The 121,162-nt window shown below is 33.0% G+C and overlaps 3 protein-coding genes across 8 annotated transcripts; 1 reads left to right on the forward strand and 2 right to left on the reverse strand.

Moving 5' to 3' along the window:
- The first annotated feature begins 1,122 nt into the window (after nt 1–1,122).
- Nucleotides 1,123–8,692, forward strand: LOC148601302 (uncharacterized). Of its 2 annotated transcripts, XM_088555944.1 has the most exons (3): nt 1,123–1,428; nt 6,153–6,219; nt 6,888–8,692. In XM_088555944.1, the coding sequence occupies exon 3, from the start codon at nt 6,896–6,898 to the stop codon at nt 8,558–8,560; it is 1,665 nt and encodes a 554-aa protein (XP_088412070.1). In that variant the 5' UTR covers nt 1,123–1,428; nt 6,153–6,219; nt 6,888–6,895; the 3' UTR covers nt 8,561–8,692. The 2 variants fall into 2 exon arrangements, 1 of the variants encoding a protein (XP_088412070.1); XR_015917204.1 differs by lacking the exons at nt 6,153–6,219; nt 6,888–8,692 and adding an exon at nt 1,925–1,973.
- Nucleotides 8,693–11,595: 2,903 nt separating this feature from the next.
- Nucleotides 11,596–105,907, reverse strand: LOC148601303 (uncharacterized). Of its 5 annotated transcripts, XM_088555043.1 has the most exons (15): nt 100,140–100,482; nt 92,368–92,403; nt 79,396–79,546; nt 76,767–76,970; nt 71,721–71,910; nt 55,356–56,080; nt 29,536–29,707; nt 28,536–28,654; nt 22,464–22,664; nt 21,674–21,836; nt 20,597–20,768; nt 19,886–20,026; nt 18,986–19,102; nt 17,926–18,019; nt 11,596–16,568 (listed from the first exon to the last, which is right to left on the reverse strand). In XM_088555043.1, the coding sequence occupies exons 1-15, from the start codon at nt 100,278–100,280 to the stop codon at nt 15,148–15,150; spliced, it is 4,047 nt and encodes a 1,348-aa protein (XP_088411169.1). In that variant the 5' UTR covers nt 100,281–100,482; the 3' UTR covers nt 11,596–15,147. The 5 variants fall into 5 exon arrangements, with proteins under 5 accessions (XP_088411169.1, XP_088411171.1, XP_088411170.1 ...); XM_088555045.1 differs by lacking the exons at nt 92,368–92,403; nt 100,140–100,482 and adding an exon at nt 105,731–105,907; XM_088555044.1 differs by lacking the exon at nt 92,368–92,403.
- LOC148601304 (uncharacterized) lies at nt 105,731–115,042 on the reverse strand. Its single transcript, XM_088555048.1, has 3 exons — nt 114,881–115,042; nt 106,270–114,123; nt 105,731–106,035 (listed from the first exon to the last, which is right to left on the reverse strand). The coding sequence occupies exon 2, from the start codon at nt 114,106–114,108 to the stop codon at nt 113,632–113,634; it is 477 nt and encodes a 158-aa protein (XP_088411174.1). The 5' UTR covers nt 114,109–114,123; nt 114,881–115,042; the 3' UTR covers nt 105,731–106,035; nt 106,270–113,631.
- Nucleotides 115,043–121,162: the final 6,120 nt, after the last annotated feature.

The following is a 121,162-nucleotide window of genomic DNA, read 5'->3' on the forward strand; positions in this document are numbered from 1 at the left end:
AATGTAATCCAGGGACAAAGACCAGACAATCCATTACTTTCGGGCAGCAGCTCTTTCTTTGTATGTCTGTCCGATTAAATCGCAAGTGTATTTTTGAAATAACTCCCGACTATGTAAGAAGTCATATTATCATCAAAAGCTTCTGCAGCAGGAAATGTCATTGCGTTTACATCTTTACATTTAAAGTGCGGTTCATATTTAGAATCAAACACGTTAACAATGTCAGAATAAAGGAGTGTATAACAAAGTCTATTGAAATTTGTCACTTCTTTGGAACCTGTCACTATGCTGGAACTATCTTCTACAGTTTCATATAAGACAATCGTGTTTACGTTTCAGAGTAGAAATTCCTCAAACTTTGTAAGAAATAATGTTAAACCATCTTCAAAATGTACAGAAGAAGATGTTTACAAAATGCTGGAAATTTTTATCGACAACATATTTGTCAAGTGTGGTGGACGCATTTTTCAACAAACGGTCGGCATTCCAGTGGGAACACATTGTGTTCCTCTACTAGCTGACGTATTCCTTCACTCTTATGAGGCTGACTTTATAGCTGATCTGATCCAAAAAATAAGAATATCGTTTAGCTAGATCTTTAATCTCAGTTTCCGCTATATAGATGATGTATTATCTTTAAACAATCCTAATTTCGGGGAATTGATCCATTACATCTACCCCAAAGAACTTGAGATAAAGGATACAATAGACACTGTGAAGTCAGCCTCATATCTTGACCTCCACTTACAATTCGATGGTAAATGAAAACTATTGACCAAACTTTACGACAAACGTGATGACAGCACTTGCGTATGGAGTGTTCATATCACAACTCATATGTTATACCAGAGCTTGCCGAACTACGCAGGCTTTTCGTATCGCGATAGATTTCTAACAAGTAGGCTTCTGGAGCAGAGTTATGTTGCTACAAGATTGAAGTCATCAATACAGAAGTTTTATGATCGTCATCATGAACTCGTGGATCGTTACTGTGTATCCATCTGCGCCATGATGACTGATTTGTTCAACGTGTCATAATTTTCCTTTCCTCTTTCGTCTACAACGGACTTGAATTTTTATGAGGAACTCGACGGGTGTTTCTAGAAAAGCAGAGGATGTAATGTTCTCAATTACAATTTTGATATTTTTCCCTTGTCCCAATAGGTATTGTTTAGTTATATTTTCATTGGTTATATCTAACATTTGATATATTTAGATGTTCTAATAATTAACCTATTCCTATGTCCTATTTCATGACCCTAGGGTACGCTTGATTTCTATTTTGGATATTGTACTTTTACTTTCATTTTTGAGTCATTTCCTGTTTCCGGGTTTGAGATTACATGTGAACCACATAAGTCAGAGCATTGAACCAATGCGTTTTCCATCGAGATTTTTTGAGTCAATCTTTTCATGACAGACCACTATGTAAGTCTTATTATTATCTTTAATGCTTACATTTTATAGTTGCATACATATTTTTGATGGGAAAAGAGAAATTAATGATATTTTTTACACAATTGGCACACATGTTGTTTTCTTACATTTTGCCTAGATAAGCCATGCCTTTATAGTTTATGATAGGTATTTTGAGTTGTTTTCATTCCACTTGCAGTATTAATGATATTGTGACGTAAAATATGATATATCATAATTATTTATGCATCCCACATTCCCTTCACCAGTTTTGAGATATTTTGAGATACTTTGAGGGGGAGACTTTCCTGTTTGAAAAATTGATCTTACCCCTGCATCATAAAGGGAGATAATTCAAGTTTATTTCATAACACTTTTCTTTAAAATATTGTGTGATGTATTATTTGTTATCTGTATTTTGATTCTGATAAATATCTTTGATATTTTGAATGTATGATAATTTTGATTGGACAATTATTTAGGAAAATCCTTTTTTGTATATTTTCAGCTTTTTACCACACACTATGTGCATTCATCAAATAAAAGTGAACTTCAAATGTTTTTTGATTGAGGCCCATAGATGGTTATCTATCTGTCTGTACCTGTCTGGCTACGAGGCGGAATAGAGGACGCTTACCCTACCGGTGCACCTGGTCTATGCTCCCAGTTTTAAGTGGAGTCCGAATTTCTCATTTGCTTTTGTTACTTTGCATGTATTATTTTATGTTTTTGTTACTTTATGTTCTTTGTTGTTTGTGTCTGTTTTCCATGTCTGGTCTTTGTCCCTGGGTTACATTCTTTTGATTTCCGCAAGAACCTTGGTTTCCTTGATTACTCTTTCGCTTACCAGGTTTATGATTAATAACCCATTTCCATGCGGCGTGGAAACTATTATTTCACCATCTCTCGAAGCAATTCATGTAGTAAACTCTCTCGTATGTAGTGCGAGTTTAATTATTTCAAATATAGATAAGTTAACTATCGAGACAGGAACATGGTCATCATCGACTAATTAAGATGGAAGCGTGACAGTGCGAATCAGTGAGCCTTCTTTATTAACCAGTTTGACACCTATATTATAGTCAGAGTGGCCATTTGATAGCGTGCAGCAACCTATACAAGTATTCCTTCCAACATAATATCTCTAAACAACACGAAAAGTTTTTGTTTAAAAATTTGGCACAGTCATCATATGAGCATCGTTCACCATTTTTTTAAAGTTCGAAGTGACTGAACCTTTAGCACTACCAGGGCGATCAACCGTAGTAAAAGTTTGTGTGATGTCTGCGAGTTTTAGTTTACATCTAATGTCTTTACATTTCCCTGAACGCCAGACAACTCTTGATGTTTCTTGTTGCAGTTTTCCTGTTCATGATGTCCACTACAAACTTCAGTATGCTTGCACATATCATTTGTATGATACTGTATTTGTTTCTATAGGTGACTATTAATCCACAAATAAAACAATTAAATGTTTTTTCTCATTTTTGGCAAACAATTCAACTAACGTAAACCCCGTGTCGATTTTAAGTTGCTTAAAAAATACATTGCAAGCTCGTACTTTGACATCATTCGTGTTGACATCATTTTAACCCGGATCTTGACACTTCTTGTATGTAGTTACGGGTACAAATTTTTGTAATAGGTTGACAGTTGTTTAAAAAATAATTATATCTTGGTTTGGAAATAAAATCTTCCCAATAAAGGGCGATAATTTAATGTAACGAGAAAGGAGGGTGTACGCTGGAGGGTCGTAGAATGGGGACTCCATGTAAGAGGCGCAAGGAAAGGGGTTGTACGCTGGAGGTGATATAAAAGAGACTTGATATCGGTAGTTGGGAAAGTAGGGTGTACGCTTGAGGTGATAGACAGGTGACTTGACACAGGAGGTATGAGAAAGAAGGGTTTACGATTGAAGTGAAAAAAAAAGAGATCTCGATGATAGAGGTGAAAGAAAGAAGGTGATAAATAGAGAAGGGGACTATATATTGAAATGGGATGAAAGAAAAGAGATTTGATAGTTTGGGTGCAAGAAAGGATTGTGTTCGCTTGGTGGGATCGAAAAGGGACTCGATATTGGTGTTGTGACAAAGAGGGATGTACGCTTAAGGTTATAGAAAGGAGATTGAAGTTCAACTGGGGTGATCGAAATGGACTCGATATTGGTATGCTTGAGGTCATAGAAGTGGGCTCGATATTGGAAGTGCGGAAGAATATTAGATGTATGCTTGGGGTGAACGAAAGGGGGAAGGGAAACTGCACTTGATTTGATGGTAATGGAACTTGATATCTGAAGTGTGACATAAGATGATAAGATGATAAAAAATGAGAAAAAAATTCAGTGTGATATTATTTAAAACAAAACACTTCAACGATAACATTTTACAAGATTATTTGTAAAGATACGATTTCTGCAAGGAAAACGGAAGACGGAATACGATAAGTGAAAAATCATGTTTTCGCTATATGTAAAGTATCCGATTATAGAAGTAAACCTAAACTTATACACAGGAATAATCGCAAAATGTTTTCCTACCACATTTGTTACTCCCACAGAGGAATTAATTCAATGTGGATCGTGAAAATAATTCGAAAGATCTTCTGGAAACCCTCAATTCACGTTATTACGAGAATACAATAGCATTAAAACTTATGATTTTTCAACTCTTTATACTTCTTTTCTTCATACTCAATTAAAATCCCGACTCAAAAACATTATACATCGTTGTTACTCTTAAAAAAAAGACGGTTCAGCTAAATACAAATGTGTATTTTTTGTAGAGATCGTCAACATAATTGTCTAGTGTGGCGGACATGTTTTCAACAAACCGTCGGCATTCCAATGGGAACAAACTGTGCTCCTCTACTTGCTGACCTATTTCTTCAGTCTTATGAGGCTGACTTTATAGCTGATCTGATCCCAAAAAAGGAACATCGTGTAGCTAGATTCTTTAATTTTAGTTTCCACTATTTAGATGGCGTATTATGATTAAACAATCCTAGTTTCGTAGATTTGATACATCGCATCTACCTAAAGAACTTGAAATAAAGGATACATGAACATCGTGTAGCTAGATTCTTTAATTTCAGTTTCCACTATTTAGATGGCGTATTATGGTTAAACAATCCTAGTTTCGTAGATTTGATACATCTCATCTACCTAAAGAACTTGAAATAAAGGATACGCAGGTTTCGAGAGCCTATCCACAGTCAGAATATGTTGATCATTGATGTGTTTTTGTGTCGTTATATAACTTATTTGTTTGATTTTGAAGATTTGTCATCGTTCTGTTACCGCCGAATTTATTAGTTGTGTTGTCGGGACATTTCTTACTTACAGGTTTTTTTTCCACACATATTGAAGACCTTTTGTTGATCTTTGAAAGAATTTACTAATTTGTGTTTAGGTCATACAATGTTGTATTTGTTACTTTTCATCATATCCGTTCTTTTTGAATTTCTATATTTTGTTTATTTACATTAATGTAATGAATTAATTTATTTGTCCATGACAAATGTCTTTCGTAGTAGTCCTATACATATTTCAAACATGTGTTTTCCGAGAGTATTTCAAACGTATGCAACACGTTTTGCAATATCTCCTGTGTAGTGAGAATTTTGCAACAGTTTCCACTGATATATGTTTGGGGGAAATGTTTCGATGTTTAGAACATAATCATATTAATGTAAAAATGCTGCAAAATTTTGTTTTATAGTTGCATTAATTCTTCCGTATCTCATTAGAAAAAAATCCGTTTCAATGAAATACATGTTATACCTACGTTTTTTTTAGTTGTTAGCAAAACACAAAATCCTAGGCATTACATGCAGCGGCGAATGCTAAGGGTCCGGGGTTTGAAAAATGTTAATGCAAAATTTGGGCAAAGGTGAGCAAATAAAAGCCTGGAACCCCGTCTAAAATCGCTGGATCTAAGCATACAAGTTATCTTGGTGCACATGTTTTAATACTAAAAGATATTCCTTGTAACTCTTAGCATTACTCAGTTTATTTATATGAGCAACATTTTTCTCTATGTTAGTTATTAACATCATACTGCTTCTTTTGATCAAGAAAGGTCAAATGCTAAAATCCCGTAAAGAGAATTGGTCTTTGGATTGAAGGATTTACTAGTTTGTTAAGTTCTAATATTTTTTTACTTAAGTTTTGATTTGAGCATTTGAACATAATGTTGAACATTTTGGTATATGTTCGCGAGCAACTGTTTGATTTTAATGGAGGGGTTACAAGGGAAAAGGGTAAAGCCATCTATACTGGATACTATTATTAAACTAGGGGGTATCGATCGCGTAAGGAATGTGTACGTTCCAGATGCTAAAAGGGGACCCCCGGATGTTTGAGGAGTGAGAAAAGATAGTACTTGTCAAAAAGTGAGATATTAAACCCTCTCTTAACTTTCTCGGACGATTACTTTCAGTAATATTACTGTTTTACCACTGTCCAAACGCGTTAATGTAGATACAATGTCAATTTAGTCCGTTCTTGAAAACCTGATCTGTTGTAGCCGGGACTATATCAGTTGAAACATGTTACTATCACTTAAACATACTGTTACGATTTCTGATTTCATTTGTACAAGATTATTTGGGATGATATAATTTTTGCAAGTAAAAACGAAAAGATATAACGATTAGATTTTAATACGGAAAATGAAAATTATTGTGTCGCTAAGTGTCAGCCGAATAAGTCTAGACTTGTATGGTTATGATTTTTTTAGAAGTTGAAAGAATATATGAAGAATTTTTCAATAATTTTTACTGAAAGTTGTTTTGGAAAAAAAAAAGGTATGTTTATTCTTTTTTACTATTGCCTAGAGTTTATCAGTTCGGCAATTTTGTTATTACCCTTCATACACTATTTTAAACACAATCACAATAACTTTGAGATACTATTACTTTTAGATTTGAATTTTTAACCATTTCATGTTTCTATCGGTATCTTATAATGAAAATTTCCAGGAAACACCTGTTTTTCCTAGCGAGCGTTTACTTTACATATATTTTCTATTTAATTGTTTCAATAGTGTCATAGAATACATGAAAAGCCTAGCTGTTGTATATATTTCCTGCATAATGTCAGGATGTTTACAATTAGAAACTGTGCAATTTACTTAGTTTACTTATTTCGACAACATTCCAATCCCTCACATGCATTTTATCGGGACGATATTCATTCTTGATCAAGATTGCTATATTGGTATCTTGAAAATAGGAGAAAACATTAAGTCTCCATTAAGGTACCGGCTTGGTGGGGGAGGAGGGGGGGGGGTAGGAATTCATTTATTATTTCCCTTCTAAAAGTTCCGTATAATTGTGTATAATAACTTCAGTAGTAAGGGAGCAACTATTTTTTACCAAATATTATTGTTTTTCTGATTCCCACATATTTATCGTATTTTCAATGTCAGAAACACCGAAAGAACAATGCAGCATCTTTAAACGTACTTTTTTAGGTTGAATCATGTCGGCTGTATGTGCTACTTGTGAAAAACAAAAACAGGCGTCGGTGTCCGTGATCTGGTGTCCAGAATGTGAGGAAACATTTTGTTGTACATGTGCTCAGCATCATGAACTTGAAAAACTATCAGAGGATCATTATCCTATACCGTATGATGATTACTTAAAGTTACCGCCCTTTATTCTAAATGTAAATCTTTTCTGTTCAAAACACAGTGAAAGATATCAGTATTTCTGCAGAGTCCACGATCAGCCAATTTGTTCACAATGTATTGGAACAACACACAAGAAATGTCGCGATACCCCTGAATTGAATGATGTCATCAAGAAAGTAAAAACGTCCATGGCGTTTGAGAATGTTATGTCAGAGCTTGTAGCAACTGACGATTCATTTTCCAGAGCTGCAGAAAATCAAGAAATACATTTAAAACGTTTACAAGAAATGAAACAAAACATGTTGAAGGCCGTTGATGATAAAACACAGTCTCTCCTTAAACATATTGAGGAAACGAAACAAAATATGATCGCACGCATCAATGATCTTTGCGAAGAAAATACCAACATAATTTCGAGATCCTTACTTGCTCTTCAGAGTACGAAGGACCTTGTTCAAAGTGTCCTCTGTCAGATGGATTCAATACAAAAGTACGCTACGAATTTCCAGACTTTCATTGGAATCAAGGAAATTGAGAAAATAATAGAAAAATCTAATACAAGGTACCAAGAGTTATCTGACCAAAGACAATTTGATGAGATTGAAATATCACTAGAAGAAACTAATAGCAATAATCTGGCAGATGCAACGGAACTATTTGGCAATGTCAAAGTTTCGTCACTGATTCCAAAAATTTCCTTGAAAACGGGCAAGGCGAATCAGGCGCAAATGATGGTCCCACAAAATATTCCGACAAAACCCCGGCTTCAAAAGAAGATGCAAATCGAAAAAGGTGGATATACCGGTTGCTGCATGTTAACAAAAGAACGGATGGTCATAATAGATTCCTACGATGGATCTGCCACACTGTACAATAGAGACGGTTCCGCGATGTCCAGTGTCAGGTTCAAAGTTCAGGGAGACGCGTATGACGTCACAAAGGTCGAAGATAACCATGTTGCTGTATCTAATCCTATATCACAGACCATTTCCATTGTTAATGTTAAAAAATTCAAAGTCGCAAAAACTCTGAAAACAGGATGCGCACTAAAAGGGATAACATGTAAAGATGGGAATATGATATTTTGCGTGTCAAAAGAAGGTATATTTAGACTAGACATTAAAAGTGAGAAAGTTGAGAATGTAACCAATGATATTACAGTTGGTTGTGATTCCCACATAGTGGCGGGTTACACTAGAATCTGTTATACATGTCCTGCGTTTAATGTTGTAAATATCCTCGATTCTGAGTATAATCCGGTTTTTAAATTTTCAAATGATAATTTACTAACTAGTCCAGTCGGAATCGCTGTCGATGACCACATGACCTGCTACACAGTGGGTTCACGTTCTAAAAATTTACTTGCGATTTCGTCAGAAGGCAGGACACAGAGGGAGCTTCTATCAGAGTTCGATGGATTGGGGAAGCCTTTCCTTGTCTGTTATGAATGGAACACGAAACAGCTAATAATAGTAGATTGGAATGGCGTTATTTCCAGATATTCTTCTGAATAAGCAAATGTTTCGTTTAAGATTAAAATGACACTTTTCTGTTGGATTCGTCTAGACCTCATTTTATGTGTTATACATGTTTTCACCTCAAATCAATAAAATACACTCCGCCTCAAAATAAATTTTCAAGCTCGAGGAGTTTTTAGTTTTCAACTATTTTCGTTTTGTCGATATTCCCTAAAGTTTTAAAACAGTTTTTCGATGTGACACGCTTCATAGTTTATTTAGACCACAGTCGTGGTAGAATGATGATAAGCATATGACCAACATCATAGCCATATATATTACGGTCTTATTTCCGACGTCAATTATGATAAAACCTAGCAACTTCAGCAGAAAGTAACACCATACAATATCTTTACGGCACCAATAAATAAATAAATAAATAAATAAATAAAACAAAAACAAAAAACATAAAAAACCTGTGAGTTATGGCATATTTTTTCAACAACTACCAGGTGGTTAAAACAACGAAGTGGGGAAGGGGGGTGTTCACAAACTGCCTGCTCAAGTAAAACAAAATGAAATCTTCAAAATTTCTGAAAAAAACCCCCAAAAGACCCCAAAATGTAAGCGTTTTTCAATTTTAAAGAATATACCAAGTTGGTACTAAGAGTTATCCCTCCTCTATTAGACTCGAAACATTTTTCAGGCGGAGTCCTGATTAGGTTCATGTTTACTGACTTCAATGTACAATACAAACCTTTTACTTTGATAAAGATTTCTGTACTTAACAATAATTTCAACGAGCATCACATCATCACAATTTGCTAAACTGAGAAAAGCTCCTTTTTGGTATGGATATTCCAATAACTCCAGAAGCACAGAAAGGTTCCTATATCCTTTTACAACTTCATTGTCTGGTCAAGGAAAAGTTTGGAATGAAAACAGAGTTACTATGCCCCTTCACAAATTCATTATCTAGAGAGCAAAATGCCTCGCCCGGCGCAGCTTGATATGACCGCAGATGTTCAACACGGAATAGTTGGGGCGAGTATGGACACACCATTTGTTAAAAAAATAAGAAAGTCCTAATTGGATCAAGCTTTATGTGTGCAAGTTTTCAAGCGTAATGTATCATAAGCAAGCTATACAATATATAAGGTCATAAAACACAACATTGTAGTTATCAATTTAAAACCAAACGTTACGTTTTTCCGACACCATTCAAGCTTGATACAGCTCTGAATTTTGATTTCAAATATAATGAATTTGACCAAAAACAGTTACAAACCCAAAAATCGATCCCAGCCACCCTTTGTAGGTATGGCACTTCGTGGTACAATTTCACAATGGTATATCCACTTTCAGTCAAGTCATTGTTTGGATATAATAAAAATGATAGGCTTGTTTCTGAGCACTTATTGTCCTTATTCCTTAACGATTCCAATAACAACCCACAAATATAAATCACCTTCCTTTTGGGGTATAACACCTTGTAGTATAATTTGATAACGATCCATACACTTTGAGTCAAGTTATTGAAATGTTTATTTCTGACCCCTAATTCCTAAACGGTTTAAGTGACAACCCCCAAAATGAATCCAAGACTTCCTTTTGCGGTATGGCATTTCGTGTAAAATTACTTGTTTATGTCCTCTAATTCCTATATAGTTCAAATCAATCCACTCTTAAAAGATATCCTTTCATTTATAATAAAGTTATTTTTCGGATATTATGAAATTGCTTGTTTCTGGGAGCCCCTAATATCTAAACGATTAAAGCAACAAACCCCAAAATGACCCCAACCCTTCTTTTTGTGGTATGGCACCTTTTGGCTAATTTTCATAAAGATCCATACACTTATAAGTTAATGTCTGGAAAACAGATGGTCTACGGACACTAGACGAGGCTGACGACTCAGATTTTTGTGTTGAATAAAACGTATGAAAAGACAGAACAGTTATCATATCTCTTAGCAAATTCTTCATCTATAGAATTAAAATATGAAAGGGCAGCAAATTCACTATAGGCTAAAAACCACTAATTCCACTTTCCATAGGCTTCTATGCTAATTTCACAATATTCAATGGCTTCTCTGGACTTTACCTTAACTTTAACCTGCAGAGGACTATATATCAGCATGATTCTACATATGTCAGCTCACAATCCTCAGAATGGCATGTGGGGTTAGCAGACTTGCAGTGCAGTACTGGTCACCGGAAGTGAAGTGTCTATAAATAGCATGGGAAATCCCAGTGTTTTCACAAGATAGGGGTATATTTAAAAATCATTATGGAGATTAGGCTTCACATCACAAGAAGCAAAATGCACCTATAAAATGTACAGAAATGTTTTTCCTTTCAGAAACTGTTTAAATTTTTTAAATAAGATGAGAACTTTTTTCACAGCACTATGAGGAACAGGGGTAATTTCTGCGTATGACTATTTTTGCGTACGTTCCAAATGCTCATTGGTTGAATTGGTGGTCTGTAACCTATATGCCTTCAGAGAATTAAAAGTGTGGAAGGACAGAAGAGTAATTATATGCCATCAGAGAATTAAAAGTGTGGAAGGACAGAAGAGTAATTATACGCCATCAGAGAATTAAAACTGTGGAAGGACAGCAGAGTAATTATACGCCATCAGAGAATTTAAAGTGTGGAAGGACAGCAGAGAAATTATATGCCATCAGAGAATTAAAAGTGTGGAAGGGCAGCAGAAAAATTATATGCCTTCACGAACATTAACCAGAGAATTAAAAGTGTGGAAGGACAGCAGAGTAATTATTTGCCATCAGAGAATTAAAAGTGTGGAAGGACGGCAGAGTAATTATATGCCATCAGAGAATTAAAAGTGTGGAAGGGCAGCAGAGTAATTATATGCCATCAGAGAATTAAAAGTGTGCAAGGGCAGCAGAGTAATTATATGCTTTCACGAACATTAACCAGAGAATTAAAAGTATGGAAGGGAAGCAGAGTAATTATATGCCATCAGAGAATTAAAAATGTGGAAGGGAAGCAAAGTTATTATATGCCTTCACGAACATTACCTTGATAAGAGTATGGAAGGGCAACAGAGTTATTATATCAAAAGAGTTCTATTCCGTTTTAAATAAGTTTAATGTAAAGTAATACAACAACAAATAATACAGTTCTACAAAAAACACAGATGCATATCACAGATCAACAATACAAGAAAGACTATTAATAGCACTGACACAATCTATCCTATACCAGTCTTGATAAGTGCTAGGATGGTATTCTGCTTATGAGTTTCAATATAAACATAAGTAAAGAAATAATTTCATGATGACAAACAATACATGTACAAACCAGGTTAAAAGTGAGATTCTGCCTAATCACAAAAAAGTTGTCTCAATGTGTTGTGTTTTCTAATAGAGTAAGAAGTTGTAAAAGGGGAGGAAGACATTTCTTGATTAAGAAGACTCCTGTGAAAAGTCTCTCATTTATATATCCATTATATGTTAAAATCCAACCGAAGACATACTGTCAACCAATATTATCCTGCAGGACATTAATAGACTATTTCTTAGAGGAGATTTTTCTAACTTGCTTTCGCAGACTGAAGACATAATAAAGGTCCTCATTTTCAATACGTAACGGGAATAGGTATAGTGTATATGTCAAAGAGACAATAACCCCACCGGGATAAAAATGTCAGACCAAGGCCATCCATTGGTCTTCAATGAACGAGGATACCCTAATACCACAGGGAAGGCTGTAGCTGGCCCCTAACATCATTATACACAGGTACAGCTAAAGAGTTGCCCCTATACTCTCAAGTAACATATAAATAAACTTAAGGTGAAAATGAAACAAGACATACAGAGGCCAGAAACTCCTGAATTGGGACATGTATATAAACACTGTGCAAAGTTTGAGTAATCTTGGTTCAATATATTATGAGAAACAAATTAACAAATTATACTCTGTAGGTATCCAAAAAAAAAGCAATGGATCAACAGAGAGGAGGTTTTATGAGACCTAATTTTAAAGTTGATGACACAGGAAAAACTTAATAAAATATAAAATCTTTGGTCGTTTTCACAAAAATTTGTAAGCCTAAAATAAGTTGTAAATTATGACGTTGTAATATTTTCAACTACTATGCCGTCATACTTTATGACTAATTTTACAATTACGATTTTTGGCAAAAAGGACTGCTGAATATCCTTACATGTTTTCTTGTTCATCTTTTATGACAAACATACAGCTTGTTTTAATCTTCAGGCAGTCTCAATCAAAATGCTAATTCATAGTAAATAAAGTGGCAGTAATGTTTTTTTTTCAATTTATAATGAGTAAACACATATCTACAAAAACGTCACAATTGCTGTTCTGAGTTAGGTCAACACTTATATCTAAATGCACATACTTGAGTTATTCCCCTTTAAAAATAAAAACCATTCACCTGCAAACAGCAAGAATCTTGTCTAGCTCTTAATAACAGTAATTGAGTCTTTTGAAAATAAAATAGACTTCACATTTTAACAGAGGTTAAAGGAGGTATAATTTTAATACACTAAAACATTTTATTGGTCCTGGAATTACCACACCACAAAGTTTATAAATATTTAGGTAAATGCCCAAGAAGAATGCTAAACTGAAATGTACATAGCAGATTTACAATGCTGAAACTTGAGAAGCCAGAAATAGATATCAAATAATAAACACAAATTTTATAGTAAAAACTGAAATTTTCTGGCTCTAAAATGGAGTGCAGATTTGGTCAAAATGTAAATATTATTTAATAGTTGCTTGGTTAGAGGGTATTATCCTGATTAATTGACTTCCCACAGGATTAATATAATATTACTTGAAATGTTGATATTGTCCTGAGCAGCAGGTCAAGGGATCAGGTTGAAGGCAATGTCACTTCCAAAGGGCAGTCAATTTATAGTTAATGCCCTCTGCACAAGCTATTGTGTTCATTTCATTGAAAAATCTGAATAAGGCATCACTCTATGATAATTCTGCAGGCATGCTGTAATGTTTGACATTTTAACACACTTTAATGAATATCACATGACCACGTTTTAACCAATAAGAATGGCTCACTGATATAAAATAATAAAAAAATAACAATGGCACGAGAGGGTGGGGTGCTTGACATCTACTGGCATATATATAACACAAAACAGGTAAAAATAAACCAAGAAATTTCTTATTTCTTAAAATAGTAAAAATCAAATGACTTCGTCAGTGAAAAGCTGTGAATGCTACAAAAAAACCTGGATCCTGTACAGATATAAAGCATGTTTGGCACAAATAACACACAATTAACAAATAATAATAAAAAATCTACATTAAAAACATATATAATGGTAACTGAGTTTAATAAAATTAATATGAAGAAATGAAATCCACAAAATGCTGCATGTTGATCTCTTTAAATTTATGTTTCTTAACTTTTTTTTTATACTGACATGAATTTGACAGCTAAAATTTCATATATTTCAATTCCAGAAGTATGTAATTGGGATTTTCAAATGATCATTTTATAAGCTTAAACACCAAAATATCAGTTTTGAAGTCTAGCCATAAAGTATCACAGCAAGCCCTGTATACACTTCTGGTCCTGCCATGCATGAGAATAACATTGATTGCATCATATAATTATCATATGAATCAAGCACCATATGATTATCATATGTTTCAGTTTACATTGTTATCATATGATAATCATATGTTTTTCACAAACATATGATTATCATATGTTTTCAAGCCAAAATTAACATATGAGAATCATATGATAAACATACGACTATCATATGTTAAATATCATATGGTTATCAGATGAAACCAAAACCATATGATTTTCATGTGTGGCACATTTGACTGTGAAGTTCTGTTGTGATGTTCATAAGTAACATTACTCTGTTTATCTTTAAAATATGGTGATCAAACTGATGATTGTATATTTTTATAAATGATAAAACAGTTAATTTTACGTTAAGTCGTCATTGAAAATTGTCAATATTTTTCAGTACCTTAAAAGAGAAAAATAAAACAGCCAGAACAACAGAAAATATTAAAGTCACCAATAAATATAAATTATCATACATGAGCTCATAAAATAAAAATAATTCTAATTCACAACTATGCCTTGATTTGGAAATTAATTTCACCAAAATGTTGAAATTCATAATAGAAGTTTGGACGACAGGGAGAAATTGTTATGCACATAGACAGACTGAAAAATTGATTGATTGATTGTTTGGGTTTAACGCCCTAGCTGAAAGAGATCATCATGCTCAATCTATAAACAAACTGTAATTCAAAAATTACCTTAAAAAGCATTCAGAGTGTGTTAAAATGTAAATTACAACAAGTTTTGTAAAATACATAATTAACTGACATAAGGAAAACCAGAATTAAATAACTATTTCAATCTAAGTCTACTCTGATTATCAAGACTAAATCTTTGAGCAAAGCCTACTTAGTTTTTGGTAACATAAGCAGCAAAACAAAATAATCTTTTCAAGTGATTTAACATCTTGAATGTGCACAGGTGACCTGTCTACATTTATCAATAGAGGTTACATAATGCTGCTCAAAATATATTTAATATTGTGAACAAAAATGCTAAGGATACAATCACTGCTGAAACAGTATTCACTACATAAATCAGCTTCCACGTTCAAAATATTCCCTATGTTTCCGATGGCTTGCTCCTTCTACCTGTGTATCACCAGACAGTCTACTTGGACGGTGCGGGATTATTTCAATCTGGTTCTCCTGCTGCTGGTTACTTTGTCTATGAGGTATAATCTCTATACGAGAGTCATTAGAATGTTTTGAATGCCCTGCAGAGGTGAATTTAAGGCTTGCAGATTCCTGGTTTGTTGTAGTTTTATACATGTTAGACACCCTTGTATTCTGATTGCCTGACTTGACCAGTGAATTACTGTGCGATATTGATGGCAGATTGTTACTGCTAAGTTTAGAGAATGTTGTATAAGCAGCCATTGTTTCTGCTCTATCTCTCTCATGCTGGGCACTGGTATGACCACCTGTTACACTTGACATTGAGAATGTAGTAATTGGCACCGATCGATGAGCCATAGCACTTTGTGATGTTGTGCTTGAAGCACTAGAAGGTATCACAGAGGAAGATTTTGTTGAAGTTGTCAAAGTTGTATTAGCTGTAGATTTAGTAGTATCAACTTTTGCAAGCAGAGATGGAAACTCAGATCTTGGTAAACCTGTAGACTTTTCTTTTGTGTCAGACACATTATTTTTCAAAGAATTTTCTATTCCACCTCCTTTATTTTGGGAATTAACAATTTCTGAAGAACTAACAACAGGTTGGGCAATGACATTTGTAGATGCCTGCTCAGTTTTGGTTACAGCGACATTTGTCAATGATACTTCAGGTTTTGTTAAACTGACAATAGCTGACGACATCGATGTTGTTGGTTTGTCTGATGAAGCTACAGTTTGCTGAGTAGACGAGCTTGATGGTGTGCCTATTTGAGCTAATATTGACTTAATTTGATCGAGATTAGGAGCTGGAGCTGGAGTAACTGGACTTGGTGCTTGTAAAGTAAGAACCCCATCTGAATTTAAGGTCCATAGACTTTTAGGTTCTTTGCTTGCCTCTGAATCACCATTTTCATTCCCTCTGTTAGCACCAGATGTGTCAGCAGATGACACATGAGTCATTTTTAATGGCACAGATTCATTCTGAGATTGAGGCAGGTCAGCAGCTGTGACCTTTGAACTTTCACCTGATTTATTAGTTGCATTGCTTGATGTATCCTCAGATTTCTTCACACCAGTAGAAACAAGAGGTGTACTGCTAACTGACATACGATGACTCATACGACCCTGATCAACACTTGATCTATTTTTAGAGGCAGTTGTGTGAGCACTGAGTGTACTATTTTTTGATTTTTCTTCTTTTGTTGGTGAAACACTCCTTGGTGCTCGAGGAGGAATGGTATTAGCTCTTGTCCCACAGTACAATACAGAAAAGTTTTTCAATGTGTTAAGAGGCAGTAAGGGTTGGTTCTTCCTTGTTTTCTCAAAACATTCTATGGATAAATCTAAGAAAAAGATGTGACAATTAGAATATCTTAGAAGTTAAAATAATTATCAAATCTTCTATTTTTTTTTTTTAGTTCTTAAAAACATCATTCAAAATGTTATCTTAATCTGTTTTTTTTTCCCTCTTGATTCAAAAAGGTCAGTGACATTGACGAGGCAACTTCCCGATAGATGTTTATCATTTCCACAAGTTATAGACAATTAAGATGAACAGCTGTGATAAAGCACATGATACATCATGGTACACCTTAAATCCAATAAATCTGAATAAAACTAGAAATACTGTGAACATCTCACACAGAAAATATCTCCGCTTAAAATGAAGTTGTATAACCTGTAAATTATATTATCTCCCTTCAGAGTCCTTCAACAGTAACCACATTCCTTCATGGATATTTACATATAATGCCCAACCTTCCAATAAAATTTCATCAAAGTCCTTTGAGCAGTTTAGGAGAAGTTGTGCTTACAATGTTTTAACAAGTAAAAACCTTAAGTTGAATTATTTCCCTTCAGGGTCCTCTGACAGTATCTATATTATTTTATGCAAATCTACATATAATGCCCAACCTTCCTTTAAATTTTCATCAAAATCCCTTGAGCAGTTTAGGAGTTGTGATTACAAAAATGTGGACATACAGGAAGACAGACAGACAGACAGACAGACAGATGGGTTGACTTCTATATACTCCACAATCTTCAAAATTGATCCCTGACAGCCATGGCTGGTAAAAATGCTGATGGGCTTCCAGTGTTTGGCTAACATGGCAATGGTAACTATTTTAGTTCATTTCAAATTGTTTAGCTCAGGCTGGTTGTCAGAATTTTTTAAGGCAAAGACTGACTCCCCTCCCCAGCCTTTGTACATGAAGACAAACATTGTACTGAAGCATTACTGATATATTAAAACCATTTTTAGCTTTAATGTGACAGCAGCATATCATATTACAAATGTATTCATGAAATATTGACCAGAATAAAATATGCAACAATAACACCTTGCTTGAAGCATTGTCAGAATCCTGTTACCATGGATTTTATTAATTTTGTTGTCAGGGCCTTTCAGAGCATACTTAAAGGTGTGTTTACATCTATTGAAAACCTTTTGGTGGGTGATCTCTGCATTTACTCTTTTTATAAAGGGTATATGATGGTACATTTGTTCTATTTCACTAAATCTTTTCCTTTTTCTATTAAACTTTCCATCATATACTTGAAATTTTTTAATTCATAACATTATGTATTTTAATTTTGAGTTCATTCCATAATGCATATATCCATGAAGTAACATGATAACGTCACCAAAACTTCAAGAAGATGTCTAATACATGAAAATAGTAAACAAGAAATACCTACACAGAGTTTCTTCAACAACTCCTGGTACTACATCTTTCTGAGCTGAACATGCCACAGATAGAGAAGGATTGACATTTACTTCTATCAGCCATACCTATAAATACATATAACATTTGTTTACTTCTTTTTAACTACATCAATAAAGCGAGAAGTGAGAGACTCCTTGTTTCTTCTGGCCTTGTTCTATCTTTTAAAATTTGAAGATTCATGTTTATTTTTATTTCATCCCTTTTTGCAGTGACACACCAGCCAGAAGGGTTTTTTTCCTGACGCAGAAGGTATAGTTTCGCTTTTTACCCTTTGACCTTAAAGACACACTTCCATGGAAACGCAAGTCACCTGACTGAAATTATATTTCCAGATTGGCAAAACACTGATAACATAGTGGCATTCGAAAAAAAAAAAAAAAACTATCGGAAATTAAAATTGCGTGCCATGTGTTATTTCCTGAATGAAATGTAGAAAATTATAAGTTAAAAGAAAACTTTACTGCATCAGCTATCTTTTTTTAAAGATAGTACTTGTTTTAAATTCACAGGTAAAGCAGTTTTCTTCAGATGCCTGGTAACCAAGCTGTTTTAATGACAATCAGATTTTTCACAGGTATAGCCGTTTTCTCCAGGTACAGTCCTTGAACCAATCCGCGCAACAATTTGATGGATCGATGACCGTTGACTAATTGATCCCCGATGGATCGGTGACCAATGACCGCTGACCGATCAGATCACAGTTTGTATTATGTAAAATGGTGTAAGATCTGTTTGAAATAAAAGAAATGTAAAATAAAGGTATAAATTGATCTTTAAATCTATTTCATTATTAAATATGTGTAGAATTGACAAAGAAAACAATAAAAACCGTAAATTACAGTGACCGCTCTGTGGTCACATGATGCCATCACCGGTTTGATGGATCCATGACTGATGACCGATCACAATTTTTGTTGCACGGATCCGTTCAGGTACTGTAACCCAGCTGTTTTAATGACAATCAGAGTTTTCACAGGTACAGCCATTTTCTCCAGATAACCCAGCTGTTTTAATGACAATCAGAGTAATACCTTTAAATCAGTATCCACCATGAAATCCAGACCAAATAAATCAAAGTATCCTATTCTTTGGTTCAGTTTATGTTTTACACTATTAAAACAATGGATCATTATCTTCTGCATCTGTTTCTACAAAAGTACAACTCCAATTAGAATCTGGTAAAATACATCATTTTATTTAAATGTAGTCAGTTACAAATACAAAGATACAAAGAGTGTATTATTTCCATCATATAATAATTAAAGAACATGCAATTTATATACATGTATATAATTATAATGACGTCTTTTTTTACCTTAAAAATGACCTTTTTCAAAAAAACAATTTGACCAAATTTTGTCATTTTTAGAAATTTTTTAGATTATTTCTGCAGGGCATATTTCAGTTTGTACTTTGGAGTTCTTTAATGTCACATAATTCTCTTTTGTCCTCTTTGTGTTTTGGACATTAATAATTATTTTGCCCACAGATCTCCCTCTAATTACCTTTGGAAGTTCTGATTATCCCTTGCCTTTACTGCATTCGGAATACAGTACAATATATTTCTGTTATATCTATCTTGAAACATGCCTCTAAGCAACACTAGTGAGAACAGTGTAATGATCTATGTATTTTTATACACTTCCATTCCTTTGTTTATAAAGGTAAATGGCGTACATGTTTACCAAGTTAAATGAAATGGCACTATTTTCATAGAATAAAAATCTTGAACTAATCCTGTGACTTGATGAACTCAGATGACGCACCAAATATTTCCTTTTTTACACCTATTTAAACTGAAAGTTGTAGTGATTCATATGTGCTCACTGTTTGTGAACAGTGAGCAATGAGCTAAAATTGGAGAGAAGAGGTGGTAGAAGTTTGTCTTATTTTTAAACTTTTATAGAGCTATTTAAATCAATGATACCAACTGTCATTGTTATTTTAACCCAGTCTTGTTCCACCTCAGCCTTTGGAGCAATCTTCTCATTAAAATAGTCATTAAATTTCTCCATTGACCAAACAGTCTCTTCCTTCATATCCTTAAAGTTTGGATCTTTCTTCTGCACATACTGTAAAGTATCATTATATTTTTGTTACAATTGTATATTATTTAAAATCTTAAAAATTGATGACACTAAGTTAGCAGTGAAGTCAAGAAGAATATTAATTGTATGGAAAAGTAGAATATATATTATTACGGTGATCACATATATTCTTGCATGACAAGTTTGTGAATTGGAAAAGGGTCATAACTCCAGATCATTTACAGTGAAGCCCAATTCTCACATAATGTCCAGAAATATTCAATTTGCATTAAATGAATATGCATTCATAACATTGTTGGTATTACAAGAAACTAAGCACTTGATTCAATATTTTGATTCATATTTTGTATCCTTCATGGGACCATAGAATGAGTATTACAATGCAAACTGAATCTGTATTTTTTAAAAAAAACATATCAATAAGATGAAATGTGCATTAGTTTAAGGTGAATCAATTTATTAAGGTTTTCAGTATGAGTAAACCCATTTCACAACATAATATTGAATGTGCCATGCATAAGTGTGTGAATAATATGCATGGCTCGAATAAGAAAGGGAGATAACTACTCACACCACAATAAGGGAGATAATTACCTGATTTGTCAGATGTGTCATAAGATTCTGATCATCATTGTCATATTTAGTAAAACACAGCCTGACATATCCTTTCTGGTAGAGTACAAGGAATGGCACTGTTGATGCTACTAGCATGTAGGCTCGCACATCAAACTTCTTACCATTCAATAACAGAGGATTCATGATGTATCTGAAAAGAAAAACTCAGTAAATCCTTACAGTGAAACAGCAGAGAACATGAGGCTTCATGGAGGTTGAATTACAATTATAGGTTTACCCTTACCATGCTGTTGTCATATTTATCTGAGATATACCTGTTTTCCAAAATTTAGGTTCTGGCAAAGTCATCTAAAGATCAGGAAAGCATAATTTGTTTTCATCTGCAAGCAGAGTGAATGTGTTTTCAATATTGCATTATTTCACCTGGAATCCATAACAGAATGATGATTCTCACCACTCTTCCTCTGCCAACCCCATGTACTAACCACTACTGGTTTTAGGACAATCTACAGCCAAAAATTGAAAAAAACTCATTATATGCATGAATGACCCTTCTGAGGACCCCTGAACTTCCACTTAGGACTCTATTATTTTGCTTCAATGGCCTTTACAGTGTACAAGCTATGGGGTAATTGCCCCTTTGGTTCCTTGCCCTTGGTGGGCCCTACATCCAACAAAGAATGACAAATAATGGCAAGAAATGGCAATTCATGTGTGACAGACCCACTTTTCCACTCCTCTCATTCCATAATTGATACCATCATGTGTTACATCTACTTGTAATAATCTTAACTTTTCAATTATCTATTGTCAAGGTGAACCACTAAGTTTTATGAATCTGAATCTAAACAATTCAGTTTTCAAGTTAAATTATATATATATGAAGTTAAACTGAAAGAGAAAGGAAAATATAAACCTATTACCATTATAGTAATCCCTTTCAGAAATATTTGATTTTGAAAATAAGCAATGACTAAATTTAAAAGCTTGACTCAGTAAGGGATTACTATGTTGCTAAACATTACTTTAATTACACTAAAGTGAGGTATTAGATTCCAGTCTTGTGATAAATTGTCCTCACTTTGTTTTCCCTACCTCTGAACAATTCTTGTCATAAGAGGTTTAGTTGACCTTGACATCTGTTCTCTCCTCTGCTCTCTCTCTTCCAACAGTTTATTTATTTCATCACGTGATCGTATGATAAATATTCCTTTGCCTTGGTTCAGACCTGTTGGCTTACATATCCACATCTCTCCGTCTGTATTTAATAGGAAAAAATATTAACTAAGAATATAACAGTAATGTAATTTGATAATTTGAATAATCCTTTAAGGGGGTAATATAGGTTTCTGGAGAATCCAGCAAGTAAAATAAAATGGAGTTGTTGGACAGCAAGCTTTAAAAATGCCAGTGGTTGGGAAGGAATTTTTTAGAAGGGGCCATTTTCAGGATTTTTCAAAGATATTTACAACCTCAAGGGGCCATTTGTTAAGAAACCCATGAAGTTTTCTTTTAGAAGAAGGGGCCATTTCCAGCCAAAAAAGGGTAAATGGCCCATGGCTCCTTGCCTTCCCAACCCCTGAAATGTCCAAATCGATAGTTACATCTTATACAAAGATTGTTGAAACCTAAAAATTCTGAACAAGCACATCTCTATTAACTTATGTAATACTGCGTAACATTCATGATAATTAACCCAATAACAAAAAACCTATTGTGGACAATGTCAGTCTGACAGATGTACAGACTGAAATATATATATACCCTAGGGAATATTCAACCAACAGTATCAAACAATCAGAAAACATGGATTTAGTATCACATATAAAAACACAACAACAAAAGATAGATAATAAATTTCTCTACATTTAACCACTCTAAATACCTTGATAAACTTCAAGAAAAGCATCTTTATTATTTTTCTCATCCAGTCTATAGGTCTCTGGGAAAAAGTCACTAAACTTTAACCTAGGTGGTCTCCCTTTGGTTGAAAGTGTCACCCGTTCATATTCTTGAAGACTGTTCAGTAATCCCAATTTATTGGTCAATAGCTGCCCATTTGGTATATGGTTCACTAATTGTTCACCTGTTAAATAAAAAAAAAAAAACAATTTGTGATATCTCCTATCGAAAATAATAAGACCATTTAATTGGAAAATGAATAACAAAAATATGATCATGAGTGTTGAAGAATGCCTAGATTTAATGAGAGGGCTGAACTTGTTCCACTCATGAGTTAAATCTTACTGCGTTCTTGCCATGAGAGGTTATTCATGACAACCAAATGATTATCCTATTTATTATATAGAGTTCCTCCGTTATTCATTGCTTTTTTTCAACATAAATTTCAAATTTTCGCTTTGAGACATTTTGGTGGGAGAAAGCCCAAGAGTGAAATTACAGAATTTATTTAACAGTGTGAAATATTGAAAAATTCAGTAAATATTTGCTATCCATATAATAATCTCAAAACCCTATGATTAATTGGAGAAGGAATTTAAAAATATTTTTGGAAATTTTGTTCTCTTGAAATGTAACTACATATTGTACCAGCAATTGAAAGGCACACATTTCAGAAGGCCATTATAGCTGGACTGTGGTTTTTTTTCAAGTACTGGGCTACAAATTTTGGTAAAAAGCTGGGGGATGTACAACAATGCAAAGAAAAGTGTATTTTAATATTGATATCCTTCATAGGAAAAGCTTAAATGCTAATTCTAGAACCAAGGCACGTTTATAATAAACAGATTAACTACACAGACAGAAGCTCTGAAGTCCCCTCTACTTAGTCATGAAGAGACCTACATGTTAAATTTTTATATCCTTTCTTAAACTAGATACAATATCGTAACCCTCCCTACACTATGCTCAGCTCCTCACGCAACTTAGTATAGGGAGGGTTACAATATCATTTCTATTCTTAAACAAGCATACATAAGTAACATATTAACACTGAAAAAGGACAAGCTATGGAATTGTTACCATTTTCTATAAATTCAATTAAGATACCTTTACGCATATTTACAATCTTTGAAAAAGGAAACAAAAATATTTGATTTCTTTCTATCAGAATTAAAAATCCTCCTTTTGGAGCAGTTTAAATCTTATAAATTGTAAATGCTTAACATGTTCCAATATTGACCTACTATCAATTGACATATTTATTCCTCAATAATCAGTAAAATCAATAACATCTACCACAGGATATCAGTTCATGTATTAAAATCAAATCTTTTTAAAGGACATGGGCGATAATCTATGTTACACCTTTGAGCAGTTGGTAAATAGATTTACATGCTGAAACTATAATCTGATATGCAATGGATGTGCAATGGAACAAGAAATTTGTATAAAAATATTTGTGAACAATACTTTTTAACAAATGCTATAACCTATAGTTTATAAACTGACAGGCTACATAAATTTTCAGAGGGCAACAGTTCACCACCTAGCACTGCAGCTAAAAGCTTTAGAATTCCAAAATGCAGAAAACTTCTTCTTAGAAATCATCAGGTGGTTTAAAGTTTGCTTGAAATCCACTTAGCATTGTAATGTACAGTTGACAAGACTCACACTGAAGTTGTTTTTTTGTACAGAAATCATGGGGGAATGTTACAGAAATGTATTGTACTCAGAGAATTCCATACTGCAGTAATGTGTCCTGTTTCTACTTCTGAATATTGTAATCATATCCATATGGTTAATAAAAAAAATTAAAAACGAATATGTTGGAATATGTTGAAACACAACAGATGCAACATCATTTATAGCCTTTATATAAAATAGTAAATATTTTCAGAAATCACCAAAAGGTCTTTAACAAGAGTAAACACACCTAAGTAAGCTGTGAAAAGCTGTTTTTAATTACAAAAGTTATAAAAACCATGGTAACAGAACGATGACACTTCTTCAAATTCAAAATAAAAAGTAATATAAAGACACATAAATGGACAGACACATGAAATCTGTAGTTTGGTTGAACTAGTTTTATAAGGCCTTAACCATCCCCCTTTAAAATAAGGTAAAAATAAACAGAGACAATAAACAAACACTCCATAAAATTGGTCCAAAAATACATCCACTTTCTTCCATGGAATACCTCAACATAAACCATACATACAAACTGAGATACCACTTACAGTTGCTGATAGTTAGCTCAGAACATATAGAAGAATGACAAAACCGTAAAAACTACCAGCATGAGAAATAATTAATCACTACAACTCCAGTGGACTGGATTTGGTATAGTAACATCAAGTACTAAAAGAGCATTAGGTTTAATGTAGTGCATTATTCAAAAATGATGTAGGGATGCAGGGGTTGAATATCTCTATTCCTGAAAACAAGGATTAAAGAATAGACAAAAGTTTGAAAATCTGTTATTAATAAAGAGCAGTTGAGGATAAAGATAATGAGCTTCGTGGACTATTTTCCTTAAAAAAATATGTGGGCAAAACAATTTTTAATTAAGAATCTGCCAGTGCTACTTTATTTTAATATCAAAGTTTTGTAAAGGTGAAAAAAAAACTTTGTAACTGTTTTTAGAAGCTTGTGATATCCCTACCCCTGGTACAAAAGCTTTCTGTGAGGAATCTGTTGTGTACCTTAAATCTGACTCTTTATTACAAATTCAAGCAAAACGAACCAGTTGTGAAATGCAAATACCATAGGAGAGTGCTTTAGAATTGCAACATCTAGGAATGGAAAATAAATGATAAGAAAATCAGAATCATCTCTTTGTCATTAATTTAGTATGAAGGCAGACACTTTCTAGTGTAATTAAGAAATAAATCAGAGAAACTACATGTTATCATTTTTTTACCATAAACTGGCCATTTATGTCGCACTGTTTCACTCTGAGTGATAGGCAAGGGTTAAATAACAACATAAATGGACTGCCTGTGGTGAAACAATGATAAAATGGAGTTTCCTTGATTTATTTTGATTCTAATAGGACTAGTTTCTTCCTAATTTTTTAATATACGCAGCCTATGTGTTGCATGAAATGTTGTTTATTTGATTATCACTATTTTACCATGGCTGTGATCTAAAGAGCTTTGAAGCAGGTTGTAAATCAGGAAAAGATGTTTGTGTACAGTTAATGTTAGTCAGCTAAAGTTCTTTTGGGTAGATATCCTGAACATTGTTTTGCTTTTGTTACTTTGTATGTATGATTTTAGTTACATTATGTTCTTTGTTGTGTATGTCTGTTTTCCATGTCTGGTCTTTGTCCCTGGATTACATTCCTTTGATAACCTTGGTTCCCTTGATTACTCTTTGAAGTTAGGATTATTTACAGTTAAAATATCATTAAGCTACCTAAAAAGTATTATCACTTTTAGAGTCCTTGTCTCATGGGCACTAACATCCCTATTTTATCATCACTCAATACAATTTAAGGTACAAATCACAAGTTGTACAGTTTAGAATAGTAACATAATGTTGTGACATTTAATACTAAAGTATAATATTTCGGCAAACAATATAGCTGGTGTTTCCGTAATTATCTAACATTTGTCACAATCAACCATTGTAAATATTTAATTATTCGTAACGATTACTTGAATACCCTCCAACTAGTAATACTCTATACTGTAGTTCTCACACAAAAAGACTAACAAAGATATTCTGAAGTGCATGGTGCAATTAAATACCACTGGGAAAATTACAACAGCCATGAATTTGAAAGGACATTAATATAACTATAATCAACTGCATTTGTTTAAATATAATAGAATAAGTGCTTAGTTCTGAAAACACATTCTATATCCAGCAACTGAAAATAGAGATACAACAGTCAGACAACAACATAACCTAGGTTAAATTTATTGTGTTAGCAACTTATGCAAAGGACTGGTTGTAACACATAGACTATTTACATAATGTACCTTAATAATCCAAAAATTTGTCCAAAGCTGATTTTAATTTAAGTTTTGAAATTTGATCAAGCCGTCAAACTTTTAATATCCCTACTTAAGTTTAAACTGGTGCAGTAACAACACATATTAATCTGGATTTCGTCCTTCATAGAAAAGACATGCATATATATTCTTATCAAGTTAAATGTTTTGCATAGTAGATTAAAATTAAAGCCTAATTAATAAAAGCAATTGCCACAAGCCTACATGAAAACTCATTCTTTTAGTCATTTAATTATAAGGAAGGGCAAGATAGATTTAAGATTCAGTACCTGAAGAATTTGTTTAACTTGCAAACTGGTTAGGAGGTTACAATGTTGAAAAAAATGTCCACAATTATAATCCTTCTCAGTAGAAAAAAACAATTTAAAACAATGAAAATAATTTAAAAAAAACCCTAAAAACTAGAGGATTCTATGGGTGACCGGAAACTCTGCAGTCCAAATTTCTGAAAACAAAAAAGATATTTAATCCCTGAATGCTAAATTCTATACACAACCCAATTCTACTTGAATTACTCTATTGTCTAAGCATTAAGTAAAATCTAAAAAAGTTAACGGGTTCTTCAAATGTCAACCAAATATGAAGGTCTGGAGCACGGTCGGACAGACATAAGGAACACTGTCTATTCTAAGAATTCTATGTCTTTTTTTACACTAACCCTTCCATGTTAAATTTAACAGTAGTCAAGGATGGTAAGAAAAAAATAATCCTTTCACACAAAGACCTGTGCGCTTTTATTTTTTTTTTTATTTCTGTCCATCACAAATTTGTATTTTTTTTTGTGTACATTATTTACATTATTCATATCCAATCCCTTCATTGTTCAAGAAGTATATAAAAATCTAAATTAAAAACGACTTTCTTAATTGAATATTTTTAATAGTATTAAGTACTTCTCTGTCTAAATATTGGGCAAAATGTATATAAGGTGTGGCACACAAAGGAAAAAAATGCATAGATTTTATTGCATTAACCAATTAATTATACCTTATAGCTACAAGAAATAACCATCAAAGTGTTTGTAAAATTTGCATTTTTAAGATATTGATTGGTCAACTTTAGTTAGAATACACTACTGAAAAATGGCAGGAAAACTTCCCAGCACTCTTTCCTTTGATAGGCAGTCAAAAAATATCTACCTCACAGATGCTCCAGGATAAACTTAAAAATAGCTTTTTGGTTGTTTTCTAGATATTCTGAATATACTTTAGGCAAAAATGACTAAATTGGGGAAAATGATGTGTCACCCATTGCCTGATTCTTACACAGAATGATACTCAACAGAATGGACACTAAAACTCTTTCTCATACCCCTGTTTTTTTTTGCATGGATGTTGAGAATTTGACAAGGAGTTTGACAGGCACTAAGACCCAGGATTCAATCAGGACCTCTATCAAATAAGAATATACAAGCCATTGTGGGGTTTATTCATGTTAAAATCACTTCTGCCTTTAAAATGGTGAACTGTCTGCTTTGAATCAAAATAGTGTGTCAGTTAGATTTATCATTATCTAACACCATTGAAAACACAAGACAGAGAAATCTCAAACACCCAAGGGTTAAGATTTCAAGTGACACTGAAATTTACCCGAAGGTGTCTGAAATGTCTTAGTCCTGCATTTACTATTTTTACTAACGTCTGATCCCTTTTCAATTTGTAATAAGTATGCCGATTTATGCCAACCCTACCGGTGCACCTGGTCCATGCTCCCAGTTTTTAGTGGAGTCCGAGTTGCTCATTTACTTTTGTTACTTTGTATGTATGATTTTAGTTACTCTATGTTCTTTGTTGTGTATGTCTGTTTTCCATGTCTGCTCTTTGTCCCTGGATTATATTCTTTTGATTACTGCTATAACCTTGGTTCCCTTGATTACTCTTAGAATGGCCTGCTAGCTGAAATTCCTTTATGTACTTGTAGAGGTTTTGAAAACTTGATTATATATAACTAACTATAACATTTAACAGATATGTGGTGCCATTCATCAGATGGTGAGATATATATTAAACTGAAAATATATTAAGCACCAGTTTTACCTTCTTTAAAGCCACCATAGTTGATTCTGGTTTTACACTCCACCCATTTCAGTCGGTATTTCTCATCATACTTGTCAGGGGTCCTCTTCCAACCAAGTGCTAGTAATGGTCCCTCTACTCTGTAAAATAAGAAATGTACATTTGTATTATAGCTTAATAACCAAACATTTACTATATTTCTTCTTTACAGATATAGCAATAACATTTTTTTAACTGACAGATATGAAATTAGTAACAAATGTTCTCCTAAAATATAAAATGATATTGATGGACTTATTAATTATCATATGATAATGTAAGTTTATATTTACTGTTAAATGAGTACTTAAAGAATGTACCTAGATCATAAGTACAATATGGAAAATGGAAGAAAGCATAACTCCCCTTCCTCATTTTGATGGCCAACTTTTTATTCCTGAAACCTTTTAAGACTGAATATTTTGAAACTTAAGCATAATTTGTAGATGACTACTGCTTATCTATCGAAAATGTAGAGCATTAACACATTTAAATAACACATGAAAACATTAAGTTGCAAGAATTGTCATGCAAGACATGCTCCCACTTATATAGGAAGTTGATATCGGACAGACCCAAAAAATTGTATTACCCATCTATAAAAAGCCACATACCGAATTGAAAACAACCATTTGAACCCAAGATAATTGCACTAAAGGATGAACAGACGGAATGATGGACAGACGAATGTACAAGGTGATTCCAATAAACCGTCCAATAGTTGATTGGGGTATCGCAAAGCCAATTAACATATCAGAAAGACAAGTTATATTATGAAATAAATAATATTTTTTGAAGCACATATCTTTTCATAAACAACTATTTCAAAACTAAGGGCCAATCTAGTCTCTATATAAAGAAAGAGTTAAATTTGTAAACCATGAAAATTGGTTCCCAAAAAGATTGATCCATATTTTTTGCACATACACATACATATAAACTAGGGTAGATTTAAATATTCTAGTGCTGTAGATATACATACAGAGAAACTCCATTTCCTCCCCCAATGTAAAATGTTGGTTGCATGTTTGTTGGTAAACTGCATTGTGGGAGTTTAGTGTGTCTCATGCCAGGAGATTTTTTCCCACGTTTTGTGGGAGATTTTTCTTCTGTTTCCTTCACACTGTTCTCATGGACTCCTTCATTATTGGTTTCTACAAAAATAAATTAATAAAATATAAAGATAAAATATTTTCCATCAATATAGTATCCTGGTTGATAGCGGATACACGATAAAAAAAAGCTGCAAGTTGGGACAGCCACTATGGTCAGAATCCTTAAGGAAGTTGGGACAGCCACTATGGTCAGAATCCTTGAAGAAGTTGGGACAGCCACAATGGTCAGAATCCTTAAGGAAGTTGGGACAGGCATTATAGTCAGAATCCTTTATAACCATAACACCAGTTGTCAGGACATGCGAAATTAAAACTCAAAGTGACCCTTTAATGACTGTTGCCCTACAAAGACGAAATTATGCATCAAGCCATCCCTCACGAAAGGATTGATGTTGAAAAATACCATAAGTCACTGACACATTGAAAGTCTTTTTTACTTTAAGCAACAACTTCTGAAATAAACCTGAAAGTGAATTCAGGCACCCTGGAACTCTACAAAAACTTCAGGGAGCATAAAGGAATGTACAGACGGAAGACAATTTTAGGGGACACTGAGCAGTGGCAATGAACACATATAACATAGTGAATGACAAGCTATCAATTCAGTATGACGTCTCCATGTTGAGACAAAAACAATAAATAAAATTAAAAATTTATGATTCAAAATGGAAAGTTACTTAGCATCACATTTTCAAAGACTCAAGTAATTAGTTACTTATAAAACATTAATACAAAATAAAGGAAGTCTGACTTGCATTTTCTGTAGCAAAGATAACCACAGACCAAATGATTACCAATTTAAGGAGGTAGATCTAGGGCAAGGGTAATAGTTATTGAAATCAGTGATATGTTTGTATCATATTCAATTTCACTGAAGCCTATCAAGCTGTCATTTGAAATAGAATGAAATCAGTCCAAGTTACTTTGATGATAAAATGAAATTGATGTAAAATGCTGAATGATTTGTAAGAGTTGTGTCCCTTACCCTTGGTCTACCTCCTTAAAGTCCTAAAAGTGGTAAATTTTTTTTACATATTCTGTGAAATTTATATCACAAGAAAGCCAACATATAATGTAGAAATCATCAGATGGTAAATCTTTGGAGTAATATATGACACAATTAAACATTCAATATTTTTCAAATTTAAAAATGGTGACAAGTAATGAGCAGTATATATACCAATGTCAAACTTGAGTTACAGTTATAAACATCTTAATAATATTTCATGAATAATTCAACATGTTGCTTCAAATGTCTGCTTATACAGGCAATGTCTCAGATCTCATTTGTTTACTACAATATAGCATTAAGGATTATGAGGTTTTTTCAGCTTAATTGTTTTTTAAACATTGTTCTATTAAGCACTGTTAAACTAAGAATGTTTCTGCCATAAAAAAAAACAAAAAAAAACAGTGAAGTTGTATGCATTGTCGTAAGCATACCCCAACTCGTACAGGAAGTTGATATCACAGAGCAACATAAGCCTCATTAATAATGAAGTGACACACTATATTTGAAATTTATCCATCTCATGGGAGCCATGATAATTGCAGCAATAATTATGATGAACAGACGGACAGACAAGCTGATTCCTATAAACCACCCACACATTGAGTAGAGGTATAAAAATCCCTACCTATCTACCCCATTATTTTGCAGAGGCATAATAGGAAACACACAAAATTTTTGGCCTATATATCCATCATATACATAAAAAAAAATTAGAATCTCACTTGGAAATTAATACTCTAAATTAACATTATTATCCAGTGAAATTCAATGTTACAACAATACTGAACCACCCCCCCCCCCCCCCAAAAAAAAAAAAAAAAAATAATAATAAAATAAAAAATAAATGAAATCTTAAAAAGTAGTCTAAAGATCAGTTATCTAGTTAACCAAAACACATCTGTCACCATGTATATTACAATTTAGGGAACCTTTTAGATCATACACATGTACAGTACATTAATACAAATAGGAACATGCCTAAGCCGTTGGATTACATAACCATGCATCCTTACATTCAGGAAGCAGTATTTATGACCCTGGCAGTGACAATCTTCACTGTTTCTAGGCACCTACAGTTCATGTATATACAGGCCTTTCTGTTTACATGAATTAAATCTTAAATGTCTACAGATAATTAACAAAATAAATTTACACAATTAAAGAAGATGTCAAAACAGCCTAAATTCAAATATCCTTAAGGTTTTACTGTGTCAAGACACCCATCATGTTTGTTCTAATTTCAATGGCTTGTTAAAATTATGTTGGTCAAAAGGTTGATTTCATCTAGGGACAGAAAGTCCTACACATACAAGTATACAGCCAAATGTTCAACATATCATAATTATATGGTGCTCAATTCATATGATAATCATATAGTGATCATAATAGTTATCATATGATAAATAACCTATGATAGTCATATGTTTATCATATGATTCACATATGTTAATTTTGACTTGAAAGCATATGATAAAGATATGTTGTGAACCATGTGATTCACATGTGTGGCACTTTAGGCTTTGCAGTTGTAAGTTATGACATCATAAGAGAAAATAATAGTGTAATGTTTTTATTTTAACCATTTGCATTTACAACTTTTTGTGAAATTGATAACTTAATTTACATTAGGGCATCGATTTGTTATTTGACGAAACCTTGAAAACCTATAGATAATTGATACCCAAAGATATATACAGCTGATTGAATATTATTCAATGGAAATTTTACACACATTGAAGTACTAGAAAGTTATTTGTTACATATACAAGACAATATTAAGTTAAATGACGCCCTGACAGTTCTGTAGTCCAATACCCAACACTGTAAATGTTTTCTATAGATACCACTTTTTAATATCATCAGCTGTCAAAGCAATCCACTGCAAAATTCCAAAATTAAAGACCAAGTATATCATTCAGTAATGATCAAAGTGGCTTTTCAATAACTTATAAATACCAAAGGATGATATTAATTTTATTGCATAATATGCCAATACACAAATCAATGATGATAATTTAAAATTAACAGACAAATTGTTGGCTATAGACTAATATCTGAGACAGTACTTGATTAAAGTTTTATAGGGAGGATCAGAACAGGGAAATTTAGAGGCTTCCATAATGTATTGGAACCACATACTTTTCTGACTGAGCAAACCAGTCGGCACTAAAATATCTATATGCTACTTGCTAGGCAGAGAAGCAGTGACTACCTCACTACATGGCTGGGGATTGGACACAAGACCTCCTGCACTCAAGACAAGCATGCTAGCCTGAAACCACTCAGGTAATTGAAGTTTGAAGAAAGTATCATCTCCATTATAACATCCGGACAAATACAATGAAGGTTAGACTCATGATACTGTGAAAGTACTTTTATTCGTGGATATCAATTTTCGTGGATTCCAGACAAATCGTTGGTTCATGAATTCTATAATTCATAGTTTGACATTTCCCACAGTACAAATAAACGAAAAATATGAATTTCGTTGGAAATTTTATTTTGTGGTTTAAATCAACCACGAAATCCATGAATATTGGTACCCCATGAATATAGGTACTTTTGCAGTAGATTAAAGAACTCAATAAAGAACTACATTTGTTTCATGAGTTAAATTGAGCTTCATATGGGCAAATAGAACCTGGGATGTAGCTGAGGCTAACTCTACGCGGAAGCCTTCTGTAGCATAGAAAAAGGGGAGGGATAAGTTTTGTTTGGTATCTATAGTAAACATGTTGAAGCCCTGGCTTCTTGAAATACATTGTAGCCATGCCACCTAGAACATAAATAGAACAATTGACACTGAATTAGCCAAAGATCCTAAATAACATACAACATGGAATTAACTAACGATTTTTAAGGTTGAAGCAGGATCTATCACTAGTGAAACAGCAAGGCCAAATTACCTCACAATTTTTACTCCTTAATTTTTCCCTTTTTATTTTCAAACAATACACTTACTAATTATTATACACATTAAAATATAAATAAAAATGTCTCAGGTAGTAAGAGCAATGACAAAGGATGCTGAATAACTTTTTACCTGTGTTTTAAGCCTAACCAAAGTTTACAGCTCCATTATTTTTCTTTTGTAAAGAAAAATTGAATAGATGGCAATTATAGGTTGATTTTGTACAATTTTCTTAACTTGTTACTTCCTGGTTATTTCAGTACAATGAAAACTACAAAGTCCTTTTTTATATCATCAGAACATGTGTATTCTTTCAAAAGTTGTCCATGTTATGTGTATTTTCCCCTATTCTTATACTCAGGACTAGGTAATAGTATTGCAAGTTCTTGGTATTTGGTTAATACAGATAGGACATTTCTATATCTTAGCTAAGAAATTTGGATACCATTCATTGTTGAGTTTTTTAAACCATTAGTTCTTCACAATGTCGAAAATTGTGATGTCATTGACCAGTAATATATTATAATATTATAATCTTCATATCCTTAAATAAAATGTTTGAGGTTCTAACTTGTGTTAAAATGACAGTCAATGTGGGTGAGGAAAAGGTGTTAAACTTAGATGTATTACTAAAATTGAGATAACACACCTCATAACCTGAATATTCTAAACCCTAAGTGTCAATTTCACAAAAAGTCGTAAGTGTAAAATTGATCGTAAGTAACGATGTAACAATTCTATTTGCTGTTATGACATCATTACTAACAATCAACTTTACACTTATGACTTTTTGTGAAATTGATGCCTGAGGTGTCAAACTTACAGTATAAATGGTATTTTTTTGTGGGGTGTTAATTTTGATATATTTTTGCAGTCTGTCTACAAATACCATAATAAAATGTAAACTCTGACTTAAGCATACAGCGCATCACTCAGCATCGAACAAAATTAGAATCGGTAAAAATTTTTATGTATATATTTGCCTACAAATTGCCAAATTTTACAGCAACCAACATAATTCACTACACTGTATGTACTGAAATATTTCTATAGCCATAGCTTCCAAAAAATGAAATGAAAGGATGGTTCTGTTGGTTTTCAAATTTCGTATTCCATAAAAATGAAAATTTTGACTGACCTTTCAAATATCATTTTTATTTTTTTTTCTTTCTGATTGTCTTGAAGGCTTAAATAACAATTTATAGCTGTAATAAAGCCAGGATGTGCTTATGCCCAATTATTTCAGTGTTTTAAGTCCCACGTCTGAACAAAACAGCTAAAATCAATGATAAACAAAAAAGAGGTTCCTTCTATGAAAACAAACATTTTTCTAAAAATCTATTTAGATTTTGAATCACAGAACTAGGTGAACATAGAGGGAACAGTAACTAGTACACAATAAATATTTGTACAGAAAATTTCTCATTTTGTCAAAGGAGTCTACATAATCCAAAGGAAAATTGTTTTCATTATTGTTAATTACTAAGGTCTTTATGGATGAGATACATAAACTGGAAATAAGACCACCAGCCCACATAACAATTAATGAAATGGCTAATTTCTTCATTATGACAAAATATTCAACAAGTCTTATAGCTCTTGTAAAATATATAGAACAGCTCCCCTGTAGTTGTATATGATGATCAAGTACACATGGATAAAATTTTAGCAGAAAAAAAACATTAATTCTCTGATATGAGTTGCATCTACATAATTTGACATAAATAATTTCAGGGATTACATATGATAAATTGTACCCAATAGAAGCTATGATAGAAGTACCTAATGTAGTGTCCAAATGTCCTAAATGTAGCTACGGTCTTTACAAAACATGGTTATTGTTTCCAGTCAGAATCTGGCCTGCATGGGCTTCATAAAAAATCTTAAATCAAGAATTTTCTCAAATCCTCAAATCTTCAAATCTAAGCAATTCTAGTACCAGTTGCATAAAAAAATATCAAATTTAGGTCATCTTCAAATCCTTCATCAACTCAAATTTCTTATGGATGGAAGGAATAATGGATGAATCCAATATACTGTGAAAATACTATTGTTCGATGGGTACAAATTTTCGTGGGTTTAATGGGTAGTCCAAACCACAAAATTTAGTTCCCATCGAAAATGAGATTTCCATTGATGTTTACACTGAAAACCTAAAGACTAGGAATTCAAGAATCCACACACTTGTGTTTCTTCCTTCATTCACAAAAATTGGTATCCATGAATCAAGTACTTTCACAGTACAAGCCATTTATGGAGTGGAGGCTAATGAAGAGGATACACTTGTACCCCTTTTATTTGTTTTTAAAAGCCCTGTAATGTTAAAAAAAAAAGAAAAAAATGATGTGGATTTTTCTTTCAATAGAAAAAATTGTACCTAAAATCCCTCAACTCCTTTTCGATGAATCATAGAGTTAGTATATTCAAGGGACAGAGGGCTGATAGAATAAGACAAACCACAATAAATCTGTCTAAACATGGTTGTACAAAAATGAATACTGATAATATTTTGTGTCAGGTTTTTTTTTAATGTAAATCAAGGTAAAAAATAAATATTTTGCACACAATGCATGGATTTTGTCAAATCCCAATGTGGTGCTATGACAAGAATAAGATTTGTGTCCTTAAATGTGATATCTCATAAAGTATTACCATTGTTGTTCCATGATTAGTTAATTCAGGGCAAAATAGGTGGGAGCTGGAGCGTTTTTTATTCCTATTTCCTAGATGTGTCCTCAATATTAAAAATTATCCATGAAATATAGAAAAGGACACCTTACCTAAAATTTGCATAATTTAAAATATAATGATACACTTTTATGAATTTATGATATCAAGGCTACACATGTGTAGCGACCCTCCCCCTTTTCTTTATATAAACAAGCCTGTGTCATCTTTATGTCATTTGTGAGTTGTTTACAACACTATCTTAAAAGGATCAGGAGTACAACGTAACTTTACTATTAAAACAGCATACCTTACAAATCATCGCCATGTATTTAATCTTACCGTTTGTACCTTGCATCTTTGAAGACAAACTATCCACTGTTTATAGAAAAACATAACACATTCTCTAATGTTTAAATCCTTAGTCTAACACAGAGGCCATATTTAGAAATTGAATATCACCATTCTTAAAAAAAAAGAGTAGTAAATTTCATATTTGTTTGGGAACTAAACTGCTATTGGAAACGAGTCATTACATGTCAAAGTTGAACTTGTGTTGTGTTCAAGAAGTTTTAAAACCCCGATATTAGTTAAATAGCATAGGATTCCGATATTATCACCTGGATAAGGTGGCCAAAAATAGATGGCAAAATATACAAATAAAATAAAAGGACAATGGATTTAAAGGTGTTAAGCCATTAATCATGAATGAAATTACCCCTTAATGGACCTCAAGCCTTTAAATCTATACTCAATAAATGCAGGTAATGAAATTAACAGTGGTATATGCTAATCTTTTTAAGTCTGTATAATTCTTTTGACGGTTCATAATCAATTCATCAATATCAATCAATAAAAAGGAAAATTAAATTAAATCATTCCTATCTAATTGATTGGTTCCATGTTTCCATCAGACCTGTCATGTTATCGCTCCTTAAGAAAGTTCAACTGGGTGGAACACAGGTATCACACATTACAATTTGCAAAGTGAAAAAAAAACAAAAACATTCTAAATGGTAAATGGAGTTTTCACTATAATCCAACTTGTTCTGAGTTTTATATGGTAAAAAGCCTTTCCAATGGGCAGACATACAAATGGACAGAAAAAAAGATGGAAATGAGGAGTACTTTACAACTTGTCAACCAGTCATAAAAATGTACAAGTAGATACAATGTACATAAAATGTACTAACATACATTGTCTATATAACAGCCTTTTTATAAAGTATGATTTTACAGGGGGAAAACAAAAATAATGTGAAGAAAAATTTCTGTTTACAACATGCTGAAGTATAAAAAAATAAATACAAATATATTTATCCATTTATCTAAAGCAAAGCTAAGATTTTAATTTTCATTGTACTCACTAGTTCTATATGATTTGGCCATATTTTCTACTTCTTGAAGACCTAGTTTGTGATATCACACCATGGATGGTGTATTATGAACTGGTGATATGAACAACAGGCGCCAAGGAGCCGGAATCACTCACCTGGCAATAACTCCAATAAGGAGTTGTCTGATAATTTTGACTCAATGTAGATTTTTGTAGGACTTATTATAAGGATCATTTCATCAATTGAAAGTTTCGTTCTATACTATTATAGTTTTCAAGGTATTGGCTTAAACTCCTAAAACATCATTTTTTGCCTTTCAATGAGGCTTCCAACAACTTTGATCCCTTGCTATTGTAGGCCATATAAAAAGGATCATTTCAGCAATTTAAAGAATTTGGCAAAACCAGGCAGTTTTGGAGATGTATAGGAAAAAATTCTGACCCCTTTGATCTATTTTTAGTAACCGCAGCTATGTTTTTTTCAAAGGACTAACCCCACATCAGATCTTTGCAGAACACCCTAAGGAATTTCCATACTTAGTTTGGTTCTTACTGGTCAGACAGTTTTAGAGGAGAAAATTTTTGAAAGAAATAACATTAAAAATAGGGCAAAAACGTCTAAAAAGGGCAATAGCTCCAACATGGCTTAACAGTTTCAAACGAAAATTTGAAAACAAAAAGATCTCATCATGCTGAACACTTTTACCCTTGTAGTAATTTGTGGAAATCCAAATGGTTTTGAGATATATGCAAAATACTTTTGTCTGACCCCTATGTTCAGTTTTTAGTAACAGCGGCCATATTTTTCAACAGATCAATAATCCCCAAATTAATTCTATGAAGAATACCCTAAGGAACATTCATAACAAATTTGGTTCAAATTGATCAAATAATGTCAGAGGAGAAGGTTTTTGAAAGAAACAACATTAAAAATAGCCAAAAAATGTCAAAAAGGGCAATAGCTCCAACATGGCCTAACAAATTAAAACTAATTTTTACCACAAATAGATCTCATCATGCTGTGTCATAATTTGGCTTAATGTGAAAACTACTGTCTGACCCCTATGTTCTATTTTTAATATTGGTGGCAATAATTTTCAAGGGATCAAAAATCTATTCTATACCCAAAGGAACATCTATACAAAGTTTGGTTTTAAATGGTCAAGTAGTGTCAGAGGAGAAGAGTTTTGAAAACGACGATGGGCGATGACGACGGCAGACGCCATAAAACCTGAATGGTCTAAATCCTCATTATGATGTTTCTGGTGTACTTCTCCAAACACTATCGGTGACGTCACAGAAGGACAATCACTAGAATTTCCGCTATGACAGATGCCTAATGTCAAGCGGCCAAAATATTCCAAGAGAATCAAAGAGAAAAAGGTTAAATATCTCGGAAAGTTAAATATTGCCAAGGTTTTGTTTGTTATGATGTTGATATTAAATAACTTGAGTTGATATTTTGCGGTATTCAACTTTCACTCATTATGAAACCTACAGTGTTGGAAATATACAAATAAATAGTTGTCAAATTTAAGCCTCAAGCATCTTAGAGTTAGTGAAAGTACTTTCCCATCTTAATTCATAATTCATTATCAAACAAGCTGAATCTTTGTCTTAGTTGAATTAACTTGATTGAACTTCAGGCAGGTCATGTACAAAAACTGAGGACTATATTGAAAATTCAGCCAAATCTCTAAATTCAGCTTATTTAATGAAATATTTAGGTAAATGTATTAAAACCAGTCTACCAAAACAACTCCTGACAAAATATTTTGCCTTTTCATAGTTTGAACTCTACATCTGTGAATAGATCAATCACCATTAGACACCAATTTATGTACATTAAATTAACCACACTTTTATAAATTCTGTAAAAACTGCACAGTTGCAATATTTTGAGATATCATTTTGGCATAAAATTGAGGAAACATCTTAAACATTCCGTCTGCAAGAAATCAGTTAACATTTTCATTTTAATATTATTAATCGGAGCCTGAAATCTTCAAAGTCGCTAATCGTCAAATATTCACTGTCACTGATTTGGCTTACTTTCAACATCCGAAATGGTACAAATGTGATATGCTCTAAAATCGGGTGACTTCCGCTAAAATCTTGGTTCCTTTGATATGATTGCATACTCTATTGAAACCTTGATGACCCTAATGTTTTCAATCATCCAGAACAAAATTATACAACTGGCAATTGCTATATATAGATATTGGATCCTGATGAATATATGACCTTTATATGGTCAATTGTAACGAATGCCTGTAGGTTACAGACCACCAATTCAACCAATGAGCATTTGGAATGTACGCAAAAATAGTCCTATGCAGAAATTACCTCTGTTCCTCATAGCGCCGTGAAAAAAGTTCTCATCTTATTTAAAAAATTTAAACAGTTTCTGAAAGGAAAAACATTTCTGTACATTTTATAGGTGCATTTTGCTTCTTGTGATGTGAAGCCTAATCTCCATAATGATTTTTAAATATACCCCTATCTTGTGAAAACACTGGGATTTCCCATGCTATTTATAGACCCTTCACTTCCGGTGACCAGTACTGCACTGCAAGTCTGCTAACCCCACATGCCATTCTGAGGATTGTGAGCTGACATATGTAGAATCATGCTGATATATAGTCCTCTGCAGGTTAAAGTTAAGGTAAAGTCCAGAGAAGCCATTGAATATTGTGAAATTAGCATAGAAGCCTATGGGAAGTGGAATTAGTGGTTTTTAGCCTTAAGCTGAAGCCATGGCAAAAATGAAAAGTTTCTTGAAATAGCTTTAAACTACTTGAAGATCTTGTTAACTTTGCCATGACAGGAATACACTACAAAAATCCTTCAAAATATGCATTTTTTTAAGTTATAGGTCCAAATTATGAAAAATTGGTCTTTTTGGCTGATTTTTATGTCCTATCTTGTAAAAAGTGTAGAAAATTTAGTACAAATATCAAATATTAAACTTTGAAGGCTATATTTACCTAAATATGGTGGTAATAAGCACTTGAAATCAAGTTTTGTGTAGATTTGAGCAAAAATTAGGTTAGAAATGAGGAAAAACTCACTTTCATTACTGCAGTAAAGGCCATATAAGCATTCCCCTATGGCAACATGGAAAATCCATTATTGAGTACTTTTTTTGCTTTGGGTGCCCTTTACTGGTCATGTTTTAATGTGAAAACACTGTATTTACAAATTTAAAGCCAAAGATATCACCTTTTGTGAAAATTTAAAGATTTAGGATTTTTGACATGTGATCAAGAAAAAGGGACAGGCATGTCAGAAATAAATTTTTAAAAATAGACCAATTTCTCAGAAAATGATTACTTTTAAAACTATCTCTTCATTAATATTGTTAAAAAACAAGTTGTGATTGATATTTTTTATTTGAAAAGTCAGAAAAAGTCCTTTGCAAATATCTAATGCATTTAAGTATGGTAGAATATTGTCACTTTTTTGCTCGCACAACTTGGTTACCCTATATTTAAAAATCAAATATTTAAAAAAGTGCTTGTCACATTTCACTGAAACTTTGCAAATGCATTCAGTATGTGTGTAGGAAGATACCTGTATAGTTATTTATTTTTTCTAAGACAAAAAGTGACTCTTTAGGTTACAGACCACCAATTCAACCAATGAGCATTTGGAACGTACGCAAAAATAGTCCTACGCAGAAATTACCCCTGTTCCTCATAGTGCTGTGAAAAAAGTTATCATCTTATTTAAAAAATTTAAACAGTTTCTGAAAGGAAAAACATTTCTGTACATTTTATAGGTGCATTTTGCTTCTTGTGATGTGAAGCCTAATCTCCATAATGATTTTTAAATATACCCCTATCTTGTGAAAACACTGGGATTTCCCATGCTATTTATAGACCCTTCACTTCCGGTGACCAGTACTGCACTGCAAGTCTGCTAACCCCATATGCCATTCTGAGGATTGTGAGCTGACATATGTAGAATCATGCTGATATATAGTCCTCTGCAGGTTAAAGTTAAGGTAAAGTCCAGAGAAGCCATTGAATATTGTGAAATTAGCATAGGAGCCTATGGGAAGTGGAATTAGTGGTTTTTAGCCTGTATTGAAACAGAAACTGGGAAACATTACATAAATTCAATGCTAACCATTCATTTTATCTTTTAATGTTAACTTCCTGTTCTTATATAAGCAAAAAAAAAAATTAACATGCATAGACATGTGTATGATATGTTTTAAAAGAAGTATGTTGTAACTATCTTTGGGTTGCTTATGATACTGACCAGGTAATCAGTTTAGGAACCAGATTAAGCAAATGGCAATGAATATTCATATATATTACATATATAATCTTGTAATGAGCCCCAGTGCCTGAATCAGAAACTGGGTAATGTTCAAAGCTAACTGATCATTTCATGTAAACTTCCTGTTTTCAAACAAGTAAGAAACAAACATAGAACACACATGTATGATATTTAAGAGGTACATTTTTATCTTGTATGAAGCTAGAACTATGTCGCTATGGTGTTAAACACTCTGAAGATCCGCAGCAATAACACGGCCTCTAAATACACATTTGTGCAAATCATATGCGAATATTAAGTACTAAAATTATGAATGCAAGATGTCACTAACAATACTAGCGACTTAAAAAGGACTTTGCCAACATCAAACTTTAACAGAAAGATAGAAAATAATTGGTGTCTTTCTATTTACACCATTTTGAGCACATGTGAAAATATGTCACATCAACTGTCTGCCATTAACAAAACATATTCAAAACATATCTCCAGGTTACAGCTTCAAATAAAATATGCCAATATGAAGTTTCAGCAAATAAAGGGATTAAAAAGTAATGAAGAGAATTCCTAAAAGCATTGTTATCACAACTGAATAACATTTTTTTACCGTTGTCAGTACTTTTTTCCCACAAATGGGCACCTAAGGTTGATAAACAAAGACATATGAAATGTTATAAATTTTAATGGGAAGAATATGTAATGTTTGAGTTATCTCCCTTCCACCAATTTCTACAGTTATTAATATTGACTGATATGGACAAGTGTTTCAACTGCATTTTCAGTATTCAGTTGAATTCATAATTTACAAACAATTTAAATTGTGCAATATTTTAAAATGTGAAATTTGTTTAAAAGACTATCCATTAATTAGTTTTTAAAAATCTCATTTAAAAATATTTTCATTTGCAAGAATTCTATAAGAAAAATTATCAGTGTTATTGGACAAACAGAACAGGAAGAATTTTATAGCTTTTGACTGTACTCAATGTTTTTGTTTTTCTTCCAACTACCTAGGTTAATTTATAATTCCCATCTTGTATGCGAGATGGGATGAATAATCAAAAGCTAAACATACGCAACCAGCGTCATACCAAGGTAAACAGCTAAGTATTAACGGTTGCAGATTGGTCAAGTTGCTGGTATGGCTGAAATATGGATGGGAATCTGCACAAAGCACATGAGGGTAGCTCTTCAATTAGGTACACAAGATCAATAGAAAAAGAAAAGAAATGTGGTAATTTACTAAGATGACAAAGTAACTTGAAAAGACTAAACTATACTGTTTATATTTAAAGATATTTTCGATGAAACAAGAGCCCCTGTGACCCTGAATCGTTCATCCAGTTGAATTTTGCCTATCAAAGGCAATAAATTTAACAAGTTGTCCAAAAATTTTGAATCAAGAAGTCTTTGGTAGGACTTATTATAAGGATCATTTCAACAACTGAAAGTTTCTTTTAATCTTTCATAGTTTTCAAGACATTGACTGAAAACTGTAAAAAAGAAGTAATTTTACACCTTTCAAGGGCAATAACTCTTACAAGGAGTCGCCTTAAAACTTTCATCTCTGAAGACTATTGTAGTCCTAATAACAACGATCATTTCAGCTATTGAAAAAATCTGGCTTAACCTAATGGTTTTGGAGATATACTGTCTGATCCCTATGTTCTATTTTAAGTAACAGCGGCCATGTTTTTCGACAGATCAAAAATCCCCATATCAGTTCTATGCAGGATACCCCAAGGAACATTTCTACCAAGTTTGGTTTCAATTGGTCAAGTAGTGTCAGAGAAGAAAATTTTTGAAAGAAATAACATGAAAAATAGCAAAAAAAAACATCAAAAAAGGGCAAGAACTCCAACATGGCTAAACCGATTAAAACGAATATTTCACCAGAGATAGATCTCATCATGCTGAACACCTTTACCCTATGTCAGAATTTAGCTTAACCTAACAGTTTTGAAGATGAAAGCAAAAAACTACTGTCTGACCCCTATGTTCTATTTTCAGTAACAATGGCCATGTTTTTCGACTGATCAAAAATCCCCACATCAATTCTATGCAGGATACCCCAAGGAACATTCATCCCAAGTTTGGTTTTAGTTGGTTAAGTAGTATCAGAGGAGAAGACTTTTGTATAATTGTTAACAACAACGACAGATGACAACGACGCGATGATGACGGATGCCAAGTGATGGCAATAGCAAACACCCTACAGAGGTATACAGAATCAACCAAAAATACACATTTCGCAGGCATTTTCTACATTGGGCATTTGTAAATACAAGTATTTAAAAAGATCATCAAAATACCAATAGTTTCATTATATACAATTAGCATAACCCAACATTAGTTAACGGTAAGAGACAGCTAGCTTTTTAGAACAAACTATTACTTGTGTTTCATTTTTGCAGTGTATGCTAAAACATTACATTCATTTGAATTTTTTTAACAGACAAAGTAACTAACACAGAGGTTTTTTTTTTTGGTCAATAGGATCCAAGTTTTCTCCCTTACCCCATAATTTTAGTAGCCCACACCATATTTTAGATGCCATTGGCAATTGGGCCCAAGCTAAATTTAAACCCTGTTTAGTTATCTCCCTTTGGCTACCATATCTCAAATAAATTAAAATATAAATTATACTACTTTATGAAAAGTATTAATCCTTACATGGGACTATCAACAATTCTTCATTTTAGGCAACGAGTAAAGCTTTTTTGTTTTGCCAAGTTAATTCATCTTCAGATTTCCAGATTTTTACAATACCAACTAACTATATATAAATGACCAATCAAAATGGTTTATAAAAAGTCATCACATCATGACTTTGCCATTAACAATGTAACAACATCCATTAGCAAAGACTTCAAATTCTACCCAATACATGACTGTTCTGGAAATTTCATTAAAAAAAAAAAACATTTCCTATCTTGTTCCTTCTAACTAACTAAATAAGTATTTTTAGACTAAAAATAACATAATTTATTTTAACTTTGAATGCCACATTGGTTTTTCAAACCTTCACCTGGAGGATTGACAAACACAATGAAGAACATAAAATAACCAAAATAATACATTCAAAGTAACAAAAGTAAATGAGCAACTTGGACTCCACTAAAAACTGGGAACATGGACAAAGTGCACCAGTAGGGTAAGCATCCCCTGCTTTTCTAAAAACCCACAGAGTTGCTCATAGAAAGTCGAGTCCAGGGTAGACGAAACAGGAAAGGAAAACTATGACACGTTGAACAATCAATTTTCATGGTGCAGATGGATGAAACAACTTAGTCCAAGCAAAATAACAAAAAAAAAATTAAAAATGGGTACACTTGTGCTATTATTCTGTTTCTATAATTCAGTAGGGCAAAAACCAATCTAGTGTTGCCTTACTCAGAGGTGTAAGCTTTTCACAGAATTCATAATCAGAATTTCTATAAAGATAGTTTTACACAGTTATTTGGCATGTTGCTTTCCATTGAATAAATGAATTATCATATCTTATTTCCATTATTTACAAGAATATTTCATTGCAGCAGAAATTCAATAATACTGAAGTTCCACAATTTGCAAATTAACATATATCAAAATGCATTTAAATGCAAGTCATAATTTCTTGTTATTTTTTTAAAGCCAATTTCATTTTAAATTTCTCAAACCCATTAAGTTTCTCCAATTTTATTTGTAAATAAAACTGCTATAAATGCAAATAGTGTGATATTTTATTCATGATTTTGATTTTATTACATAAAATTCATTTTTTTGTCCTACTCTGCTTCACCTAGACAGTTTTATACACCTGTCCTCAGGGGAGATGACTTCTGACGTCCATCTCTTTCCTGGGGCTCAAAAAAGGATGCTTGTTCATTGTCATATGTTTTGTTTTGAATCAAGCCAACAAAATTTTAAATAAACCTTTCACAATCTTGAAGTGTTGTGTTTCTGTTATGAAATGATCTGATGTTGTACTTCAAACAATTTCTAGTTATGCATTGATCAGCCAACCATGTACAGTTAAAAGACGCGTCACTTTTCAATGCAGTTACCCAGTGTTGAATATCAAGAATACTGTAACTGAAATTTTTGAAGTGAAGACAAATTTCTGCATTTCCCTGCTGGGCTAAAATTCAGTAGTGGAAGGTCCTAGACTTTTCAAACTTTCAAACCTTGATGAAAACCAAAAGGTCTTTAAGATCAAATATGGTGAAGGGATAGAAACTTCTGTAGAATAATTTGTTCCTTTACTTTATCTTAAATTGAAAACTAAACAAGACTTAAAAAAACCATGGTCCTACAAATTTATCATTTACAGTTTATGAGTAAATATTATCTTATTGATATCAAATATTCTATTGAATTTTTCTCCATATATGATTATCCAAATATTGTGCCAAGTCATTCCCTTTAAATAAAGGCAATTTTCTATATTTAACAGATGAATAATTTAAAATTTTACACAATTACGATAATGCATGAGAATGATAAGAATCTTGTCCATCCCGCCCAACAAAAACATCCCAGATCTAAAGGTATTTATCGCTGTTTTATTCTTAGCCTTTTCATAACAAGATGTGATTTGCTGTGTAAAAGTAAATAAAACGTGCCCACTCAATATTCATGAAGCTACTACAAGGCCGAGGGAAGTTAATTATCCCACCTTATGTAAGGTTCTAATATGCATTTTATGTATTGTATTCTTCATGTTACATGGTTTCACCTAACAACATTCAAGGCTTTTATTGTGTCATTGTAAACATTCACCAAACAAAAAGGGGGAGGTGTTACCTGAGTACAATCAGTTGACAAAGGTAAATGAATCAAGTTTAATTCAGAGATTTCTCCTTGATTTCTCATAATGAAACAGATATATATATTAATAGTTCTAATCATATCTTGGCCACACACATTGAAACTAATTTTCTTCTTCCCCTTTAAGCTCAATACTAAATTATCATCAAAGACAGAAGTTTCAAATTATTTAGCTTTTAACAATAGTGGATTTTTTTTTCTTTGTCAAACTTGTATATGCAAGAAGTAACAATCAGACAAAGAACAACAAGAAGGCATAATAACACTGGCACCTAATAAAGAGGTGCATGTGTATCATTTAAGTGTAAACACGCACAAAAAGGGACACTCTGGTCCTTTAATACATGAATAATTCTTTAAAGATTATTTAAATAATAGGAACATATTGAACACAAAGGCAGATGAAATTGTATTCCAGGAATAAATAATCCACAGAACTGAAGACCAAGGCATGTACAATTGTATTTCTGGAAAAAACATTATCCACAGAACTGAACACCACAGCGGGTTAAATTGTATTTTGGGTACAAGTGAACTAAGGAAGTGAAGACTTCAGCATTTTAGGTTTAAGGTTTTAGGTTGATAAAATGGCAACCTGAATAGATCATCCTTGAACCAATGGTAGGTATAGAAGTTCTATAGGAGATTAATGATGATCATAAATGCTACCTGATATGTACAAAAATATGACTATATCTCATACAACAACTGCCTACAACAGATGGTGTGACAGAATGAAAAAAAATTAAAAAATTGTGTTCATATCCATTACCACTGAATAGATCCCCTGCTTGTGTATTCACATTAATTTCTCCAACCATGACGTGAAATTCAAATCTATCACACCATGGTATGTAATGAACGTTTTGAAAGTCAAACTCTGAAACGGTAATCAGTAACATTTTGATGGACACAGTACGTTAAGTTATTAAATTGGATAATCCTGACTGGTACATTTCATAAACAGATGCCACACCCTTTCCCTACTTACATTTTAAAATTGAAATAACTGGAAAAAATCAGCATAATGTCAAGACTGTCAGAGGTAAATCATGCATTATAATATAAAAAAAAATCGTATTCCTACCATGAAGAAGCAAGTCTTTTTAGCTTTCCACTCATTAATATTACAATGTGAATTGTTGGGTTTAAACACTCAAGTATTGAGGTGAAACTTACTAGATTATTTTAACTAGGAATGACATTTCAGAAAAATAATGAAAAAATTGTTTTAAAAACTAGAAGAAAATATTGATTCAGAGGTATACATTAGATATATGTATATGTGATATTAGAACATTATACTTAGAACTATAACTTGGATTACTCCCTTATATTATCTTAATATTACATTTAGTTTAATTTTGATGACTTGTCATTGTACAGTTTTTGTGGATTTATTACTTTTGTTGTCAGGCCTTTCAGAGTTTACGTAAAGGTGTGTTTTTACATTTGTTGAAGACCTTTTGATGATTTTGAAAGTATTTACCATTTTGGATTACTGTGAAAGTACTATTGTTCATGGGGTACCAATTTTCATGGTTTTTCGTGGGTAGGTCAAACCACAAAATTGGTTCCCAATGAATGGTAAATTCCCATTGATATGTATACTGAAAACTTCAAAACCACGAATTAAAGAATCCACAAACTTCGGTTTCTTCCCTGATCCATGAGAATTGGTATCCACGAATTAAATTACTTTCACAGTGAGTTTACACAATGGTGCATTTGTTGCATTTCACCATTTTCGAAATAGGACCAAAAATAAAAAAGTTGAAGAATTTTTTGGGTGCTGCCCAAATTTTACTTTGAAAAATCTGCAATATATGTTTACCAGAATCAAAAAAGGACCACCATAAAAAAGGAATAATTAAAATTAGAATTGATTCTACATTTTGCATGGGTTTTAATAAAACACATATTTTTATACTTTTTGGCATTTTTTTCTAAAACGGTACAGGCCAAAAAGTCTAAATATAAAAGGAACCTTCCTTTAGTAATCATTAAAATCATATCAGAATCTCACAACAATTCATCAACCACAACTAACCTTATCTCATGGAAATGGAGTGTCACCAGACAATGATGACTGCACCATTACTTTATATGTCCACAAATTTTTTATGGTCGTATAAAATATGGAGATGAATAAACTGGACAGACATATATACAGCTCATTTTAAAGACATTTACAGCCCATTTTTTTTAAAGGTTTTAATATAGTACTCAATAATATATATTTTTTCTCATTCATACATGTGGTACCATCATCACAGCTTGTATCTTTTTTTTTTCTTTTTGTAAAGTTGTGTATAAACCAATCCTAACAATACTCTTCTCTTACCATAAAAACAGCCTCAATAAATATAAGAATATAAGCTGCTTGTTATTCGTAAGACCCATTTCACACACTAAAGTCACCATTATTCATCATTTCATGATTTAATAGTCTTTAAAAAATTACCATAGAGTTTTGAATGGAAGTAAGAATATTCAGGACAAAAACTGATTTTTTCCATTTTTAATCATTCAAATTAACCTTATTAGAGGCTATGAATCCATTCATGTTAATACCAATTAGTGAGGGTTTCCTATGGAGCTGTACTTAGAAATTACTGGCACCAAACATGGACTGGACTGAATAACCTCTGACAAAGCCAAGAATGGGTAGATCTGCTTTACAATCAATTGATTTTGTTGTAATAACAGCTGTCCTGCTTGCTACAAGACTAGCATAATACAAATGGCATCAAGCATTCTGACTTTTAACAGCAAGCTTACTTTAAAAACTGCAACACAATTGTGCAAGCTTTAATTTTCACTAAAATCAGACAATGATGTGATTACAAAGGTGGAGTAAGCTTGGCGTAGTTGATAAACCTAATTCATTTATAATCCGTACCATGAATGTCTGTCAATTCTAACCCAAGTTGTATAACATTTTTATTTTCATAGAACTTGACATATCAATTTCTAAGCTTTTGTACAACTTGCAGCAGATTTATTATTTCTGGCCTCAGAATATCCCAGTGAGCTATTCAGTGCTACACCATCTTATTTCTAAATGGATGTAAGGCTTTTTGACTGGCTTGTCTCTTACTAATAACCTGAAGTCAAGCAAACAATTGATTTGCATGGCCCAGTGAAAGGTTTCCATAACTACCCTAGTACAAGGAATCTTATGTGCAGGAAAACTGAACATAAACAGGTTAATTTTGTGCTTCGTTGGTAATTGTGTGTTGCTATGACTTTATCTGCTTTTGATTTCATGTTTCATTGGAAACTGTATGTAGCTATGACTTCATCTGCTCCTGTTTTGTGTTTCGTTGGTAATGGTGTAAAGCTATGACTTCATCTGCTCCTGATTTTGTGTTTCTTTGGTAACGGTGTGTTGTTAACTGCTCCTGATTTTGTGTTTTGTTGGTAAAGGTGTGTTGTTATCTGCTCCTGACTTTGTGTTTCCTTGGTAATGGTGTGTTGTTATCTGCTCCTGATTTTGTGTTTCTTGGTAACAGTGTGTTGTTATCTGCTTTTGATTTTGTGTTTCCTTGGTAACAGTGTTATTACCTGCTTCTGATTTTGCGTTTCCTTGGTAACAGTGTATTGTTATCTGATCCTGATTTTGTGTTTCCTTGGTAACAGTGTATTGTTATCTGCTCCTGATTTTGTGTTTCCTTGGTAATGGTGTGTTGTTATCTGCTCCTGACTTTGTGTTTCCTTGGTAACGGTGTGTTGTTATCTGCTCCTGATTTTGTGTTTCCTTGGTAACGGTGTGTTGTTAACTGCTCCTGATTTTGTGTTTTGTTGGTAAAGGTGTGTTGTTATCTGCTCCTGACTTTGTGTTTCCTTGGTAACAGTGTTATTATCTGCTTCTGATTTTGTGTTTCCTTGGTAACAGTGTATTGTTATCTGCTCCTGATTTTGTGTTTCCTTGGTAATGGTGTGTTGTTATCTGCTCCTGATTTTGTGTTTCCTTGGTAACAGTGTGTTGTTATCTGCTTCTGATTTTGTGTTTCCTTGGTAACAGTGTTATTATCTGCTTCTGATTTTGTGTTTCCTTGGTAACGGTGTATTGTTATCTGCTCCTGATTTTGTGTTTCCTTGGTAATGGTGTGTTGTTATCTGCTCCTGATTTTGTGTTTCCTTGGTACAGTGTGTTGTTATCTGCTCCTGATTTTGTGTTTCCTTGGTAATGGTGTGTTGTTATCTGCTCCTGATTTTGTGTTTCCTTGGTACAGTGTGTTGTTATCTGCTCCTGATTTTGTGTTTCCTTGGTAACGGTGTATTGTTATCTGCTCCTGATTTTGTGTTTCCTTGGTAATGGTGTGTTGTTATCTGCTCCTGATTTTGTGTTTCCTTGGTACAGTGTGTTGTTATCTGCTCCTGATTTTGTGTTTCCTTGGTAATGGTGTGTTGTTATCTGCTCCTGATTTTGTGTTTCCTTGGTACAGTGTGTTGTTATCTGCTCCTGATTTTGTGTTTCCTTGGTAACGGTGTGTTGTTATCTGCTCCTGACTTTGTGTTTCCTTGGTAACGGTGTGTTGTTATCTGCTCTTGACTTTGTCTCTATGTCTTTGCCTGTTTTGTTTTTTTTTCCTTACATTTCTACCACGCTATAAACAATTACAGGAACAAAGAAAATAAATATGTGACAAAATTTTTGTCTGCCATATGCTGTAGAACATGTACATCGGTTGACAAAAGTTTGCTTTTGTTTTTACTGTTTTTCTCTAATTATTTTAGGGTTGTGGGACAATAGTGTCAAATGAAATTATAGCTATTATATTTTTGTTATATAAACCTTTCAATACATGTTTAACTGCAAGAGAAATGAACCTTTCCTCTTTCATTTGTTAATGTCAAAAATTTTACACTTAAAAAATTACAATATTTTAACTTCATTCAGACTGCAGGATGCCATTCCTACATGTACTTTTCCCACTTATACAGGTAATGCACTTTACCACAAGATAATTTATCAGTCAACAAAATTAGTAACACTGTAATTTTTCATTAAAAGCATAACAAAATTAAGGATTATTTTGAAATGTTTGAGTTTTAACAGGAAGAATATTCTTTATGTGCCTCAACCAATGATTTATTTAAATGTTTAAAAATCAAAAATATTTTTAAAACATCTTTTCATTCAGAAAATGAATACACATTACTAAAATGTATTTAGGTCTAACCCTACAGCAGAACACATTGTGGATAACCACATTTAAAAAATGCTACACCCAAACTTGTAGGTGTATAATTGGCCTGCCTAATAAGAACCAATAAAAATCTACTTCATTATCAATTTAGAAGCATAAATGCTTAGACAGGATACAAGAAAAAAACATTGTATATATTTGACAGTACAAAATCCCACACTATCTTTTTTCCTCATATAAGATTTCAACATTAACTTTGACAATATATCTATTTTAATGAAGTAACATTAGTTCCTTTTTTCTTTCCTATAAAATTTCAACATAAACTTTGACAATACATCTATTTTTAATGAAGACTTCCAAACAAAAACCTGAGGTAAAACATCTTCATGATACTGATCAATTTAAAAACAATGATATCAGCCTTCTATAATGGTTCATTATTGATGGAAAACATTCATTGTTTTATACAGCCATGAAGTTGTCACCTGATTCCGAAAAATGTCTTTTGTTCGGTTGTGAAGAGTCTCCGTTCTCGGTAAATCGAACCCACCTATTATTTGCCCATTATGTGTTCCATTGATTTTACGTCTATCTCAGCATTTTTAAAATCAAGTTTCTCGAGAGAGTAGGGTATCACGGACAATGGAAAGATAACAAATTCTCAAACCCTTCTGTTTATACAGATAATCATACAAAAATTGATTTCTCCGTGGACCTGGTCTAAACATGTTAATACATTTGACAAGTTATTGAGAAAATCCAATCAATAATCATGGATTTAAGGAGTATTCGAAAGATTAAAGGGGAAATTCATAAGATTTCATAAAATATTTCATTTTACTGCTTGAAGAGCTAATAATGATTTGACTATTGACATGATTCTCGATACAATAGTCCTACAGTATTTATTATCTTATGTATGAGAAAGTCAACACATAATGAATTAGGATGGTTAGAGCATGATAAATCTTGCTTCAAATGTATACTAATTCTATCAAATAGTTAGTTTAAATTCAAATGAATTTCATTCAATAGATGTCAAATTCATACTAAGCACGCACCAAGGGATAACTGACCCTATCCTTTGTCTGAATTAATAATAAGAATTAGTTCAATGGTCAGGCTGATGAATCATTTAACAGGCTAGACTAATTATGAGGTCGGATGGGAAGGTTTAATACAAGGGGACGTGTTAAGGATCTTATACCATTGGGGGTGATGGTAATGTCAACAGACATGGAAGAACCCTAATGGAATCTAGACCTTAAATGCAATGTTAACAGAACTTTAAAAAAACTGAAATCTATCTGGTCTAGGTACTTAAACCAAAATTACCTCTACTCTCTAACTATCTCATATTAAGTAAGATTCTAGCACTGAAGTGACTCTGTCTCAAAGTCAATAAATAAGGTATACAGTAAACAAGTACTGTCTTTTAAAAAAGATAGCAGATGCAGTAAAATTTGTTCTTTTTACTTAAAATTTTCTACATTTCATTCAGGAAACAACACATGGCATGCAATTTTAATTTTCAATACAGTTTTTTTCAAATGCCACTGAGTTATCAGTATTTGGCCAATCGGGAAACAGAACTGCAATTAGGTGACATGCCTTTCCATAGAAGAGCGTCCTTAAGGTCAAAGGGTAAAAAGCGAAATTATACAGACTGTCAGAAAAAAAACCCTCATGGATGACATCAGGTATTAAGTTGAATTATTTCTCCTATTATCATTATAAATATATTGCACCTGTTCTTAAAATATGGTGAAAGGAAGGCACTAATTAAAATGACAGTGAAGACTTTTTAAATTTCATAATGAAAGTCAAATTTATATAAGAAGAGTTAACGTTGTGCCAAGATCGTAATGGGCAGTTGCTTTTTGTTTTTTCTATGTCATGTAAGTAAATGAGAATTTTTATTATTTTCTAGCTATATGTTTGGTCACATTGCAAACAGAAAGCAGGTATGACCAATGTGATGTTTGTGCTGAACATTGTGGAGTGTTCAATGGTGGCATCCAAGAGTTATTTTAGATAGCCCAAATAACAGCAAAATCCACCAAAGCTCCAATCTCTGCTTTGCCCAGTAATTGGTATGAGCTTTAGTTAAACTACCAGTTATCTGATAAATAAACTAGAGACTCCCAGGATCCTAAATCACTCATCAGGTTCATTTCTCACCTTACAAGAGCAATATCTCTAGTAAGGAGTAGTCCTATGAGAGTTTAGACCTAATCATAGGGATCAATTTATCAATCACAAATTTTTTATTATCTTTTATATTTTTAAAGATAATGGCTAAAAACTGCATAAAAGATAATTTTTCAACTTCCAAGGGCAAAAACTGTATCAAGGAGTCGTTCTTCAACTTAGCCCACGGGGAGATTTGTAGTACTCCCTAAGTTAAAGATGGTCGGCAACATTTATTTTCAAATAAATTAAATTTTTGAGATATAAGTAGAAATTGGCAACCTGGTCCCTATGGTCTAAAAATAGCAATGGGGGCCAGGTTTTATCCTTAATCTAAATAATTGCCTCCATTTCCAAGTAGATGCCCTAGGAATGCTGGTGACCAAGTTTGGTAATAATTCACTGACTAGTTTCAGAGAAGATTTAAAAAAAAAAAAGTAATGATGACTGACAAGGACGAACGCCAAGTGATAGCAATAGCTCACATAGCCTTAGGCCACTTGAGCCGACAAAAATGTCCAATTTCCTAGGTCAATATTCAGGATGACTCTGACCATACCAACTGTTTTTTTTTTTGTAGTAAGACTTGACACATCATTATGATTTTTTTTGCTGTGTGCATCATAGCCTTTAACACAAAACTGTTTTGTGACCAAAATTAAATCTTAATCGCATTGCTCTGATGACAAATATAGCAACATACAAGTTTTAAATTGGATAAAAGGGCAATTTATTCAATAGTCAATAGATAATTTCAGCTCCAGCAATCATTCTGTAATATCTTAAATATTCTTCCACCAACAAAACATTTTATCAACTGCATCATGAACATGAAATTGCATACATCACTAACAAGTGCAAAAAGGTGGCAAATAAAAAGCTGCATGCCATGCTACTAGTTTTAATTAAATTTAACAAACACATGCAAACAAACAATAGCAGATATGCACAGGCAAATTGAAACTTTTATCCATTTTTAATGAAAACATGGCAAGATGGATTGTTGGCTCTGAATAGTTTTTTTCCGATTTTTTTTTATCATTTATCAAATTGAAATAAACCTCTCCCACTGTGTTTAGGAGTTTAGCTTAATAGAATAAACTTTGACCTTGGTTGTGTTCCAGTCAATAAATATCCAGATCAAAATTAAACTATTATAAATTGTTCAGTGGCTAAGCAACTTTCAGAATATTCATTAATCTTTTTTACTTCAACAGTTTAATAGTATACAATGTTGTAGCAGTTTTAGATTGTTTTTTTTAATCAAGTTTCAATTTTTGTGCATCACATAAATTCTAACATGAACATTTATTTCCCACCTGAAAAACTATATTTTCTAGAAGGACACCCTTGTATACTAGTTGTTCTAAACTGATTTGCCAAATCATTAGTAACTGTTTGTGTACATTCATCACCAGATGACTTGTTTGTAACATCACAGCCAGCTTTCATGGAAGGTCCCTGTCTAGGACCAATACAATGTTCGCCATTTCCATTCTGAATCAATTGCTCACTACAGGAAACTCTGTTTCTATCACCTAGAACTAGCAAGCTTGTTTCACTTTGTTCTAGTTTTTGCTTGTTGCCAGTTATTTGTTTACGAGGGCTATTACCATTAGTGATTGTATCTATGGTAACAAGACTATTTTGAGAGAAGTCTCTCTCTAAGCTACTACTGGACATGCCACCGGATGTTAACCCTGTATCATCACTATTGTCATCTAACCCAGATTTGTTTTGTTCAAAATCATCAACATCATCATCAACCTGCAAATCATCATCTTCATCTTGGTCTTCATCATCAAGATCATCATCTTCCTCGTCCTGTTCCTGGTCATCATCAGGGTCATTATCTGGGTCATCATCAGGTTCATCAACAACCTCGTCAGCTGGTTCACCATCTTGTTCCTGTCTGTTATTTGATTGGTCATTTGTGCCTTGTGTTGTCTGCTTGTCCTTTTCATTATTTTCTTTGTCTTGACGGAAAATGGACTTCTTGCCAGGTTTGAACTTTGATCTTTTCCATTTGTGCACTGGACAGTAACTGAAGAAAAAGATTGACATTTTAAGCAAACTAAAGCAAACTTTTTCAAATGAATAGCAACCAGTAAACTATCAATATCTTTTTGTCTGATGTTTAAGGAGGTAGACCTATGGTAAGGGACATAACTCTTGAAATCAGTGTTATGCTTGTATTGTACTCAACATCCCCAAAGCCTATCAAGCTTTCATTTGAAACAGAATGAAATCAGTCCCAAGTTACTTTGATGCTTACATGAGATTGATGTAAAATGCTGACTACAAACATTCCAATGATTAGTAAGAGTTGAGTCCCTTACCCTAGATTTACCTACTTAGAGTCTACATTTTTAATTGCTGAAATCCAACTTGATACCAATCATACCCCCTGCCCTCTGCTCCTCTCAAAAACTATTTCTGTGCAGAGAGCAAATTACACATTGACTGAGGCAGATTACTTACAGACAGAGTATTTTATACTTTGTAAATATAACAAGGAAATCAAATTTTGCATTGCAATGTAACAAGAACGGAAATGGTGAACAAGTCAATGAGACAACAAACCCACTAGGATGAAAATGTCAGCTCAATGTCTGAGCTACATACAGTATTTCCCCTTTCCTAACTACGGTGTATGTACTGTACATGAATTTTATCCATATACATGAAAATCATTGAGTGTTTGTAGTTATTTAAAGATAAAATCTATTTTGATAAAATCCATTTTTAAAATAACAGATGGTTGAATAATTTGTATACTACCATTAAAACAATCCTCTTTGATGTTACACAGTACTCTTGAAGATCAATTAATACAGAAAAAATTAATAGGTATTTTTATTTATAAAATTAATGAAGTCAACAACAATATACTCCAAAAGTACTAAATGACCATTTCATTAAGGCTAATAGACTATAGGAGTATCATTGATGAGCACAAAATCTACTGTAGCAATAAAAATAAATTACAAGGTGCTAGGCAAACCAGTAGATTAAGAAGACCAAGAAAATTCAATGCCAGTTTGCTAAGAATTGACAGAGCAAAGACCTCTCTTGGAAATCTTTTTTCAAAGTATAATAGGTAAATTAATCAATTGAACAGAGAGGAGTTTTTTTCCCAGAATCCTGAAATCCCAATTTGATAAGTGATTGCCATAAGATTCTTCATATTTGCATAAAAAATTGTATATAGTGCCTAACCTTCATATCAAATTTCATCAAAATACATGAATGGTCTTCATGGGATTATCTCCCTTTACAGATACAATACAATAAATGGTATCAGTGTTGTATTACATATTCCTGAGCAGGTGTACGTCAAAACGTGGAGGCTAAAAAATATAGTGCACTTCCTTTCTGCCTTTTCCTGTTTTTGTTTCTTGGCAAATGACTATCATTTTTCATCAAAAGTACAGGGTAAATATTAAGCTATGACACAAAAACATACTTGTTTTTTAGGAAAAACAGTAACTTCATGACAAATAATGCTTCAGAAAAGGGGTCTATTTTATGAACTCAAAATAAAAATTAAATGTAGAAAAAGTCTATTTTTAGTTTGACCTGTCCTGGTGTACCAAAGTTTGTGCCTTTTTTTTTCTAAAGTGGACCTTAAAATTATATTTGACATTACCTTAATTGAAAAACATGGTCAAAGTTAGATTGAAACTCCTTGTCTATTTTTCAAAACAGAAGCCTATGGGGCAAAGAATACAAGACTGAGACCAAATATCTTCCTTCATGCACTTCTATAAATATAACCTTCTCAAATTTTCACCAAATGTCAGAGCATTTTTGGCAATTTCAACCTAACCTTACAGCACTATCCCTAATATCAATTAAAGTATGGAACACAATGACAGCTAGTACTAATCTACATTCATACATCCATTTATCACCAAGGCAAGATCCCTTTTGTAGTATGCATTTATACCTATTTAATTTTTTGCTGTTTAAGAAGATTTTATGGCTAGAGATAACCCCAACATTTCATAAATGAGAGATGACTTTGATGACTATTGAAGCTTGGTACATCCAGGGACAGTACTCTTCACTGATGTTTACCAAAATAAGCATAAAATCACAATAAACAAGGTATAAAGACTTAAAAAAGGGCACATCACCGTGACAACAATACTTTGATCAGCAAACTTAAACCACAGATGTCTTTTGATATTGAGTTAATGCATGGAATGGTCTTTTCATATTTTCCTTTTGGGATGTTATATACTTTGGTTGAATATAATAAAAAGCTCATCATTTGCCTAAGCCCTTTAAAAAAGTTTTTTTTCAACAATATTAATACAAGAATAGTTTTGATGGTTTTTTTTATCTTTCTAAAAGTACTTAACATGTACTGTGATGATAATTTATAGCTTTTTTCATCAATCATGTTATTTGCATGTAATTTTTAATATTTTCATAAGAACATGTATTATTCAAACAAACTGTTTCTACAAACAGTTCACCTTTCCAACATCATTATTCAAACATTATGTTTTTTTTTTTATTTTTAACTAGGAGGAATTCCTCTTGTAATGCACAGAATTCAATAAACATGCAACTCATTCAAGGGCAATAACTCATAAAATTAGACTTTCATATTGAATACAGTTTTGAAGATATTTATAAACACCTGCATGTTCTAAATAAAACATCTTCATCTATTAAACTTTTTAGCATGTATAATCAACAAAACCAGAATTAAATGCTTCCTGACACAAACTGAAAATGTACAAATATTTGCTATTTTCACAGTTGACAGATAAAAATAAAATATAGTCCTGGTAAAATTGATTTTTAACGCTGTGAAACGATAATCATTTTTTGAAACCACAAAAATTTATTCCAGCAACTATGTTCACTTGACAGAATCTGAAAAAAATTATGTTTTCAATAACTCAAAAAATGTAAAATCAGAAATCTATAAAATTAAAAAGGGAGATTAATTTTCCAAAGCCTTATCAAAATTGATGGAAGTGTTTTTGAATTGCTGTGAGAAGTTTAAATAAAGGGCAGACAGACAGATGGACAATGGAATACCATGATATATCTATACAAAAACAACTAAAGGCTCTCGAAGAGCCTGAATAGCTCACTTGGCAATCATGACGAATCATTTTGAAAATTATGGCATAGCTCCATCCTCATGGTGAACAATATTACCCTCTATCAGAATTTTGCTAAATTACCATTTTTCTAGTTATTTGCAAAAAATATAATTTGACCCTTATGTTCAATTTTAAGTAACAGAAGCCATTTTTTTCATGGATCAAAAATCGAAACAGAAATTTTGTGCAGGATACCCTAAGAAACAATCATACCAACTTTGAATTCTTTAAAGAGGTTTCTGAAAAGAAAATTTTTGAAGGTAATAACACAAAAAACAGCAAAAACTTTTCAAAAATGGCTGCTGAGCCCTATTATTCCATCAGAGTTTGGATAAACCTAAAGGTTTTGGAGATACATGCAAGAAACTGCTGCCTAACCCCTATCTTCTATTTTTAGTAATGGCAGCCACGTTTGTCTATGGATCAAAAACCCAAACAGTCTTTTTGTGCAAGATACCCTAATAAACAATCATGCTAAGTTTCATCCAAATCCATCTGATAGTTTCAGAGGAGAAGGTGTTTGCAAATATGTTAATGACGACAACAGACGCAAAGTTATGGCAACAGCTAATGTGGCCTACAGCCAGGTGAGCTAATAAAAATAGATCATTGCAACATACATTTTCATGTTGTACAACATAGCTGGAAAGAAAAAAGACAGCTAGGTCCAGATATTAAGTTGATGACAGTCTAAGTCATACCCCATTTAACAAATAAATCCCAATCCTACAAGATAACATGCCAGTGGACAGAAATTTCTCTTTCAATCAGTGACAAAAGCTACCCTACAATAATTCCCCCATAAATCACCTTCTCAGTCTAATTCACAGTCATCTGATTATAGACTTCTAATTGATCATATACAGGTGGGGTTCATATCTGGCTGTTCATCTTGGGGCCATAAAAGGGATAAACACATCACATTATATACAGGCATTACCAGCGCAGGTCCCCATGTCAGGTTTAAATGAATTAGGAAAAGTAGATGGCAATACCACATGATGTAGAGTCTTCCATTTTTATACAAAGAGAAGCTGACATGGTTTCAAAATAAACCAGAAATACAATAAAACATAATTTTCAGTATTTCTGCCTTTATCTTACCCTTGAATGCAAATCTTGAATAATGAATAATGTTTAAAAACCTACTAAATTGTAATCTCACATTTAATTGTTCTCCTGAAATAATCAATAAAATGCCCTTAATATCAAGATATAGGGGTAAATATGAGCACACTATCTATGCAAATGTCAACCATAAAGATGGCAAATTATTGCCTCAAAATTCTGCCAAAATAAATTAATATGGCAGAGATAAAAAAAAATCAGATGAAAACTAGAATCACTAAATTGGTACTCCCATAATTTGATAACATGCACCTTTGATCAAAATCTACAATAGGTAGTGGAAAATGGGAGTATGTAATAAAGATTCTGTGAAAGTTTCATTGATTTCCATTCAGTAGTGTAGGAGAGATGGATATACTCTGTGAAATGGAAGTACAAACTGAAGGAAGGATAGAACTATAAACCCCTCACTTTGCAAATGGGGGTATAATAACTACCAGTAATTGGGAGGGGGCATGCAAGAGTGGTACATGAAGTAGTATCATATCTGTGAGTCTTGATCAGAATCCTGAGTCTGCGATAAGACGTACTTGGAGTGTATGTATAGTATTTATGTAGTAACATTATTATTCGGAGAATGTCAGATGACAAATGTAGATTCTGTCAAAACATGAATGGCTCAAAACTGTTCTATTAGAAGTGAAGTTTTTTTTAAGTAACTAATGTCAGCTGTTTTAATGGCTTAACGGTTTTACCGTTACAGGTCTGGGCACAGCACGACAAGGATTAAAGTACAATACATAATGCTTGTAAGTTTTTTCCCCCTAAAAATTATTTTCTAGCAGTTCAGCCAAATTAAACAGATTAACAAAAAAAACAGAGACCTACAGGAAGATAATTTCTTATATACACAGGACCTTTGAAACAAGGTTACGAGACCAATTCAGATTAAAGAGACATTTTTCTTCTCTTTTTTTTTTCTTTTTAATAAATTTCCCCTTATTTAACCCCAGGCTGTCAATTATACAATGTTGGGTCAAGAGGTATATGATGGTCACCCAGGTAATAATGACCAATGACTTGGGGACAATGGTCTAACATGCTCCATTTAGATTATTGACTAAGTTAATTAATTTGTTCAGATTTCTGTCATAACTCCAACCAAGTTGTTTATAGCTAATCATGACTGTGGTAAAGCATTTGATAGATTAAATTGTTTTGTTTATTGCTTACTGTAAATGTATTAATTTTTTTTTGCAGTTGCTAATTTTTGCAGATTCTGTCAATTGACTATTCTCCAGTATCAATTTTTGCATTTTTAAATAATGATTACTGCTATACAGTGTTAAAAACCAAATTAACTGGTACTATTTTTCACATTTTTCTGTCCACTGCGAAAATAGCATAAGTTAATACTTTTACAGTATGTAAATGCAAATGGCAACATAGCAATGAAAGACAAATCATATTTTTTATTTCAATGCATTCATATGCAATACTGATAGTTAAGAAATTCCTGTTTTATGGGTTTTTTTGGGGTTTTTTTTGGTAGATTTTCATTTTACATTGTGCTACATGAATGTAAATTAAACGCCTGTGAATCAACAATGGCACTCACCCCTAACCTGAAACCCACGACTACTCCCTTGAATATCTGAATGTCTGAAGCACAGCAGTTATCTATAATATCCAATCCCTAAAGTGAAATCCTGGTCCAGTCCTTTCAAATGTCTGAATGTCTTAGACAAAGCAGTAACCAATTCCACCCACCCTAACCAGAAATCCTGGACCAGTTCCTTCAAATGTCTGAATGTCTTAAACAAAGCAGCAACCAATTCATACCATTCCTAACCAGAAATCCTGGATCAGTGCCTTCAAATGTCCGAATGTCTTAGACAAAGCAGAAACCAATTCCACCCACACTAACCAGAAATCCTGGATCAGTGCCTTCAAATGTCTGAATGTCTTAGACAAAGCAGAAACCAATTCAACCCACCCTAACCAGAAATCCAGGACCAGTTCCTTCAAATGTCAGAATGTCTTAGACAAAGCAGTAACCAATTCCACCCACACTAACCAGAAATCCTGGACCAGTTCCTTCAAATGACTGAATGTCTTAGACAAAGCAGAAACCAATTCCACTCACCCTATCCAGAAATCCTGGATCAGTGCCTTCAAATGTCTGAATGTCTTAGACAAAGCAGAAACCGATTCCACCCACCCTAACCAGAAATCCTGAATCAGTGCCTTCAAATGACATAGTAGTAACTAATTCAACCCACTCCTGACCAGAAATCCTGGACCCATGCCTTCAAATGACTGAATGTCTTAGACAAAGTAGTAACCAATTCCACCCACACTAACCAGAAATCCTGGACCAGTGCCTTCAAATGACTGAATGTCTTAGACAAAGTAGTAACCGATTCCACCCACACTAACCAGAAATCCTGGACCAGTGCCTTCAAATGACTGAATGTCTTAGACAAAGTAGTAACCAATTCCACCCACCCTAACCAGAAATCCTGGACCAGTGCCTTCAAATGACTGAATGTCTTAGACAAAGCAGTAACCAATTCCACCCACCCTAACCAGAAATCCTGGACCAGTGCCTTCAAATGACTGAATGTCTTAGACAAAGCAGTAACCAATTCCAACCACCCTAACCTGAGCAATTAACCTTGAGTCATTTCTGATATTGAAAAAACCTATCATACTTTACCAACCTCATTACACAGGTATTGGGTACCTGTCAATTGACCTAGTTTCTAATGTCAGCCAATATCAATTAATCAGACATGAATATAACACTGTACACCACAGTTGGTTGGAGATTGCACTGCAGTCAGTAAACAATATAGCACAATGCATCCATAATCTAATTGATTAGAGAATTGGTTATGTTTGATACAGAATTGTTTTCTCATCTATCTGGCTGGTAGTGACAACAACCAATCTAATTAAATGAATTTCAAAGTCATTCAAATTATATAGATGAAAAATAATAACGTCAAGATGACTCAAAAACTGATATTTTAAGGGTTTGTAATGATATGATACATCCTATGATTAAAATCAATAATGAAAATCATCAAGGGCAACCATGTAAATAGATGCATGTAATAATTGTAGAGATATCTACTGTTGCTAAGTACAAGAAAAACTGAGAACAAAGCTCACTTGGTGATACCCCCCACTCCCCTACCTAAACACCATATAAAAACCTAACTACAGGCTCTTTACAGCATGAATTTTTCACCTGCCTTGATAAGGTACATTTTTTTGTGTGTAAAAACCACTATGTTTTTTCATGGATAAAAAATCTAAACACTAATTTTTTGCAGGATATCCTAAAGAACAATAATATGAACTTTCATGAATTTTGTCACGTAGTTCCTGAGAAAATTTTTTTTTTTTAAAAATAGACCAAAAAATGTTAAAGAAGGCAATTACTCAAACAGGTTAATAAATTTTCAAGACAATTTGACCATAAATAGATCTAATCGTGTTGAACACTTTGACCATCCCAGAATTTGACTCCACCTAATGGTTTTGGAGATATATGCTATAACTGCTTTTTGATCCCTATGTTCTATTTTCAGTAACAGCAGCCATGTTTTTTCACAGATATCAAGTGCAAATACTTTTTTTGTGTGCATTATACCCAAAGGAATAACCATGCAACATTTCATTGAATTCTGTCCAGTAGTTTATGAGGAGAAGATTTTTAAAAAATTGTGAACGGACATCAGCAATAGCTCACATGGCCTTTGGCCGGGTAAGCTAAAAAGTTACTCAGAAGGGAACAAATAGGAAATGCACAAACGAATCCTGTGATAAAGAATGTGTAAAAGTTTCATTATTTTTGAATTGTCTGTTTTAGAGGAGTTGTGGATTAGAATTGGGGATGGACAGACAAACAAACAAAGGGACTGACAGCATGATCACTAGATACCTCCTGCTTTTCAAGCCGGTAAATACTGTAGTGAAACATGACTAAGTTGATATCCAAAAACAGCAAGAATCAAATGCAATGTATGCCTCATTTACACAAAGCCAAAAACCAAACTTAAAATCAATCAATCCATTGGAAACGGAGATAGTTATGACAAAATTTCAGATGGACAGAAAGAAGGACAGATGAATGGAAAATATGATTCCAATGAGTGAATTATAAAAATATAATTGAAAAGACGGAATTTTCTGCCAACATCCTTTTATGAAATCACAAAAATCAAGCAGTTTTGAGTTTTGAAGTGTAGATGGTCAAACAAGTGTACACCATGATTCATCAGTCAACTTGACAATACAAATTATCATTTCAAGATGCTGCAGTTTTTTCCACATCAAATACCACAGTTGCAAATTCAATGTAGTCAAATACTAGATCACAACAAAGCTTGCAAAACGCTCTTCACCAAGGTAGACTTAAACATGAAGGAAACTTGAGATCTAGGTAGGTTTACTGGAACGTGAGCTGTCAAGCCATATAATACCATGAGAGATAATACAGAAAAGAAGTTATGGTTATGAAATGACTGGTTACCAAGGTTTCAATCCAAACCATCCTATATCTTTATGATAAAGTATAATAAATAATTGACAAGGGCTAAAGAAGTCTGCAAAATATTGAACAGTAGGCAAACAGAATACCAGAAAATGTCAACTTTATCAGCCTCTCCATTTTCAACAATTCATTGTTTTTTTACGATCAGCTTCAAGGCAAATGATAAAAGAACAGGATCATTTACAAGTCAAAACAAACATTAGACTGGAGGGTTAGCGGAGGATGACGCAGATTGTGTTCTTCTTTATCATCCAAACTAAATGTCATTGGTGTTGTCAAGTTGTCAAAGTCATTGAAACAAAGTAGCATAATTACCAATTAATATTCAAGCCCTGCAACAAATTGATGGGGCATATTATATTGATTTTAGTCTGTATGTCTGTCTGCTGATTAATTCCTCCACCAGGCAAAAGTTTTAGAATTGTGGTAATTCATTATCACTTTCTCTTGTGATGCCATCAGACTTTTTGATGCAGAAATTAAAGGTTTCTATGTGTCAGAACACATTTTTTATTGGCAATACTTGTTACTAGCAAAACCTTGGTATAACAATGTGCTGAAGCATTTTACTTGACAATTGACATAGTACAAGTTTATGAAACTGTACAGTATTATCAAATACACAATTTATTATATGCAGGCACTTTCCCTGCAGTTGCCTACATTATACTATTTGAGGACCATGGTCAAAAGTGTTGCTTAAAGTCAGTAAAATATAGAGGCAACAGAAAATTTTCATCGATCAAGTAGTCTTCCAAATGCTTTCAGATTCGAGTAGTAACATACATAAAGCTGTGCTTTGTTTTAATTAATCATATGAAAAAATCAAAGGTTCACTTTAATCTAAGTTAAATGAAATTCTCATCTAGGAGGAAGTTGATTTTACCCTTGGAAAGTTACAATGAATCACTAATAAAAAGAACATTGATATTATTTCAAGAAGGCAGAGCTTGAATCTATGACTGTCTGTATACAAAGACCTATTTATTTGACATATAAAATAGGAGATGTGGTATGATTGCCAATGAGATAGTCATCCACCAAATACCCAGCAATGAACAATTTAACTTCTACAGGTCCCTTTAAGGTCCTCAATAATGGGCAAAACTCGTACCATAAAGCAAGCTGTAAAAGGCCCCAAAATATATGATGTAAAACCATTCATAAAGAAAAAAAGTCATTTTTTGTAAGGGTAACCAACAGGACAGCAACAATCAATGACAGATTTATGGTCCAATGCATAGCTTATTTTCTACACTACCAACCATGGCAGGTACTGTGGTTTCATTTTTATTCTTAGGGTATCTATTTTCATAGATCTTGTGGGTGGTGTGGAACAAAGAAATCAAGAATTAAATGAACATTTATCTCTGTCAAAGAATGTCAACTAAGATAGAAAGACTTAAAATCTCAGCAACCAACACGTACAAATGAGCAAGAAGCTATATCTATCGGTTAACATACTGTCACCCCTTAATTATTAATTAATGACTAATCAATTGTGTATTTGCAATAATTAGTCTTCGTGAAACCTTAGATTGAAAAGTCAGTTTATTATTAAAGTGGTGGTCAGTATTGCCGGCTGTTTCCAGCTCTTCACTAACTGGCTTTCGGTAAATTTGGATTTTACTATCTTTGCTCAACTTTGACCTAGCTATGGCACATGAATTTTTTCATTCAAAAGAATTTTCACTTTCCAGAACTTTTACTCATTAACAAGGAAATAAAAACGGGAGTCATAATTTCCTTACAAAAGTGTCATATGCGTAACTCCAATTCGTTGATAAAACTAATTCAGTCTCCTTTGCCAGTGTTTCAAAACAAGTATTTGCAAAAAAAGTTAATACTTACAAATGTTTGTATTTAATACCCTGCAGAAAAGGCCTTGATTAGAAAATAATTTTACCAGATATGCATAGAAATCAGAATTTATACATTTTAATTGATCCACAAATCACAAAGTCAAGTACCCAAACGAAATATCTTTTTTCCTCTACTCACAAAAATAGATACCCATGAAATTAAATGAAACCACAGTATTTCTAGTAGAGAACTAGGATACATTGCATCATGTGCACTGTACTTGGTCCATGCAAGCATGCTTCTGGTATTTTAATGGTCTAAGCATATCCTAATGGTGCACCTAGTCTGACATGGACTAGGTGCACCATTAGAGTACGCTCAAAGGTGAATTTGAGCATACCTAATGATGCACCTAGTCCATGCATGCTGCCAGTGTTTTGGGGGAATCTGAGCTTAGCCTAATAGTGCACCTGGTCCATGCAATGCTGCCAGTGTTTTGGGGGAATCAGAGCATAGCCTTATGGTGCACCTAGTCCATGCAATCCTGCCAGTGATTTGGGGGAATCAGAGCATAGCCTTATGGTGCACCTAGTCCATGCATGCTGCCAGTGTTTTGGGGGAATCAGAGCATAGCCTAATGGTACACCTAGTCCATGCATGCTGCCAGTGTTTCGGGGGAATCAGAGCATAGCCTAATAGTGCACCTAGTCCATGCATGCTGCCAGTGTTTCAAGGGAATCTGAGCATAGCCTAATAGTGCACCTGGTCCATGCATATGGTTCAGTCCTCATTAATGGTTTGATTCCTGTGTCTTTCCCTTCAGTACCTTTTTGTTGTCAGATTTAACTATTATCATTTTATGTGAACTGATTTTTGAAGATTTTTTTTTTTTTTGAAGAACTTTTTGGTAATGCCTGAACAGTATAACAACTCAAAAACGTAATAGACTAGTTATGTAAGGCATTTTGTATGGTAAATGCTTTTCACCATAGAGAATCAAGTGGCTGTTACTGAATAACTTGACTGAGTTGTTATAAATAACTTTAAATCTAACCTTTCTACATTTATTTTTTCCTTCCCAGATACATGTGCATGTACACAAATTTAGTTGCTACAAATAAAACCAAAAAAAAAATATGCATCTGTATACAATAGATAGTCCCAAGAGGATATTAAAACCATTTCAATGTTTGCTCATAAGCAACTTTAGGTAAATAAAAGCCAGAAGACAAACCATGCCCTATAAACAGAATGTATCACCACAACAAATAAATGTAAGTTTAGAAACAGAAATCTAATCTATGTAGCCTTATGATCTTATACTGCTACATCAAAAGGATGAACTATAGTAACCAATCGTTTGCACAGACTTGTCGTCAAGGCTCCCTTCAAAACAAGACATTAGGCAACCACAATATGTATCTTGCAATAAAATTAATCAAGCTCAGCACAGAGAATCACATGATTAAAGGTGGAAGCCGTGATCAGTGAAGTGTATCCAATAAGGATTTAATTCCAACATGCTAATGAAGTGATAGCTAATGGCAGACAATAATGATCTAGTTAACACATAACCTTTTCATGAAAAACATTATTTCTACAGTAATATTGGACAGTTCTGACATTAGGGAATTAAGGACAGGCAGTATGGGAAGGGAAAAGTTCGGATGATACTTAACCTTTCTATTTTCTAGAATATAATTAATAGCCTTCCATAAGATCAAACCAATTTTGTACGAGACTCCCAAAGGAATTTGATCATAACTGACTATAAAAATGGCTATGAGTAAAACTATACCTAAGTAAAATTGTTCATTAATTGGAAACTTTAATCAGTAAAATGATTGGCTAATGATTAGATTCAGAATGCCACCTGAAGCAGTCATTATAAACCAGATCAAAAGCTCCAACTTCTGATCTACCAGAACAGAAGAATGATATTATTATCGTATTAATATTTATCATCATAGTACTAATATCCTGGTATAACTGTAGGAGAAAGTAATACTTCACTGAACTAACATGCAACATACATTATATCAGGGGTTCAAACTTACTTTCAAGACAGATAGGTCCTTGACATCGTAAATGAAAGGTCTAACAAAAGAAAATGAAGGTCAACACTAAAAGTTAATGTAAAGTATGGTCGAGGACCTTGTAAAGTTTCAGAAATTGAGGGTTCTAGACCTTGGACCAGCACTAATTTGAAACCTTGCATGTCAAACCTTCATTGTACCCTAACCTCTACAAATATTAAAGGCATGCTTCTTGAGACTTGAAGGTCAATTAAGACCAATTTTAATACTTTTGATCACGTTACAATAAACATTTCTAGTATTTCATGATATCTGATTTTGCCATGTAAGCTAGAAACAAAATGAATTACTTATAGCCTTTTGTGAACAAAGATAACAAAGTGAGGGGATAAGTTTCAATCATCTTTCAAAAAATGATACTTTCACATTTGTCAAACTTATCAGTCTTAAAAAGTAATTACGTCTTTGTCAATTGATTAATTACGCTCTACTAATGAGATCAATAATCCTATAAATACATGTCTTCTTATCTTGGAGAACAAAAGATACTAAGGACCCATAAAGAGGATTTTAACCTAAGAACCTTCAATGTAACAATGAAACTTAGAATAGGTTCATCAACATATCTGCAGTAGAAATATTGACTTCAGTACTTTCACTGAAGCTAGGAGGAACTTCATCATTTTTTTCCTTGATAGGACATTTCACTTATTTAACAGTTTTTTTTTTTAAGAAATCACTTCCACTGAGGCTAGGAAGATGTTAACATGTTTTCTCTCGATAAGACATTATACCAAATTTATAATTAAAAAATTTCACTCCCACTTTGAAATTGATACCAGACAGTGTAAAGGAATCATGGTGTCCATTGATCCGCCATATTGTCTGTTCATACCTTTTTCATTCCTGTTTTTTTTCAGCAAATACTAATCATGGCCACCTGATATTTTTACAGGAGTTTTCCTTTTCATGGGATTTAATTTCAGACTCAAGCAACATCAACTTCCTGCTTAACAATATATTTTGACCATACAGTTTCTTGGATGGGCAGTTTGTATAATTCTTAAAGGAATCAGTTTACTAAGCTGTCTATTTTGCCCATCAGTAAAGACAATTTAGATATCATGTTAAAATTCTCTGAGTCAACTTTCTTTCCTAATGGATAAAGAAATCTCTATCATTAATTCATTAAGGAAAATATTTCTTCTTTAAATGGCTTTTGAACAATTCATAATCGTTGAGAGATACTTCGCCTAATATAAAGACAGATTTCTATAATGCATTTTGAAGAAGATAATCAAGCCAAGGTAAGCAAATTCAATTCTAGGTTTGCATACTTTTACAACAATTTTAACATACTCATAATGCCATTAATAAATGCTACGGTAAAAGGTTCATTAGAAAAAGTTAAATGAACCATAGATTGTCTTTCCTTTGATTTTATTTTAATTCCCTCATTTCACCAACATCAGAAAAGTTTGAATACCAATCAACTCAAAAAACATGCAAATTATCTCATTATCATTCTATAAATATTGTAGAAATGTACAAATATAGTACACAAACTAATTGTGCCAACCTAAACACCAGCACTATAAAGTATCATTCAATTCATGCTCACACTAACAACCTAAACACCAGCACTATAAAGTATCATTCAATTCATGCTCACACTAAACGTAAACCTAAATAAATCAAAATAATATGTCTTAAGCCATCTTGTGGATCTTGTTTCAACCGATACCTGCTAAGGAGAGAATTAAATGGGGTCTGGGAGCCAAAATAATAGATCCTGAATTTTCAGAATTTTTCAGTTTGTGAGTAAGCATCAATTAGCCAGAAACTTGGATGGAGCATTTAAGTGACTCAAATCCTAAATTCACTTCTAGCAAATAAATGATATACAACAAAACTCAATTCTCAAGTTCAAAATTTTATCACCAATATGGGAATATGACTAAATTAATATCCTAACAAAATTTGCCAGATTCTTAAATGGAGCATTTTAGCTACCTTTAATTCTGGTTTAACGGCCATCAAACTATTAAATATAGAATTAATTCCTAGCTAGTGATGTAGATTCATTAGTACTAATGTCTATCAAAGAATGAACACACATCCTCGTCATAAAATGTCCTTATTCCGGAAACTGGAACAAAAGTTTCATGTCTAACACAAACAATGGTTTGTTTAAGATCCTGTCCACCAGACTGTTTATGTCCTGTGATATTAATCACCAGGACATAAGCTTACTAAATTATAATAGGAAGGTAGGAGGTTTCCAAGTTAGGAAAAAAAGTCTGTTAGCTGATAAAATCATGGTCAGGCTCATGGCTTGGTAAAAAATTTAGAGCCACTAGGATCAAAGCTTACTAGAATATAATATATAGGAGGCTTCCAAGTCTCTTTGGCCTGTAAAATTATGGCAAACTTGTGACTTGGTCAAATATTGGAGACACTTGCAATAAGTTATTTCCTACTTCAATTTCCAATAGGGATTAATATGGTTTTTGTCGTGTGGTTTTGTGAAATTTAAGAAGCATATCTATGTTGCTAACAGTGGAAAATAGTATTCTCTAGCCTCAACAAAGACTGCAATTATTTTAAAACATGAGTCACTACTTTCAATTCTAGAACTGTTTTTTTTTCTGATCTAACAGACAAAAGTTCCTCCATTTTAGTCTTGTGGGAATCAAGGTCAAGTGACAGACCAGACTAATCATCATTTCACACAAAAGCCCTTATAATCCATGGTGAAAAAAATTACAAGAATAGTGCAAATTCTTTGTAAAATACTATGTAACAACATCATAGCTTACAAGAAAAAACTTTAAAATTTTACATTTGCAATGAGCACACTGTGAACTTACCATCCTCTCTTTTCAATACAAAGGGAAAAAAGAATGGGAAAAAAGAACACTTTTTCAAATTAAGCATACAAATGTGACAGCTGCACACTTCACACACGTACGCTACCTACCTTCTTAAATTAACAGTTGGTTCCCACTATCCATTCTATATGAAACATACCAATCTTTAGTACAGTCTCTATGTCATTTGTGGTAAATGCATATAAAATATACTAACCTTTTACATATGCCTTTCAGCCAAGTGTCTATGGATTTGAAATGGTACTGTGTGTTGGTAAAACTTTTGGCATTAAACTGATAATTGTCCCAGATTTGAACTTTGCCATTGTTCCATCTGGCACCGATAGTTTTAGGTCCTTCTCCAAGCCAAATCTCAACATGGGTCATGAAATGCTTTTGGTTTGTAGCTGAAAAGAAATCACAGTGAGGTGTAAAAGTCTTTTTTAAGTGACTCATTTGTAATTTTCTTTGCAATCTTTCCATATTGGAATTTCAATTCTCTAATTTTGCTTCAATTTTCATACCGCTTGACCGGTGTGGAAAAAAATATTCTCATCACTAGTGACTTTTTTTGTTCTCAGAGTTCGATTGGCTTAGAAATCGATTGTCTTGGACTCAATCTTGAATTGCCTCAAATGCCATTGTAGTTGATAATTTTGGTGTTTTCTTACCTTAAATAAGAATTATGAAGGGACTCAGGAAGATTTGAAGTGAAAAAATGTTTGAAAGCATCTGGTTTCTTTTGTTTGGAATGTTTGCATTTGTGTGACGTCAACATGTTTCCTACAAATCGAAATCATAACGTTTTGCATGCTTTTCATTTTTGGGCATTTTTGAGGCATTAGAGAAACAGAATCTACACTCAAAGCTTTTTGACTATGAATTTCTCACATCTCATGAAATAAATTTTATAGTTTGAATAGCTCGGCAATCCTCGCGATAAAAACTATAAAATTTATTTCACTTGATGTGAGAAATTCCATAATAAACTCGTTATCGTTGTAGATTCTATATTTAATGGCTTTAATCAACCAATAAGAACTCAGAACTGGTACCTATCAAATACACCTACCAAGAGTAAACTCAGAACTGGTACCTATCAAATACACCTACTAAGAGTAACAGAACAAGATGATAAAAAAATGTTTAAGAACGTTTGAATATATCTTTAAAGGAGAAAAAAAAGTCCTGACAGACAACATGCCAAAGGGATGAAATACTAGTATCAATATTTCACAGCCACATTAGTTTTGGTTTTCACTTCCATATAAAGTAAGTTTTATACAGGCAAAAAAGGAATAATTTTATAGAAGTACACTAAAAATGTTTATCTAGATAAGCTGGATTGTGGAGTCTCACAATTTGAGTGAGACTCATACATTTTGAAGCTGATTTGGTGGGATTTTGTTTTTCTTTGATATTTCATTTTTCGTCTTTGATCTATCAAAATTTTACCAAAACATGCATGTCTCATGAAATCTTGTCAGTCCATGATCCATGATATCGTTGAATATTTTATTAAAAACTTGCCCAACCAAAACCATATCTAGTAAGAGAAGCAGCTGAATCTACCTTACAACAGCTGCAGGACAAATGCATTGTTCTATAGCCATTAAAACAGGTGTCACACACTTAACTACAAATTACAAAATGTTATATTCCACAGATGAATGCATTCGACTAAAATTTCATGTATAATGTTGAATTTTTTGTAGTTTTGTACACATATAATTACAATTGTATTTGATCAACTACAAAAACGTTGATTGTTCTGAACAATTTAAACTATGAGAACAGGTTAGTAGGATTATGTATCACTTAACAAATGAATATGCTGCAACAACAAATTTGGAATTAAATTGATTGATATAAGAAGTGCACAAGTAAAACAAAGAGATCCTTGATACTTTAATATCCTTAAATAAGTTATTTGGCAGCCATTTGGTCTCTTTTATCTAGCATCTTGACTTAAAACTTTTGGCTAAACTTCAGTTGTGCCCTACTCTAAATATGTTTCATAAACTCCAACTTGAGTGCCTTTCTGCACATATTTCATTCCATCTAGGGGATAAAAATTAATATGGATGTCTAATATCAATAAATCTGAATTAGTTCTATAAAAAATCTTTTATGATGAGAAATTACTACACCAAGTTTAACTACGATATAGAAATAATATGGTTAACCATATACAATGTATACACCATATAAAACTATCCATCGTAGAAAATAGAAATTAAAAATCGACCCATCAACCATTAATTCTGTTAAGTTTTTGGTTGTCACAAACATTTTCAATTCCTTGGCCTCAATTTTGGACATCAGAGGATATTCATTTTCACAAGCCTTATAACCTAATCTAAACCCATATGAAGTAATAACATGACTATTTCAGTCCTTGTTTTAACAAAAATCTTTCACATTTACATCCGGTCATATCCCAAAATAAAACTTTTTCCACAATGGTAGGTTGTGAAGTGTGTTGTTTAACAAATGACTACGACCCTGAACCTAAATATAACATTACTATAAATTTCAGTCTCGAGGACTTAACAGTATTGTACCTAGTACAAAGGTGACTTATTTCAAACTGAGAAAATGGCTGTCCTTACACATGAAAGAAATAACATGAATGCTTGGTTAAGAATTTAACCTCTTTATACATGCTACCGTTTAATCACAGCTTATTAAAAAGGTATTTTGTTTATTGTTAAATAGTTTTGTTGCTAAACTGCAGTTGGTTTAAAGTGGCACTTTTACTTCTCAACCAACAGACTATAACTAGAATAATTACACTACAATACTGTAACCAAGTGGAAATACTATTGTCACTATTGACTCTTTCAGCCTTCCTTTATAGCTTTTATGAGGCAGAATATTATATTTGTATGCAGTCCTTTCATGATTTCGACTTATCTAGGGTGTTTTATGACAGTCTGTATTTTTTGCCATATCTTATGAAAATAATATAATTTTGTACATAAAAACCTTAAATTTTGTGACTTTTAACATAGAAATATTGTGAATACCTTAATATAAGATATTTACAATCCTCAGAGCATTTTTTGTAGTCAAAGTATGTTGAAATTAAGGAGAATCTGTGGAGATAAAACACCTCTGTGATTTATCTCCCTTTTTCAATACAGTCTCATTCATTCTTGTTAATTTTTTTGAAAATCAGGAATATTACGGAATCCTTGGCAAAAGTAGGAATGATTTCATAACAGAATATAACTAAAATAATTCAGAGATGCAAATACTACTTCAACCTTCCATCAACATCTCCCCACTCCACCTTAAACAATATGAAATGAACACCATATAGAAGAGAATACTTTTAAAGAAAAATAAACCCATGAACTAAATCAGTTGGGCATCAATGTACCAGGCATCCAGTTCCATCTATTTTCTACCACACAATTTTATGAATCATTTGTTCAAAATAACAATACCACTAATTGGAAGAGTAATCAAGGGAACCAAGGTTATAGCGGAAATCAAAAGAATGTAATCCAGGGACAAAGACCAGACATGGAAAACAGACAAACACAACAAAGAACATAAAGTAAAATAATACATACAAAGTAACAAAAGTAAACGAACAACTCCGACTCCACTAAAATATTAATTTTAGTTTAAATATGGATTATTTGGCCCTTTGATGAAGGTCTGAAACAGATATTTTATTCAAAACCTTGCTTCTTACTACAAATAGTAAATTAAAAACAATTTCAAATGCAAGCTAGTTCCTGATATACATGTATATTTAGTATTCAAATATCAAATGAAGTTGTTCGGTTTACCTGTATGTGAAATTTTTTTTGGACTTTTTATTTCATTACAATTATTATTTTTCATCAAACAAGGGTCATTACACTTATTGATTCAAATCTCATTAAACTAGACCCAAGTTTAATGAACCAATGTACAATCCCTTCAGAATTCCATATAAAGCATTCCCTATTTGCATTTCACATTTTTTCCCAAATAATTCTTCATGACTTTGTCATGGAAACACATCAAAGAATTTTAATTCTGAAAAATATATCAATTTTTTCCCTCCCGACTTTATTTAAACTCCTTTCAAGTGGGAGTAACAAAGGATATTGAAACTGTACCCTGAGGTCAAGTGCTTACACACTTTCCGTGATTTGGATTCAAAAACTTATATTTACATTTACAATGTACCGGAATATAAATCATTAACATCGATTCTTGCTGAATAATGCAAACACTTCATACTGTAGAAGTATCATTACAATCAACATAAACACAGCTAAAACAGTTAGGTACTTTTTTCCCTACTGAACAATTACATCTGAATCATGATATTGTATTTTTTTTAATTGCAATCAAAAGTTTATTGGAAGAAACCAGACACATTCTAAGTCCTTTCCATGTAAAAGTGCATTAGATAACAATGTAGGAGAAGGGTTGAAAAACTAGATGGTCTGCCATAGACAAAGAAAGTCATAATGAAAGAGTAGAATGTTCTAGAATGTTCTATTTAGTGGAATTTGTCAGGAAATATGTCAATCTACCTTATTGTAAAGACCGTGCAGTTTAATTTGCAAATCTTTTTCCCATTTATTACTAATCATGCACTCTTCGATATATATCTTTATGAGGACAAGATGGGTTATTGGTTGACTGTATTTCAGAGAATTTGCATGAAACCTTCATTCATAAATCACCTTTAGTAACAACTGTGACTTTGACTAAAAATCATAAATCTTTTTTCCATCATATAAACTCTATTCATTTATGACCATTATAAAATGGGAAAAACTCTACATATCAAACAGAATGAGAAAAGGACAACGTATAATAAGATCCATATTAGCCTCCATGCATGACTGGAAATAAGTTTTTTCTGTTGTTTAGAATGTTTAATGAATGATTTAACATGTTCAACCACATTTATAAGCATATCATCTTTCAATGATTGAAAATTTCCCAAATTAAGTGTGTTGTTTTTGGCAGATTTTAGGCTTTCATAAAACTGAAAATTCATGAAATTGTGAAAATTTGTAACCTTATTTAACAAATTCTATTTAAGTGTATATTTCATTTTTGTCACTTACTTCCAACTTTTTTTTATCTTGAAAAAATCGGGGGCTAAATATGGCCCTTATCATACCTCATCCTCAGTGACAAGAATTTATTCTACACCAACGTATTAGTATTAGACTTTTAGTCAAGATACCTACAACTTTCATGTCACAAGACTCTGTCTTAATAACAGAACTTGAAATAAACTTACATTTAGGGTTTACATATGTGCCTGACATGAAAACAAGGTCTCCAGCTTTCATCTCTTCCTCTTTGATCGTGTGTGGCAGTGTATCGTACATGTATGCTTGATTCCATGGTCCTATAACAAACCCAAAGTCTTTAGCTAGATCTCGCACAACTTGCCTTACAAGGCCACAGCAGTCCAAAAATAACTTGGAATGGTACTCTTCAGCTGAAAAAAAAAAGAAAAAAAAACATGACAAGATTGCAGGATGTATTTATCTGCAAAATTGGTTAAGTTTTCTTTCTTATAACTATCTAAGATTATAAGGTCTCCAGCTATTGTTTTGACAAAGACAAAAACAAATTGGCAATTGTCATAAGCAAAAAAACATTAGATGTTGACAATGATGTTGCCAGTTAAAAGAAAGCAGAATTTGGAGGTCTTGGCACCACATCTAACTCAAATTTGATGTTTGTAATGATAGTCCTGATCAAAACTGTACTAATGAGGCTTCCAAGAATGATTTCAATAATTCTAAACTAATTTAATTACTTTAATAAATCTTTCAACAACTTCCAGTAGGCAGAAGATAAATTTGATACCCACTTGCATCTGTGTAATTGCATGTAATGCCAAATTGAGGATAACTTACTCATTTCAAATCTTTTCAAGATTGCCAAACAGATAGTTAGGGAATATATCTGGTAGAACTTAAAAGAAAAGGCTACATATAAGACATCATGAAGCTGCCTGATTATTACAGAGACTGGAACAATTATCAAGTTTACATGGCTTTATACAAAAATATTCTAGATGTCATGGACGTAGCCATACTGTGAAAGTACTTTAATTCTTGGATACCAATTTTTGTGGATTAGGGAAGAAAACACAAGTTCGTGGATTCTTGAATTGTGGTTTTGAGGTTTTCACTATACACGTCAATGAAAATTACCTTTTCATTGGGAACCAAATTTCGTGGTTTGGCCTACCCACGAAAACCACAAAAATTGGTACCCACTGAACAGTAGTACTTTCACAGTATTTAACATAAAATCTGTCCCCCTGCTTACATTGTTCTTGTTCCTATTCCAATAGAAACCTAACTACTTAACAAATTAGCACTGTTTGTACTTTTATAAAATGTGGACTGAAAATATTTAGTCTTTCAATAATGACAGCATTATAGACAAACACTCCAAAGAAACAGAAAAAGCAAAAAGCATCAAAGAAATCACCATAAAGAAATTTGTCAACATCAAACAAATAGTGAATTTCTTCTCCAAACTACAAACCCATATTTAGATAAATACAGTTAATTTTCTATGGTCCTTTTAAAGCATTTTTCAAACTCTTATGATCTGCACTACTTTGTTAATTGCAAAATCATGTAAGATGCCATCTACTCAATTTGTAGTGGAAACCCCGTAAGACGAAAAATAATTACGGTCCTTTGAAGTAGTTTTATATCTACAGGCTCACAACCAATCAATAAAGTAACATATACAAGATTTCCTGTCCCTTTAATTGAAAATAAAATTAAAAACTTAGAACAGAACTGGATTTTAGAATATGGAATAGGTTTGGTTTTGTATACTCATTACAACATTATCACGGACATTTAAGCAAAACACAGATGATAAGTTGATTTAGTTTGGGTGTCCACCTTCCCAACCATACAACCATACACACATACTGGCAAAAAGACAGTCAATTCAATAAAAATTTGCCTGTTTCAAATTTGTACCAAAGTCTGTCAAAAGATAAACTATTCTAGCCATAGATAACAGTTCTAAAGTATAGTCTAATATTAATGATGGCTTCCTTGTTTTTGTGGGTATTGTTAAAACAGACTATAAATTGAAGTCAAAATAAACAAGAGGCTCCAAGGAGCCTGGTGAAAATTTCTTTCAATGTCTTTCAATGGCAATAAAATTAACAAGAAGTAGTCTAACAATTCCAACTCAAGAAGACTTTGGTAGGATTTATCATAAGGACCATCACATGGCTTAACAAATTAAAATAAAAATTTGACCACCATCATGCTCAACACTTTAACCCTCTGTCAGAATTTGGCTAAACCTTATGGTTTTGGAGATATATGCGAAAAACTATAGTCTGACCCCTATGTTCTATTTCCAGTAACAACAGTCATTTTTTTGATGGATCAAAAAAATAAACACAACTTTTGTGCAAGATACCCTAAAGAACATATGTGCAAAGTTTCATGTAATTCCGCTCAGAGGAGGAAATTTTTGAAAAATTGTTAACGAACGACGACGACGACGACGACGACGGACAGCACGTGATGGCAATAGCTCACCTGGCCTTAGGCAAGGTGAGCTAAGAAGGCAAAATCAATTATGGTAACCCAAAGTTGAAAATTCAAAACCCCTCCCAAGAAATACTCCACAAAATAATGAAAATGAACCTTTCTTTTGCACCAACTCGCCAAAACTCTTCTCAGTATATATTCAAACAAACTTTAAATTTTCCTTTACCCAAATTGTTTCAATAATACTTTTACCACTGTAACCTTGGTTCCCTTGATTACTCTTTCAATTTCTTTAATTTTCCTTTTAAAGCATAAGAGGGATACTTATGAAGAACTAAACATTAAAATATCTACACCATATAGAGGAAGGTGCATACTTACTGTCTTTTGTCCAATATTTCCTAGCGTATGGAATACCAAAGTACTTCTTGGCCTGGTTTATAAATTTTCTTCGTAGTTCCTGCTGAAACTTTGGATTTTTCTGTCGTTTTAATCTTGCCTTTCTGACCTTTTTCTGTTTTGCTATTTCTTTCTACAATGAAATACACAAAACATGCACAGAAAAAGTAAAGTTTGAGTTCAGAATTCAGGTTACATTTATCAGTGAATTTTCAACCCTGTATACTAATCCTGCAGAAACTGAAGGGCAAATTTCATAGAGAAAAGAAGATGGGGGACACAAGATTGCCTGTTCAAAGAATTTCTTGTATGCCAATAAGGCTTATTAAATGCCTTAAATAACACTTAAAACAGCACCAAATTCTTGAAATGCCTTCAGTGTTTCGATGTTAAAAAATACCTTTCGGGAACAAAATCAAATAAACTAAAAGACAGTTATATTTCAAGGTTAAATATCCAGAAATCTTCAATGAGGTAAACCTAGGGTAAGGGACATTACTCATGAAATCAGTGATATGTTTGCATCATATCCAATTTCACCAAAGCCTCTAAAGCTTTCATTTGAAGCAGAATAAAATGAATCCAAGATAATTAGATGCTTACATAAGATTGTTGTAAAATGGTGAATACAAACGTTCCAATGATTTTTAAGAGTTGTGTCCCTTACTCTAGGTCTACCTCCTTAAGTGCTGATCTATGAAAGAATCAGGTAGATCTTATCTTAACAGTGGTTCATCAAAGAATCGGGTAGATCTTACCTTAACAGTGGTTCATCAAAGTAATTGTATTGCTAGAAGACGTGCACCTCAAGAATTAATCACTATACTCTTTAGTGTAAACCATGATAGTGAAATAAACAAGAGCATAAATCCCCAACCTGGCTTGACAAGCTACATTCTATAATTTTTTAAAGGGGCCATGTTTTTTTCATGGATAAAAAAAGCACAAAGATAATAACTTAGGAATAATGATATCAAGTTTCATTTATTTTTGTCCAGTTATTTCACAGGAGAAGATTTTTTAAAATACATGTAATAAAATAAAAAATAACCCTAAAAAAGTCCAAAAAAGGCACTAACTCCAACGTGGCATGACATACTTTCACAAAAAAAATGACCGCAGATAGATCTAACCCTGCTGAACAATTTTACCCTGTCTGAATCTGGCTAAACCAAACAGTTTTGGACTTAGATTTACACTAATGATGTTGTAAAAGATGGATAAAAATCCAACAGCTAATTTGAAGTGGCCTTGGTCCTTCAGTACAAGCACAGGTTGATATTACAAGATCAATCCTCCAGACATGACAACAGTCATAAAATTGTTGATTAAACATTTCTTGTATTAACCTTATTTCTGACCCCAGGATCCCAAAGGTGAAACATGTGCTTTGACACAGGGAAACCAACTACAAAACCATGGTAATGGCACATTCTAATAAACATAAATTATTTTTGAAGTTAATCTTTTAAAACAACATTAGTTAAAAGGTCTACTTGACCTCCCAAATGAATGGAATTCCAAATTACAAAATATACACATGTCTCTAAGGCTTGAACTATTTAAAGGATTTAAGCCAAATATTTTTTCAGTGTTCTGTGCCCAAACGTGTTTACTGTTTAGAAGGTTTTCAAACTCATAGCTGGAGAACCATTTTAGAAGAAAAACAAGGCAATAGAAAAAGCAGTATGTAGTCTGTTCTATATTGACAGGTCAAGGAAACTTTATAAGGAAACAGACTAAGATATATAACCTGCTGAGCCAGGTATACCCTGACTCCACTAAACAGGAAGTTTATATAAACAGCAACCAAAACTGCTTACAACATACAATGGGATTCTAAAATACTATCCACTCACTGAGATTAGGGATAATATGCAGTACTAAACCATTACTTATTTCATTATTTGTGGCTTTTGTCACTACCACAAGCTAGTTAATTAGTGACTTTTGCCTCAGACATTTACAGTCATGTTTGCTTATAAAAAAAAATACCAATGTGGTGGAAAATGCTAAATCAGTGGTTGAATGAGTACATTATGTAATAATTAAGTAAGTCAAATTCTAAGGACAGACCTACTCAAAAATATGCAATAACAAGGGTAATTAAAAAAAATCTTAAAAAAGAAATTAACAGAAAATGTTAAGGGGCCTAAACAAAGAAAAGATGTACCAACTTCGGGAACTCATTTCTTATCAAATGACAAACCAGGTTTAAATGATTGTAGTTATAATGATATAACATGAATTGGGAGTCAACTGTGTAGCAGAGGTAATAATATAGCAGGTAAGAAGTCCCTGGAAGTCCCCTTTTGTTTCACAGAGATATTCTCAAGTAACTGATAGATTGCTTTTAATATATACAACAGTCTGTTTCCTTTTCCTTATTTATAGTATTAATATTTGTTTGTACTATGTTTGACCATGTCAATGATCCTTTCAACAAGTTTCCGAAAGATAAGATTAAACTGAGATCGCTTTCTCACAGTGCAATTTAAATTTCTTATCACCCCTCAAAAACAAGCAGCATCTTGTCTGAAAGTCTTTAATCACAAATTAAAATCTTCATGTTATTCATTAAAATCAAAGCCAACAACATATTAATATTGGTACCTCTTGAACCTTAACTGGCCAAACAAATACCCCTGTACAGAAATTGGACTACTAACATATGTGGTGATTTCAATATTGACAAAAGAAACTCAACATATTTATTTGGAATAAGCCAAAAATAATGATCAAGGTATTGAATGGCCCTGTTTACTTATCCTATCAGAGTTGTCAACAACCAGGTACTTGAGAATTCTGTATTGGAACTTCAGATTGGTCAATATGGCTGACTTACTGACAGAGGCTTGATTGAGGGCTTTATTCAAATATCAGGAACAAAGAGATAATTGACCTTTCACAATCAGTTTTGGAATGAATAGAAATAAGGAACAGGGTTTATCTATCTTACAATCAGGTGTAAAATGAACTTCTTGACAACCAAGAAAATAGTCAGTATCTTCTACATACAAAACCTGTCTGTGACTTGCTTTATTCTTATCATCAATTCAGTCTGTCTGTCTACAACTAAGTATGTTTTCTGGTCACTATAAAAACTATGGCCCTTGAAAAGTTTTTATCTTATACAGAAAACACAAATTGACATATACTTTGAAATTATCTCTACACAGGTATTTACAATCAATAGTTTTCAAGGGCAAACTGGATTAGAAAACTAGAAGATGAATTCTATACCTTAACATCCCCATTTTATCTTACTCAGAATGTTTTGCACTGTATTAAAAATTAAATCCATTTCAATCCTTTAAAAAAGAAAGGTACAAGGGAGTAATGATCTTTTTAAAAGGATTGAAAATTTAGAAAACCACTAACAAGAAAATACATGTTGTTCAAATTCATACACAGAGAATCATCAATCTGTTACACACCCCTACAGAGCCCCACAAATCTGATAAAGCTTTGGTCAATATTTAGGTACTTGAGATTGGTAGAATTGGAAAACAATGATTTATACATTACTTTATCGGTGGTCACTTTTCCCATTCCTTTCCAATAATCAAGTTATGTCAGTAGATTCGTAAAGTCTTGAATATTAGATGTCAAAATCAAGTACTTTCATGGCCCCTCAGACATTAGTAATGAAATGGTGAGTAAATATGGTCCCTGTCTAGCAAATGACGACAAAGGCACATGTAATACATTAATGAAGGTGTAGCATTATAAAAAAAATTAATACCACCAATTTAACTTTTTGATTGAGCATTGAAGAAGTGGGAGAACCCTTGAATATTTGTTAAGACAAAGCTTCACACATGCATAACCAAAGTCCAGTGGCAACTGAAAGATGAACCGAAAGCGGAATTCTATAGTTCCCATGCTCCTAAAAAGTAGGCAAAAAAACACAGTCAACTGTCAAATACTCCTTTTTAATGTTTTTCTATGGAGATGACTGATTTACTTCTAACAATAGTTGTTTTTCATATTTATGGAATACAAGCCACTTCAGCAAGTTTTTCAAAGGGCTGTAACCCACTAACACCTGAAAACCTGGTTGGCGGCCTCATTGAGGAAAGGATTTTTCTTTGGAACTGAAAACTATTAACACTTCAGTTAATAGCTAAATGTTTTGAAATTAATTATTCAAAAGTAACCAAGTACTTATGGCAGCTACAATAAGTCAAACATTTGAATTTGAAGTCTACTATTGCTCCAATCGGACAGTAAACTAGTCTGTCAGGTTGGAAGGTTACTTTCCTTTGCTCAAAATTTTTAAAGAAGTCAAAGTCAGAAAAATGAAAAAGGTCTATTGGCATCACTTCTGAATTGGTATAGGTTGATGTACAAAACAAGATAAAGTAACCTATTTGACTAACTCAACTTAAAAAAAAAACAATCTCCAAATTATTTTCTTTTTATAAAGTACAGGGTAAATACACCTACTTAAACTAGGCTAGGGTGAAGTCTGGCAACTGGTCCAAGCAAATCATATTGAGATCACGTAACAAGAAAGATACCATAAATATTTCTTAACCACCAGTTCAAAAGTAAGCAAGGAAAAAGGAGTTGAAGCGAACAGCATACCTGTACATATTTACACATAACTACATAAAAGAAAATTAAAATTCAGCAAGAAACACTTTCATCATCATATTCTAATTTTTTTTTCAAATATGTGTGATTCCTGTGGTTATAATCATAAAGGGAATGACAATCTGTCATCCTATGTCAGTTTATGGACAAAAATCACACGAATGCATAGATCATATTTCGCATAATGATATTTACTAGAGAAAGAGGAGGTATGCTTGACTTGAGAACATACGGTTTTTAATCTAGTACCCAGGGTAGTATTTTATCCTTAAAATGTTTTATTTTCTGCTCTATTGAACTGCACAAAAATCAATCTTGATAAATAAGATTAATAGCTGGTTTCCATGGAAACTTCAGATGTAGGGAATAGGCCTAGATGATTTTTAACCTAGAATAATCCCATTAAACTAGGATCAAAAGTTCAGTTAAGGTGAATAAAGTTGATCTTTCATTGAAAAGTAAGGTTACTATTCATAGTATGCACAAATAAGGAATTTTTAATTTGTGTCATTTGATCAAACTGAGTGTATTTCATTTTTCACAAAGAAGGAAACTGTGCACTTCCTAATAGTTAAGTGCAAAGACCATGCAATTGTACATATAAAACCACGCAGATGGAACGAGAAACATTAAAGAAAAACACCCTGATACTTCATCTTATATCAGATTTTATGTTGAAAGCTACTCAAAATTTCTAACATATTACATAATGTATGATGAAAGATTATGTTTTATTAACTTTCATTGCAACAAACTCTCCCAACCATCCAAAACCAATTTAACCCCAAAGCAATTCCACTCTTAAATTATCCAAACAGGATATAAAGACTTTTGCTCAGTGAAGGTTAGCATGAATGACTTATTCTGCTAATAATCATTCCCAATTATAGTTTGCCACTGAAAATAATTTGCATTTACATGTTTATATATATCGGTACATGTATATCATTTACATGTTTATATAAAATTTCAACAAAATATATTGAACAGTTTAAAAGAACCTTTGCTTACAAACTACATGGGCCAACAGACAAAATTTTGTTTGGTAGGGGGATGTAAAACCCTCATTAATCAAAGACCAAAATTTTCTTGTCAGAAGTTACCTAATCACAAAATAATACCATGCATGAATGTTCTTTGTTGTCCTGCAAATGACAGTGACAGAATACATCAATAAAATGGTAAGTTCCCAGAAAAAATCTTACTTTAAGGGCTTTCTATTTTAATGGCTAAATATAAATATCCTTTCGGTGACATTTTGATGGAGTTTTTCTTGGATTTGATCAAGTGGAATGTCCTTAAATTTAATGATTACATAAGTACTTTGATGGATTATAATGAGAAAAGGGTTTTTGGTTGCTTTTTTTTTTCATATTCGTTCGTTTCATATGTTTATCTTTTATTACACAACATATTTATAACATACAAATGATTTTTACACATGACTGCCTACAAATTTAACATAATGTAGTTAGAATTTGTTTTCAAATAAGACCTGAATTAAAAGATGCAACTAATTACTAGCAGAACAGGTTTCTGTAGCTTTCAATATTTTTCAGTGTCATTTTGGAAGATTCAAATCTGAATTCTTTGAAAAAAAAAAAAAAAAAAAAGAATTATGCAAAATGCCAAACTGAAATTTAACCTCAAAATGTGTACAATGTATCTATCTGCATTGCCCAAATTGTTCTCAAAGTCCTTCCAAACAAAACCAAAAAGGACTCCTTAGAAAAGAAAAATGTGAAATTGATCTACAAGGATTGTGTTGAAACAAATGTTATATCATCAGAGTAAGAAAATCTGAAAATTTGAAATCAAGGTTGTCCCTAAGTAATAATGAATTATGAATAAGATTTTGGTTGTCATTTTGGCAAGTACTTGTCTGAATGGTAGTGTCACTTGTCCCAGGCAATAGGACAACCTGAATCATACCCCCAATTATATGTTTATTTGCAAACACCTGTTCTTCAGATGTTTTTGTTTTCAGCATTTCTCAACTGTAACATGCAGTCAACAGCTTGTTCAAGTATTGTAACATTAGGTAATATCTGGATGTGTATTTGTACCTCAAAAAGGCAGATCCAGGATTTCAGGTAAAAGGCTTTGTACCTCAAAAAGGCAGATCCAGGATTTCAGGTTAAAGGTTGTGTACCTCAAAAAGGCAGATCCAGGATTTCAGGTAAAAGGTTGTGTACCTCAAAAAGGCAAATCCAGGATTTCAGGTTAAAGGTTGTGTACCTCAAAAAGGCAGATCCAGGATTTCAGGTAAAAGGCTGTGTTAATTTAAGAGAAGAAAAGTATATTTGTGAGGAGAAAATCTGAAAATCAAATGAAAAGATAATGAGTTCTGATCCAGAAATAAGAAAGGGAGTACTGTAAATTGTTCTAATTAGCATACTAGGATAGGTTCAGGAAGGTCCTAATTTGGCCCTAAATCTCAACTGTTACATAGTCACTAAAATCTGTTGCTAGGCTAGTCATAATTAAGACTTCATATTTTAAGAAACAAATTATAAAAGGCAATAGTACACAATGTGGAAGTGATTGACCAAAACATGGACTGGCTTTCTGGAAATCTTAATTCATGACAATTTTCGGAAGTTTTCAAGTACAAATCCTTTTCAACAACATTGGCCGTGTCTGTCGACCAAATAAATTTTGTGATAGCTACATGTATTTGACTTGGACCCACTAGATTAGAAAATTGTTATAATGGTCAAGGCATACAGCCATTGTCATTTTTAGCAAAGACCAACCTAAAAATGGTCAAAAATTTGCACAAAACTTACATTTGTTCATTTTGCTACGTCACTAAGGTCACAATACCCTTAATTTTAATGCATTCCCATGAAATCCAATTATCATTGTTAAAAACTGGATGCTTAAGGACATATATTGATCATATTAAATTAAGTCTAATTTCAATACTATGAAATTTCATGCATATATCATGGTTGATATTGGGCTTTAGTGAACTTACTCCTTTGGCAGAAATATAACAAAACTGGGCAAAAATGAAGAAGGTTTCCAATCCCCAAAATCATCCTCTTGGATTCACAACTAATATTGATACTCACAAGTAACTAAAGAGAATGCTAAATTTTAACAGCGAAGTAATTTCATGTTACATTCACTCCATTTCAGTTTATAACTGAAGTTCATTAAAGCTGGAAATGTCTAAAACACTGTCATTGTGTAATGAATGATGGTGAAAAGCCAAGGACACTAATTGTAGATTTCTTTACCATTAAAAAGCAACTTTGATGGCTTGATTGCTCCAATATTTTTTTTTTTAATTCTTCAGAAGTAAATATTAGAAAATACAAGCTGGTATCCAAGACCATATTTTTGTTTGATATTTTCTATATATGTTCAACTAAATTTCATCCAAAAGTTTGACAGCCAAGCTCAAATTATAGTAACCATGGGCTACTGGTCAACTGCTAATTTTTATCCCTGTTCTTCATTCAACTCATCTTGGAATAATTCCCACCAGATCTTTCTCACTGGGTAACAACAATTGGAAAGGCCAAAACACTAAAAATTCTTGTCATAGAATAAAAACCATGCCATGATGGAGTATTACATTGTGAAGGAGAAAACCATAAAGTGATGCCCTAAATGAAACTTTCCCTTAGTCTTCTGATTAACTAAAAAGAAGTGTACCAATAATAAAACCAAGTTCTTGCATGTCATGGCCATATGTACAACAACAAAGATATTACCTTCAAACACATGATTCAACATTACATGAATATTTTATACAATGAAGTTCTCGTTTTGTAATATCAACTGAAGTTCAATAGTCTGCCTATAACAAAGCTCCCAGAAATACCAAGTGCCAAATATAGGACTTATAAAACATTCATACAAACCATCCAAAGACAGTGTACAGTTTCCTTCAGCAGCTATTGATTTTTCAAGTGTCAATTTAATTTTAATGACTAACATCAGGGATTTTCTAACATTTTTTAAAATATAATTTGGGTTTTTTGGCCAAATGGTTCGGATTCAATAATGATAAATATTAAATTCTTTGGAAAGATCCTATTATTTGTTGAACTGTTTTTCATTAACATTCATTTTTTGATAGGATTTAATGTTATGGTGGTAACATTTTTTTAATTGACCGAACACCTCCATTTGGTTTGTACTATGAAGATTTGAAATTACTCACCAAAAAGTCATGGGTTTCCAAAATGTGATTTTTGTGGAAACAAGCAAAGGGAAACATGTAAATGCATTTGGACTTAGAATGCAATTTAAGCACTGACAGTCAAAACGCATCAACCATTAATTTTCAGGTGATACACTGTCATTGATCAAAGCTTTTTGTTATGACATCACAAATCTGACATTGTTTAAAAGCTGCCAGTGATGTCCCTTGCTTTCAAACAAACTTGTTTTTTTCTGACTTTAAGCATTTTTTCCAGTCTAAAGACATAAACAGTGCAATGACTTAGCAAAAACTGTGTATGTACAGCAATGCTTGGGTACAGACTAATATTTTCCTGAATTTTAATATGGTTTTATGTCAATACTATGCATTGCTATTGTTTCGGTGCCTTGGTTCTTTAATCTTACTCAATATTCACTTGACAATGAACCTCATTGTGGTGGAGAGTAAGTTTTCCTTGGCAGTAGAAATTCAACAATGTCCCTTTCTAGGCTTGTTGCCGTGGTCCTTTATTACAGAACTTTCATAGTCATTGTATTTACTGACATTTTTCTTTGTCTACATCATTACAACAGAAAACGTAAGGTACTAACTTTGAGGAATACATAACATCATAGTTAACAACTGGCAAAATGACTATATAGACATTGCATTGTTACTTTGTGCCTTATACATCAGAAGAGATTTTGGATGAAAGATGTTCACTTTTTTGCTGCTCTATTAAAAAATAACAAGGATTTCAAAGGATTGAGAATCTTTTAAGATCTTTCATGCCAGAACAATATAAAAAGAAAAAAAATGGGTCAGTGTGCTCATTTTTGAGATATAAGCATTTAAAATTTTAGCAGGAAAAGAATTTCTGAAGATTTTCAATAGACTGTCTTAAAAGGTTTTATCTGTTAAGAACACTGAACACTGGTAACAAGGATTTCATAAAAACTTCTGAAATTACATTTTATGGTATGTTTAATGAAGTGGTAGTCACTTGGCAAAAAAATATTAATGCCATGAAAAGGATAAAACCAAAGTCCAAAAATCTGACAAAAATGTCTGAACATGACCAGCAAACATCCTGAATATAGTGTATTTGATTGATTTTTTTTATTTTTTGTTTTTCTACTTATAGTTCAAGCCAGGGCTAAATTCCTTATCTCAATAAGCTTTCTGTGTAATATAGGGATGACTTTACAAAGTCTACAAATGAAGTGGAAATTGGCAAAATCAGAAGTAAATATACTTTAAAAAAAAAGCTAAAAAGTGGAAAAAAATAATCCCTGGTAACATAATACAAAATGTAGTTTTTCAGACGCAGTCGATATAGCTTCGCTTTTTACCCTTTTACCTTAAGGATGCTCTTCTATGGAAAGTAAATCACCTGACCGCAGTTCTTTTTCCTGATTGGCAAAATACTGATAACTTCGTAGTGTTCGAAAAATTTGTATTGGAATTGCATTTGAAAAAAAACTTTATTGGAACCTTAAAAATTGCATGTCATGTGTTATTTTCTTGAAAGAAATGTAGAAATGTAGTAAAAAAGAACAAAATTTTACTGCGTTGGCTATCTATTTTTTTGTTAAAAGATAGTACTTGTTTCTTAATATTCTGACATTTAGTCACAATGTTGCTAAAAATATAAATACCATACTATACAACAGGTAGGCTGGAAGTTATTGCCTGTGTGTGTAATGTTGTCATTTGTTTTTGAAAGATGAATAATTCATCCTGAAATGTATTCCATATGCTGGTCAAAGACCAGAGTTTTTCAATCAATCACCTTAGTTAACACTTAACTTCAGTCAACCTCATACATCATGTAATAGAAACAATGCCAATCTACCAAATAAATGTCACATGGAAATCAGGGTTAAATAAAAAAAAAACTATCTCAGTTTGTCTAAGGTTGAAAATGGCATCTGGAACTTGTAAAAATATTATTTATACTAAAAAATTCATGATAAAAATTGATGTTTTAATAAATTGTCCCCATCACAGACTTAATGTTTTTTTTTTTATATCATTATAACATCACACTAACATACTAAATCATTGTTAATTTGGTACACAGATATTTTAAGTTAGCTGTAAGTTTTTTTTTTTTCTTTTTTACATAACTGGACAAATATCTTCATATCTTTTTTTTCAGTTAATATTTCATATGAAATACATGCACATAAAACAAACTATTTTATTTACTTCAGCAAACACAATATGGAATGGCTACAAATGTTCAAATTTTTAAGTTAGGTGAATATCTACTCTACAACGTGCACAGTATGAAAAGAATCTACTGAACTAATTAATATGCATGATTAATATATGAAGAATCAGGTAAGGTAGGATTAAGTCTGCAAGGAATAGGGTGCAGATATACATTGTATATAAGCAAATGTGGTGAATCTCTCTTTTAAGGTGTACATAAACAATGTTTACTGGTCAATTGTAACAGTAGACAAAAGTCTCAGCACACCCTCGGTGAGTCTAAGGTTCCACAAAGTGCATTTTAGATTTATACTTTTATATGCAAGGGAGTGAAGTGCTTACCTTTTTTAAGTCTCTTGTAGGCATTAGGCAGTTACTGACCTGAGCAATAAGTAATAATATACTCCCTGTTCATATCTGATATCCTCCAGTAGTTGACCAGACTTGCTGTCAGTGATTACATGTACATGTAACTAACACTCAACTCATAAATTACCCTTGCATCTAACAATCACCCTTGCCCACTTACAGTATACATGCACTACAGGTGTTTTACTCAACCAATTTAGTTCTTGTCTTTTCTCTCCAATTTTGTCAAATTTTATCACCCAACTCTCTTGATTATAAAATCTCTGTATTCTACATTTGATCAATTTTTGTGTTGTTTCTTTCAAAAAGAAAATAGTTTACCTCAGAACTTCTGTACCTAAGAACTAGAAGATGGCTGAACCAATCCAATTCATGTACAGTGGATCATTCAATAAATTTGGTGAAACTTCTTCACATAATTGATAAAAAAAATACAGTTTTATAATCATTTCTCAACAGACTCCTAATATATCTGCACAAGGATATTCAAGCACAAAGGTAACTGAAGTTGTAGAATACCTGAACAAGATCACTTCAAATAAAAAGCAAAGGATGGACAACTGTATAGCATGAGCAGGTGAGAAACGATAAAAATTTGTAGATCATTTCTTTAGCAGTAAGGAGAAATACCATGACCATACTATAACAAGTCATCAACTAACCCATATAATGACAAACCTGCATGTAAATAGCGTAACAGCTGTCACCACCTCTTTTAAAACCTTAACACTACCTCATCTACAATCTGTATAATGCCTGCAGCCTATAAATGTTCATGTGACACACCAAAGACCTAAAGGCTCCAGTTGGATGTCCTGCTGCACGACAGCAATACAGAGATAAATACATTTTATGGAGAGAAACCAGAGGAAAACAAGACAAAGAGACTGATACCATCAGTATAAGTCATCAGTCTAGTCAGAAAAAGATCAATATTGAACCAATACAAAGGAACTTAAAAAAAAAACATCTAAAATTTAGATAAAAGACTGGAAACACAATGATCATGACTTGCATTTGCCAATAATGACTCAAACATTCTAAGTGACAAATGATAAAGATATAACACTGAAGAAGTAACTGCTAAAATGTTGCTGTTCTTTCAAAATGATTCATAAAAAAAATATTGATGATCACTGGTTTGGTCAGATTTTGGGAATCTTCTGGTTTTATCAATTTCATGACATAAATATTTTTACCCAAAGACCCCCACTTTTCTACTCATAATTTCATAAACACACCTTAAAATGTTACTTGAGAAGTTTTTATGACATCTTTGTTATCTCCTCAGAGTTATTAATAGATAAAACCTACTAAGACAAAACCTATAGAAAATCCAGAAAAATCCTTTTCCCGCCAAAATTCAAATGCCTTTATCTCAATAACAAGTTACTATGCTTTTTCTTCTTTTCATATTGTTCTAGCATAAAAGATCTTAATAAAATCCTTGTTATTTTTAAACATCCTTAAATCTGCATATCGGAACCTAGAGCCCCATTCTACGACTAGTACAAAGCACACACACACACACACACACACACACACACATTTTTTTAAACAAAACCCTTCAGCCCTAAGTTTCTGTTTTAGCCAATAGCATTTTACATTACCTTTTTCATCATTTTCTGTGTCCCATTATCATAATCCTATAATTAACAAAAAGATAAATTGCATTTTCTTTGTACCTCTGGTCACCAGTACATAGTAACTCAGAAGTTAGGTTTAAACCAGTTTAATTCACATTCTAAATTGAAGTTTTTTTCCCTACAGAAGTAAATGCCTTCTCCTGTTCCAAAGTTCAAAGAGGTATAACTCCCACAAAATTCAGTGGATCATAAATTCCTGGAAATATGCACAACTACATACCATGTCTTCATTACAAACAAAGTTTCATGAAATCTATGCAACAGTTTCTGAGAAGATGTACTTACAAAAAAGGGATGGGCAGACAGATGGTCAGGACAAAAACAATACATGTATGTCTCCCCACTAAAGTGAAGGGAGGCAAAATTGCATTCCCCCCATAAATCACATTTATTATTGCCTTTTAGGTGGCATGAGATTAGTACAATACTACTCAGTTACAGTTTAGTTTCGAAACATTTCATTACATGTATTTTTTACTTCCACAAGGTTACAGTATTGCTGGAAGAGTGACATACATTACAGAGCTGTGGTAAATAATATAATCTTTCATACCTAACTTGCAAATGAGTACACTGAAACAGGAAAAATAAACAGCTACACTTTAAAAGAAGTCTCACAACTCTGTGAAGAAAAAAATCAGAAAAAAATTAAAGAGACTTTGAGTTATCATATAAAGTATGAAAAGAGGTAAACAATTACAGGTACACCCAATACATGTAATATGCGTGTCTGCAGATGAGTGTATATAAATTATGCAAAATTTTCTTTCAAAAATGTTGCCAAAACCTCAACTAAAATTATTTTACCCATTTCATAATCAAGCTACACCCACTAATATTACAAAATACTGTCAGGTAAAGATGAATACTTGGAATAGCAACATACTGATGATAAACCACAAAGCTGACCTACCATAGCCTACTCATCTAGCCAGAACAAGTATCAGCTTGCATAGAAAACCACCTCAGATCAGAACTGACTCTCAACACAGTTCAATTTCCTATAAAGATCATTAGAAAGCATTTAATTGAAAAACCTACAAAAGTTTGTCACATTTATTCTTGAACTTTCAAAGATTTTGAAAGTGCAAATAGGCCAGGATGGAAAAAAATAACTTTAAAGGAAAGATTAACACCTCTTTAAGATATATATCAAGCCCCAAATCAATGCATTACAAGTGACATCAAAGACACACCTTGAGGCTGACAAAAGTAAGAGACTGTTTATGATAAGGTCTTCCAGAAGTAAGTGTTATTCATTTATCACCACTAAATTTTAGGTGATATAAGGTACATGTACGTCCAATATAGCAAAATAAAACAGAGTTAACAAAAAAGAAAACTGTCAGACACACCTAAAAGGCTAATTTGATGAAAAAATCTAAATTCAGTAATCATTATTTACTCAGAATAAAAAATGAGGTTTAGACAAGGATTTTCAATGTGATACATGTACATTCTATGCCCTATTATTTTTTTATGTATTAAGGGTTTGTCTATCCCCCCTTTTTTCATGTTTTAAATAATTATTTCTGCTACACCAAGCCAAGCAAATAATATAACACTAAATTTGTCAAAAACAATATTTTTTTTAAACCTACAACTTAGCATAGAAACAAGAAACCAAAAATTATAGTTTATGTGAATTTTTTAACAATGGTTGAATCTTTCATATCCATGACATTTGTCAGGATTTTTGTCACCAATCCTTCATGAAATCACTCTATTCAATCAAGTAAGAATGTGAGGACATGTACCCCAGATCATGTCTAACTGAGGTAATTATCTCCCCTTTTAATCCAGTATTAAAAGGAAACCAGTCAGAGATATTATCATGTCATAATAATTAACCCTCAAACTTCAAGGACAACAATTGTAAAAATTCTTTTAACAGCATAAGGTTAAACAGTACTAAGGCCAGAGTTTAGTAGATTTTACACATGGTTAGGGAAATATAAAGACCCCCTGTCAGAAACTGATCATCAAATTAATTTGGACCCCACTCAATATGACATGATTTTAAATAAATAAGTGGGTACTTAGTGACAAAAGACTTTTATAAGCATGAACATTTTATCAAGACTTTGTCCTGATCACCTAGCAGGAAAAGAATGTATTTGTAAATCATTTTAAAGAATAGAGATTTTTTGTTGTAAAATAGAATTTTGAAAAAGAAGATGCTATTAATGTGTTGAAAGAAGACTTTAAATTTTCCTGAGCCAAACTTTAAAAAAAAAAAGAAATTTTTATCCACCATTTAGAAGTTGGGGCCGAACTAATTGTTTTTAGTAACAATTGTTATTGGACCCCTGCCAAGCTTATTCTTTCAGGAAGGTGTAAGCTACAGGACAGATTAGGTAAAAAACAAAATGAGAAAAGTTTTTTTCTGCTCAAGACCGTTCATTAAACTGCTGCTATGGAATATATAATGATTGATACCAACAATACCGAACCAAATGTAAAACTAGGACAAAAGGAAAAACATTGAGCAGCATCTTTAAAACTAGACATACAAGATGGATTTTACATAAAACAATACATCAACAGAACTAAAAAAACAGTAGGAATTATTATATGAAGGACTCTGGTACAAATGAAACATACAAAGATAACACATCCACAGTGCAAACTTAGAAATTTTCTCGGCCAAAATTAAGATTCTACAATTAGTGCAAGAAATAACAGATCAGATTCATTTCATCAACAATTAACCATTTCACAACATAATAATGCCTGTTAACCAAGCCATCTCTTCTACCATAGTTACAGGTACATAACTCTCAGACCTTTGAGTAATTCAATTGTGCTAGTGCTGAATCAACTTATTGGCTCCCTCACTCTCCAAATAATTCAATTCTCTCTGGTGACAATGCAGACAGTTCTGGAGATAGGATACATGTACCTGGTACTCAATAACACAGGAATGTACAATGTATCACCTCTTTACAGAACAGCACATGGTATAAAATGATGGCAGTTATTTTCAATCCCAATCCACCACACACAAAGAATTTCAACAATAGTTTGACTGTTATTTGTAAAAGAATAAATTTGGAGTCTAAAGCATACAGGTATCTCATTCATCAACTAATATTCTCATTACTGAAAACTGAAAACAAAACTAAGAATAAATGAGTTTTTTTTTGTTTTTTTTTTTGTTACTAGAGAAAAAGGAGGACAAAGGTTCTTAGAAACAGTCAAACAGAACAAGATTTTTTTCTTTGAAAAAGGGACTACAATTCAGTATAGAAGTATTCAGATTCTCTTAACTCTTGAACAAGCAACATGACTTTCTTTTTTTTTTTCAGATACATGATCAATGGTTAACACCCAGCCTAACGATCTCACCACCTTCACACTTGCTTGCAATGTTTCTTTCCATCTCTTCTACTCTCATTAACTTACCTTTACAAACAAAACATGTTGTTGATTTCCAATCCACAAAAATTATGAAAATAATACATCTAAATCTGGTGCAATAAGTAAATAAAAATCTACAGAACAAGCGTCTCTGGTTTCTGAATAATTTTTTATTTTGACATTGATGACCGTATGGTCCTGTCGACATCTTTACCTGACAGTATTAAAACTTATTATAATCTAATGCTGTTAGGTAAGATGTAGCCAGAAACCACATTAATACATGTCAAATTCCACATCCAAAATGGCTCCAGAGAGTTCGTAGATGTGCAGTGGTGCAGGGTGAATCATGTCCAGTAAAAGCAATAAGCAGAGTAGATGAATTAGTTCCATGCAGGTTCATATCAAAACTTAGTAGCCATTGTAACAACATAAATGTTTGAAACAGTTACTATGAAACTTGTCACATTATTAACACTTCGTCATCACTGGCCCGTGTAAAGTGTTTCAATATTTGATGCGTAACATATTATAATTTCACACATATTTCTTGATCCCTTTTAAAATATTAAATTGATCTTTCAATAATTATAATATTCTCAAATACTAACCAGGAACTAAGTCAATTTAATGTCTGACCTTATCCAAGCGAGTCAAATCCTAAAATGAAACTTCAAATAGAATTAAAAAAAAAAACAGGTGTGGCAGTTAATCACATCACATCAAAGTTTCATAAATTACACATGATACATGTAATCATCAGTATAAAATAACCAGTTTTCTCTTCCTTAATAATCAGCAAGAATACAACAAAAACCGATCACATTTACAACATCCTGCAGTTTACATCACATAAATGCAGAATTTGCAGACCATGTTCCCACGTTACAAAATGGAAGTTCCAATATATCAGTCGATAAAGACAACACTATCGGACAAAGACATATAATGGATCATCATTTTCCTATCCAATCACTACATTTCAATAAAAGTTGTCATAATTTGGTTTAAATTATTCTGGTATCATACAGCAGTGCACAAAGCATATGCATTCCAACTAACACTTTTCAATAGACAGTTTTATATACCTACAAACTGTAGACATTTCTTCACTGATTATGCCCAATAGGTGAAAAATGTTGATGCGCTGACAAACGTATCTTTATCAGATTTAGCTATAAGGCAAGCAACATTAATATCAAACACTCATTTTTACTAGGAGGCATGCCACGTTGTTCGTAAAAGCTATTCGTCTGTGACACAGCTCATTCCATATGTTTAATCACCCCACATCACGGAACAAAGAACAACGTTTCAAGTCTTTGTGATAATTCAACCACGCCTTCAAATACCCGATATTTTCCTAAGGTAAAAACTTTCAAATGATCACATCTTATCTCAATTAAAGGTGACCCCAGGTACATAAGACCATGCTATAAATTCTGTACCTGTTCACAAACTGTTTTACTCAGTTCTGCTCAAAGGCTTTACCAGGTTATGTATTAAACAACAAGGTAAACTATGGAATATAACTGGTTGATCCATTGGAAGCCATAAGAACTTGTGTCAATACAAACAATTTTGAGTTGCTATGATAGGCCGTTATTAGAACTGGGCTGGATGAATGGCACATGAAGGACAAAAATATCACTTTTATCATGCAACCCCCGGGCAGATATAACACATTGTACTGATAGTTATTAAATGAGGTCTAAAATGTTCATTCTCAAAACTGTTGAAAGTACAGAGTGTTGAGAATCATTAATACACATATGTGTATGTTCAAAACATCCATTAACAAAGACCTTAACTAGGAGGATTTTTTTATACTTATAACAGTGATTTTAATAACCTTTAAATTTTTCTGTTGCAATTTTCTATATTTTTTTTTACAATAAAACTCCAGTCAAACTGTCTATGTTTAAATTTAGATTATATCATAAACATGTTAAAATTTTCTGTTTACATGCACAGGAAAAAAGGTACTCTTATATCTTAAACTTTAAAGAGAGAAAAAATTTAAATGCCACCTTTAAAAAGTAAAAAAATATTTAAATAACAACCAAAAATGAAAATAAATACATATTTGTTTTAACCAAGAAATTATACTACAAATATTCTTGCTTTATATTTTTTTCTAAGTTAACATTTTCACAGTAACCCTACCCATTCTTTTTTAAAGATAAAAAAACATTTCATCCTTTTATACTTATTCAAGTAAATAAAATTGAATAAGTCATGTCTAACATGTTTCATATTTTTTTTTATTAAACCCATTCTTTGATCTTTAAAACAACCAACATTGTTATATAGGTTCATTTGTACATTCTACCAGAAACAATATTCTAACAAAAAAAAACGTCTGACTTACACCCCCATGTCTCCATAACTTTGATTGCAACCAAATGTCCACATAATTAGCATTATTCATAACTACTTCCTCAAACCAAGTAATAATCTAATGATAGCCATGTATGCCTTCAATCTCTTTTACTACAAAATGTATGTCCAGACAAAATCTCTCATAATATAACCACAAATGAAAATCTTACGATGTGAGTGTTTTGTCAACTAATTGTCCAGTCAGAAAAAAGACTGACCTTTAACCCTCCAGAAAATTACCTTTTTCAAGCCCAAATGGCAAATAGTAGTTCATTAACTGACACAAAGTCAGTAAATGAACTACTATGAAAACTTCTTTGAAGAAATTGGAAATGGTTCAAATGACCACCAGCCAATATAATGAAGTTCATTTTAAACAACTCAACTTTGATTAAATCATAATGGAACACTTGTGAATTTTTAAACTGAATTTCTCTATTTCATTCTAATCTTGATTACCTGTTGACATTTCAACCATGTCAAGTAATATCCACATTATGGCATACAAAGGGGGATAACTCAGTTTAATAAATCAAAATTCTGTGAAATTAAAATGATATACTATACATGTAGAAAAACAACATATTTAAATTTGGTACTGCATAATTTTAATTGTAATACATGTAATTAACCTTAATTCATCATATTATGAATCAGATGTATAGTGTTTATCTTTTAGACATACATGTAGCATTAGTAATTTACTCATTAAGTACATGTACAATTAGTTTACAATAAGCAAGGTTTAAAATCATTAAAAGCAATTATGCATACTCATTCACTTTTTTAGAAAACATGAAATATCCTACTGTTCCTGCACATGTACATGTAGAAACTTGAAACTGAGTTAAGATTAATTGACCTAAACCTTGAGGAAATTTACTTAAAATAAATGTTCATTTTTTTTTTTTCAAATTACTTAAAACGATGACTTTAAAATCTTACTGCAAGTACAAGTACATAAATAGATATTCACTGGCATTCCTTTATACAGGTAAATTCCTCTGTTCTACATAACATGTAATTGACTGAACTGATCAATATAGTTACCAATTTGTTACTAGGATAATATACATTCCCTGGTTGTTAATTTGTACTCTAAGAATAATTTTATCCCTTTTCAAAACAGTGTTGTAAACAGACCCCAGTCTGTGTGGACATATGGGATTACAGTAATTCACTATGATGTAACATTTGGTCAACATCTTATCTGTTCAATGGACAAATTAAAAACTTTTTATTGATCAGTGATAACAAAGGTTATGTCATAAAGAGTACCAGGTCATAAACAGGTGTCTATTCACACCTTGAAACAAGTATAATGTAGAGTTAATTTAACATGTTCCTTAAATGGCAATAAACACTTGAAGTCCTGTAAAGTACTTCACAAGTTAGTCACCTACATGTACATTGTAGCTTCATGTAGAATGTAAACAAAAATCTTATCCATAATTACTATGTGGGAATTCTACTGAACATGTATAAATGTCCAATCCTGTTACACAACAGTTTATAGATCTATGTGCATGTAATTACAAAATATACATAACGACACAGTTTTTGTCAAATAATTAATAACATATACATACATGTATGTAGATACTTTAATTACAACTAGTCTTAAGTTTCAGCAGGATACAATGAATTTGTATTATTTATAACATTTGGTCAGACATTAAAATCCATCTAAATGTAAGCAACATAACAGGCTGCATCTAATGCATTCAATCACAACTTAGACTATACTAGAAGTTATGTTTAAGTTAGAAGTTGAAGGAGTTCCATGTATATTGCTATTGAACATGTACATTGCATGTCATCATCAGGGGCTGCAATTAATAAAAGAGAATAAATGGAATTTAAACAACCATTTTAAACGTATGCAATGCATATAATGATATTTATCATAATTTGATGCAAGTCAAGTCATGAAGGATTACTATAAAAAAAAAACGGTTATTCGTAAAGGAAAGGAATGAATGTATATTTCCTACCTGTCTTGCCTTTTTAAATTTTATGAAAGACTCTTGAAGATTTGACTTGCATCCGTCTCCAAAGTCAATGGTAAATGCTTCTTTCTTTTTCTTTGTCACATGTGCGTTCTGTTTGTTAGTATCAATGACATTGTCTGCCATTTTATGTCAGGAATGTCTTTGTTGATGTATTTTCGAAACGCTTACACGGGTCTCGGGTGTGACGGTGTTTTACCTTCAAAGTTTACGTCACTGTTTTTATTAATGAAACCTCGTGTTTCATCATTGTTTCATACCAGCGCCTTGACGATTTCAAAACACACACCTGTTATGGCGGAAGTTACCGGTGCGACGGTTGGTTACAGTCAACTGACTAGGCCAATCAAAATGTTTGTTGCAAAAATTATTTGCGCGACATTCAATTGAGGGGTTCCTTATGGGATATTTTTACGATTTTTATTAAATGAAATCGATGGTTTTCTATCACTTGCAAAATACATGTCTTTCTTGTTGAGGTGGCTCCATCATTTAAGAAACCAGGGGTATTTCGCCCTAACATTACTCCCTTTAGAGTTGGCCGAGTGGTGTGGGGCGCTGGACTTAGTGCAGGCGGTGTTGCCATAGATGCCACAGCGGTACGAGTTCGAGTCCCGCGGAGGGAACGACAAACATTTGCTTCGCAAATTTGACAGTTATATGCAAGCTTTCTCAAACGCCTTCGTTGTTATTTGGTAAGCACACTTTTAAAGGTTAATGGGTAAAGTAAATATATCCTACAACTTGCATTTGTAAAATTAAATTGGGGCCCATTTTTTGCCTAAAATGCCCTAAAAATGAACACATAAATTAATATTAATAAAAATCACCGATTTTTATTTTTTCTTAAAAACTAATATGTTTTATAGACACTAAATTGAAACATTTGGAAGAGAAAAAAATATGAGGTCACTGGGCTATTAAAAGATACATAGAACATTATCAGACTCCAATTTTTTTTCCAAATCTTAATATTTGGTCTTTAAAAAAAGATCAATGGATTGGGATTAAATAAGGTTATTTTATTTGCATTTTAATACTAAGTGGCAATCAAAAATATAGTTTGGCAAACAAAAAACAAAAACAAAACAAAAAAAAAATATAGCCATATTTGTGATAGTTGACAATTTTCTTGTAATGGAGTTATCTCCGCTCTTTATGCTTTTTATTGAACTTTAGAATTAATATCTATATTGAAAAAAAAGTTGTTTACAATGCGTCACTTCACATGAAGTAGTTTTCAGAATATTGATGTTCCACTAAATAAGGGATCCGCCTTAAAATATCAACTCTCTATAATTTGATTTATCCTTCCGTTTATATCATAAAGTGGGTGGTCCACCCATCCCCGATTCTTCTACTTTTAATACACCTAGATTCTTCTTGCAGTTATACAAGCTCATGAATTTATTTGAGGCTTATAAATGCTAAATTCTAAAATCATTTAACACCTCTATGTAAGTTTTAGTAAGTATTAAAAGTAGAAATTCTTGATGTTGAATAAGCATCAGTGCATGAGCAAGCATCGTTTTCTTCTGAAAATATTATTAACGTAGATGATCCGCGTTCAAAACAGGGACTTTATATAAAATACAAGTATAATTATATTTCCGTCGACAAACTCACATAAAAGTACAGGGACCCGGAACAATTTTTTTTCTCACTATTACTTGGCAAATTTTTTTTAAATTTAAGTCAATCCTTAGTTCAAAACGGAGACCGTCTGATGCGAACGAAATTTACATAAGAGGTAGCAATACATATAGATCTGGCCACTAATACCTCTACATATGGAAAAGGAAACCACGCGTTTTTCCCAATTTGTATTATTTCATCCAAGGATGTAGATTATATGGAATATGGTATTGAATCTTTATGAGTCACTTTTACTAAAACATCAATCATTTTTACAAATTACCTTCGTTTTTGAACAGAACAGCAAAAAGTCACACATAGCTATAGACATCTATGTAATCAATATGCTCATCGACAAATTTAGATACTGTTTTTTATACTTTGATAATTCGAGCTCACCATTTATTTAGAAACTACTAGCAACAACAAATTCTTGACAGTAGTCAAGGCGATACTTTTGAAAATATTGGTATCTTATCACTGGTACTTGAGATAGAATTAAAACCAGTCGACTCCTATACACCAGAAAACTTCATATGAATAGCATAAGGGCAATATTTGCTTTTACAACATATGATTTCGTTTTTTTTTATATTTTTTTACAAAAATATATAAAAAATCCCGACCCAAAGTACCTGTGTATTCTAATCACCGTCCTTCTTCCACTGCCTATCAAAATGCAGTTTTCGAGAAAACATAAAGGTAGACACTCAAAATGAGTTAACAACGGGTTTTAATTAGTATATTCATTTGCATTATGTTGTTTTCAATCCAATCTAAGGATTTTTTTTTAAAAATTATATTCGTTTTGATATATTTAGTCTTAGCAAACCACGAAAACCGTCGACTTAATTTAAGATATTTATAAGTGTTCGTGTAGTTATTTTTGACATCCCGCCATTTTTTCTCCAAGTTAACCATGATAATAAATGAGTTGAAAATTATATCAAATGAAACTATACTGATCTAGGGCTATACAAAAATGCAGCCTACTCGACTGTCTTACCGAGAGCGTGGGCATATTTACAAAGAAACTACACCCAAACCTGTTCTTGATTGATATACTTTTTAAAGCAACTAAATTTTTCAGTTTCTATAATCTCAGTCATCTGTAAATGAACTGAAAATATCATAAAAATCTTTTCGCTTCCAGCTGTGATTTTGTCGTCAGTGACGATGCATACAACTGCATACGTACTGCATATATTAAACACTATAGTGGAATTACTTCCGTTTTGCTTTTCCATATTTTATTTTTCAAGGTTTTAAAGGAAGCTTGCCAGACAACCTCTAGCATTGCTGGAGTAGGTTTAAGGTTAAAATAATAAACAAAAACATTAAAGATAGTAGCCATCCGGCAAAGCGCATTATTTAAGATACTAAAATCAAAACCTGACATCAAATAACACATCAATCTAACTGTTCTATAGCATTTCCAATTTCTTAAACAGTAAGAGAAAAAAGAATTTGTATCATTTCAGAAAACCTACAAAATGACAAAAGTTTTATGAGAAAACTGACCTATTTCATTCCTACTGGAAAACACGAATACCAAAGGTCTACAGTGTTTAATAAAATGTTTTGAAAAACAAGAAAGTTACACCGATACATTCATCTTCAGACATGTACATGAATCATAATAATTTATTTCTATCTCCATCACGTGTACATGCACTTGGAATCGTTACACAATTTTAGTTACCGATACACAAATAAGGAACCGGGACGTGCGCGTATGCATGGCAAATCAACCCATGATCATGAGCTTGTATATATTCAAAATATAAAAAATCGCCAAGAAGTTATGGTGAAATAAAATGACAAGAAAAAGAGATCCAGTAAATGTCGTTTTCAAGATTCATTTTCTCCATACAAATATCGATGTACATGATGCATACTATTTGGAAATAAGCATGCATAATTTGCCTTAGTTCAAATTCCTTCAAGAATTAAAATATTTGCAATTTGTAATAATTAAAGTATCCAATAAAAAGAAAACATTAAAATATAAGTCTGCGTAATGAAAAAAAAAATCACCAAATATTTGAAAAAAGTAAGGTTCGTCATATACTGTCACGCAGTTTACATACTATCATACAGTTTAAAGAAAACATTTCATAGCAATTAGTTCGCACATATAACAGAAATAAGAAAACCATGCATGCATGGCTGGAATATATAAAGGGCAAAAACCCAACTTCCTTTATCAAGCGCCCCCATCCCCCCAAGAAAAAATGCAATCTATTTTTTTGTGGTCAAAAACGTTTATAAATCATGCAATGGGAAAAAAACTTTCCAGCATAATATCTCATTCGGCATATTATAATAATCATAACTTGTCAACACATTACGATGTATTTATAGTGAATACAATGAAATGTACGCAAGGTATTAAGACAATACTAGAATACAAGTCAACCATAAAATATTCCACTGAACTGAAAGCAACTTTAATGTAGCAGTTTCAGTAGGAGAAAACACATCAAATTCACTTTTATTATTAATTCAGGAAGTTACAGACCGCATTACAAGTCTTATTTTTTTCATTCGGCTGTTGCGCTTATGAGATAAAAATAATAGTAAATTGTACATGAAATTATTTAAACTTCTGCGATTTACGGTGTATGAATTTCATAAGAATATTTTGTTACTGAGAATGTTGACTCCATTCCTTGTAGAAGGAGTAAGTATGTACGGAGATGTAACACCAGAGACTATCAGTGAAAGAAGAACAAAAACCCTTCGAATTTTACATCGGACTCATGTTTTCAAAAATGCTTCTCTCAATCATTCTCATCTATTTCGTATATTGCTTTAAAATTGAAGAAAGTTGTAATATAGCACAATGGCATATTAAGGACAAACCAGGTAAGGTTACAGTAGATGGTATGAACACACACGTGTATTACCATTACATAAAATTTGCGAACCTTTTTAAATGGTTATATAGTTGAGCAGCACGTGTTCTAGATTTCTGCTGGCAGTACAATGTTCCTGAAATTTGTTACACGTATTACCTATAGTACTAGGGAAATGAAATGCAAAATCATAAAGCGTTCAAGAGGATGAATAGGACATTAGAAATTTTCCAAAATAAATGGTGCAGCAATCAATTTTTAGCATATAATCGACGAAGCATTACGTATAAAAATTGTCTGAATAATGTCATGTAACAGCATGATATGTAAACTAGACCAGATAATCAATACCACTGGCTGGCGAAACTCAGCGGAACGAATGATGAGCATCATTGAGTTTCAATAATTAGCATGAAAATTTGGGAAATAGGCTGTAGGCTTAGACATAGAAGGATAATAGCAACACATAAAGTATACTGACACTATTATTCTAGCGCTAAATGTTTAAATCCAAAATTTATCGTTTTTTTTTTTTTAAACAACTTAAGTTTGCCAATCCTGTCAGTTGGCTATGTAAATGAATGGTTTTGGTATTCTGAAAAGCGAACGTCGAGAAACAAATGAACAAAAAGTGCATGTTTTAACTACTCCCTTTTGCACTAATTCTACAAGGAAAAAGTTGTTTCGAGACTCACAATTTAGTGAGAATTCGGAATTTGACCTGGGTACATGTCTATAACAAAACAGGTATAATAAACGAAGCTAATGTAGCATCTTTGTAGAAAACCAACTTAAGGGCGAGTAAAAACACAGCTTATTCATAAACGGAGAGAAAAAACAAATGGAGAAAAACGTAATATATAAACCTAGAGATAATCCATGTGAATAGGCTTCACGAGGGGAGATAGAAATTGAGGCAACAATATTTAGAAGCATGCAAGTATTCGTTCAGCCAAGTGTTACCAGTTATGGAAATGTGAATTGTCAAGCCTTCATACCATCCTGAAACATTTTCCACTACCCCGACAACTTAGTAGAATTACGTAATACTTCGTATCTGCAAGTTGTGCTATATGGACTTACCATGTCTTTCACGGGCTAAATCTTCTTGGAACACACCCTGACAAGGCAGTTTTTCTGTTCTTCTATCCATGATTTGCCAGCAGTAAGTCATCTAGGATACAAGTTCTTTCGTTTAATCCTTCATCTTCATTTGGGACTTCAATGTGTCATCTTTTTAGGTTGTCTGCATGTTTTGGCACCTCCCTTTAGATCAATTGATGAGCTCAAACGTTCTCGTCTTCACACTCCATTTTCTCTGGTCGGCCTTGACTCAGTCTGTTTCGATTTCATCGATCGTTCAGGCTGACAACCTCTGTGTACCTTTTCTGGAAAGTAAGGAGGAAGATTTTAGATTAATGTCATACAAACACAAGAACTTAATTGGTGCATGACATTGAATCTTAAAAGAAAATGAAATTAGATGCTTTGTTTCACGGTTAATTAAAGTAACTGACTGAAAAAACATGCTTCATGTAGGTCAACATTTCAAGTGACAATATAAAAGTAGGTCTTGTCAGTCGACTTACACTACTTTAAAATATTTTTTTTTTAAATATTACCTTTTTTCGACACTAAACCGGAAATAAGGTCACTACATGACAATCAGTAATTTCAGCAACACCACTAGTTTGCAAAAAACGTCTGCACAGTTTTTGACCATTCTTCAATCAACAACAAAGACTTCTCCATTCTTGTAGTTGTAAGTCTTAGTTTACGAACAAACAGTCCCAGGAAAAAAACCCGAACCGTTCAGGTGTCTAACATGTGCTTAAATGATTTAGAATTCCTGCTCATGCTCGTCCCTTCACGCGTTTCTGCACACCCGATGTACTCGATCCGCGGAACAACTGTTACACTTTTTTGTACCAAACAGGTTCGGCAAGAAAAGTAGGAAATTTACAAAGAAAACTAGCAATCAATACGTTTTCTCTTTCTGAAGAGTAATTGGCATCAATTATTGATAGAGAAAATTCACGCGAGATTTCTCGCGCGTAACGGTCCGTGACGTCTGCTGATACCTTCATTTTTTTTCTATCAGAAAACTTTAATCGAAATATGTAAAGAGGAACATTAAATATTCTGTTTGTATTGAGTGTTCATGGTAGGTCATGTGAAACCAGTTACGATTCATCCATTTTTATTGCTTTTCCCCATTACTACCCGGTATAGACTTAAAATTGTATAGAAATCTCTTAAGTGTGAAACCACAGTTTCGTGACGAATTTATTTGATCAAAGTCTGTTGCATTAAACCCAAAAAGCTTTACGAAATTAACAAAGTGCATATTTAAAAGTTGCATGGGAACTTAATGTGAAGGCGGAATTGCTTTACACGTCACGGACTGCTTCATTGGTTGCTATGCAGATAATTTTGTATTGAGTTTAATTGCATGGAGACCAAAAGTCATCAAAGACAAAATACGATGGAGTTAATCTTTCATACATCTGATAATCTTTATGTAAAAAAAGTCTACACTCAGGCTAGTTTTATGGAAGGAAACCGAATAGATAAAATTTCTAATTTGAGAAATCCCCCCAAGTGATAAGTTCGTCTATATGACCGATATTGACCTTTGGGGGATCAATGTCCGGTTGACGGCCTGGTAATTGAAAAATAAGCATAACAGCCGCTGAAGTGTTGTCATGGTAAGCAGACAATTTCCAAGGATGTAGGTAAGCGTTCCGCAAAGCAAAATGTTAAACTAAACGCAACACTAGGTATAGAGCGGAGGCGAAAACCACATTACCAGTCGTCACCTAACCGTGCTATAACAACCTTATTTTTTTCGTTTCATTTTCAATTTTATTAAGTATTTTTAACATAGAGTTAGAACAGCAAATCATCACCAAGCGTTTTCATTTCGGAATTAGTTTTCTTCAAAATTGGTCAAATCGATGTTAGGAATTAGAGATGAAGCTTTAAATGGAAGAATTAAAGTAATGAGATTTCAAAGTAAGGAAATCCTAAAGTCACTGTGTCATGCATAAACATTACAGTTTTATCCCACTTAAGTAAAAATATCAAGGACTGAAGTCTTCGAAGTCACTAATCGTCAAATATTCTCTGTCATTTATTTTGGCTTATTTTCGACATCCGAGATACGATTGCGTACTCTTTCGTAACCGTGATGACACGAATGTTTTCAATTACCCGGAACAAGATAAAACAACTGACGATGTCTATATTTAGATATCGGGTCCTGATAATATTTATGACCTATGTAGGCAATTGCAACGAGCCCGTGCATTTTAATCGGAAACTGGGTAATATTACACAAATCAATGCTAACCCATCATTTCATCTTTTAATGTAAACCTCCCGTTTTCATACAAGTCTAAAACCCATGCATGGACATGTGTATGATATTTTTTAAAAGAGGTACATTGTAGCGATCTTTGTGTTGCTTATGATATTAACCAGGGAACCGGATAAGATTTGTTTGTTTGTTTATTGGAGTTTAACGCCCGAGCAGGGATATTTCAGCTATATTCAGGCAATGAACATGAAATGGATGATAAAATGAACATGAAATTATGATGAAATGAAAAATGGGATGGGACACAAGGATAATGGGGTCGACAAATTTTGATTGCCACTGGAAATAGGGAGAGGTGGGTAGGGTCGGTCAATTTAGCATCCTTTGGCGGAGCCCTATGGTTCCTACTCCAGCGGGAGAATACCACAGTAGGGTTTTTTTAACGTGCGAGGAACGTGGCATCTTTCTCAACACGGTGCAACACTATGGTTTGCGGTCAGGCTTTCCGTATTATAGCCATGCAACCCCAGCATGTAACACACCAGGGATACACCATTCCACCACCTGGGGCACACAACCCAGTTGCTCTGTGGGCAGAGTGCCCTAGCCCCCGGCTAGGGTTCTGAGCACTATTAGTCGCCTTTTACGACAAGCTTAGCGCTGCTGCAGGCCTATTCTCTAGATACCGGACCTGACCAGATAATCAGATAAGAAACCAGATTAAACAACTGGCAATGAATATTCATAGATATCGGGGCCGTGCTAATGTAAATGACCTACATGGTCGTGTAACGAACCCCTGTGCCTGATTCGGAAACAGGGTAATGTTCAATGCTAACCGATCATTTCATGTAAACTTCCCGTTAATTCTCATACAAGCACACGTATAACACACTTGTATTATATTTAAGAGGTACATTTTTATCTCGTATGAAGCTAGAACTATGACGCTATGGCGGTAAACACGGTACAGATCTGCAGCATTACGTGGAGTATTAATATTAATTATGCAAATCATATGCGATTATAAAGTACTGAAATTACGAATACAAGAAGTCGCTAACAATACTAGCGACTTAAAAAGACGGGAATTCCAAGATATTTCTCTTTTTGGTTGGGTCTTTGTTTGTGTAAAAAAAATTATTTGGTCAAGGAAGGTTAAGAGTTGATAATTTGATGTTTTTGAATTATTGTTATTTCTTAAATATCTAATTTAGTCCTATATATTAGAACATCTAAATCCCTGTAGTTGTGACTCTTCAAACGCACTATGTAATCTACCGAATTAAATGTTATTCACTGAACAAATCAGGAAAAATAAGTGATTTACAACAATCTAACACAACCTTAGAAACCGGATGAACTACTACCTGACATCCATTATACCTAGTCAGGGCACCACTACATGTATATAGCTGTCAGAGACCTTTGTTCTTCTACCACCTGTCACTAATATGAAGCCGAGACCCTGCCACTACTATAAATCCTGTCAGAGACCCAGTCTGTACTATTCCCAGTCACTACTATATAGCTTATGTCAGTAGCATGGCTATACCACTGTCTAACACTTCTATATATCATGTCAGGGACCCTGGCTACACCACTGCCTAACACTTCTATAAATCATGTCAGAAACCCTGGCTACACCACTGCCTAATACTTCTATATATCATGTCAGGGACCCTGGCTATACCACTGTCTAACACTTCTATATATCATGTCAGGGACCCTGGCTACACCACTGCCTAACACTTCTATAAATCATGTCAGAAACCCTGGCTACACCAATGCCTAACACTTCTATAAATCATGTCAGAAACCCTGGCTACACCACTGCCTAATACTTCTATATATCATGTCAGGGACTCTGGCTATACCACTGTCGAACACGTCTATATATCATGTCAGAGATCCTGGCTATACCACTGTCTAACACTTCTATATATCATGTCAGGGACCCTGGCTATACCACTGTCGAACACGTCTATACATCATGTCAGAGATCCTGGCTATACCACTGTCTAATACTTCTATATATCATGTCAGGGACCCTGGCTACACCACTGCCTAACACTTCTATAAATCATGTCAGAAACCCTGGCTACACCACTGCCTAACACTTCTATAAATCATGCCAGAAACCCTGGCTACACCACAGCCTAATACTTCTATATATCATGTCAGGGACCCTGGCTATACCACTGTCGAACACGTCTATATACATGTATCATGTCAGAAACCTGGTTATACCACTGTCTTACACTTCTATATATCATGTCAGAAACCCTGGTTATACTACTATCTTGCACTTCTTTATATCATTTCAGAGACCGTGGCTGTACCACTGTCTTACTGTTATATATATATATCATATTAGAGACCATGTCTTTACCACTGTCTTACCGTTATATATATCATGTTAGAGACCATGTCTTTACCACTGTCTAACACTTATATGTAGATGTATCATGTCAGAGATCCAGGCTATACCACATACCGCTGTCTAACACTTCTATATATCATGTCAGAGACCCAGGCATTCCACTGTCTTACACTTCCATATATCATGTCAGAGACCCAGGCTATACCACTTACCTTTGTTTAAACTTCTATATATCATGTCAGAGACCCAGGCTATACCACTGTCTTAAACTTCATATATCATGTCAGAAACACTGGTTATACCACTGTCTTACACTTCTATATATTATGTCTGAGGCTCTGACTCTAGCACAATATAACCTGAGAGACCCTAGCTATACAACTGTCTGACGCTGCTATATAGTCTGTCAGAGATTAAGATTCTATATAGTCATATCAGACACCCTGACTGTACTACCGTCTTTCACTTCTATACTCGACGTACTATATAGCATGTCAGAGACCCAAGCTATACTACCGTTTCTAACTAAAATACTCAATTTACTTTATAGCCTGTCGGAAAACCTGGCAATACCACCTTCTGACAATACTATATAGCCTATTGGAGACCCTGTCTTTAACATCGTCTGACGCTACCATGTAACTTGTCAGACACCCTCACTGTATTATCGTCTTTCACTACTATACAATGGACTATACAGCCTATCAGGGACACAGGCTGTTCTACCGTCTGGCACTATTATATAGTATGTCAGAGACCCAGCCTGTAGTACCGTCTGACACTGGTAACCAGTCTGTCAGAGAACACTCAGACTGGCTATTCCACTGTCTGTCACTTCTATATAACCTTTCGAAGACAAAGATCGTACTACCATCTGATAGTACTTTATATACATGTCAGACACCATGGTTGTACTACCGTCTGACGCTACTACATATATTTCTAAAAGCAAAGATTGTATTATCATCTGACTACTATATGGCCTATCAGAGACTTTGGCTGTTCTACCATATGAAGCCAATACTCAATGTAATAAATAATATTTCAGGGACACAGGCTGTGCTACTATCTGAAACTACTATATAATATCATAGCCCCTGGCTGTACAAAAAAGGTATAGCCTATCAGAAACACTGACTATACTACCATCTACCAGAGACCCTGGCTATTCAACTCTCTGTCACTACTATATAACCTATCAGAGACCCTGGCTGTACATGTAACCGTCTGACACCATTTACACAGCATGTCAGAACAATGACTGTTCTACCGTCTGATTGTACATCCTTGTCAGACTTCAGCCTGTCAGAGACCCTGACTATTCTACCGTCTGACCCCACTTTACTACTACATAGCCTGTAGGGAATTTAGGCTGTACTTTCCTCTGATACTACTATATAACCTACCAGAGACCCTGGATCTTCCTCTGACAATACACTATAATAAAGCATGACAAAGTCTCTCAATGCATCACTATCTGACAATCTTAAGTTACTGTATAACTAGCCAGAGACTCTGACTGCACTGCCATCTGACACTACTGTATAGCCTGGCAAAGTTACTGGCTGTACAACCGTCTGAAACATCTATATATCGTGTCAAAAATTTTGGCTGTACAACCTTCTGACACTATTATGATGCGCATGTCAGACCCCATCTGCACTGCCATCTGCCAATAAATAGCCCGGCAGAGTCCCTGGCTGTACAACCGTCTGATACTACAATGAGACATGTCAGAGACCCAGACTGTACTGCCATCTGACATATAGCATGGCAGAGCCCCTGGCTATACAACCGTCTGACACTACTATATACCCTATCAAAGATTAAGGCTGTACAGCCGTCTGAGACTACTATATACCATGTCAAAGATATAGGCTATACAATCACCTGACACTTCTGTTAAACATGTGAGAGACTATTCTAGCGGAAATCAAAAGAACATAATCCTGATAGGGACAAAGACCAGACAGAGAAAATAGACACACATAACAAAATACATAAAATATATAGCATGTCAGAGACCGTAGCTATGCTGTTTTCTTACACTCCATTACTTTAAAGCCTGCCAGACACTTAATTGAGCTGTACTGTCGTCTGACACTGCTATACTATATATTACCTGCCCGTGACCCAGCTATACTCCCATTCTGACACATCTACATAACTTGTCAGGCGCGGATCCAAGGACTGGCGTACCGGGCATACATCCCCCTTAAAAAAAATTCATTACTAGTTTCACCCCATAATATTTTTTGCCTTGCTTTGCACGGCATTTAATTCAATTAACGCCCCCCCCCCCAAATTCAAACCCTGGATCCGCCCCTGCTTGTGAGAAATCTTGGCGGTACTACTACCATTTGTCACTACTAAACTGACTGTACTATATATGTACTGTCCAGGACTCTGGCACTGTTATATAGCTTGTTTGAAACTCTGGATGTATAATCATCATAAGTAATAAGCTTGTTGACATGTTGGATATGAACTACCATCAAAAGCTGTTAAGTAGCACTCCAGCTAAGGATCATGCAAAATATGATTCATGGGTAAAAAGCCTACATATTTTTATTTTTGATATTTTGTTTTAAATGTCATAGTAAACAGAAATTAACATGTGGTTTTTCATATAACCCGTGCTCTTAGGAGATAAAAATTATATAGAATGCACTGTAGATTTCAAAATTAAGGGAGATTACTCTGTAAATGACGCTCAAATACAATAGAACCTACTGAATTTTCAATGTTGATTATCTCTTAAGAGCAGGCAGATTTGAATGAATAATTACACATTTCATAGTATAGACCCATAAAACAACCTTATTACAAAAATAAAAATATATAGCCTTTTTTGGTGGTGTATCACATTTTTCAGACTTTGCATGATTCTTACAAAGACAGCTACTTAAATAGTATGTTAACGACACTTTTGTTTTGTTCATTACATCAATTTTGGCCTTTTCCGAATCTACAGTGTTGCTCGTATGTTTTTTCTTCCCGTTCGTTATTCTTGTTACTAGTATTTGGACGGTGCAACTATTTTCTTGTTTGCTTGTTTGTTTGTTGATTCTAAAGAGAATTACAAAATATCCGGGCACATTAAATTCTTCCCTAGTTACTTTTAATTATCCAATTGTTCAGTGGGAAATAGGGGGTTTGTGATGTATATTTAAGGGTGTACAAAAGAGGATTCGTCTAAGAGCGGTACAAATGTTGGTTCGAAATGGGAAATGGATGATAGGTAATATTAATCTATGACTTTGATCCTCACCACTTACATTATCATTCAACCGTAAATTTCGAAATACCTCTATTTGTCCTTGTAATTGATCGTGGACGCCTTGCCATTGGTCCTACACCATAAATTTTGGCCGAAGACCTCAGTCGTGCAGTCGGGGAGGCATGCGCATTATATTGAGCCGGAGAACGTCGTCGTCGTCGTATATTAGCATCTTCAGCTCGAATTTTACTAATCATTGTTGGCATTCTTAGTCTTGCAAAGCCGACGTATCCTTTCATAAACCTCTTGATTTCTCTCCAGTTTGAGTTGGAGACAAGATTTGAATAGTCTTCTAAAAGGCTCGTTAGGTAAATGGTATTGTCACTGTTTAAACTTAAACCGTCGTCATTCAACGATTCAACGCACGAGTTGTTATCATCTTCAATGTCGTCGCTGCTATCGAACGACAAGTCATTTTTAGCTTCAATAACTTTTATAACTTTGACTCCTTTGCTTTTCGAAGATGAACCATTTCCCATATCTCAGTAGAGCATCTGCAAATCAGTTGTACCACATTTATATGGGCAGAACAATAGAAAACATGTTTTAAAATATATAACTGCGTTGGGTCCTGAAGGAAAACACACCCGAAGTTCACCAGTTAAGCTTTCTGAAGGGGTCTATACCTCATATTTTGTCAAAGAAGAGTGTACAGTGATTGCTATATATCTTTATAATTAAGTGAGTGTGAAATGATTTGAACATGCCACGTTTCCAAAATCTGCATTAAAAATGTCCATACCGAACTTTTGTAGACCAACTAAATCCTTAACGAATTAGAAATGCCGGTATCTAAAAGAATCCCTTGACATGCTAAAAATCTGTATACAGCAGTCGTTGAATGAAGCACTTTTTAAGAACTGTGCGTTCTAACCTCTAGGGAAAGCCAACGAAGTACCCAGTTAAAAAGAGGGCTCGGGGCTTGATGTTTTTTCTCAGGGTACAGAAGTTTGTCGCGTAATAGTTCTCAGGTAATATAAATTGTGTTTTTGTGATATATTTGGTTTTTGTTATATCGTGATTTATATATATAAAAAAAACTACTACATATGTCATAAAACTACAGAGACTAGTCATGTGCGACGTACATAAAATTTACTTTTCTTGATATTACTTTTGAATACGCAATCAAGCAATTTCGGGAAAAAGCAAACAAACGTGAAAACAAATAACCATAGGAACAAATAATGTAGAAATTGAAGTTTATAGTCACGGTTGCCAATGCAAACATAATATTCAAAACTGACTTACCTGTCGAAAGTGATGCAAGGTGAAGTGGGGAGATTTAATGCTTGTGTTTACATACTAGTAGAGATATTGGACGATTCTAGCTTTAGTCTTCCTGTTTTAAAACACGTTACTAATTTTTGAATCACCTTAGTACTTCAAAGTGTAATTTGTTGATATAGGAAATTAATACAGGTATAAATGCAAACACACATTAAATCTTTACCATAATTTAGGATTAACTCTGCTTTATTTCAGCTTATGAATAGATTATTGTTCACTTGTATGCCCCTTCTTTATGCATTAAAAATTCTGTTTGTACGAAAAAAAAACTGATGTTATTGATTTTGGTTCGTTTAAATCGATATTCAAATCTAATAAAGAAAAATGTATGTATGTGTTTCAATACACTTCAACTGTCAAGTCGGTTTAATTCTGATCCATATTCTTAGGGATGATTTTAATAGGCTACTGTGACTCCATTGAAATGAATCGGATGTTTAGCGGGTAGACTTTGTATCAATATTATTTATTTCTGCAGACGACACATGAATTTCCGAGGTCTGATGCATATCACTGATCTTGTTTGTTCCCATGGAAAAATACCATCAACCCAACCTAATGACTAGCTAGTTTGTTTGTGTTGATGTAGATACACTGTACCTAGAAATAGATTTATAATCATATTCCCGCAAGTCATTCCATATGAACGAAAGAGAGGCATGGGGCGGGTAATACAACACAAGAAGCACTTAGGCAGCAAGAATTTGACTTTCGGGTAGGGGGCTATAGATTTTTTTTCTGAGACTTACTTTTTTTTTACCTTGAACGAAAATAACTAGTATTTTTTTCAGTGCTAATAAAAAACAAATATTTTTTCCCCATTTATTGAAAACAATCTTTTTTGCCATCTCACTACTGCATAGCATCTTTCACTCGACTGCATGATTAATTTTTTTTAAACAAACATTTTTTTATTTTACTCCACATTTCCAGAAATCAACTTACCTTCCAAAAAAATCCAGATGGTGGCACATATGGACACAAAACTCGGGCTTGATACAGCTCTGAATTGATTGGGAATAAATATTTGACACAAAATATACAACAATAAGAAGGAAGCTTACATTATTAAAAAAACCCAACCCATCCACTCCCACCCCAAAAAAAACCTAGACAAAGTGATGCCCCCACACTCTATTTTAACACAGCTACTGCAAAATGTTTGGTTGTCTAAATTTAATTATGAGAAGATTGCTGTGTCTGAGAGACACATTTGATGCCCCCACATGTACTTTCTAACATATATAAAAGTAAATTTATTCTTACAAGCTTTAATTCTTTAGAATGGCGACAATTTTATGATCAGAGAAAGAAGCTGAACAAGTCCTGATTTGATAGCATTGGTCTACAGGAACAAACACTAAATCTAATGTTGATCTTCTCTTGTGTGTAGAAGGAGATATCTGTAATAGACAAGTACCCTATTCCTTCCAAATGGTGACAAAATTACTAAGTACAAATATCCAGGAAAATGTCAAATATTGATAGAAATGAAAACCTTGATAATATGCACATCTTCAATCCATATGTAATTATTCTTAAAAGTACCAATTTCTAAATACTGTAGGAGGAGTTAAGCAGAATAACTATATACCCTGAATTTTGACTCAAGAAAACTTTGGTAGGACTTATCATTAGGATCATTTCAGCAATTGAAAGTTTCTCTCTATCATAGTTTTCATGATATTGGCTGAAAAAAAAAAAAAAAAAAATTCCACCATTCAAAGGCAATAACGCTTACAAGGAGTCGTCTGACAACTTTGATCCCAGAAGACTTTTGTAGGCCTTATAATAAGGATCATTTCTGTCATGTTCTATCGTTTAGTAACAGCAGCCATGATTTTTGATGGATCAAAGTCAGTTCTATGCAGGATACTCAAAGAAACATTCATGCCAAGTTTGATTCCAATTGGTCAAATATTGTCAGAGGAGAAGATTTTTTAAGGAAATAACATTAAAAATAGTAAAAAAAAACAACAAAAACGGCAATAACTCCAACATTGCATAACAAATTAAGACAGATATATGCTAAAAACTACCACCTGAGCCAAAAATGATACCCAAAATGCATGTGACAAAAAAATCAGTTGTAATTGACTCAGTTGTTGAAGAAACACAGATATCAAAAGATACTTTACAACTATTATGACAGATAGTGACAATAATCATTATGATAACAAAAACAACTAAACTTTTGATATGTTATATTTAATGCCTTTTCCACTAAAACATGTGTATAACAAAAGCTAAAAGAGAACTAAAGAAGCACAGATCTGATAACATAAGCTTTGAAAATACATGTATAACTAAACTATAGGTGATATTCTTCTCTATTACAAATAAAAGATAACATGCTGCTAATACAATAGGTAACAAAACTGAAAAGGGAGGTAATTACCATGATATTTATCTAATCTGATTCCCTGTCTAAAGACAGAGTCACTGTTCAAACTGATATGGTTGATCAGTGGCACACAGGGGAGGGGGGTAGGTGGGGACAGTTTTATTAAAATTGGGTACAGGGGTGCAGCTGGAGCTGGAAAAACACCCCCCAATCATATATGTGTCCAACAAGAAAATCTGTCTCATTCAAATATTTTTCAGTGCAAAATACATACCCATTCATATATTCTTCCACATCAATCTGAATTATGAGAAGATAAGAGAAGACACTAATTGAAGATTAATTGTTGATAATAGGAAGTTTGTCTTAGCAATAAATTATACATTTAAATTGTAGAAATATGACCCATTGATATAGTACAGCCAAGAAATGACAACTCATTCCAGCGGCATGTCTGTATATACTGGTATAAAGGAAACGATCCCCCATGTAGTGGCATAGCTAGTAATTATATTAAGAAAATTTGTGTTTCAACATTCGACCATCATATACCAATAAAATTTCATATACATCCCCCTTTTTCTAATTATTGACTTTCAATTATCTGGTATTATTCAGTCTACATCACTGTTGAACACTGGAAATTTAATTAATCAAAACAAATGTTGTCTTGTTAAATTATTGTTATTTATGGCCTTTTTGATTATTTCCAAAAAAAATCCTTTTTGACTACAATAGATGAAAAGGCAAAGACAAAAAAATTAATAAAGTCATCAAAGTTTTTTCAATATCAACCAAAATATTTCAGGCAATCATTTGATAAGCAGTAAGACAAAATATTTCCCCACTGAAACTTGAAACAACCAATATGAACACTTCCCTTTACGTTCATCTCTTTTTTTTTACATATTGGTAAAACACTGTTTTTCTTTCTTGGCCTCAATACAATATATGGAAATCTTACCTCATTTAGAAAAAAAAACATGTCAAGCCAATTATAACACAACTCTAACTTCTGAAAGCAATATTCATAGTTCAACTGATGCTTCTAATTGAAAAAAATCTTGTCACTACAGTAAACATTAATGAGAATAGAATTAGGAACTTTGTTGCTGTAGTAAACAAGTCATTATCATGATTATGGTTAATATCAATCTGAGTTAATTTAAAAAAAAAATAACTTACTCACAGGAATGTTTTAGAAATTAATTGGATAGCATTTTCACAGGCTTAACGGTTTATCTATTAAGATGATAGATTATTACATTTAATTTTCCATACAGATACCCCATATTTCTCACTTTCAAGATAGGATCCTCAATTCATCCATGAGAAGAAAACTAATACTATCTTTAAAAGAAGATAGCCGATGCAGTAAAATTTGTTCTTCTTACTTATAATTTTCATCAGGAAATAACGCATGGCATGCAATTTCAATTTCCTTTTTCGAACCCAACTAAGTTATCAGTGTTTGGCCAATTTGGAAACAGAATTTTGATCAGGTGACTTGCGTTTCCATGGAAGAGCATCTTTAAGGTCAAAGGGTAAAAAGCTAAACTATACCGACCGCCTTGGAAAAAAACTGGGAAATTAAAGTTGCCAAATTGATTAAAAGTTAAAAAAAAGAATAAAACATTACCAGAATATTTGACACTAGGAAATCTAATACACTCTCTGGTAAGATTTTAATGTATTTAGACTCTGCAAAGGCTCAATACCTATATGTCTCTGAGATTTCCATTCATGTACTCTCAGCAGTGTAAGATCATTAGACCGAGAGCTGTTCTTGAAAGCTGATATCTTATCTTCAAATATCAATTTAATGAAACTTTCTGAAAACAGAAAACCAAGGCAGAAACCCCCAAATCAGCAAATCATTCAAAAGCATTTTGGATACTAGAGTATAACTTCTTTCAAATGAACCATTTTTTGATATTTTCAAATATATCCCCATTGCCAAGCCTGTTCCTCACAAATAACTGTACTTGATATATCCAAGTATTACATTGATGAGTATCACAATTTTAATGGCTTCACAGATGGCTGACAAAGAGGGTTTTATTGAACAGCTCCATCATACCCACCATAATGTAGAATAATTTTTAACTGAAATATACATATTTTTCTCATTTCAAAGCACTTTGAACACAAGGTAAGCAGTTCATTTTAATAAAAATACCAACAGCATATGATAGAAATGAAACCAATAATCTATGATCAATATAATTCCTACCAAAACTGTGTCAAAGTTAAAAGCATTTTAATAATGCATTAAAGCTACATGTATGTGATGCAAGATCAGAAAACAAATCTTGTAGAAACATCACGAGAACAAAATAGCTTATATTGTATGTTCCATTTACATTATGTAATTTGGTCACAGATGTAGATCAAAGATTTTTGAAAAAGGGTGGTTCCAGGCTATTAATTGCTAATTTTGCCTTAATTTTGCACAAAATTAAGAAAATTTTCAAATAGAGAGAGGGGGGGGGGCAAACCACCAGATCTCTCACCCAAAGAATCCCCAATAGACCTTTTTCATGTTCTTGACTTTGAATTCATATTTTAAGTTTTGAGCAAAGTGAAGAAACTTTCCAACTTGACAGACTGGTTTACTGTTCAATTGGAGCAATGGACAGCAGTAGACTTCAAATTTCAATATTTGATTTATCATAGTTGCTGTAAGTACTTGGATACTTCAAATACTTTATTTCATACCAATTAGCTACTTACTTAAGTGTAAATAATTTAAGTTGCAAAGAAATTTTTTTCCTGTTCTTCCTTTCTTCAATGAGACTGCCAACCAGGTTGTCAGAAGTCTGTTGATACGTCCCTTTGAAAAACTTGCTAAAATGGCTTGCATTTCATAAATATGAAAAAACAACTATTGGGTAATATTCTCTCTATATATAGACCTAAATTTCTTTAGTCAGAAACAAATCAATATACCCAGAGAAGTAACTCTTAAATATAGTAAGAGGGTAGACCTAGGGTAAGGGACATAACTCATGAAATCAGTGATATGTTTGTATCATATTCAATTTCACCAAAGCCTCTCAAGCTTTCGTTTGAAGCAGAATAAAATGATAATAAAAAGTTAATTAGATGCTTACATAAGATTGATGTAAAATGCTAAATACAAACGTTTCAATGATTTTAAAGAGTTGTGTCCCTCACCCTAGGTCTACCTCCTTAATACATTCCATTTTTGTAAACATATTTCAGTCATACCAATAAAATTAAGTTTTTGAAAATTCATTTCATGGAGTACATGTGTACCAAGAGTCATCATGTTAAGGTGATTCCATCTTATATGCAAACAAAGAAATGAGAAGTGCAGACAGAAAAACTACAAGTCTGCATTTGTTAGCAAGACAATAAAATATATATAATTCTGTTAATGATATACATAACTTTCATTTATTTTCTCAAAATTAAATAAAAAGAAAAATTAATGTATCAACATTAAAGCTATATCAGTTGCTAGTTCTGCTATAAGATTGTGCCAAAGTGTCTTGGAGAACTTTAAAGACATATCTATTTTTCTGTAAATTGTTTGAGAACTCTCTCATTTCATAAACAATATGGGTGAAAAATGACAAAGTCAAGTTATTTTCAAGATGTTCCATAGTAATTGTTGGTTTTCAAGCACACAAAGACCAGTTCATAAAAATATACTGCAAAATCAGTTGAGAGTTATTAAAGTATTGAAGGGCAACACTATTATGACAGAACTTTTCACCCACAGTTTGTTGTTTGCATGTATGTAGAGCTTAATTATTGCAAAATCAGTTAAGTGTTATAAAAATATCTATTGGTAACACTATTCTTTGGTACAAACATGTTGAGCTCTGTTAAGCCTATGAAAAAATTAGATAACTTTCGAAAAGTAGTATTTT

Source organism: Perna viridis, chromosome 12, assembly GCF_037379345.1.
Source record: "Perna viridis isolate PV_CMFRI_1.1 ecotype Kerala chromosome 12, ASM3737934v1, whole genome shotgun sequence".
Classification (NCBI taxonomy): Eukaryota; Metazoa; Mollusca; class Bivalvia; order Mytilida; family Mytilidae; genus Perna; species Perna viridis.

Excerpts from the sequence above, each read along its gene's own strand:
- LOC148601302 (XM_088555944.1), top strand. The coding sequence starts at position 6,896 with ATGTCGGCTGTATGTGCTACTTGTGAAAAACAAAAACAGGCGTCGGTG.
- LOC148601303 (XM_088555043.1), bottom strand. The coding sequence starts at position 100,280 with ATGGCAGACAATGTCATTGATACTAACAAACAGAACGCACATGTGACA. Across the intron at positions 56,081-71,720 it reads CTGAAAGGCATATGTAAAAG|TTACTGTCCAGTGCACAAAT; the intron begins GTTAGTATATTT and ends CTTTTTCTTCAG. Across the intron at positions 28,655-29,535 it reads GGAGGAAATGGAGTTTCTCT|AGTAGAGGGACCATTACTAG; the intron begins GTATGTATATCT and ends CTTATTTTACAG.
- LOC148601304 (XM_088555048.1), bottom strand. The coding sequence starts at position 114,108 with ATGGGAAATGGTTCATCTTCGAAAAGCAAAGGAGTCAAAGTTATAAAA.